At 42.2% G+C, this 133,797-nt stretch overlaps 2 protein-coding genes across 3 annotated transcripts; one reads left to right on the forward strand and one right to left on the reverse strand.

Annotated features, from left to right (window-relative positions):
- Positions 1-19,691: 19,691 nt before the first annotated feature.
- Positions 19,692-87,702, forward strand: tmem198b (transmembrane protein 198b). 2 transcript variants are annotated; one of them, XM_060918986.1, is made up of 5 exons: positions 19,692-20,114; positions 75,015-75,304; positions 81,175-81,756; positions 84,573-84,772; positions 86,203-87,702. In XM_060918986.1, exons 2-5 carry the CDS (start codon positions 75,136-75,138, stop codon positions 86,353-86,355), a joined length of 1,104 nt encoding a protein of 367 aa, XP_060774969.1. In that variant the 5' UTR covers positions 19,692-20,114; positions 75,015-75,135; the 3' UTR covers positions 86,356-87,702. The 2 variants fall into 2 exon arrangements, with proteins under 2 accessions (XP_060774969.1, XP_060774968.1); XM_060918985.1 differs by having other exon boundaries at positions 19,692-20,110.
- A 34-nt stretch (positions 87,703-87,736) lies between these two features.
- desmb (desmin b) lies at positions 87,737-99,034 on the reverse strand. The gene is made up of 9 exons (XM_060918984.1): positions 98,414-99,034; positions 97,623-97,683; positions 97,405-97,500; positions 95,978-96,139; positions 93,338-93,463; positions 93,035-93,255; positions 92,052-92,095; positions 90,165-90,253; positions 87,737-88,218 (listed from the first exon to the last, which is right to left on the reverse strand). The coding sequence occupies exons 1-9, from the start codon at positions 98,989-98,991 to the stop codon at positions 88,177-88,179; spliced, it is 1,419 nt and encodes a 472-aa protein (XP_060774967.1). The 5' UTR covers positions 98,992-99,034; the 3' UTR covers positions 87,737-88,176.
- Between the last annotated feature and the right edge of the window lie 34,763 nt (positions 99,035-133,797).

A 133,797-nucleotide genomic window follows, 5' to 3' on the forward strand; every position in this document is an offset into this window, starting at 1 on the left:
AAGTGAATCTGCACTTGCATAACGCGAGCCGAACGAACAAAACTGAAATGGTCACGTATTGTACGCGTGGCTCAACGTAAAGCAAGTACAGGTGAACGCGCGCGTGCACGTGTTTACGACATTCCCAGATGTTGAGAGAACAGTGCGTCACTGAGAAAGCACTTTTTTTTTTTAAATGCACCACTCTCCATTGAGGACCTGCGAATGAAAAGTAAAACGGTTTTTAAACACTAGCCGTATGAAAGATAAGGGTGTATATGTATTTTTATTAATTTTTTTAATTACCTGATGGTCCCTTAAAAATAAGGGACGTAGGTTAAGTAGCAAAAGTTGGTTAGCTGGTCTCAGGACTCTGTAGATGTAGCCTAACACCGCTCACCTGCACCTGTAATGAAAAGTGAACCTAAGCGTCAAACCCCGGATTTTTATAGACGGACCACAGCCCCCACCCACCTTCCCCGACTTCCGTTAAGTGAGTGATGAAGTCGGGCTACGTCCTAAACCACGCGCAACTGTATACAGGTCTAATAGTGAGTCACCTGTACCATAATAGTTGTAGTATGCTATGCCTTGTAGGTCTAGTATGCGGTTTTGGACGGAGCCCCCTTGAGCCCACTCAAGGGCGGAGCCAATACCTGTAGATGGGCGGGACTTTGGTGTCCCATTTGGTGTTTGGATGCTGAGACTTCCGGTACTCACCTCACCGTTTGATGCAAAGCAGTTTCCGTTCAGAGCGGCTTATTGGCGTGATAACGTTAATGTAATGACTTCTGCATGTATGAGGATAAGTGAAAGTTTAGTGGGCGAAGGGAAGCGAAGGGAGTGGAGTGACCTCATTTCTTTACGTAGACCTCATTTGCAGACAATTTGCATGCAGCTCGCAGGTGCTTCCCTTCCCTGATTCTGACTATAAGACAGAGAGAGAGAGAGCGCTACCAAAGCGCCACCTTGCGATCAATAAGTGAAAAGTGCATCTTTCAAACTGTCCAGTTTATTCAGATCAGACCTCTTTTACTCCACCACTTCCTGCTATTCCTCCATCCACAGCTGTTTATAATCCACACCCACATGTGCCATACATCTGCTTGTTTATTTCATTGTTAATAAGCTCATTTTATTCATCCATCCATTATCTGTAGCTGCTTATCCTGTTCTACAGGGTCGCAGGCGAGCTGGAGCCTATCCCAGCTGACTATGGGCGAGAGGCGGGGTACATCCTGGACAAGTCGCCAGGTTATCACAGGGCTGACGCAGAGACAAACAACCATTCATACTCATATTCACACCTACGGTCAATTTTGAGCCACCAGATAACCTAACCTGCATGTCTTTGGACTGTGGGGGAAACCGGAGCACCCGGAGGAAACCCACGCGGACATGGGGAGAACATGCAAACTCCGCACAGAAAGGCCCTCGCCGGCCGCTGGGCTCGAACCCAGAACCTTTTTGCTGTGAGGCGACAGTGCTAACCACTACACCACTGTCCCGCCCTCATAAACACCAATTAACAGGCGGCATAGTGGTCTTCTTGTTAGCGCTGTCACCTCACAGCAAGAAGGTACCCACTGGCCAATGGGGGCCTTTCTGTGTGGAGTTTGCATGTTCTCCCCGTGTCTGTGTGGGTTTCCTCTGGGTGCTCTGGTTTCCCCGCAGTCCAAAGACATGCAGTTAGGTTAACTAGCTACTCTAAATTGCCTGTGTGTGTGTGTGTGTGTGAGAGAATGATTACTCTATAATAATCCATTAGAAGGCAATGGGGAACCACTACTGTAATTCTTCCCTAGAGACTTTGATGGCTGATGCCATCAGAGTGGCCACTTCACTGCAGTGATATGCCAGATAGATAGATAGATAGATAGAGAGAGAGAGAGAGAGAGACAGAGAGAGAGAGAGAGAGAGAGAGACGCCAATTAACAGGTGGCATGGTGGTGTTGTGGTTAGCACTATCGCCTCACAGCAAGAAGGTTCTGGGTTCAAGCCCAGTGGCCAACGGGGGCCTTTCTGTGTGGAGTTTGCATGTTCTCCCCGTGTCTGTGTGGGTTTCCTCTGGGTGCTCTGGTTTCCCCCACAGTCCAAAGACATGCAGGTTAGGCTAATTGGTGGCTCTAAATTGACCGTAGGTGTGAATGTGAGTGTGAATGGTTGTTTGTGTCTATGTGTCAGCCCTGTGATGACCTGACAACTTGTCCAGGGTGTACCCTGCCTCTCACCCATAGTCAACTGGGATAGACTCCAGCTTGCCTGCAACCCTGTACAGGATAAGCAGCTACAGATAATGGATGGATGGATGGAGTTGCTACTCATTCTATTCCCATAATCCTTTCAGACTACTTTCACACACTAGATGGTAGCAGTAGTCTAACATTTCCTCCATGTACAGTGGAAAAGTCTGAAGCACATGCAAAGAACATATTGTAGAGCAAAGATGCCTTCAAAAATATTGCAATTAAGTATTACCACACCTAGGGGCAAATTAGGGTAGCCAGTTGACCTAATCTGCATGTCTTTGGACTGTGGGAGGAAACCAGAGCACCCAGAGGAAACCCATGCAATCATGGGGAGAACATGCAAACTCCACACAGAAAGGCAACAATCAGGCATGTGGTTCCCAGAACCCAGAACCTTCTACATAATAATACTATTTTTAAAGGAAGTTATTAGAAGAATGATTTTTGCTGGAGAAAAGATAAATACTTTCTGAAGTTGCTCAGTGTTTTGAATGGCTTATCTATCTATCTATCTATCTATCTATCTATCTATCTATCTATCTATCTATCTATCTATCATACAGTATTGTGCAAAAGTCTTCAGTGCATGGAAAAAAAAATGCTATAGAGCAAAGATGCCTTCAAAGTAATGAAATCAAATGTTTCCACATAAAAACTAAAGAGCAGTAAACAGTAATAAATGAGCCAAAGGCAATATTTGGCATGATGACCCTTTGCTTTAAAAAAAAAAAAGTTTTTGCAGGACCAGCCATCTGGAGACTTTGACTGTTGCACTTGTTTCTTCCTTTTGCAGCAAAATCCAGCAGCCTTCATTATGTTTTTGCCTGAAAAATGGTCTCTTACATAATATGCTGCTTTCTTTAATGATGTATGAACATTTTTCTGTAACATTTAATTTTGTTCTGGAAAACTAATGTTTGGAAATCTAAAATGACTTGTACTGACTCGATAATGTAGAAGTCAATAAGTTGTACGTTAAAAAAACATATAGTGCCCAAGATTTTTGCACAGGACTGTATATAATAAACACTAATGTTTATAAGGCATAATGTCTCTGTAGCCACTTTAATAAATACACCTATCTTGCATTTCTATTCAGTGGCCATTTTATTTACCTTCTTTTACCAACCATCAAATCAGTATATTTTGTAGGTGTATATTTACACCTTGTAGCCTATCTGATGCTCTGCACTTTAAAAACCTCCATCTACTTTGTTTATAAGGTCTATCAGTGAATAGGGACCACATATGACTAGAATATGGTCGTTTGTTTCAGTAGCATGTTACAGGTGCAGCAGCACTGTTGTGGTTTTTAATGAGCTATAGTCTCTGACTGTGCACCCATATGGTGTATCAACAAGGTGGCAATAAGTGTGCACAGTGCTTAAAAACCTCAGCAACACTGCTGTGATACCTGAAACAAATTGTACCAGTACTACACACACTACAATATCAGCATGACTGCTTTGCACCTGATCCACCACACAAATAATATCTTGTGCGCGGTGATCCATTGGTGGTTCCTTCCCACTGATGGACAAGGTGACCAATTGTTCATGGCAACAGATGGACTATAGCAGGGATATTTGTAAATCCCTTTTTCCCAAGCCAGAGTCAACTCTCAAGTTTCTGAGTTGTAAGTCCAAGTCAATGTTGTAGTCAAGTCACTAAACCTTGAGTCTGAGTCCAGTCTTGAGTCGCCAATGCTCAAATCCAAGTCAAGTCCAAGTCATTAAAGACAATTTCGAGTCAAGTCCAAGTCAAGTCCACTACTGATCCGAGTTGAGTCCGACACAAGCCCCGCTATCAACAGGGCAAATAACATGAGAGAGGGTTAATACTAGGGGTGGCATGGTGGTGTAGTGGTTAGCACTGTTCCCTCACAGCAAGAAGATCCTGGGTTTGAGCCCAGCAGCTGACAAGGGCCTTTCTGTGTGGAGTTTGCATGTTCTCCCCATGTCTGCATGGGTGTCATCCAGGTGCTCCGGTTTCCCCCACAGTATAAAAGGCATGCAGGTTGGGCTAATTGGTGGCTCGAAATTGACTATAGGCCAATGTGAGTGTGAATGTTTGTTTGTGTCTATGTGTCAGCCCTGCAATAACCTGGTGACTTGTCTAGCGTGTACCCCACCTCTCGCCCATAGTCAGCTGGAATAGGCTCCAGCTTGCCTGTGACCCTGTACAGGATAAGCGGCTACAGATAATGGATGGACGGATGGGTTAACACTATCTAGTTCATCAGTCAGCAAGCAAGCCCTGCTACTAACAGAGCAATGAACATGGCGTGTCACTTATTTCTCTGGGTGGAGTCTTGCCAAATGACGATTGAAGTTCAAGGTTGTCCCCATCATCTTCTCAATAGTTCTTCTACATATGGAACACATAGCAGTGCATTTTTTCTCACTGCACAAGAAGTCTGTATAAGCAAAGCAGACAATCCTAGGGGCCTTCTCTCCAAGCATTTTAGCAGCATTAATGTTCGTTTGTTCCTGAACATGACGTATGAACAGCTGAATGTGCATTCTCTTTTTCTTTTTCTTTTCTCTCCTCCTGTGTAAAGCCCACAAGCGGAGGCCATCTGATCTGCTTTAATATCAACAGATCTTCATTTAAGGGTACGTGAATCTTTTCATCATGGCACACCTTCAGCCTGTTCAGTGTGCTGAGTGCAGGATGTTTAGTCATTCTTCCTCCGTCACTAGTGATAGCTCTATTAGCTTTACTTGTGATAAGTGCAGATTTGTTAGCTCTCTGACGGAGAAGATTACAGTGCTAGAAGCGCGTGTCCAGGCTTTAGAGCAGGTTAGTGAGCGTGAGAACAGTATAGTTTCTGTTAGGGAAAGTCTGGACGCCCTAGGTGGAGTTAGCAATCCCCCAACTCCGGCGTTAGAGCCCTTACAGCGGGGCGAATGGGTGACGGCTCGGCGGCATAAGCGTAGAGCCAAAGCTACCGCTGAGGCTCGCCCACGGGAGCACCACTCCTCTCCGCGTCACGTGTCGAACAGGTTTGCTCTCCTTAGTGATGCACCCACTGAGAAACCTGAAAGAGCTCTGGTTATAGGGGACTCTATCATACAGCACGTGAAATTAGCTCAGCCTTTAGGGGCACCAGCAGCTTTAGTCAGGTGTATACCGGGAGCCAGGGCGCCGGACATAGCAGGTAATCTTAGGGTCCTAGGCAAGCACAGGTTCTCAAAGATAGTTATCCATGCAGGAGCTAATGATATACGCCTTCGTCAGTCTGAGGTTACTAAGAGTAACTTTGTAGAGGTGTTTAAATTAGCGAAGGCGATGTCCAATGCTGTAGTATGCTCTGGCCCCATCCCAATGCGGCGTGGCGATGTAGCTTACAGCAGGTTATGGTCGCTGAACTGCTGGCTGTCCAGGTGGTGCTCTGAAAACAGTGTGGGCTTTATAGATAATTGGGCTAATTTTGAGGGCACTGCTGGCCTGTTAGGGCGGGACGGTATCCATCCCACTCGGGAAGGTGCTGCTCTCATTTCCTGCAGCATAGGTCATAGTCTCAGAACAGGCCTAGTTAATTTCTGACAATCCAGAGCCAAGGCCAGGGAGCAGACGAACAGGCTAAACCGACTGTCTGCTAGCTGCACAGAGTCGTCACTCAGGGCCCACTACATCGAGACTGTGTCTGTTCCCCGAGCTCAACAAAAAGGTAGAAATTTTCAGAGAGTTTGTTCCAGTAACCTAATCAATATAAAATTAGATCATACTGACTGTACAGCTGCTGCCAGCACCTTTGATCTAAAGGTGGGGCTATTAAATATTAGATCTCTTACATCTAAAGCGCTAATGGTTAATGAACTCATTACTGATCAGGAGTTTAATGTACTGTGTTTAACAGAAACATGGATTAAGCCAAATGAATATATAGCATTAAATGAAGCGAGTCCTCCTGGATACAGTTATATACACCAGCCTCGTCTAACTGGCAGAGGAGGAGGCGTCGCGGTTATTTATAACGATTATCTAGGTGTAACACACAAACCTGGTTATAAATTTAATACATTTGAAGTTCTTCATACTCATATAATGTATGTAGCCTTGAAAAATAAGTCTACCCAGTTAATTCCATTGCTTATTATTTACAGGCCCCCGGGGCCATATTCTGAGTTTCTTTCTGAATTTGCAGATTTTATCTCAGATTTGGTTATTTCCTTAGACAAAGCTTTAGTTGTCGGAGATTTTAATATTCACTTCGATAACCCAGAAGACCCTTTAAAAACAGCGTTTGTGTCCATCTTAGATTCAGTCGGGATTAAGCAGAATGTCATAGGACCGACCCATAATGGTGGTCACACCCTTGATCTAATACTAACATTCAGATTAAACGTAGACAATATAGTCATACTTCCACAGTCTGAAGTTATCTCAGATCATTGTCTCATCTCATTCAAAATATGTCTGAGTAATAATATATGCACCTCACCATGCTACTGTATTAAACGTACTTTCACGTCAACTACTGCACAGAGCTTTATAAATGATCTCCCAGAGCTGTCAACTTTGATTGGGTCACTGTCAGCCCCTGCAGAACTTGATCAAGCAACTGAATGCTTAGAGTCAACATTCCGCCATACTTTAGATAATGTAGCTCCTCTAAAAAGGAAAATGGTCAGAGACAAAAAATTAGCACCCTGGTATAATGACGACACTCGCACATTAAAACAGACCACTCGAAAATTGGAACGTAAATGGCGTCAAACAAAATTGGTAGTGTTCAAATTAGCTTGGAAGGAGAGCTTCCTGAAGTATAGAAAAGCTCTTAGTGCTGCGAGATCAACATATTTCTCCTCCCTAATAGAAGATAACAAAAATAATCCTAGATTCCTATTTAATACTGTAGCAAAATTAACCAGGAATAAGTCCACTATCAACACATGCACACCTGCAGTATGTAGTAGCAACGACTTCATGAATTTTTTTAATGACAAAATTGAGAATATCCGACAAAAAATTCAAACTACTAATTTAAGGTTAGACAATGAAAGTGACCTTGTAGTTAACAATATAACTGTATCAGATCATCAGTTAGAATGTTTTACTCCCCTAAAAGAAACTGAATTACTTTCATTAATCTCTACATCAAAAGCCTCAACTTGCGTACTAGATCCCTTACCGACACATCTATTCAAACAGATAATGCCTGGAGTAATTGAACCGCTTCTAAAAATAATAAATTCTTCTCTTATGATTGGCTATGTACCCAAATCCTTTAAACTAGCAGTTATCAAACCCCTGATTAAAAAACCTGACCTTGATCCCTGTCAGCTGTCCAATTATCGGCCAATATCAAACCTCCCCTTTATCTCCAAGATCCTTGAAAAAGCTGTGGCACAGCAGTTATGCTCATATTTACATAGGAATAACATCCATGAAATGTATCAGTCAGGATTTAGACCTCATCATAGCACAGAGACAGCACTGGTTAAAGTAGTAAACGACCTACTGTTGGCGTCTGATCAGGGCTGTGTCTCGCTACTTGTGTTGCTTGACCTTAGTGCAGCATTTTATACCATTGATCTTTCCATTCTTCTGGATAGACTAGAAAATGTTGTGGGAGTTAAGGGAATGGCCCTCTCCTGGCTCAGGTCTTATCTAACTGATCGTTATCAGTATGTTGATATAAATGGTGATATTTCTAGACGTACCGAGGTAAAGTTTGGCGTTCCACAAGGTTCTGTCTTGGGTCCACTGCTTTTTTCTCTATATATGTTACCTCTGGGCGATATTATTCGTAAACATTGTATTAGTTTCCACTGTTATGCTGATGACACACAGTTGTATGTCTCTGCAAAACCTGATGAGAGACACCAGCTTAATAGAATTGAGGAATGTGTTAAGGACATTAGACACTGGATGCTTATTAATTTCCTTCTGCTTAACTCTGACAAAACTGAAGTACTTGTGCTAGGACCACATACAGCTAGAAGTAAGGTTTCTGATTACACAGTAACTCTGAATGGCCTTTCTGTTTCTTCACGTGCAGCAGTAAAATACCTCGGAGTGATTATTGACCCCAGTCTTTCATTCGAAACTCACATTGATAACATCACCCGGATAGCTTTCTTTCATCTCAGAAATATTGCAAAGATAAGAAATTTAATGTCATTGCATGATGCAGAAAAACTAGTCCATGCTTTCATTACCTCCAGGTTGGATTATTGTAATGCCTTACTGTCTGGATGTTCCAATAAGTGCATAAACAAGCTCCAGTTAGTTCAAAATGCAGCAGCAAGAGTCCTTACTAGAACTAGAAAATATGACCACATCACGCCTGTCTTATCCACACTGCATTGGCTCCCAATCAAATTTCGTATTGATTATAAAATACTACTATTGACCTTTAAAGCACTAAATGGTCTCGCACCTCAGTACCTGAGTGAACTTCTGCTCCTCTATGACCCTCCACGCCTACTTAGATCAAAAGGTGCAGACTATCTGCTGGTACCTCGTATAATGAAGGCTACATCAGGGGGCAGAGCCTTTTCTTACAAAGCCCCACTGTTATGGAACAGCCTTCCAAGTAATGTTCGGGAATCAGACACAGTCTCAGCATTTAAGTCTAGGCTGAAAACATCTGTTTAGTCAAGCCTTTTGTTAATGGTGTTTATGAGGTAAAGGAGTAGGTCTGGAGGGTCCTCAGACATAGAGTGTTTTGGTAAACTGGGATGTATGGATGCTGTCAGTCCCCACTCGCTTGCTCACTCGAGTTTGTTGACGGTGTAGTGGCTGGCTGCTTTATGTCCCGGGGCTCCCTCATGCCTGTGTTACCTTCTGGCTCTCTCCTTTTAGTTATGCTGTCATAGTTAGTTGCCGGAGTCCCTGCTTGTACTCGGTGCAATATGTATACTGTTCCTACTTATTCAGGTGACATTGGGCATACCTAACCACCTGTGTTTTCTTTCCCTCCCCCCCACCCCAAATCTGTCCCTCTGAGTTACATGGAGTCAACAGGAAATCTTTTGGTGGAGACGGTGGGGACCTCGACTGGCTATCGTAGCCTGCAGGGAATCGGCCGTCAGACATTCTGTCGCATGTCCCAGACCCGGTGAAATGTAACTGAATTGTCTTGGCCAGGCCTAAGGGTCCCATTTGCATCTCATCATTGCTGAGGAGTGTGCTCCCATCACCCAATCAAGCATCCAGCCAGAGCAGGTCATGATATATTTTTTACCATATTAACATGCCATTGTGTGTTATGCCTGATGTAAAGACTCTCGTCTCTGCGAGCCTACCACACAGATTTAATACTTGTCATTTTTAGGGCATACCTAACAACGTGTTTTCTTTCTCTCTCTCTTCCCCCCCCCATCTGTCCCTCTGAGTTACATGTTGATCCTGGGATTGAGATGCTGGCCTCTTCTGCCCCTCGGACCTGCTTGATCCATCCTGGTGCCCTGTGTCTGGTCGGAGTTTTATCACCCCACTCCTGTGAAGGACGGCCCCATGAGGACAGTTGAGGGTTATACCTGTTAAAACTGTTAATATTATAGTCAGGCTGTCTGTTGTTGCCCAAATGAGGATGGGTTCCCTTTTGAGTCTGGTTCCTCTCGAGGTTTCTTCCTCATGTCGTCTGAGGGAGTTTTTCCTTGCCACCGTCGCCACAGGCTTGCTCATTGGGGATAGATTAGGGATAAAATTAGCTCATGTTTTAAGTCGTTCAAATTCTGTAAAGCTGCTTTGCGACAATGTTTATTGTTAAAAGCGCTGTACAAATAAACTTGATTTGATTTGATTCTCTTGCATGAAATTAGTATAATAATTAATGTAGATATAAATCTTATGCCAAATTATTATGGCATGTTACAAAAACAAAGAAAAAATCAGAATCCTTGCCTCCAATTTACGAGTCCGAATGCAGTTAATACATGAGTCCGAGTTCAAGTCCAAGTCATCAGTGCTCAAGTCCAAGTCAAGTCATGAGTCCTTAAAATTAGGGCACGAGTCGGACTTGAGTCCGAGTCCTGGACTCAAGTACTACAAGCCTGGTCCAAGTCAAGCCTCAAGCCTTTAGTCATGCTTTTTAGTTATCTGTAGGTGTTTTGTTGCACATAAATAAAACAGTGTTATATTATGACTAGGAAAAGCACTGAAATGTAAGTTAGAGTCGAACTACCATGTCAGAAAACTTAAAAACAAATGTATCATAATTTAATTTGCTAGCTATTTGGCTAAACGGAGAACACACTTGATATCTAAAATAACCAACATTTCTGGATGTGTTTTAATGTGTCTTTTAAAATGAGATTATTTTGCCAATTACCTTTATTTTGGTACTACATTTATTGTAAGCAGTGTTTCAGTCATATCTATCACATTGAAAGTTTTTGGTCAAACAAGCCCATTTAACATGTTAATAGAGCCACTGAACTTGGTCCAGGACTTCCCCTGAACAACGCACTCACCAGCCACTTTAATAGAACCTTGTTCTTGATTCTAAGATTCCTGTTCCTGGCTGGCAGGAGTGGAACCCCATGTGGTCTTCTGCTGTTGCATGCTGAGGTGCTTTTCTGCTTACCACGGTTGTAAAGAGTTGCTATGAGTTACTATCTTCCTGACAGCTCGAACCAATCTGGCCATTTTCCTCTGATCTCTCTTATCAACAAGGCGTAATAAAGCGGCTGCGAGTGTATATCCTTTCTTATTAAAATACATACTGTGTGTTGGACATTCCTAGGTCTTACTGCATTATGAAATGATAACGCAAAGAAAAACAAACACAACAGCGTATAATACACCACAACCTATAGGAGCCAACTTATGAAAATCATTGTGGGTTCTCATAACAGGCAACCTATTTCTTGATGCCATACATATCAATATTGATCCAGTATGAATTTTAAAATACCAAAAAAATCTGATGTCTTCACACTAAAAATGAGATTTCTTGCCACTTTTGTTCACAAATCAGACCTTTTCATTAATTAATTAATTCATTCATTCATTCATTATTTTTCATCTGCTTTTCCTGATGGGGGTGGTAACAGGCTAAGAAGGTCAGCCTAGACTTCTCTATACTGGCCACAGATTGTAACACCTCTAGGGAAACCCCAAGTGTTCCCATGCCATGTGTGAGATCTCTCCAGCAGGTCCTGAATCTTACCTGGGGTCTCCATCAAGTGGAATGTGCTTGAATCAGCTCTAGTGGGAGCTGACCAGGGGACATCATTGTGTGCCTGAACCACCTCAACTGGCTCTTCTTGATTCAGAGGAGCAGAGTCTGTACTCTGAGGTGCTCCCAGATTGTCAAGCTCTTCACCCTGTCATAAACAGGAAGCCCAGCAACCTTACAGAAGAACCTAATTTGTTCTGTGATTACTTGTGACCATATTCTGCTTCATCACCAGAGACCAGTACAATGACTGTAACACAATGAGTGTTTATCTCTTTGTCAATCTAATGCTCACTTTGTACATCATTCATGAATAATATCCCAACTTAAACTCCTCTGCCAGCAGCACATCTATCCCTTCATCAAAAAGGAGCATCCTAATGTTTTCTGGGAGAGAACCATGGCCTCGGATTTTCATCCCGGTCGCTACACATTCAACAGCTGGTGTCTGTCAGATGGTGCCATGTAAACATGATGTAAGGGATACTGTTCAGCAAGCTAGTCATTATTGCAAAATAAACCCTGACAGGGTGATGCAGGACCTCGGCGCAAAGCAGAGCCACCCTTTATTTTGCAATTATGACTGGCTTGCTGTACATTATCTCACTTATTACATGGATACTTATGAAAGAAATCAATAATCTGACACAAAATAGTGATTTAAAAATGATTTTAATGATTTACAAATCATTTTATTGCTTCCACTAATGACATGGACCAGAGCAATGGTCTATAATAAAGAAATAACAGACCACAGAATGTCATAATCAATCAATCAGAAACGAGAATTCAACACAGTTGTATATAATAATTGCAAATAACCTTAACTTACATTACATTACCTCTAGTCCCCTATACAGGGCACCACTCCAACCCTGGCAGTGTTTTACTATCCTGTCCATGAAAACCACAAACAGGAGTTGAGACAAGACACCACTGATGAAGTCCAAAACCCACCTGAAACATTTTGGCTTAATGCCAAAAAATGCAGACATGACAATTGATCATCGGCCTTTTCCAAATCCATAAAACACAGGTAGATTAACATACTCCCATGGCCCCTCACAAATCTGGACAGAGCAAAGAGTTGGTCCACTGCTCCACGGCTTGGGAGGGACCCTCATTGTTCCTCCTGAATCTTAGGTTCATCTATCAGAGTCTCTGCTCCAGATCCCTGGCACCGACACCTCCTGGGAAGATAAGGACTGTGATTCCATCATAATTGGAACACAACTTGGATCCCTCCTTAAACAAAAATAAGGTCAAATCTCACCCACCCCATGCCACTATGAACATTACTGACCACTATAGTAACCTCAGTAGCCTGGTCACTAGGGGTTGGTCCTGGTAGCTCTAATCCAGGCAGGTTACAATTTTTTTGTACCTTTCATGGGGATCTTGATAACCCTTCACTGTCAGACATCTTTTCTCAGATCTGTTCACTGGGGGTGGCCTTTCTGGGAACATTAAGCATTAATGTAACCTAGCCCTATTTTCACTGAAGTAGACAAGCCCCTTCATCACGACAAGGTCTTGATTCACAACCAAAGTTTCCATGCAACAGAAAGGCATAGTGAAAAAGACTTCTACCTTGACATCATTCTCAGTGACATTTATAATGTTTTAGTGACTGCCAAACTTGTTTTCCAGTCTAGTCCATCTAGCACAGGCTGTTTGTCACATGTATTCATCTACTTGAAAAGCACGGTACTATGGAAGCCCATTTTCGCCACCATTATAAAGAGAAGGTTTCTCATAATTATGACTTATCCATCCATCCATTTTCTGCTGCTTATCCGGGTCCGGGTCGCAGCCTAAGCAGAGCAGCCCAGACTTCCCTCTCCCTGGCCACCTCCACCAGCTCTTCCAGCAGAATACCAAGGCGTTCCCAGGCTAGCTGAGAGATGTAATCTCTCCAGCGTGTCCTGGTTCTGCCCCAGGGTCTCCTCCTGGTGGGGCATGCCCAGAGAACCTCCCCTGGGAGGCATCTAGGGGGTATCCTAACAAGGTGCCCGAACCACCTCAAGGTGTCTAGGGGGCACCTCAAGGTGCTCAACCACTCCTTTCGATGTGGAGGAGCAGTGGTTCGACTCTGAGCCTCTCCTGAATGACCAAGCTTCTCACTCTGTCTCTAAGGGAGAGCCCAGCCACCCTGCGGAGAAAACTCATTTTAATCGCTTGTATCTGCAATCTCATTCTTTCGGTCACTACTAACTATGACTTAAGTTCTCATAATAATTACTTCATATCTCATAATAATGATATGAATCATAACTTTCTATCTCATCATTATAAGTTCCTGTCTCATAAATCTTCTTCCGGCTGCTCCTGTTAGGGGTTGCCACAGCAGATCTCTTCCACATGATTTGGCATAGGTTTTGCACCAGATGCCCTTCCTGACACAACCCTCCCCAATATTGCCAGGCTTAGGACCAGCAACCCCAGCAGCTGGGTATTTTACCTAATCTGCATGAGCACCCAGAGGAAACCTACACAGAGAACATGCGAACTCCACACAGAAAGGCTCCCATAGGCCATGGGATTTGAACCTGGTACCTTCTTGCCTTCTTGCTGTGAGGCAACAGTGCTAACTACTACACCATCATGCCGCTCAAGATCCTGTCTCATAAATATGATTTTCAATCTCATAATTATGAGAGCATATTTCAAAATAATAATTTAGTATCTCATAATAATGAAATAAGAGTTTCTCATAATTGTGACTTAGTATCTCATAATTATGACTTAATTTTCATAATAATAAGTCTATTAAGTCATAGTTTTGAGAAAATGTTCTCATTATTAAGAAATAGTAAGTCATTATGATGACCCAATAAGTCATACTTACGAGATAGTCACAGATACGTCATATTTATTACGTTATTATGACATCATAAAATATGCGACTTCATTTTTTGTGTGTGGCTGCTGCCTCATAGAGGCGAAGCAAGGCAGTAGCCACAATGTCATCGTGTTGTAAGAATGTCAGAATGAGTGTAACAATAGCACACTGCACATGCGCATAAGCATTATAATCACCAGAATGGTGAATCGTGATCTCGCGATACGAACAGTTGATCTCGCGTTATCAAAGGTACACAAGAATGAGTTGAGTACATATATGTTATTTACCAGCTGGGAGGTCCGTATCGTGAAATACCGTGACCGAGGTCTTGAAAGTACTGAACGAGGCCCTCTGGGCTGAGGTCAGTATTCAAGGCTGAGGTCACGGTATTTCACCATACGGACCGACCTTAAGCTGGTAAATAATATATTTATTTTTTTCTTTACCAAATTCTAACAGAAAACGAGAGTGCCCGAAAGGGAAAACTGAGCCGAGCCGCCATTTTGAATCTTCATTCACGGCTGTAATGCAAATTGCTTCCTCCTCGGTATACAAGTGCACTTCCATGGCAGGAAAAAAACTACATTTTGCCACCTATGTAGTCCCCTATTTATACAAAATTGAGTCATTCAGGATTCAGCCATGTTTTTGCTCGGCGTTAGCAAGTTAGAGGTTTTTAGCTTTTTCCTGAAATGTTTTATTTTATTTCTTCTTCCTCAGGGTAATAAAACTCGCTTTCGCTGTGAAGACTGTCGTTATCACTATCCATGATGTAAAATTAATGCTATTCTCCTGAGAAATGCTGGCAAAAATTTATAAGATTTTTGATAAAAATCTTATAAATAAATCTTATTTTTTTTAAAAAAGATAAATGTTGACAAAAAAATGCTACTATGTTTGTTGTTGTGAACGAGCGAGTCGCCAGAGGTCCGTAACTGGGGTCCGTATCGTAGGATACGGACCCGCTCGCCAGCCAATCAGAGCACAGGATTTGATGGAAACCGGACTGCGAAAAAAATAAATATATGTTATTTACCAGCTGGGAGGTCCATATCGTGAAATACCGTGACCGAGGTCTTGAAAGTACTGAGCGAGGCCCTCTGGGCCGAGGTCAGTATTTAAGGCCGAGGTCACGGCATTTCACCATATGGACCGACCTTAAGCTGGTAAATAATATATTATTTTTTTTCTTTACCAAATTCTAACAGAAAACGAGAGCGCCCAAAAGGGAAAACCGAGCCAAGCCGCCATTTTGAATCCTCATTCACGGCTGTAATGCAAATTGCTTCCTCCTTGGTATACAAGTGCACTTCCATGGCAGGAAAAAAAAACTACATTTTGCCGCCTATGTAGTCCCCTATTTATACAAAATTGAGTCATTCAGGATTCAGCTATGTTTTTGCTCGGCGTTAGCAAGTTCGAGGTTTTTAGCTTTCTCCTGAAATGTTTTATTTTATTTCTTCTTCCTCAGGGTAGTAAAACTCGCTTTCGCTGTGAAGACTGTCGTTATCACTATCCATTATGTAAAATTAATGCTATTTTCCTGAGAAATGCTGGCAAAAATTTATAAGATTTTTGATAATCTTATAAATAAATCTTATTTTAAAAAAAAGATAAATGTTGACAAAAAATACTACTATGTTTGTTGTTGTTGTGAACGAGCGAGTCGCTAGAGGTCCGTAACTGGGGTCTGTATCATTGGATACGGACCCGCTCGCCAGCCAATCAGAGCACAGGATTTGATGGAAACCGCACCGCGAAAAAAAAAACATTCTTTGTTTTTGGAAAAAATATTCTCATCATACATAGATAATGTTGTTATCGTTTGTTGAAATTTATCTTTATTAAATATATTGTTATTCCATAATAATGCTGTTGTGGTTTTTTTACTCCACTTGTAATGAGTACTTATGTTTTTCAACAAATATTTTTTAAAATATAAATTTCTGATATATTCTTGGACAAATGTGAAAACTAAGAGTGAAAGCTAAAAGTATAATTGGTCAAACTTCTGCTATTCGCTTTGATTTTTTTTTTATTTTAGAGTCTTTACACTACACTCGTGAAACAAAATGTGCTCATTAGTATCATTAGATCTATTTTGAAAATAGATCTAGTTCGCAGCACTGTATTTTGAACAAAACACAGTAAAGCAAATTGGTAACCAAAATACTCCAAGCCCTGATGCTGCTCACAGCTTGGTGATGTTTGCAAGAGATGAGGCGAGTATAATTGATAACATGTACTAGCGCATCTCAAAAAATTAGAATACCATGAAAAAGTTCCTTTTTTTCATAATTTAATTAAAAAAGGTAAACTTTCATATAGTCTATATTCATTACATGTAAAGTGAAATATTTAAAGCCTTTTTTGTTTTAATTTTGATGATTATGGCTTATAGCTCATGAAAATCAGAAATCCAGTATCTCAAATTATTAGAATATTCCCTAAGATCAATCAAAAAAAGGATTTACAAAACAGAAATGTCCAACTTCTGAAAAGTATATTCATTTATACACTCAATACTTGGTTGGGGCTCCTTTACCATGAATTACTGTATCAATGCGGTGTGGCATGGAGGTGATCAGTCTGTGGCACTGCTGAGGTGTTACTGAAGCCCAGGTTGCTTTGGCCTTCTTGTGGCCTTCAGCGTATCTGTATTTTTGGGTTGGGTGTTTCTCATCTTCCTCTTGACAATACCCCATAGATTCTCTATGGGGTTCAGGTCAGGCAAGTTGGCTGGCCAATCAAACACAGTAATATCATGGTCAGCAAACCATTTGGTAGTAGTTTTGGCACTGTGGGTAGGTGCTAAGTCCTGCTGGAAAAGGAAATCAGCATCTCCAAAAAGCTCGTCAGCAGATGGAAGCATGAAGTGCTCTAAAATCTCCTGGTAGATGGCTGTGTTGACTTTGGACTTGATAAAATACAGTGGACCAACACCAGCACATGACATGACACCCCAAACCATCACAGACTGTGGAAACTTCACACTGGGCTTCAAACACCTTGGATTCTGTGCCTCTCCACTCTTCCTCCAGACTCTAGAACCGTGATTTCCAAATTAAATGCAAAATGTACTTTCATCTGAAAAGAGGACTTTGGACCACTGAGCAACAGTCCATTTCTTTCTCTCCTTAGCCCAGATAAGACACTTCTGACATTGTCTCTGGCTCAGGAGTAGCTTGATATTAGGAATGCGAAAGTTGTATCCCCTTTCTTGAAGATGTCTGTTCGTGATGGGTCTTGATACACTGACACCAGCCTCAGTCCACTCCTTGTGAAACTCTCCCAAGTTCTTGAATCAACTTTTCTTGACAATCCTCTCAAGACTGTGGCCATCCCTGTTGCTTGTGCACCTTCTCCAGCCACCCTTTCCAGCAATGACCTTTTGTGGCTTACCCTCCTTGTGGAGGGCATTAGTGATCATCTTCTGGACAACAGTCAAGTCAGCAGTCTTCCCCATGATTGTGGTTGTGTGTACTGAACTAGACCGAGAGATACACTGTGTTCATACTGTTTTACTCAAACTCGAAATGAAATATTCTAATATTTTGAGATGGGGTTTACGAATACTTTATACTTTATTGTCCACAATGTGGAAATTTGTCTTCAGTTTCACCACAAACATTTAAACAATTAAACATTAAAATCACAATACACTAATACATTAAAATCACAATACACAAATCAAGCATTCAAGCACTAAATTTTGTAAAAACAGAAGAGAAAACTGAGTTACTATAAAAATACATTAGCACTCAAAAGAGTGTTTAAAAGAATGAAATAGCTGAAAAGTAATAAATATCATATATAATAATAAATAAGTAATCAGACCAATAAAAAGGACTGGGGTGAATTAAGTAAGAATCCCTGTATTATTTATCGCCCTTATTCCTTTTGGGACGAAGGAGTTTTTAAAGATGTTCTTATTAGCGTTGGGCACTCTAAAACACCTCCCAAAGGGTAGAAGCTCGAATTCACAGTGGAGCGGGTGGGAAAGATCATTTATGATTTTCCTGGTTTTGTTTAAAATCTGTTCATCATACATTATACTTAAGTGCTTTTGTGGCTTTCCTATTATCTTTGTAGCCATATTCACTATTCTCTGTAGCTTATTTTTTCTCTGCATGTTCAAGTTACCATACCACATGATCATATTAAATGATAGAATGCCTTCAACAAGGTTTTTATACACTGTTTGTAGGATGTCCTTGTTCACACCAAAGTTTTTGAGTCTATGGAGTAGGTAAAGACGTTGTGAGCACTTTTTAAAAATAAAATCTGTGTTTTCTTTAAAAATGAGTTTACTGTCTATAAAAGTGCCAAGATATTTAAAATCATTCACAACTTCCACTGTCTGTCCCTTGATGATTATTGGAGATAACAGGTCCTTATCATTTTGAATGACAAGTTCTTTAGTCTTACTTACATTCATTTCTGGCGGCACGGTGGTGTAGTGGTTAGCGCTGTCGCCTCACAGCAAGAAGGTCCGGGTTCGAGCCCTGTGGCTGGCGAGGGCCTTTCTGTGTGGAGTTTGCATGTTCTCCCCGTGTCCGCGTGGGTTTCCTCCGGGTACTCCGGTTTCTCCCACGGTCCAAAGACATGCAGGTTAGGTTAACTGGTGACTCTAAATTGACCGTAGGTGTGAATGTGAGTGTGAATGGTTGTCTGTGTCTATGTGTCAGCCCTGTGATGACCTGGCGACTTGTCCAGGGTGTACCCCGCCTTTCGCCCGTAGCCAGCTGGGATAGGCTCCAGCTTGCCTGCGACCCTGTAGAACAGGATAAAGCGGCTAGAGATAATGAGATGAGACATTCATTTCTAAAAAGCTATTTTGGCACCATTCTTGAAGAGATGATTATGTATGTTTTTTTTTTATGTTTTTGTACTGTATGCCATACTGATTAAAATTAAAATAGAAAAATGCTTGAAACGTTTTAGTTTATGTGTAATGAGTGTATAATATATAACATTTTCACTTTCTTAAATAACTGATGGAAAATATTGAACTTTTTCACAATATTCTAATTTTCTGAGATGCACTAGTGTACTGTACATGCTAGATTTACTGTATGGACATTGTATCAGAAAACAATTTTATTTATAAGCAGTAGCCACATGTACCCATAGGGTACCTATTTTATTTCAAGTGGCGGAAACGGGCTTCAATACGATACCGTTAATCCCACTGAATAACTCACAGCACGACTTTACACGTCAGACTCCACGTCCTTTCTATAGTATACGAGGTCATGAGTAGCAGAGGTGGTTAGAACCATAATTCCAGTGGTTTTAACAGGAAGAACCTTACAGGATTCGGAACATTATTGGTGTAAAACCAGTGTCAGTACATTATGTACTCGAGATTAATTTCTCCAGTAGTCCATATTAACACGCAGTAGCCCTGCTGTCACTGTTTTACATCTTTCGCTGACCCCCGTGTGTTTGAGTGAAATGGTACGTTCCAAACCGAGCGACGTAAAGAGCATAGTTATGCGTGCCGAGGACCACACAAGAGAAAAAAGAAAAAACTATTAGTATTTGCTCATTTAGATTCTTATTTGGACAATGTTTTAGGTTTAGTATGTAAAATGCACATTGGTTGTATGTAAAGCCTCTACTGTCCTGGTGCTGTAAATGGGCTGGTGAGTGAACTGCATTGGAGACTGACAACAGTGCAGAGGATAGAGAGGAAGAAAGAAGCGGGCGCCTTAGCAACATAGCTAGTCTTTTATTATTTTAGCGTTAGCCTTTAGCTCTTACTGGCAGAACTGAGGAATGTCGGGTTGAAAATGTGAGGCTCGCCAGAGATGATGCGGAATTTGACGGTTGCGCAAAGCCGCAACAAAGCACACAGGCCGACTGAAAGGACGCGCAGGAGGATGTTTATTCCCTACCTGAGTGAGTGAGTGAGTGAGCAGCCTATATGTGTGTCTTTTCATCCTTTTTTTTCCAAAGCTTACACTGTGTGCATGCTGACATCACTGTCTAAAATAAATCTACTGAGATGTATATTATTAAATGATATTAACCAGAGGTATAGGAGCTGTGTTATATTATGTTAAACGCTATCATCACACAATATCACAGCCTGCTGTACAGTAATGCCGTTTGATTACTTCCTTAAAGCGTCAAGCTTCAATTAGGCGTCAAGTGGCTGGAGGAGACGACTTCCGGTCAAAAGGTGGAGCGCGCGCATTCCTGAGCTAAACAATTACAGCACTACTGACTGAATGGGTTGTTTTACAATCAGGGTACGCAAGCTAAAAATCACATTTAACACTTATTATCTTCAATATCAAAAGGCTTGACTAAATAAACATGGTTGTTTATTGTAGCCCTGTGATAGCTCTATTTACCATGCAAAAAAAAATGGTGATAACGTTATTTTTGGTGAATGTATGGCAATACATGTCATATATTTAGCAAAATTACTCGTGTCATTTAGAAAAAGTGTTTTTTTTGACCACAGGTAGCTCCAAAAGGGATGCACTTAAATCATTCTTTATACCATAAAACAAATATTTGGTTCCATATCATTGGAAACATAGTTAAGTTTTAATGTTGAATGCCAGTAAGTTTTCAGACTATTTTGATCAAATTAGTCTGTAATTGTGTCAAAAAAAATGTCCTCTCCGACAATCACTTCATTTGTTTCTCCCAGCCCTGCTTAAAGCTACACTTAATCTTGTTATAATACAAACTATTACACATGCCTATGTTCATATGTGTATTAATTTCCAAAAGTGCAGATTTGACAGTTTTTTTTTTTTAAATTTGAATTTTGGACCCCTGTGACACAAACTTTGTACCCTGATTGTAAAACAACCCGAATATCAAATGGCTCTCTACATCTACAGTAGCTGCTGTGGGGAAAAGTCTGAGGCACATGTAAAGAAATGCCGTACAGCAAAGATGCCTTCAGAAAATAACAAAATTATTTAAATGTTTCTATCTGCATTAAAATACTACAAACAGCAGTAAGCAGTAATAAATGAAACAGTATTTGGTGTGAGAGGATGCTTTGCTTAAGGGTTGTTTTACAATCAGGGTACGCAAGCTAAAAATCACATTTAACACTTATTATCTTCAATATCAAAAGGCTTGACTAAATAAACATGGTTGTTTATTGTAGCCCTGTGATAGCTCTATTTACCATGCAAAAAAAAAAAATTGGTGATAACGTTATTTTTGGTGAATGTAAATTACTCGTGTCATTTAGAAAAAGTGCTTTTTTTGACCACAGGTAGCTCCAAAAGGGATGCACTTAAATCATTCTTTATACCATAAAACAAATATTTGGTTCCATATCATTGGAAACATAGTTAAGTTTTAATGTTGAATGCCAGTAAGTTTTCAGACTATTTTGATCAAATTAGTCTGTAATTGTGTCAAAAAAAATGTCCTCTCCGACAATCACTTCATTTGTTTCTCCCAGCCCTGCTTAAAGCTACACTTAATCTTGTTATAATACAAACTATTACACATGCCTATGTTCATATGTGTATTAATTTCCAAAAGTGCAGATTTGACAGTTTTTTTTTTTTTTAATTTGAATTTTGGACCCCTGTGACACAGACTTTGTACCCTGATTGTAAAACAACCCGAATATCAAATGGCTCTCTACATGTACAGTAGCTGCTGTGGGGAAAAGTCTGAGGCACATGTAAAGAAATGCCGTACAGCAAAGATGCCTTCAGAAAATAACGAAATTATTTAAATGTTTCTATCTGCATTAAAATACTACAAACAGCAGTAAGCAGTAATAAATGAAACAGTATTTGGTGTGAGAGGATGCTTTGCTTAAGGGTTGTTTTACAATCAGGGTACGCAAGCTAAAAATCACATTTAACACTTATTATCTTCAATATCAAAAGGCTTGACTAAATAAACATGGTTGTTTATTGTAGCCCTGTGATAGCTCTATTTACCATGCAAAAAAAAATGGTGATAATGTTATTTTTGGTGAATGTATGGCAATATATGTCATATATTTAGCAAAATTACTCGTGTCATTTAGAAAAAGTGCTTTTTTGACCACAGGTAGCTCCAAAAGGGATGCACTTAAATCATTCTTTATACCATAAAACAAATATTTGGTTCCATATCATTGGAAACATAGTTAAGTTTTAATGTTGAATGCCAGTAAGTTGTCAGACTATTTTGATCAAATTAGTCTGTAATTGTGTCAAAAAAAAGTCCTCTCCGAGAATCACTTCATTTGTTTCTCCCAGCCCTGCTTAAAGCTACACTTAATCTTGTTATAATACAAACTATTACACATGCCTATGTTCATATGTGTATTAATTTCCAAAAGTGCAGATTTGATAGGTTTTTTTTAAATTTGAATTTTGGACCCCTGTAACACAAACTTTGTACCCTGATTGTAAAACAACCCGAATATCAAATGGCTCTCTACATCTACAGTAGCTGCTGTGGGGAAAAGTCTGAGGCACATGTAAAGAAATGCCGTACAGCAAAGATGCCTTCAGAAAATAACGAAATTATTTAAATGTTTCTATCTGGATTAAAATACTACAAACAGCAGTAAGCAGTAATAAATGAAACAGTAAGTATTTGGTGTGAGAGGATGCTTTGCTTAAAAAATGGTAGTCTCAGGTACACTGAGTGCAGTTTTATAAGGAAATGAGCTGTAGGTTTTACTGAGCATCTTGCTTACTTTACTTTGTCACACTTGCTTTTTTTTTCTTTCTTTTATAGCAAAACCCAGCAGCATTAATTGTTTTTGTCTGAAAAGTGGCCTCTTTTACATGTAATATGCTGCTTTGTTAAAATCTTCTTTCCTTGTTTACTAACACGAGAACGTTTTTCTGTAACACTTAATTTTGTGCTCAAAAAGTAATGTTTGGGCATCTAAAAATTTTTTTGGACTGACTCGAGAATGTAGAAGTCATAAAATTAAAAAAAAAAGTTAGAGTTTTTACTAAAATAACAGTGTGCCTAAAATAAAGACTTCTGTACAGTACTGTACATGCACTACATAGGGTGGAAACATCCAATAAGGGGTGTAGCTAAATACTGACTTCATTTTCTGTAGAAAGTCAGTATTTAGTTTATGGTACTGTTATTGTACACTATATTCATATTTCAAGGTGAAAGATATTCATGATATAGAATATAAGGGTACCATCCCAGCCACAAGGAAATGTACAGTTTAGCATTACATCATAGACAAAATCTTTGGTGTCTATGGTGTATATGGAAAAAATTAAGAAACCACTTCAGTTTTTTTCTTAAATCAGCATCTCTGTGTATGGCAGCCATTTCATTCCAGTGTCTGTGCTGGAATTCCAACACAAGCGCACCTCATTTTACTTGATGAAGTACTGATTAGGTGATCACCTGAATCAAATCTTATTTAACAAGGAAAAGCATAAAAACCCCTGCTGTGGTCATCACCATCCTCTTGCAATAGGACTGGTTTGGATGGCAGAAACAGTGCTAGTAGTACCTTAAATTTAATCGGAACACAAAAATATCTAGTTATCATGCCAAAAGAGTTAAAATAAAGTTTTGAGTGAGGAGGAAAAATAAGGGTTCAGTTCTGGCTTTACTGGCAGAGGGATACGGTGAGCGTCAGGTTCCTTCCGTCCTCAAGATTTCAAAGATGTCAGTTCATAAGAACAAGGTCAAGCAGCAGACGTTGCAGACAAGAAGATTACAGACTGGCAAAGGGCGAAAACGACCCCACTGACTGGGATGATCATCGACTCCTTCGAATGTCAATCAACAACCGTAGGCTGACATCAAGTGACCTACAAAAAGAATGGCGAATGGCAGCTGGGGTTAAGTGCATGGCAAGGGTGGTTCGAAACAGGCTCCTCTGGGCGGGGTTGAACTCATGCAAAACTAGAAAACAGCTCATCATCAATGAGAAGCAAAGAAGAGCCAGGCTGAGGTTTGCTAAAGACCAAAAGGATTGAATCGTAGAGGACTGGAGTAAAGTCATCTTCTCTAATGAGTCCAATTTTCAGCTTTTCCCATCACTTGGTGTTCTAATGGTTAGACAGAGACCTGGAGAGGCCTACAAGCTACAGTGTCTTGCCCACATTGTGAAATTTGGTGGAAGATTGGTGATCCGAGGGTGCTTCAGCAAGGCTGGAATGGAGCAGATTTTTGTTTGTGAAGGACACATGAATCAAGCCATGTACAAGGTTCCCCTGGAAGAAAACCTGCTTCCTTCTGCTCTGACAATGCTCCTTAACTTTGAGGATTGGGTTTTCCAGCAGGACAGTGCTCCATGCCACACAGCCAGGTCAATCAAGGTGTGGATGGAGGACCACAAGATCCAGACCCTGTCATGGCCAGCCCAATCTCCTGACCTGAACCCCATTGAAAACCTCTGGAATGTGATCAAGAGGAAGATGGATGGTCACAAGTCATCAAACAAAGCTGAGCGGATTGAATTTTTGCACCAGGAGTGGCATAAAGTCACCCAAGAGCAACATGGAGAGCATGCCAAGATGCATGAAAGCTGTGATTAAATGTCAGGGTTATTCCACCAAATACTGATTTCTGAACTCATTTTAAGTTCAAACATTAGAACTGTGGTGTTTAAAATTGAGGCCATCCTTAAAAAGAAAAATCCGTTTCCTGTCCACCGGGTGAGCAAAAAAAATTTCAGTCGGGAGGGAGGGATTTTTTTTTTTATGGATGGATAAGAAATCGCAATGCTGTGTTTTGCTTTTTCTTTCAGTACTTTTTTATTACAAAAGCAGACACATTTAATAAAATGACAGTTTAATCAACTGAAACTTGTACAAAAACTTTAAGTTAGCATTTTAAATGCTGGCTGCAACATTTGCAAAACTTTTACAAAGGTACTTAAAATGTCAGACACACGGACTTTTTGTAGTTCTAAATCGACTGTTAGGCCTAGTTCGGATGAAATTACACTATTAAAATGATCACTGAATGATTTTGTTTTTCTGAATATTTACTATTTTGTTGTTCGCTAGAATACCATTTTGCAATTTCACACTTAAGCAAATGTTTGAAAACTCCGGATCTCCTTCCTTCATGGTGGCTGCCATTTTTTTGTGCCGCACGGTGCATGCACAGAGCTGATTCAGTTCAGAGTGCGCGCCCACTCGGCGGAGGCAGTAGTGTGTCGGGGCTGTCGGAGGGAACGGAAGCAGAGATGACGCTTATTTTGTCTCCGGTAAACCAGTCTTCACTCGTTCAATTACGTGCTGGCATCAAAAGACACCGTTGGTTGTAAATGAAACCAAACTGAGTGGTTGGAGTGTATTTTCATACACAAATGGAGAAATGTTCGCTGAGTGTTTAATTGTGTAGCCACCACTGCAGACCGTTGTCGTTGTTAATTCATAGCATGCTCAGTTGCGTGAATGTGTCATGCACCGAAAATAGGAGATTTACAAGCCAGGAACGCCTCATGATGCAGTACACAAGAAAAGAAAGATGATTTACTGCCATTTTACTTTGTATTTGAGTAAAGTGAATAAATAAATGGTCTGTGGAAAATACATTTAATCCTGGGAACTGCGTGCACAGGAGTTTTTGTGTTTACCCCCCCGGCTGGCTACTTATTTGTCAAGGCTGGCTAGTATGAGCCTTAGTGGAAAGCCCTGGGAATGCGTAAATGTCAAATTCGAGTTTAGATTTACGAACCCCCCCAAAAATGTCGAAAAACCGGCGTTAAAAACATTTTTTCAACTGCACAAACGGCACTCACCACTTGTATCCGCGATCTCATTCTTTCAGTCACTACCCATAACTCATGACTGTAGGTGAGGGTGGGAACGTAGATGGACCAGTAAATTGAGAGCTTTGCCTTTTGGTTCAGCTCTCTCTTCACCACAACAGACCAGTTTAGCATCCACAACAGTGCGGACGCTGCCCCAATCTGTCTGTCCAACTCCTGCTCCCCCCTACCCTCACTCATGAACAAGACCCCAAGATAATTAAACTCCTCCACTTGAGACCGCAAACCCCCCCAACCCGAAGTGGGCACTCCACTCATTTCCGACTGAGTACCATGGCCTCAGACTTGGAGGTGCTGATCCTCATCTCAGCTGCTTCACACTCTGCTGCAAACCGTTCCAGCACCTGCTGGAGGTCACAGATTGATCAGGCCAACAGGACCACATCTGCAAAAAGCAGAGACACAATCCTGAGGCCACCAAACCGGACCACCCTTGGCTGTGCCTAGAAATTCTGTCCATAAAAATTATGAACAGAACCGGTGACAGAGGTCAGCCCTGGCGAAGTCCCACCTGCATCGGGAAGGAGTCTGACTTGCTGCCAGCAATGCGACCCAAACTCCTGCTCCGGTCATACAGGGACCGAATGGCCTGCAGCAGTGGGCCCCGAACCCCATACTCCCGAAGCACCCCCCACAGGGCACCACGAGGAACGTGGTCCCTGAACTAATCTTCAGTAAAAACATGTGAGGTAAAGTGAAGTGTGTATCCTCTGTAAAGCATACATGAGCAATTGTGTACTGAGGAATGGTCTTGGATTCCTTGCTCTATATTAATCTTTCCCATCAAGCATTATAGGAAACTCTATGCTTTTTATATGGCCAAAGGCAGGTTGTACTAAATTACTAAATGTAAGGAGTCCAATAGTTGTTGCTATTGAAAAAATATTTTTGAAAAGCAGTCTTGGAATAAATTTTTCAATTAATAGTTAGATTTTGTTCATTTTCGATATGAGATTGTTAATTAAAAAAAGATTTTTTTTTCCCCTCACCTTTTTCCTCCCAACCATCAAATTACTAAAGTGCTGCCTGAAATGTATCCTTTCAGATCCAGTCTATTTCATCCTGACATTAGGAATGAAATGGTTCTGGTTTTCATTAAAATTATCATTAAAAAGCTATAGAAGCTCAATTTAAATACTGTCCAGCACCAACCAAAGTTAACAACAGTCTCACAATAAGACTACATAAATGCTGCATGCATATTATTTTTGTGTGATGTTTAATTAGTCTCTGTTCTTCAACCTCATGCATGCTCATGATCCGAGAGCAGAAAACCATCATGCTCGCATCATGTATATGCCGTATTTTAGGCTCCAGTCCAGTCATCAGTCACTTCAGTTAATGCTACAGTTAAAAAAAAAAAAAAAGCCTCAATGAGGCTGTAGCTCATACCAGCCACTGTTGTTGTGTGTGAGTTTGAAATCTGATCACTCCTGTGGGAGGAGTAGCGGGTTTTGTGTTGCATATGAGCCCTGTGTAGCCGCATCCATGGCAGGTGGTACCACTTGGTGAACAATTCTTGTTGGAATACGTCTTTAGAGTCTTCTGGATGAGTTTCGGTGAAAAGATTCTAACCGTTTTCGAACAGTAGTGTTTGGTGTGATGAGTCACCCAAAATTTTCAAATGGCCATAAAGTGTTAAATTGTTGTTGGCTGTCCATTGCTAGCAATGATGACTGCTTTATTAAGATGTGCAAAAGTGCAGATGGACCACAAGGCCCACACCAGAGCTGCCCGCAGCAGTGGCACGAACGGCCCAGCCGAGCCGCCACAGAATGTCTAACCTTGTGAGCTCTTGTATGCTATTCTCCTCTCCTAACAAAGTACCTTACACAATAAGGTAAGACAAACCGTTTTGTGCCCCCATCGTGTTGTCTCTCTGGACCTCCAGACCTGATGCCAAGTGGTGCACAAAAGTGCCACAGACCTGGCGGGTATGGAAGTTGCCGTGCAGTGATAACTGACTTGCCGAGTGATGCCTTCCGTTGGCCATTTGAGTGGCTCTTCCGCATGCCATCTGGTGGTGTGCCATTGACCCTGTTGGGTTCATCTGCCACATTGCACTGAAAAGTGCCCTTCAGCCAGCACTTTATTGGTGATGTACTATTTAACCTATAGCTGGAACCCAAGCAGGTGCTACCATTCTGGGTCAGAGTGGACTTAGGAGTGAGGTAACTCCACTTTCCCCAATACTCGAGTCCTCCTGGACCTGAGATTCACCACAACTTTTATACATACCAACCTGGGGAACATTCCATGCAAGTTTGATCAAAACCTGATGACTCCTGTAGGGAGGAGTAGCGATTTTCATGAAAGTGCATATGAGCCCTGTGTAGCCGTATCCATAGCAGGTGGCGCCACCTGGTGAACAATTCTTGTTGGAATATGTCTTTCTGGGTGAGTTTCAGTGAAAAATGTCCCAGCAGTTTAGTCACCCAAAAATTTCAGATGCCCATAAAATCATAACTATGACAGGTGGCGCCACCATCTTGACAACTTTTACACACACACACACCTAGGGAACGTTGGATGTTAGTTTGATCGAAATCCAATCAACCCTGTAGGAGGAGTAGCGATTTTTGTAAATTGTACACGGAGGACAGACGACAGCCGCATGAGCTAAAAATCATGGGGGCTGGAGTTTGAATTAGTTGCAAAAGAGGTTCAGTTTAAAAGTTTCCAAAGAAAGTATCGAAGGCTTAGAAATCTGGGAGTACTTCAAACTATAGCAGCACAAGGCGAAAAAGGCAAAACCACCGTAAGCGTTGTCTATTCATGTCTCTTAAATTATCATTAGTAGGAAGAGCTTTTTAATAGCTTTTGTCCTTGTAGCTGCTGAACACACTCATTATTAAAGCCATAAAGGCGTCTGCCTGTTACTTTTGAATTTCCATTGAATATGTGGTTTGAGAAAATGTTTCTGTTGGAATCTGGGTTTGTTCAATGTTGATTGACAGCGCCAACAGTTCATGCCTGTTGGGCTGGTTGGGATATGTACCTAATTTTGTTTTATTTCTGTCACTGTTTTCAGCACATTTCTTTCTGTAGGGACTGCCATAAATACAATATGTAACATTTGAATAACTGATCAATTTAATTAAAAGTGTCAGTTAAAGGATCATAGGGAATATGTCTTCGTTATTACTTGTTAAATAGTTATGATGTATGTTTTTCTCTCCTGAACTCATTAAAAATGAACTAGAACTTAAACCTAAAATGAACTTAAAAGAAATGGTCAATTTGATTGGTTTGGAGGAACATGAATAATTTAGATGAATAGACCAATCCAATAAAATAGTCATTAGTGGAAGCCCTAATGTTATTTTAATGTTTCTGCAAACAAAAAGTGGCTAGTGCTGCTAGTTTTTTACTTGCGTTTTTCAATTTGTGTATCAGTACTTTTTTGAACGTTTTCAGCCCATTTTAACAATACCGCGGTAATCCTGATAACCACGAGCATTTTGGCCTCGATAATCGTCATGTTAAATTTCCATCCTGTTTCATATCTACCTGACATGACCTGCATTCTCACATCTGTCAGCAGTTTCATGGCTTGTTCCCACATTTTGATAAGACTCCAAAGCAATGTGTTTACGAGGGAGCCTGTTGGAACCATGAAAAACAAACCAAAACCAATAGAACAGTGTTTTCTCACTGTCGGCACAACAGACGGGTTCCTTAGATCTCGGTTTCTCACTTGCATCTGGTTTGATGTAGCCGTCAAGCCTTGTGTGGCACTTATTCGATAAAATTTATACCACAGAGCCATCGAGTTCTCGAGCCTGTTTAGTCAGAAGGCGTTGATTAATTTTGTATAACAACATGATGAGCTGTGGGTTTGGGTTTTTTTCCCTCTTCAAGAAGAGAAAAAAAGAGAGACTACTAGGTTTGCGAATGACGACTTGTAACAAGAACTGATAAAGGAGTTAGTTTTTGTTTGCAGATATTTCACACCATTAAATGTAACTATAAACAGTGAAAATGCATGACTTGTTGTACAATAATAGATTAAAAATTGCAGTAGTTGGCAAAGTGCTGTGGTATGAGAGAAATAAAACACTTTGTACAATAATAATCACCTTCAGTGTGGGAACCACCTCATCAAGTTTTATTCCTTATATAATCTACATGGGTATAGATGTGGGTTTTATTATTATTTTTTTTTTAGCTTGCTGGTCAGGACAAGGGCAGCTGGTGGGCTGTGTGACTGTCAGCACACACGCTACATTTGGCGTTTGGCGAGGCGCCATGTTCGTGACCGATGGTGGTGGTTGTTAGTCCATGGCACCCGTCAACCATTGACCATCACACCCAGAATTTTTCCAACTATCCTGCTACAAATGTGCAATTCATCACACATCTCATTACACTGCCAAATTAGCCAAATGTCAGTTTGCTTGGTCTTGGTTGAAATGACATACTACTTTAATGAATATAGAGACTTGTGTTTTTTTGTTTTGTTTTTTTTGGCATCATCGGTTCAGTCGTGTGAACAGTCCTCATTGATTCATGTGGTCAGTTGGAGGATTGAATTAAAGGGTCACATCAGAGTACAGACTGAGAGGGTCACAAAAACGCATGCTAATCAGCGTTCGAGGTCATCGAGTGGCATTGATCTACTTAAGCTGAGAGGCGAAAACCATAAAGCCATTGTAAATATAACGCAGTAGTATGAAATTCAGAAACGTGTAGTGTTACACATAGTGGCATCTGGATAAAACAAAGCCACAAATAAACAAGTTGCCAGACAAGCAGACTGTAATCAGAGTGCACTTGTGATTTTCTGTGTACAGGCTAGTGGGGTAAACTAGTTAAACACTCACTTGTTTAGAAAAGTCACTAGATAAATGAAATAGAGGAAATCGAATGTACAGTACCAGTCAAAAGTTTGGACACACCTTCCAATACAATGGTTTTTCTTCATTGTTTATTAATAAAGTCACTTCCTGTCTTAAAGTAATGATGGATGTCGTTTCTCTTTCCTTAGCTGAGCGGTTTCTTGACATAGTATGGCTTAGGCCAAGTTTACATTAGACCGTATCTGTCTCGTTTTCTTCGCGGATGCACTGTCCGTTTACATTAAAACGCCGGGAAACGGGAATCCGCCAGGGTCCACGTATTCAATCCAGATCGTGTCTGGTCCGGTGCTGTGTAAACATTGAGAATACGCAGATACGCTGTGCTGAGGTCTAGCTGGCGTCGTCATTGGACAACGTCACTGTGACATCCACCTTCCTGATTCGCTGGCGTTGGTCATGTGACGCGACTGCTGAAAAACGGTGTGGACTTCCGCCTTGTATCACCTTTCATTAAAGAGTATAAAAGTATGAAAATACTGCAAATACTGATGCAAATACTGCCCATTGTGTAGTTATGATGGTCTTTAGGCTTGCCATCCTTCCACTTGCAAGTGGTAAGTGACTTGCGCACAGCGGCTCAGTCCCGAATCATTGCTCGTGTGCTTCACTTGCGCGCTCTGTGAGCTGCGCAGGGCCGGAGTGCGCACCCTCCAGAGGGCACTCGCTGTTCAGGGCGGAGTGATTTGGAGCGCAGCCGCTGAGGAGGAAGCGATGAGCCGCACTGACACATTTCAACTTACGTGCCGAATTAGTCATGTGATTAGTGTATCCGTGTATTGGCGTTGCTGTGTGCACGCGAATCGTGTATTGGCGTTGCTGTGTGCACGCTAATCGTTTTTAAAAACGTTAATCTGATGATCCGCTGATACGGTCTAATGTAAACCCCACCTTACTATAGTTGTGGAATAGGGCTATTAACTTATTAGGAAGGCAATAAATTGCACTAATTAACTTTTGACGAGGCACACCTGTTAACTGAAAAGGTGACTTCCTCATGAAGCTAGTTAAGATATTGCCAATAGTGTGCAAAGCGTCATCAAGGTAAACACTGATGCTCCATTTTTGTGTGTGTGTGTAGGCGGTATGGTGGTGTCGTGGTTAGCACTGTCGCCTCACAGCAAGAAGATTCTGGGTTTGAGCCCAGCGGCCAATGGAGGCCTTTCTGTGTGGAGTTTGCATGTTCTCCCCGTGTCCGCGTGGGTTTCCTCTGGGTGCTCCGGTTTCCCCCACAGTCCAAAGACATGCAGGTTAGGCTAATTGGTGGCTCTAAATTGACCGTAGGTGTGAATGTGAGTGTGAATGGTTGTTTGTCTCTATGTGTCAGCCCTGTGATGACCTGGTGACTTATCCAGGGTGTACCCCGCCTCTCACCCATAGTCAGCTGGAATACGTTCCAGCTAGCCTGCGACCCTGTACAGGATAAGCGGTTATGGATAATGGATGGAGAGATATATAAAATCTCCCTCATAAAAAAAAAAAAAACCTGTGCAGGGATTGGCAAAGGATGGTTCACGTGACATAAAATAGTTCTACCTTTGATTAAGCAATGTATCTCATGACGTCAAAAAAAAAAAGTATATGGTGTGAGTCAGTCATGGTGTATCATGGATATACCATGAATTGGCGTCACAGTTTCAAGCTGTGAGCATTTGTGTGTGTGTGTGTGTGTGTGTGTGTGTAGATCTACGTATCATGATCATGCCTAGCGAGGCAGATGATAACATGGTACGCTGCACATGCACAGGTCGAAGGTAAACAACAAACATGGCTGCCTCCAGTGAGTTTATGCCGAAATTCAATCTTAACACTCTGGAATTTTTCGGCGAGGGATATCAATCAAATATACCCTGAACTGAGAGGCATCAGTAATTATGGATTCTCTTCAGTGACTAGCATAATAATAATTTCAATTTATATAGCGCCCTTCTCAAAACCCAAGGTCGCTTTACAATTATAAGGAGGGAAAAAACCCTCCACCAAATAGAAGTTAGGATGTCATTCCAATGGTGTGGCAGCCACAGTCCCACCAAAAGGCGCACGAGAACAAGTCCCACACCGCCAGCACAGCCGCCGCGACACTGCTGGGCAACATCACTCGGAACATCACGCCAAGCACTAAAGGACTGCTGCACAGAGCATTAAACAACCACGATGTTAAAATGAGCAACGAGCTCACTGTAGTCCATAGCTAGGAGCACAGGCATCACCCACAGCAAACCAAGGCCTGGAGGGAACCGACGCCCAAAACTGGGTCCAGAACTACACCACAACCGTTGGACACACTCAAACAAAAACACTCAAACAAAAACAAACATTAAACTACACAAACACACACACACACACACACACACAAAAAAAAAAAAAAGCTTTGCTGAAAAGCGGCAGCCAGAATGCGCACGACGTACTCTCAACCAGGAACAGAAAACTAGTACTGTTTTCTTCAGGGCTGCGGCCCTCACGAAATAGTGCTATGCCAGTCATCTCAGAGAATCCATAATTTCAACCTGAGCCTCTCAGGCCTTGGTATATTTGAGATGTATATGTACAGTACTGTACAAAAAGTCTTAGGTGCCCTATTTTTTTCATACAAACTTTTTATAGATTTCTTTTTTATTTCTACATTATTGAGTCAGTCCAAAAACATTTTAGAGTTCCAAACGTTTGTTTTCCAGCACAAAATTAAATGCTACAAAAAAAAAAGCTTGTATCTGAGCAGCATATTACATAAGAGACCGCTTTTCAGATTAAAAAAGAAAACATAATGAAGCCTACTGGGTTTTGGTGCAAAATTAAGAAGCAAGTGTGACAAAGTGTTCAGAGGAACTGTGGCTGGTTCTGCAAGATGCTCAGTAAAACCTACAGCTCAAACTGCACTCACTGTACATGAGATGACTTTTTTTTTTTTAAGCAAAGGGTCGTCTCACACCAAATATTGACTTTTGTTTCATTTATTATGGCTTACTGCTGTTTATAGTTTTTTTTTTTTAAATGTTGAAACATTTCATTTCATTATTTTTAAGCCATTTTTGGTCTACAGCATTTCTTTACATGTGCCTGACTTTTGCTCAGTACTGTATATATGTTCCATGTGTTATTTAATAGTCTTGATGTCTTCAGTATTGTTCTACAATGTAGAGAATAGTCAAACTACAGAATGAGTAGGGGTGTCCAAACTTTAGACTGGTACTGGTAATGTACAGGAAGAAAATAAAGGTGATGTAATGGTCCAGTCAGTCAGCACACTTAAACCCAACAGAAAATGTGCAGAATGACCTGAAGATCATGATTCACCATTTCATTTAAAGTGCTGATGACACGTTTTTGACATCTTTGGCAATGTTTTATAACATAAAAAGTAATTCCCGATGATCCATATATTGATTCACGAAGGCGCCTATTTTACAAGTTATGATAAAAAACGCGGCTATTTGGGTAAATTTGGCGGGGCTGCAGCACCCAGGAGACGAAAGAGGAGGAGGAGCTATATGACGTCAGCGAAAGAACCTTCCTCCTAACTTGCCAGTTTGTTGTTGATGCGACAGGTGTTCAGTTTGTCATTATTAGTATTATTATTATACATATATATATTTATTAGTTATTATGCCTTCGCGTTGTGTTGCCGGCTTTTGCTCCAAAACCTACAAGGATGGGGTAAGTTTATTCAAGTTTCCCAGAGATCCCGAGCTGCATGCGAAGTGGGTGAAGCAAGTCAGGCGCACTCGTGACAAGTGGGAGCCCTCACCAACATCTGTCCTGTGCTCTGAACACTTCGATTTGGATTGTTTTGACACCCTTCCCAGCTTAAAAGAATCTCTTGGGTGTTCAGTTCAGCACAAACGTGTGTTACTACCATCAGCAGTGCCTACACAGTGTTGCCAGATTGGGAGGAATCCCGCCCAGTTGAGCGGTTTCAAGTGCATTTTGGTGGGTTTTGAACATATTTTGGGCTGGAAAACGTCAGCAGTATCTGGCAACAGATACTGCTGACGTTTTCCAGCCCAAAATATGTTCAAAACCCACCAAAATGCACTTGAAACCGCCCAACTGGGCGGGATTCCTCCCAATCTGGCAACACTGCCAGTATTCCGGAGGGGGTCTACTAGTAGCTATGCCAGATCCAAAGACAGTCCTCCTGTCAGAACATGTGTTGTGAAACGACATAAGATAAAGGTACGTAGAGCTATAGATTCTACATGATAATCATAAATGTAATCAAAGTCGGCGTGATATCAGTCATGTATTTGCTTGTGAAAGCTTGCGGCTTTCATGTAACTGCCGCCTAGCAACGAGAGGCAAAGGGTAAAGAGGGTAGGCTATCATAGATTCTATTTGGAAAAGATCAACACAATTCTAGACTCCCAGAAGAGGAAGAGCTAGCACTAGAGAGTTCACCGGCGTTTTCATGCGCCATTTCCATTGAGTAGAACCAGAGTAGAACAGCCAGTGAACCGCAGCGTGTTCTTCCGCTGACGTCACAACATGGCCATGGACCCAGTTTTCTTGCGCTGTGCAATTAAAAGTTGGATATTTGCGTAACAACAGCTTCTTTTCACGTAATTATAACAGAAATCTAACATGTTTGCCATGTTGTATAGTTTATTTAAGAAATTGCATAGAGTCATGTTCGTGTCATCAGCACTTTAAAGACTGCTTGTGTAGATTTGCCTCACTGAATGATATATGTGAAGGTTAAGTATTCGATTGCTCCATCAGTCTTTTACAATGCATAATAGTTTGTCGAATGGAAAAACAAACTACCAAAGATGGAGAAACTGTATCTGTGGCCGAGCTTGTTTGGAGAATGCTCGGCTGATAACTATAATCAGTGCATCAGTGTCTGTCTCTTGTTTGCTACTGGCTAAATGATGATGATGATGGTGGTGATTTCTCAGAATGTAGATGCTGCAGATAATTCCCAAGCCTGAAGTTCCATTTAAAAAAAAAAAAACAGCCCTCAATACTTCAAAACCCCTCTCATGTTTTCACATCTCCTAAATGGATCTCTACAGAAGTCTTTTCTCATTTCCGCTGAGGATGGAAACTTTTTTTGTTCTCCGATGTCATGGTCCCAGCTGGCTTCCTGGCTTACACAAAGGTAGATGTTACACATACATAAAGCGTGTGATCTCTCTAATCCGTCGAGGTGCTCACACGGCTTTCCAGAGACTGACTTATGCTTTTAGAAAAGGTCACAACCGTGTTGTGTTTGTGTGTGTGTGTATGAACATCTAATCTTCAACACCGTCACCCACCATAAGGTTATTCAGCAGTCTGGCATCAACAAGACTGCAGGTTGTGTGTGTGTGTGTAGGTGTTGGGCCGGCTTATTAAATACTAAGAAACCTTTTTCAATTTCAAAGCCGCCGTTATATAATAATGGCTGAGAACTAAACACTTGCTCAAGCACTTAAAACTAAACAGGGAACTGGCTCTGGACTGGAGAGATGAGAAAGAAACGATAAGCCGATAGAAAGAGAGGAAGGGTGTGTAACATTTTAGGGAGAAAAAAAAGCAAGCGAGTCCATTTTCCATAAAACGTGGTATTTAAGACTTTCAGACGTGCTGCGTTATAAAAGCTGCACACTATTAGCTACAGTCCAGGCCAGTGGAAAACCTCAATAAAGATAGTGTTACAAGTTGGTCTGAATGTAAGAGAGTGAGAGACAGAGATAGATCTTAATGCCATTAATCCACCCTTCTGCTGCCCACAGCGTAAGCCACAGATACTGCAGAATCTTGTTAACTGATACACCAGAGCTGAGAGTGCAATGCTAAAATCACTTGCAAACTTTAGCACTTTAAAACCTATGCGATGGTCCCCGCAGTACAATGCTGTATATTTCATAATGAACGCTATAAAAACATCATACAGTACCCAGTCTAATTAGGTTTTTTTGTTTTGTTTTGTTTTTTGTTTTTTTTAAATCTCGTTTTTCATCCGGGCCTGGTGGAACCATCAAGAATTGGCTGAGCCCGATTGGCTGAGCCGGACTACGTGACCACACCGTAGCGTATGTAGTTATGTTACAGAGCCAGGCAGTGTACTACAGAGGGTAACTGAGAAAGCCAAGTACGCACACATCTGGAGGGAAATTTCATACAAATTTTGCAAGTATTTTACAGGGAAATGGTTTATTTATTAGCCGAGAGTGCACCAGAAGGCATGTAAATTTTAAAATGTTCTGGGGGCGGGGCATGCCCTCAGACCCCACTAGCATTAGCATGCCTTCGCTGCCACAAATTCCAGAGCCTCCTACTACTTTTTTTTTTTTTTTTTTTTTAAGCTGGCTGCTTCAGATTTTCTAGAGAACCCTGTGTTACGTGCCTAGTTCCTAACTTTCATTATTGCTGTAGTTCTGAATGATCAGAACAGATGCTATTTGATTAGTTGTGTTTGTTTGTGGAAGCGAGTGCTGGTGTTCAGTACCTGGTCTAAGCTCGGCTTTTCTATCAAAATCTCTCGTAATCTCAGTAAAGCCTCTTTGGGGTTCAAGTCATGTCAAGAGAAATTCCCAACCGTCCCATCAGGCACCCCATCTGCACACTTATCGTTTTGGAGTAAATTCAACAAATCTGTCATTTCTGGTATTATTTCTAATGTTGAAGTGTCGCAACGGGGCACATCATATTGACGGTGACTTGAGAGAAGATTGTAGCTACAGTGTTTAGATGGCAGAAACTTAAAATGGTCTATATTGGTGTGTTGCTAGCATTAATTTTCACATCACTGGTATCCTTTGCCTCAGAAATTTCACATGAATTTCCATCACTCTTGCAATTGCTGAGTAATTTGAAGTCAGTCATTCTCCAACAGTGAGAAAGCGGTCACCATAGATATGTTAGAACTGGCATGTTCATAATTAACATGCGATCTTCCAAGCTTTATTGTAGCTACTGCCTCATAGAAGCAGAGCTACTATGCCATCATGTTGTGAGAATGAGTGTAACAATAGCACATACGCATAAACATTACAATCATCAGAACGGCAAATCGTGATCTCATGATATGAACAGTTGATCTTGCGTTATCAAAGGTGCACAAGAACATATGCCATCGTGTTGTAAGAATGAGTGTACCAATAGCGAAACTTCGTAACCAATCAGCACTTCTCCTGATCAAGTTCGATTACCCGTTCTACTTCTTGATAAACTTCGGAACCAGTCAGAACCAGAAACGAAATAAGAGAAACCTCGTTATAAGTTCATAGTATCGGAAGATGATTGGCAGATAAAAAAGATAAACAAGAGTCACCTCGTGGTTCGCCAAGGCTACTGATTTGATATCAAGTAAGTGGTGTTTATTTTAAGAAAATTTACCTTTTGATTATCACAGCTTTTGTTTGGTCCTTCTGAAAGGTCAAATGTAAGGTTTTGTTTTTTGAGCTTTTTGGCAGATATTTATGCCAAGAATTCTAGCCATTCAGCAAAAACTCGAGAAGGCAGCGAAGACAACGTTGGAATCTTTTGAGCGATCCGTTCAGTTTGCAATTATGGGAATAATTGCATGTGGGACTCCCATATGAAATTCCCATGTGGGAATAAATCGGCTCCTTTCGTGAAAAGTTAAAAGTATAATTGGTCAAACTTCTGCTATTCGCTTTAATTTTTTAATTTTATTTTTTAGTCTTTACACTACACTCGTGAAACAAAATGTGCTCATTAGTCCGAAATAATACTTCCAAGACAATTCATGAACAAGTGCTTGCTTTCTTACTATTTTGAAAATAGATCTAGTTCACAGCACTGTATTTTGAACAGAACACAGTAAACAAAATTGGTAACCAAAATACTCCAAGCCCTGATGCTGCTCACAGCTTGGTGATGTTTGCAAGAGATGAGGCGAGTATAAGCCTAGGTCACAACCGGACGTACGATTTTTTGGCCATGCGATTTTTGGCGTTTCCCAAATCGCTGCGTTTTTTTTGTTTGTGGAGAAAGACGCGCGTTGGCCGTAAGTTTGTCTTGCAACCTGAAAAAAACGTAAGCGCCCGTAGAGTTTGTTTGACATGACAAAGAACCTCTGCGGCCAGTCTACGGCTCGAAAATCAGCACGTCACACGCGCACCCTCCGTGCGTTTCTTGCGTTTTTTGCACGTAGACCGGCCGTAGGAGCACGTACGGCCGGTTGTGACCGAGGCAATAATTGATAACGTATATATGCTAGATTTACTGTATGGACATGGGATCAGAAAACAATTTTATTTATAAGCAGTAGCCACATATACAATAACTTAGGGTACCCATTTCTTTTATGATGAAATTCTGAGCAGGGATTTTTTTTTTCATTGATATGGTCAACTTACCGTATACGTTGGTTAACAGTTTATTGTATTACCCACAATGCTGTTTGATTACCTGATGGTGCCAGTGTAAATTAAGCCTTGCTTCATCTATGCACACTGTTATTAAGACAGTGATGCAGCGGTGATTTCGTCTCTCCAGCTTTCTCACTTCCTTATCTGCAAGCTCTGCTCAAATAATGGTTCTATGGTTGTACAAGTCAGGGAAGGCTATCTTGTGATAGAGAGACAAGTAATAGACGTGACTGCATTATCTTTAGTGGTCCAGATTTAGAGTCATTAAAGGCACCAAACAAACTGTTCCTAATGACTCAGTAAATCCCTGACGATGCAAGTGTGCGTGTTTAAAACAGACAACTCTGCATAAGCCTGCATGTTCTGATTACCCCTGTTGGCAGATGGAGCAGGAGGAGACATTTTGTAGAAGCGTGATGATACATTATGAAGGAATTACGTAAGCTAACACCCTCTGATTCTCTCCGTCCATCCATTTGCATTGGTCTCTGAAAATTTCCTCTCGTTTCTCGCTTACATTCGTAGTCTCCTCTCTCTCTCTCTCTCTCTCTCTCTCGCTCGCTCATGCTTGCTTTTTTCATTCATGTTCTCAGTCCATTTTTATCCCACACAAATTGTCCGCCCACCTCTTTACCGCCCAGGATTCTTCTGCTTGGCAGTTTTCCTAGTTTGCCCACACACACTTACACACAGTGTAGCAAATTCTGCTGTTCCCAGTAGGACAGAGGAAGGGACTAGCTTCATCACACCACGTCAGGCTATTTTGGGGGTGCTTGGAACGGGGGAAAAAAGGTTCTGACGTTGATCTCAAGAAAGGAAAATTTGCGAACCTTTACTGTTTGGAAACTATTGGAGTTGAAGTCCATTTTTAAAAAAAGAATGAAATAAAGCTGCTCTTATTAGATGCACCTGCTTGGTGTTTGAGGTTGGTGTTATATCAGTTTAAGTCAGTGATTGAGGGTGAAACAAATGGACACAAACAAACTACTCATCATTTGTTTAAATTTTTGGTGTGGGTTTGAGTTTTATTTGCTTAGTCAATGAGTTTCTTGGCTTGGCATAGACGGCAGATTTCAGGAGCCTCCAATTATGTTCCCTGGGGTATAAATATAGTGTTGCAGATATGTAAAACCCCCTTATCATCCATTACCATGGGGGGAAAAAAAAAAGAAAGTTTAACACAAAAGAGACAGATGGTTGTTGTTCTACACAAATCAGGTAATGGATATAACATAATAATAATAATAATAATAATAGAGATGATACACAGATCTGACACCCAGGATAACTATAGGGATCATACCAGCAATAAACTATAAATGGATTGGATATCTGAGAAAAGAAAAACAAATTTAATCTGACCCTGTGAAAATGAAATATAAATATTATATAAAATAAATTTTTTTTCTTTCCATTTCAAAATTTGCAAACACCCTCTTCTTCCACAACGATGCCTTAGTAATGCATGCAGAATGTGGTTTTGCATTGTCTTGTTGGAAGATGTTGTCTTGAAGGCAGAATACGTTGCTTCAAAATCTCTGTGTACTTTTCTGCATTAATGCTGCCATCACAGAAGTGTAAGTTACCTTTGCCAAGGGCACCGACACAACCCTATACCATGACAGACCCTGGCTTTTGGACTTGCTGCTGGTAACAGTCTGGCTGCTCCTTTTTGTCTTTGGTCTGCAGCACACAATGTCCATTTCTTACAAAAAAGACCTGGAATACTGATTCATTTGAGCACCATACACATTTCTACTGTGTGAATAGATGCCTCCAGATGCCTCCAAGTCCAGAGAAGCCGACGGCGCTTCTGGACACAGTTAATATCAAGCTTCCTTTTTGCATAGTAAAGTTTTAACTGGCATTTGTTGATGTACAGTAACTCTGTATTGTGCTTGAAAAAGGTTTGCCAAAGTAACCCCGAGCCCATATGAATATCAGCTATCAGTGGATGATGGTTTTTGATGCAGTGCCGTCTGAGGGGTCGGAGATCATGGGTGTTCAGCTTAGGCTTGTGCCCTTGCCCTTTATGCACCAACATTCCTCCAGAACCCTTTAATTGTTTCATCATATTATGCATCGTAGAGGGTGAAATATCCAAATTCCTTTGTATCTTTCTTTTGAGGACCATTTTGTTTTTAAACATTTCAATCATTTTGTCATGCATTTGTTGACCAACTAGAGATCCTCGGCCTCTCTTTGCTTCTCGAAGACCAAGCCTTTCCTGGATACTTTTTTATATATATATATATATATATATATATATATATATATATATATATATTTATTTATTTTTTAATCAAATCATTATTACAATCACCAGCTACAAATTGCATCATTATTTAATTGTTTTACCTCATTATTAACCCTAAATTTCCCCTGTCCGAACTTATTTTGGAATGTGTTGCAGGCCTGAAATGCAAGAATGGATGTATATTAATGAATGAAATGAAGTTGACCAGAAAAAAAAACAAAACGAAATACCTTGGGTTCATCTTGTCTGCAATGAAATACAAGTCAAAGTAAATTCAGAAATCAGTGCTTTCTTTTTTATTATTATTATTATTATTATTATTATTATTATTTGTATTTTCCATACTATGCCAACTTTTTCTGATTTGGGGTTGTATGTAATATACGGTCACTTGATGTCTTGAAGTAATGATAGACTGTCATTTCTCTTTATTTAGTTGAGCGGTTCTTGACATAATATGGATTACTACAGTTGTGGAATTAGGCTATTTATTTACCGTGTGTTTACTATTTACCATTTTGATGATCTCTGACACATCAAGAAGGTGAGAAATTACACTAATTAACTTTTGACGAGGCACACGTGTTAATTGAAAAGCATTCCAGGTGACCACCTCATGAAGCTGGTTAAAATAATGTCAGTAGTGTTCAAAGCATCATTCAAGGTAAACACTGGCTGTTTTGAAGAATCTAAAATGTCTTTAGTATTGTTCTCCAATGTAGAAAATAGTCAAAATGCAGAAAAACCTATGAATGAGTAGGGGTGTACAAACTTTTGAATGGTGATGTCTCCACACTTGCGTTTAAACATTTAAAACCCAGTATAAGAAAATAATTAAACACACGTACACACCATTCTATATTTCTGTAACAATCTTGTCCAGCACACTGCTCAGAGAACACAGCAGACCCAAGGCAAAACCACGTGTGAGCTTTTATTTATTAATGCTTGGGCCCCTTGGCATGGTCACTGGACAGCAACATAAAACTTACATTAACAAAAGTGCAGCTTTTCAGCTTGTTTGCCATTTATCCTGCTTAGCTTTACTCAGTTAATGGGCACAAACTGGCGCAGATTCCTGTTAATTGGCATAAAGGAAAAAAGGACACTGGACATGAACCGCAAGTGAGCCGTCACCCATCAGCTCAGGCCCCTGTACTCTGTATCTCCTTCAGAGTGTCTGCTGGCCTCAGTCTGGCTTCCCTTACCAGTCTCTATCTTGTTTTTGTGCCAAGTTTTGAGGGCGAGCCTTGTCTGGGTAGTGCTTGGGTGGTTTGACGCAGCTTCAACTTCCTCACTATTGATTCAGCAGTTCAAATTTTTTCCATGTGTATGTGTAATGATAAACCGTTTGATCCTTTTACTGAGGTAATGCCATAGGCTGGAACAATATACTATGACCCTTTATGCTCCCTGTACAGCCAAATTTGTCAGGACTTGACCTCCTTCCAGACACGAACAAGCATGTATGGTCTATTCTGATCAGTTCAGCCAATACATAACTCCGAAACACATTCTGTACTGTGGGTGGCTTATCTGACGCCCTGCTCATGCTGGGGGAGGATGAGTAAGGCGGTCGTGAGTGTGAAGAGCCCACAGATAACTGGGTAGGAGGAAACAGCTTGCTGTGAGGTGGAGCAGGTGGCATGGATTGCACACTATAGCATCACGCCATGCGCAAATGGTGCACCTGTCATGCACGCAAGTGGCTGAAAAGCATACACATGTGAGCAGCACCGCACAGATTTTGTGTGCTGGGATCATTCATTCTGAATGAGTGTAGACTTGTTTACTGACGCATGGAGCATCGAGTGGTCTGGTAAGCTCACAGATACAGAAGAACTGATAGCGTATTTCCTATGTATTTCCGGTTGAGAGTACGCTGTGCGCATTCTGGCTTCCACGTCTCACTGGAGCTTTTTTGTGTTTTGTGTAGTTTGATGTTTGATTTTTGTTGGAGGGTTTTGTCCGCCGGTTGTGACGTAGCTCCGGACCCAATTTTGGGCGTCCGTTTCCTTCAGGCCTTGGTTCGCAGTGGGTGATGCCTGTGCTCTTCTCTGTGGACTGCAGTGAGCTCGTTGCTCTTTTTAACATCGGGGTTGTCCAGCGCTCTGTGCGGCAGTGCTTCTGTGTTTGGTGCGGTGTTTCAAGCGATGTTGCTCGGTGGTGTCATGGCGGCTGTGCAGGCAGTATGGGATTTATTTTTGTGCACCTTTTGGTGGGACTGTGGTTGCGACACCATTGGAATGACATCCTGACCTCCTTTTGGCGGATTTTTTCCCTGTACAATTGTAAAGCAACCTTGGGTATGAGAAAGGTGCTATATACATTTTAACTGATTTTTTTATTATTATTATTATTATTATTATTATTATGTAAGGTTTCATTCTATGCATAGAAGAGACACTAGGATGGAGGCAAAGGCAAAATAAATGGGTAAGAATGGAATGGTAAGGGATGCCAAGAGGAAAATGTGTCAACAGAGGAAAAAGCTGGAGGACTAGACGGTGAGTTTGAGAGAAATCTCATATAGACCATAGCAGTTGTAGACTAGCTTATTGATTTATGGAGGGTAGCGGGTGTAAATGGAGCAATAGCTGAACTAAAATGCATGTAATCTTCACTGCTTTTGCTTTCAGCCATATTGATCTAGGTTTGTGTGTGTGGGTGTGTCAGCATTTCTACCGGGGGGAGGGAATGGATTTTTTTTTTTTTATACCTATTTACTTAAGAGCCTTTGATTGGATAATTACTGCAGTGATTTAATATTTTTCAGTTGGCAAAAATTAACCCTAACTGATGCAGTGAGTAGCTTATTTCTTAAACAGCCACGTCAGAAGATGTATCACGTGGTCATGGAAAAGATAATACTGCGTTTCAAAAGGGTCAAGTTTGGTCTGCATCAAGCAAAGAACGCAAATAAGGAGATTGCTGAAATGACTGGAATTGGGTTATGAACTGTCCAATGCATTATTAAAACCTGGAAGGATACTGGTGAACCGTCAACTTCTCAGAGGTAATATGGTTGGAAAAAAAATCTTGACTGACCTTAATTGGAAATCACAAATGCTTGGTGGAGTCAAATCGTAAAAAAATCAAGGAGAACTCGCAGCTTCTTTTTTTTAATTGTGAAAGTAAGAGCATTTCTACACTCACAATGTGATGAGAACTCACAAGATTGGGACTAAACAGCTGTGTGGCCATAAGAAAACCATTTGTTAGTGAGACTAATCAGAAGAAAAGGCTTCAGTTTTCTGGGGAGCATAAAGATTGGACTCTGGAGCGATGGAAAAGGGTCATGTACAACCCCGATTCCAAAAAAGTTGGGACAAAGTACAAATTGTAAATAAAAACGGAATGCAATGATGTGGAAGTTTCAAAATTCCATATTTTATTCAGAATAGAACATAGATGACATATCAAATGTTTAAACTGAGAAAATGTATCATTTTAAAGAGAAAAATTAGGTGATTTTTTTAAATTTCATGACAACAACACATCTCAAAGTTGGGACAAGGCCATGGTTACCACAGTGAGACATCCCCTTTTCTCTTTACAACAGTCTGTAAACGTCTGGGGACTGAGGAGACAAGTTGCTCAAGTTTAGGGATAGGAATGTTAACCCATTCTTGTCTAATGTAGGATTCTAGTTGCTCAACTGTCTTAGGTCTTTTTTGTCGTATCTTCCGTTTTATGATGCGCCAAATGTTTTCTATGGGTGAAAGATCTGGACTGCAGGCTGGCCAGTTCAGTACCCAGACCCTTCTTCTACGCAGCCATGATGCTATAATTGATGCAGTATGTGGTTTGGCATTGTCATGTTGGAAAATGCAAGGTCTTCCCTGAAAGAGACGTCGTCTGGATGGGAGCATATGTTGCTCTAGAACCTGGATATACCTTTCAGTATTGATGGTGTCTTTCCAGATGTGTAAGCTGCCCATGCCACATGCACTAATGCAACCCCATACCATCAGAGATGCAGGCTTCTGAACTGAGCACTGATAACAACTTGGGTCGTCCTTCTCCTCTTTAGTCCGAATGACACGGCGTCCCTGATTTCCATAAAGAACTTCAAATCTTGATTCGTCTGACCACAGAACAGTTTTCCACTTTGCCACAGTCCATTTTAAATGAGCCTTGGCCCAGAGAAGACGTCTGCGCTTCTGGATTGTGTTTAGATACGGCTTCTTCTTTGAACTACAGTTTTTTAGCTAGCAACGGCGGATGGCACGGTGAATTGTGTTCACAGATAATGTTCTCTGGACATATTCCTGAGCCCATTTTGTGATTTCCAATACAGAAGCATGCCTGTATGTGATGCAGTGCCATCTAAGGGCCCGAAGATCACGGGCACCCAGTATGGTTTTCCGGCCTTGACCCTTGCGCACAGAGATTCTTCCAGATTCTCTGAATCTTTTGATGATATTATGCACTGTAGATGATGATATGTTCAAACTCTTTGCAATTTTACACTGTCGAACTCCTTTCTAATATTGCTCCACTATTTGTCAGCGCAGAATTAGGGGGATTGGTGATCCTCTTCCCATCTTTACTTCTGAGAGCCGCTGCCACTCCAAGATGCTCTTTTTATACCCAGTCATGTTACTGACCTATTGCCAATTGACCTAATGAGTTGCAGTTTGGTCCTCCAGCTGTTCCTTTTTTGTACCTTTAACTTTTCCAGTCTCTTATTGCCCCTGTCCCAACTTTTTTGAGATGTGTTGCTGTCATGAAATTTCAAATGAGCCAATATTTGGCATGAAATTTCAAAATGTCTCACTTTCGACATTTGATATGTTCTCTATGTTCTATTGTGAATGCAATATCAGTTTTTGAGATTTGTAAATTATTGCATTCCGTTTTTATTTACAATTTGTACTTTGTCCCAACTTTTTTGGAATCGGGGTTGTAGTCTGAGTCCAGATTTACTCTATTCCAGAGTGATGGATATGTCAGAGTAAGAAGGGAAGCTCATGAAGCAACGCATCCATCATGGATAGTGGCCACTGTACAAGCCCCTGGAGGCAGTGTTATGATCTGGGGTTGATTCAGTTGGTCCGGTTGAGGCTCAGCAGTATTATGGGGCAATAAAATTAAGTCCGCTGACAACCTGAATGTACTGAATGACCAGATTATCATCACATCAATGGAATTTTTATTTCCTAATGGCATGGGCATATTCCAGGACAAACATCAGGCTCAAATTGTGAAAGAGCGGTTCAGGGATCACAAGGAATCATTTTCACATATTAACTGGCCACCACAGAGTCCCTATTGAAAGTCTCTGGGATGTGCTGGAGAAGATATTACAGAGTGGTTCGACTCTCCTTTTAAGCAATACAAGATCTCAGCGAAAAATTAATGCAACTCTGGATGGAAATGAATTGTCCTGACGTTGCATAAGATTGTCAAAACAGTGCCACAGGGAATGCATGCCATAATCAAAGCTAAAGCGGCGCAACTAAATATTAGTGTGAGACTTTCTTTTTGGCCAGGCAGTGTGTTTTCTTGCTGTGGTTTGATTCCACCTGCCACCTTTAGAGGGAAAGGTTACTGCGGAGATTCAAAAAGTGTTGAGAAATTATGCTGAAGTGAATGCTTGATTGTATGGCTAATGTGTCAAAATCCTACTCGGTTAAAAGAGGAAATAAGTTCTCATCTCATTATCTCTAGCCGCGTTATCCTGTTCTACAGGGTCGCAGGCAAGCTGGAGCCTATCCCAGCTGACTACGGGTGAAAGGAATAAGTTAATAATAATAATAATAATAATTAATAATAATTTGGCGCTTTTAAAGTAAAATGTGAATGACTGCCTGAAGTCTGGAACCCATGGATATCACCAAATGCTGAGTTTCTTCCCTTTGCCAGGCATTTACTGCAGCCGCCTTCAGTTGCTGCTCATTTGTGGGTCTTTTTGTCTTCAGTAAATGAAAACCATACTCAATTAGGTTGACTAATGTGGCCATTGAAGACCATTCCATTGCTTGGCCTTATGAAGCTCATGGGTTGCTTTTGCAGTATGTTTTGGTTCATTGTCCATCTATACTGAAGTGGTGTCCTATCAGTTTTGCAGCATTTGACTGAATCTGAGCAGAAAGTATAGCTCTATATACTTCAGCATTCATCCTGCTGCTTTTATCAACAGTCACATTATCAATAATCCCCAGTGACTCAGTTCCACTGGCAGCCATACATGCTCATGTCCACCATATTTAATGTGGTATGCTTTTGGATCATGAGCCGTTCCTTTCCTCCTTCTCCATACTCTTCTCTTCCCATCATTCTCAAGTTAAACTTGGTTTCATCTGTCCAAAGAATTTAGTTCCAGAACTGGGCAGGCTTTCTGGCAAAATCTAATCTGGCCTTTCTGTCCTTGAGCGTTACCTGGAGTCGGCATCTGGAGGTGAACCATCTGTCTTTACATCCATGAAGGCGTCTCTTGATTGTAGAGTTTGACGATAGGTCTTCCTGCTCAAGAGTGTTCTCGGTTTGGTTAGATGTTGTGAAGGGGTTTTTCTTAATAAAAAAAAAAATGTTTTTCCCCTTGGTAAGCATCCACTTTAGTTGTCTTCTGTGGTCTTCCAGGTCTTCCAAATATTTATGGACTTCAGTTTATTTTGTGTGTGTGTGAGAGAGAGAGAGAGAGAGAGAGAGAGCATGAGGCAATGGGTTCTGCACTGTTAGGTTCTGATTTGGTTACAGTGTCTAATTTGGCTACAAGGTCATGTGTGACACAGTAATCACTCAGTCAATGAGATTTAAAGTGCCTCATCTGATTCATATAAATAATTCTAAAAGTAAAGCTGGTGGAAACGGGTCATGCTGCATTTCTGGAATATGTGAATATATGACTGCGTGGATAGAATGTGACAGATCCATGGTTAAAGAGATCAGGATAAATCGAGAGGGCTGAAGCAAACTTTAAGCCAGGAAGAGCAGGACAAAGAGCGCATCAGTAAAGAGCAGGGGCCAATCCAGAGTAGTGTAGCTCACCGAAGCACTCCAAGAACTGGGCTGCAGAGGTCGGCGATATGACAAATCCCATCTCACGGTATTTGAAGACAATTTTTCATGAGTTTTCCGTCCTTTCAGTTGCTAATACAGAAATACCTTTCATACAGGATGATACAGATTGCATCCAGATTAGTGGGGCTCTGTAAAATCCACCCAAAATGCACCAAGTTAGAGGGAATAACAGAAAAAAATTTGCGATACCAGTATTCTCAACACATGCTTACATCGGTCTGACCTGAATCTCTTTGCTAAGCTGGGACAGATTTAAGTGAAATTTTAATTCTTTGATATCTATCAAATATTACAATATTACATGGGTCTTCTTATTTAGAAAAAAACCCCACCCTTAACAGTACATTATTCCATGCTCTTCAGTATTATGTACCCTCAATTATTTTGCTTCCAGAAACAGTAAAACGATGAACACTTTACAGCCCTGTCGTAAATATAAATTGATCTTATTGTATTTTTGCTCATGGATCCATCAAAACCATTTATGAGACCAGTCATGCTGGGATTTACCTTAAAATCTCAGTAGCTCGTGCCAGACTCTGGACATGACATGAAAATTATGGACGGGCAGGGTTGAAACTTGGCAGTCGCACGGTCGCCAGTGGCGATTAAAAACTGACCAGGGCCACTAAAAGTTGATTTTTGATCACCCAAAAAGCAACTACGATTTGAGAAGTATGAAAAAAAAACCTACAATAAAAATTAAACAAAATTTTCCTTCCTTGGATTATCTTTCTCTTCTTTGCGTCCTTTTCCTCAACTCTAAGTTTGTGAATTCTAGTCAAAGTTTAGTTCTAAAGTGCAAAATTCAAAGCCGTTCGTGAGTTTACAGATTGCTCCACGATATCCACAACTTTCTCAAACTCATTGCTGCGTCATAGCGGAAACCGGGATCTTTCTTCCACTCTACCGTGTTGATGTTTGTAGCTAACGGTAACTGCTAGGTAGGTAAGATAAAAGATTTTCTGGTCCAATTTTCTGACGTGCTCTGAGGATAATACGATCAAAATGCCCCATCTGTCTACCCTCACGGAACGGATAGACGACATGAAGTTATGGCCCGACGTCAGCGACAATGACATTTATCAAGTATTTTATTCTTAGTGAGGACATTGATGGTGAGGAGCTAAGGAACTACAAAAGCACGGAGGTGTACAATTATCTACACAGTAATAACATTGGCGAAATTATATGTAAAAGAGAGGGTTAGTTTGTTCGCTTAAAGGCTAAGCTGAGGCTAGCCAGAGCAAAAAAAAAAAAAAAGGAAATCCTGCAGTCATGCAGCTGCTATCATCTGGAAGGTAGGCTGTGTCAGAGTAGAGTGAGTGTGTAATTGTATTGGTTTACTAATGATGTAGCATTTATATATCGTAAGTCGGTTTGGACAAAAGCGTCTGCCAAATACCATAACTATAACCATATTAACCATCAGGACCTAGGTCTAGTCTAATAGAACTCTATCAGCCTACTGTACCGTAATGTCTCTTGTATAGGCTCAAGAAGCAAAAGCTCAGTCAGAGAAGCATAGGCGCACCATTTTAATGCGGATGCTGTCAAACTTTGGAAATAATAAACATACCATACTTAAATAATTCCTTGTCTATGTATTCATCCAAGCTTCAACTTCTTAACTACCCTGATTATTCCAGATATTGGATGGTATTTGTAGGCTATTTGTTTGCATTAGTACAACCCCGATTCCAAAAAAGTTGGGACAAAGTACAAATTGTAAATAAAAACGGAATGCAATAATTTACAAATCTCAAAAACTGATATTGTATTCACAATAGAACATAGACAACATTTCAAATGTCGAAAGTGATACATTTTGAAATTTCATGCCAAATATTGGCTCATTTGAAATTTCATGACAGCAACACATCTCAAAAAAGTTGGGACGGGGCAATAATGCCATGTACACACGTAGCCGGGTATTTTTAAAACCGAACATTTCCCCCCCTCCGTTTATAAAAATGTTTTATCCACACCACCTCGTCTTCGAAAAAAATCCCTTCCACACATAAACGAACATCTGCGTTTTCAATCACATTCATAAGCATTCCAAACCTGTAGATGGCATTATTTCCCCAAATCCTACCCCCTAATCACATCGCCTGTGCTCTTGGAGCAGTAGTTGGGCTTCTAAAATTAAAGATGTAAATAGCACCTGCACAATAATTAACGCTTTCAAGGCACTACTCCGATCCATTACTCTTTAGCTAGCCGCACACTACGCCGATTTTCAGCGTACCGAGCCAACTGAAGTCGCGAGTCAGGCGTAAAAACTAGTTTTCGATGGTACCGACTCATCTCACAGCCGATTCGAAAAACTAATCGGGAGCCAGACTGATCGGCGAGAGTCGCTAGCAATAGCCAATCATATATTTCGCATATAACACGTGACATCATTAAACACAATTTCTAGCGCGAGAAATACGTGTTGGTAGCACCTAATGCAGGTATATACTGTAATTCCATAGACTGAAGCTTTATCCATAGACACATAGTTGTGTGGCTGAATTCCAAATCGCTTTAACTCCCCTATATAAGTGCACTATTTAAGGTTGGAAATAATAGCTCATGCAGCCTAGATAGTGCGCTACATATTCCATGTTGTGTCATTTGTAATTCAGCCTGTAGCATCTTCAAGTGTTGGATTTAACAGTAACTATATCCAATAGCCAATCACAAAGCTATTAAGTTGTCACGTGTCGCTTCAATCGCGACTGCACTCGTCAACAGTCGGGGGATATGTGCGTGCCCTGTCGGGAGTCGGCTCTGAAATGGGTCGGTTCGGTACCGCGTGGATCGCCGTGGTGTGCGGCTAGCTTAAGTCCATGCTTAATCTGGCTTCTGCAGTAAACAAAGGTTGCACGTTTGTGTTAGGGTTTTGCTGGGATTCGAACCTGGTTCGTTGGTGTGATAATCCAGCAAACCCCCACTAGGCCACCAGGGGGATGACTCAAATGCAGAGGCGTGAGGCGGAAGTAGAAAAAGAATCAAAAGGTTTATTTAAACTATATACACTATATACAGGGCAAAACAAAAGACAAAAAAAAAACCAAAGAGTATAATCCAAAAGAAAAGCAAAGTGCAAAAATACAAAAGCTAAGAAGATCAAAAAACACAGTACAAAGGAAACTGGAGATAAACATAACAGCACAAAGACTCCGTGACAAGAGGACTGAACTCAGGGGGTATAAATACACAAACTAAATTGAACACAGGTGAAGATAATTAGGCAATTAACACAAACACAAGACACAGGAACAGTGGCGGCCTCTAGAGGCCAAAATAAACACGACATGAAAAGGAAATAACAGCGGCCTCTAGAGGCCAAAACAGTCCTAGTCCTAACAGGACCCCCCCCCTCTAGGAGCGTCTCCTGACGTTCCCAGGGCGATCCGGATGGGCCGAATGGAAGTCCCGACATAGTTCTTTATCAAGGACATCCCGAGCAGGAACCCAGCAGCGCTCCTCAGGACCATAGCCCTCCCAGTCCACCAGATATTGCAACCCGCCGCGGACCCGGCGGGAGTCAAGCAGGCGATTCACAGTGAACACAGTCTGCCCCTGGAAGATGCGGGGGGGTGGGGGGTTCCTAGGGGCAGGGGCATACGTAGACGTCAGTACGGGCCGTAACAGGGAAACATGGAAAGTGGGGTTGATCCTCAGAGTCCGGGGCAACTGGAGCCGGTAGGAGACAGGGTTCACCCTGCGCACCACCTTGAAGGGGCCAATGTAGCGAGGAGCAAGCTTGCGGTTCTCCACCCGCAGTGGAAGGTCCTTAGTGGACAGCCAAACACGCTGCCCAGGGCGGAAAGCGTGTGCAGGTCTTCTATGGCGGTTGGCCTGAGTCTGGTTGGTTCTGGAGGTCTGTATGAGGGTCTTCCTGACCTTGCTCCAGGTCTTGCGACACCGTCTCACATATTGGTTGACCGAGGGCACCCCCGCGTCCTCCTCCTGGTCCGGGAACAGAGGTGGCTGGAACCCGAATTGGCACTGGAATGGCGACAGCTTGGTGGCCGATGACTGCAGGGTGTTGTGGGCGTACTCCGCCCATGGCAGCCAGGTGCTCCACGATGTCGGGTTATCCATAGCCAGGCCTCGCAGGGTGGTTTCCAGGTCCTGGTTGAGCCTCTCCGTCTGACCATTGGACTGTGGGTGAAACCCAGAGGAGAGGCTGGCAGTGGCTCCGATGACCTTGCAGAACCCGTGCCACACTCGGGAGGAGAACTGGGGCCCTCGGTCTGAGACGATGTCCTGTGGAAGACCAAAGACTCGGAAGACATGATTAAACAAAAGTTTCGCAGTTTCAAGAGCAGAGGGGAGTTTGCACAGTGGTATGAAGCGGCAGGCCTTGGAGAATCTGTCAACTAAGACCAAAATGACCGTGTTACCTTGTGACTCAGGGAGACCCGTGATAAAGTCGACTGCCACGTGGGACCAGGGACGCCGGGGAATGGTCAGAGGATGCAGGAGACCCTGGGGACGCTGTCGTGGGTTCTTGGTTCTGGTGCAAACCTCACAGGACAGGACAAATGACCTTACTTCCTGCTCCATGTTAGGCCACCAGAAGCGTCTTTTCAGGAAGTCCAGGGTCCTCCGAGCTCCCGGGTGGGCGGTGAGAGGGGAAGAGTGACCCCACTGGAGAACCTTGGCCCGGGCTTGATGTGGGACGTACAAGAGGCCTGGTGGCCCCGTCCCAGGACCGGGGTCCTGGCGTTGGGCTCGTCGGACAGCCTCCTCAATACCCCAGCGGACAGGGGCCACAATCCGGGACACAGGGATAATAGGCCCGACTTCATTCTCCCTGTTAGTGGCAGAGAACAGTCTGGACAGTGCGTCAGGTTTGGTGTTCTTGGAGCCGGGGCGGTATGAGAGGGTGAAGTCAAATCGACTGAAAAACAGGGCCCACCTAGCCTGTCGAGGGTTCAGTCTCTTGGCTTGCTGGAGGTACTCCAGGTTCTTGTGGTCAGTCCAAACCAGGAATGGATGTTGTGCTCCCTCCAGCCAGTGCCTCCACTCCTCAAGGGCCAGTTTGACCGCTAGCAGTTCTCGATCCCCCACATCGTACCGGGACTCAGCAGGACTCAGGCGGTGGGAGAAGTAAGCGCAGGGGTGCAGCTTTCCTTCCGAACGTTGAGAGAGCACCGCGCCGACACCACTGTCCGAGGCGTCCACCTCCACGATGAATGGTTGGGAGGTGTCCGGGAGAACCAGAATGGGTGCCGTGCAGAAGCGGTCCTTGAGGTCTTTGAACGCCTTTTCTGCCTGAGGAGACCAGCCATAAGATCCACCTGTCCCTTTGGTGAGGTCTGACATGGGTGCTGCCACAGAACTGAAGTTCCTGATGAACTTGCGGTAGAAGTTAGCGAATCCTAAGAACCGCTGAACCTCCTTAACGGACTTGGGAGTAGGCCAATCCCGGACGGCCAGGGTCTTGGCAGGGTCCATTTGGAGTTGGCCTGTCCGTACAATAAATCCCAGAAAGGAGACCTCGGGAACATGAAATTCGCATTTCTGGGCCTTGGCGAACAGATTGTTCTGTAGCAGCCTCTGGAGAACCTGGCGGACATGGTGGCGGTGCTCCTGCACGGTCTTGGAAAAGATAAGGATGTCATCGAGGTAGACAAAAACGTATAGGTTAATCATGTCCCTTAAGACGTCGTTGATTAGGGCCTGAAAAACAGCTGGTGCGTTGGTGAGTCCGAAGGGCATCACCTGGTATTCGTAGTGCCCAGACGGGGTGTTAAAGGCAGTCTTCCACTCGTCTCCCTGTCGGATACGGATGAGGTGGTATGCGTTCCGTAGGTCCAACTTGGTGAAGACGGTGGCGCCTTGGAGCAGGTCGAAAGCTGTGGACATCAGCGGAAGGGGATATCGGTTGCGCACAGTGATCTTATTCAGGCCCCTGTAATCAATACATGGTCGGAGCCCCCCATCCTTCTTGCCGACAAAGAAGAAGCCGGCTCCAGCAGGTGAAGTGGAGGGTCGAATAAACCCAGAGACCAGGGCATCTTTGAGGTATTCCTCCATGGCCTTGCGTTCTGGCTGAGAGAGTGAAAACAGTCTGCCACGAGGAGGGGTAGTCCCAGGGAGCAAGTCGATGGCACAGTCGTAGGCCCGGTGCGGAGGAAGAACGGCGGCCCTGCTCTTGCTGAATACCTCCTTGAGATCCCAGTACTCTGTGGGAACTTGAGATAACTCGGTGAGATCAGGGGGCTCGGCAGGAGACACAGGAGAGCTAGAGAGCAGACAAGAGGCATGGCATGCAGGGCCCCATTCCACAACCTGGCTTGTTACCCAGTCTATGCGAGGGTTGTGGCGAGTAAGCCAAGGAAGGCCTAGAATAACTGGGAACTCAGGTGAAGGAATCAGGTGCAGGGATATTTCTTCCTTGTGACCTTGAGACTGGAGGAAAACTGGAGAAGTAACTTGGGTGACTCTTCCATCACCTAACGCTTGGCCATCGAGGGCAGACACAGACAGTGGGACTTCAAGAGGTGCAGTCGGAATATTGATGCTTTGGGCGAAGTGAATATCCATAAAGTTCCCAGCCGCCCCTGAGTCTATCAAAGCTTGACAAGAGTGGACAGACTCACCCCAGGAGATGGAGACCGGGATGTAGATTCCTTGGCCAGAGAGTCCGGGAGAGAGGGTAGGCCCCGTCACAACCCTCCCTCGGCTGGACGGGGCGGTCCTTTTCCCAAGAGTTCGGGACATGATGCTCGGAAGTGACCAGGCTTGCCACAGTAGATGCAGCACTTGTCCCTCCTTCTGCGCTCCCTCTCAGATGCGGAGAGGCGAGTACGACCCACTTGCATGGGTTCTGGACAGTCACTGAAGGAGGTAGACGGTCTCCAGGTAGAGGTAGGGAGGCTGGGGGGGCTCAAGGCTTGGTGGCGTTCTCTCATCCTGTTGTCCAGACGAATAGCATGTGAGATGAGGGTTTCGAGGTCACTTGGGCATCCAATAGAGGCCAGACCGTCCTTGATGGGGTCAGACAGACCATGGTGGAAGGCTGACACCAGGGCAGTCTCGTTCCATCCACTTACTGCTGCGAGTGTTCGGAACGAGATGGCGTAATCTGCGACGCTTCCTCCTTGCCGGATGGACATGAGCTTTCGGGCTGCGTCGGTACTGATGTCTGCCTGATCGAAGACCCGAAGCATCTCTTCAGAAAACAGCTGGAAATCAAAGCACTCAGGTCCCTGTCTTTGCCAGATAGCAGTAGCCCAGGCTCGCGCCTTACCAGCTAATAAGGTGATCACAAAGGCAATCTTGCGGCGATCCGTAGTGTAGGTGGTAGGCTGAAGCTCAAAGGTGAGTTGACACTGGGTAAGGAACTCTCGGCACTCACTGTGCTTGCCGTCATACCTCTGTGGTGCAGGAAGGCTGGGTTCGCGAGGTGAAGAAGGCAGCATTGCAGGAGGCACTGGAGCAGGAGTGGGAGCTGGATCAGGAGCAGGAACTGGATCAGGAGATGCAGGCAGAGATGTCAGCTGTGCCAGGGTTTTCCCAATTTGCTGAAGCAGTTCCTCGTGGCGAGCGAGGGCCTCACGTTGGCTGGTGAGCGTACGTCCATGAGCGTCCATGGTTGCTCCGAAGCGTGTCAAAGCTGCCATAATTCCCTGAAGGTTGGCCGGGTAGACAGTTGAAGCAGCCTCTGCTGAGTCGGTCATGACGGAGTCTTTCTGTTAGGGTTTTGCTGGGATTCGAACCTGGTTCGTTGGTGTGATAATCCAGCAAACCCCCACTAGGCCACCAGGGGGATGACTCAAATGCAGAGGCGTGAGGCGGAAGTAGAAAAAGAATCAAAAGGTTTATTTAAACTATATACACTATATACAGGGCAAAACAAAAGACAAAAAAAAAACCAAAGAGTATAATCCAAAAGAAAAGCAAAGTGCAAAAATACAAAAGCTAAGAAGATCAAAAAACACAGTACAAAGGAAACTGGAGATAAACATAACAGCACAAAGACTCCGTGACAAGAGGACTGAACTCAGGGGGTATAAATACACAAACTAAATTGAACACAGGTGAAGATAATTAGGCAATTAACACAAACACAAGACACAGGAACAGTGGCGGCCTCTAGAGGCCAAAATAAACACGACATGAAAAGGAAATAACAGCGGCCTCTAGAGGCCAAAACAGTCCTAGTCCTAACAGTTTGACGTCAGGGCAGATTTGTTGTCATTTTTTTGGCGCAGATTGTGACGTTCTAAAACGCAAACCTCCGGTTATCTCTGTCCACACGAAAAGGCATACACGGAGTTTTCAAAAATCTTCACTTTGCCCGGAGTTTTTTTAAATATTCGTTTTTGATGTTTTTTTCATCTGGATGACAGGCCAAAACGTAGAAAAATATCTTCGATTTAGCAGATACCCGGCTACGTGTGGACGGGGTCTAAGAGGCTGGAAAAGTTAAAGGTACAAAAAAGGAACAGCTGGAGGACCAAATTGCAACTCATTAGGTCAATTGGCAATAGGTCATTAACATGACTGGGTATAAAAAGAGCATCTTGGAGTGGCAGCAGCTCTCAGAAGTAAAGATGGGAAGAGGATCACCAATCCCCCTAATTCTGCACCGACAAATAGTGGAGCAATATCAGAAAGGAGTTTGACAGTGTAAAATTGCAAAGAGTTTGAACATATCATCATCTACAGTGCATAATATCATCAAAAGATTCAGAGAATCTGGAAGAATCTCTGTGCGTAAGGGTCAAGGCCGGAAAACCATACTGGGTGCCCGTGATCTTCAGGCCCTTAGATGGCACTGCATCACATACAGGCATGCTTCTGTATTGGAAATCACAAAATGGGCTCAGGAATATGTCCAGAGAACATTATCTGTGAACACAATTCACCGTGCCATCCGCTGTTGCCAGCTAAAACTCTATAGTTCAAAGAAGAAGCCGTATCTAAACACGATCCAGAAGCGCAGATGTTTTCTCTGGGCCAAGGCTCATTTAAAATGGACTGTGGCAAAGTGGAAAACTGTTCTGTGGTCAGACTTCAAAACTTGAAGTTCTTTATGGAAATCAGGGACGCCGTGTCATTCGGACTAAAGAGGAGAAGAACGACCCAAGTTGTTATCAGCGCTCAGTTCAGAAGCCTGCATCTCTGATGATATGGGATTGCATTAGTGCGTGTGGCATGGGCAGCTTACACATCTGGAAAGACACCATCAATGCTGAAAGGTATATCCAGGTTCTAGAGCAACATATGCTCCCATCCAGACGACGTCTCTTTCAGGGAAGACCTTGCATTTTCCAACATGACAATGCCAAACCACATACTGCATCAATTACAGCATCATGGCTGCGTAGAAGAAGGGTTCGGGTACTGAATTGGCCAGCCTGCAGTCCAGATCTTTCACCCATAGAAAACATTTGTCGCATCATAAAACGGAAGATACGACAAAAAAGACCTAAGACAGTTGAGCAACTAGAATCCTACATTAGACAAGAATGGGTTAACATTCCTATCCCTAAACTTGAGCAACTTGTCTCCTCAGTCCCCAGACGTTTACAGACTGTTGTAAAGAGAAAAAGGGATGTCTCGCAGTGGTAAACATGGCCTTGTCCCAACTTTTTTGAGATGCGTTGTTGTCATGAAATTTCAAATCACCTAATTTTTTTCTTTAAATGATACATTTTCTCAGTTTAAACATTTGATATGTCATCTATGTTCTATTCTGAATAAAATATGGAATTTTGAAACTTCCACATCATTGCATTCCGTTTTTATTTACAATTTGTACTTTGTCCCAACTTTTTTGGAATCGAGGTTCTACTTCAGCACTGGTCGTTCTTGGATTCTCTCGGCTACCTGCATTTATTGTTCGTCACTTTGAATAAAAACGTCAGCTAAATGACTGTAATGTTTGAATAATGTAAATAATTACATAGAATTAAAGGGGAACTGAAGTAGTTTTTAAATTTGCTTTATTTCTTAACGTGTTATTCAATTACGGTTTCGGTTTTAGTAACCTTATATCGTGACTCGTATTGGCAATTAATTGCAGTTAAATATTATACTTATCGGCCTATTCAGTTTTTAGCCATGTTGAACTTAGTTCGTTTGGTCCACAGCAGGCGTCGCTTATCCGCGCGATCTTCATGAGACTTGTGTGAAACTTCGAAACGTGAAGTGTCAGCCAGGTGTCAGTGCTGCCATTTTGAAAACTGTTTTCCAAACGAAATCTTGCACAAAAACGAGTTTAAATGACGATTACTGCCTACTTTTTTCAAACTTTCCTGATTGCTATCAAAACAAACAAAACTTCCGGCTTGATTACATCAGCATTTAAAAGAGGGCGCGCCGTCTTTTGGCAACATTGGCAGATGTTGGTCACTTTGATTTCCGCTGTACGTTTTACTTCCGTCCTACGATGTCTCGCACAGGTCTTGACGAATCTCGTTTATGGCCATTGCTTTGACATATGGACTGATATATTACATAGCATGTTTCAAACACTCATAACTTGCTATAGCAGTGACAAAATAGCGATCATAAATGCATTCCGATATTTAATAAAATGAGAAATAGAATTTTGGTAATAAAAAAAAATTTGCCTTCAGTTCTCCTTTAATGTTGTTGATTTAATCCATTTCTGAGGGCGTAAGTTAAACGCTGTGGGGTGTTATTCAAATAAAAATGGTTTTAAATTTGTGCGTTCGACTAGAGGAAATTTTAAGGGCCACTTTATTTTGGCCTGGGCCACTAAGAATTCAGGGATACTGGCCCGAGTGGCCATGGTGTTGGGAAATGGTTGTTTGCTGTGTAGGAAGTGGACTTGTATAAGGAAATGATTATATAGAAAAGTCAAACAGAAGTATAAAGGCATCACAGTGCTTATTGGATATTCAAGAAAGTTTGCTAATAAACGGCCAGACCATTTGTTAATTAAAAGCAAAAAATGAGGGTTTTTTATTTTTTTGTTTTGTCAGGATCTTTACCCTAATAACAAATTAAACTAATTGGAACCAATAGGTGAATGAACGGAGTGTTGAAAAATTGGGAAACGATGTAATGTTGAACCTTTCCTGACTTGTATCATCCTTTGCTTTAGTGACGAAATATCCTACAAATATTTGTTCTGTCCAGTTGTTATTCATGAACTTGGCCCCATGCCTCTGTCTGTCTTGCTTGACCTGTGTGCATTTGAATGATGTGTATTCATATTAGAGTAACATTTAGACTATCTCACACGTGCCGTTTTATTTCATCCTGATGGGTGTGTCACGTTGCAGAACGCCAGACGGAGTGACCATGTGATACGGAACTAGAACGAACCATGAATGTGTAAGGGTGTATGAATGTGACTCTGCGAGCGTAGGTGTATGCATGTGGGTGAATCACGGCTTTTGTGTCTCTGCCATGGTGTTAGGCGGAAACACCAAAATGAGAGAGACAAACCACAGGGAGATGGCACCTTTCGGATTGGCTGTCAGGCTGTTGCTATGGGAGGTTAGATTGCCCTCTCATTGGTCACTTCAAGCAGCCGAGGATTGTGCTATGTGGTTATGGCAATAGACAGGAAGTTGGAGATTATCGTTGGGAGATTGAATGTACAGGATGTGCTACAGCGCTGAGGATCAGACTGCAACACTATTTGAGAGCAACAATAAGTAAAACCACTGTTCCGTTCTGGCCGACCAGTAATGGAGAGGAGAGATCATCATGGTCAGGCATGTTCAGAGACGGAGCAAACAAGAAGACAGAAGGATGGGGAAATGGAAAGGAAAAATCGAGAGCAAAGGAGAATAACAAGGGGCATTAGAACAGGGAGAGAGAAAAATACAAAAGACTGAGAATGGGAAAGACTGAATCCAAGATGGAGAGAGGGGAACAGATGGAGAAGGAACGAGAGAGAGAGAGAGAGAGAGAGAGAGAGTAGCAATGAGTGACCGATTTGAGGTCATGGAGAGATGAAGAGAATATATTTATCTAAGCACCTCCTAAGTCATGATAATGAATTTATTTAGTGGATGGATGGAAGTACAAAGGTACATGAATAGATGTTTGGAAAGATGATTGATGGACAGCTGGAAATGAGGGAAGAGATTGATGGATGGAAAGAGATACATGAATGAGAGATTCAGGGCTCGACATTTAACTTTTAAACCCACTTGCCCTGGGGGGAAAGTGGGGGTTAATTTCCACTTGCCCCCCCAATATTATCACTTGCCCCCTATTTTGCGAGTATGACGACTTTCTTTCTTTATTTATTTATTTTTAAACCATAGAATAGTTGTGAATTGCAACATAAAATGAAGATCACACATTGAACTGAAGTTTGGTTATTGATTTAAGTTTATTATTAAGTTTGGGGCAGCACGGTGGTGTAGTGGTTAGCACTGTTGCCTCACAGCAAGAAAGTCCTGGGTTCAAGCCCAGTGGCTGGCGAGGGTCTTTCTGTGTGGAGTTTGCATATTCTCCCTGCATCTGCGTGGGTTTCCTCCGGGTGCTCCGGTTTCCCCCACAGTCCAAAGACATGCAGGTTAGGTTAACTGGTGACTAAATTGACCGTAGGTGTGAATGTGAGTGTGAATGGTTGTTTGTCACTATGTGTCGGCCCTGCGATGACCTGGCGACTTGTCCAGGGTGTACCCCGCCTCTCGCCCATAATCAGCTGGGATAGGCTCCAGCTTGCCTGCGACCCTGTAGAACAGGATAAGCGGCTAGAGATAATGGATGGATGTTTGGTTTGGTTATTGGTTACTTGTAACTGACTATGACAATTTTATCCAAAATAGTTTTTCCTGCCTTAGTTGATTTATTTCCATTTCACATGCCTGCAGCTGTTGTAAAGTTCAGTGTGTTTGTGTAGAACTCTCGCAGACTGTAGGTTCATTACTCGATAATGTAGAAATCTATAACAGTTTGTATGAAGAAAATAGGGTGACACAGTACTGTGTTTGAGAATATTTGTATATCTTCGGTGGTGTAGTGGTTAGCACGGTCGCCTCACAGCAAGAAGGTTCTGGGTTCGAGCCCCGGGGCCGGCGAGGGCCTTTCTGTGTGGAGTTTGCATGTTCTCCCTGTGTCCGCGTGGGTTTCCTCCGGGTGCTCCGGTTTCCCCCACAGTCCAAAGGCATGCAGTTAGGTTGATGTGGGGCGGCCTTGGGCTGAGGTGCCCTTGAGCAAGGTACCTGACCCCTGACTGCTCCCCGGGCGCTCTGGTGTGGCTGCCCACTGCTCCAAGTGTGTGCGTGTGTTCACTGCTTCAGATGGGTTAAATGCAGAGGATGAATTTCACTGTGCTTGAAGTGTGCATATGACGAATAAAGGTTTCTTATTCTTATCTTTTTTTGTATCATCCACCTCTATGTTGAAAAGAAGAAAAAACGTGCTGCGTCATGACAGACAGGATACTGTTTGAGTTAAAAATTGTTTAGTATGTAGGTTGTGGGTGTTTTTATACAGACCTGGCAACCTGTAACTGAGTCAGCGCAGCCGGCATGTCCTGATGTAGCACAGGGTTTTGTTTTGTTTTTTTAAATCAACCTAGAGGTGGATGATGTAACAAAAAAAAGAGAGATAAATATTTTGCACAGGACTATGTTCCTCTGATAACAGAAACCAACTCTCTCTGCTCTTAATCTGTTCTGTACTTTCAGGATTTATCGCGCATGTCGCTCCTTGTTGAGTTTTTTTATGCCCGAGTTGTTTGAAGCCGGCATGGGTGTCGCCACCATTGAATGTGAAGGGGACGTGTCCCCTTCACATTTCATAATTCTTTGTTTGGACCCCCCCCCCCCCCCCCCCCCCACACACACACACACACACATTTTTAACATAAAATATTAGTTCACCCAGCACCATTTCTATTGCTTTGTGAAAGAATCCATTCCACTGATCGATAAGAGAATACACATACCACTGAAAATCCACTCCGGGTTTTCCGGGCGTTACCTACAACAACTTGCCGCACGCAAGTGAAGTGAATCTCAGTGCAAGCAGAGAAATTTTGGTGCAAGGTGCAGGCTGCTTGAAAGTGGAGGAGGTGACGTCAGCCCCATTGCCACCTCACAATGTCTAGCTTTTGCTAAAACCTTATTCTTTTGTTATATGCCCTCAAAATTAACCCTAGGCCACGTTAAATTAATGTTCAACTACACAATGAAATAAGCTTAGCCTAATGGGGTGGTATTGGTTGATGATGAATTGTTTGCAGTATTTGCTCCTTCCCCAGACACAATGGACATAAGGAAATTCTTTACAAAGAAGCGGAAAGTAAGTCAAAAGTTAGCTGGCTGGTCAATGTTAGATGTATTAACTAGCTTAATGTTAGCTATCATTTCATTCAAACCCAGTAGGCCGACCTTACTGTAATGCCAAGAATGAGGTCAAGTCTGCTCTGATGATATTTATTGATTCCCTGATGTGATTTGAAGAACTTGTTTTGTCTGGTCTTTGCCAGTTTTCTGGAAAGTAACATGGGGAAGGAAGAGTAGAAAGGAAAGCAATGGAGAGAGATGGATGTTATTCCAGGTGGATTGTGAAGGAAAGGGGGATAAAAGTTATGAAGTGGTAGAAAGTGTGGTGTCACCAATGTACCAATGAAGGAGTTACATCTATAAGTGTATTTGTTATACTAATCTGTAAATGTTACTGTAGTACCACTAGGGATCGACCGATATGTTTTTTTTCAGGGCCGATACCGATACCGATTATTATGGAATTGGGATGCCGATAACCGATATGTGCAACCGATAAATGTAAACATTATAATTCACATGAAATTAAACATAGCACACACTGACACAGACCTTCATATCCATGAAATGTATGTTTAATTGTAAAATTGAACATGAAATTTTGTTCAGGGAGATGCCAGCAGCATTTGTACAATAAAGTCAAACATTAGTTAGAATAAAATGAGAAATAAAATAAATATTCACCAATAAAATAAATCACTCCCTACTATATTACAGCTCACCATTTTCAGTGGAAAATAAATGAAAATACACTCTGGATTCTTTTACACTAAGAACTAAGTAAGACTTGCCAACTTCAAGTAGTTTTTAAATAACAAGTGTAGGGAGCTGCCTGCAGCATTTTTTAAAAAGTAAAATCAAACATACAGTAAAGTAGGCTATCACTCCCTATTAGGAGCGGCTGCTCCTTTAAGAGTATATCGCTTTCCGAATCAGAAGCGCTAGCGAGGAGAATCACTTGCACAAGAATTATAAATACTAGTCACACCTGGCTTGTTTAAATGTTCAAATAGCGCTTTATAAAGTTACCTAACATATACAAGTGCAATGCGCTTTTTGAGCACGAGTCACGTTATGAAGTTTACTCATCACCAAAACAAATAGCCAGTAGGCTTGTGCTAGCCTACAGAACACAAACACTACGTTTTATTTCGTCTTCCCTTGACCACCTCTCTGTATGGCTGTCATTCTACTGTTCGAGTAGAACTACTGACACATTCACAATGTTTCCAGACGGGGATTTAAAAATGACTGCAGCCTACGTTATGCTGTTTCAGCGAGACTAGTTGGTTGTAGGCTAATTCAAGTGCTTCCTTCCGTAAGCTAAGTTTGCCTGGCTACACAGATGCAAATGGACAATTTTAACGAGTAGTAGATGAAGAATGTAAACATATAATGATGTTGTGCTTTTGCAACTTGTGTGTTTGTGACTTATTGCGGGAAAAGCAGCGTGTCCTTACCTTGATACGGGCGCCTTGAAACAGTTCAGAGTGTTTAGCTGCGCGTGTCGATTGGCTATATCTCTTGTGCCAAACAAATCAGATGCTGTGGTGGGCGGGACCGTGTTCTTGAACTCAGAGAGGCGAGTGCAGGAAAGGACGTGCAGTGACAGTCGCGTTAGGAACGAAATGGCTGCAAAAAGGCATGTTATCGGCATATCGGTGGAAATTATGGCCGATACCGATAACCCTAAAAATGCAGAATATCGGCCCGATATATCGGCCAGGCCGATTATCGGTCGACCCCTAAGTACCACCATTGCATATAGGTTGACAAAACTGCACTTGTTCATTGTGTGAAGTTCTCTTTTGTGTGTCATTGCTTGACACAGTGTAATTTTGTGTTATGAAGACTGCATGATGCCATGTCATTTTTGTTATATCACTAAATCGGAATAAAGTAAAACGCACCCACTAAAGTCACTGTTGGTGGCGAACAAAATTGCACCTGTTCATTGTGTGAAGTTATTTTTTATGTGTCACCGTTGCTTGACACAGTGTGATTTTGTGTTATGAAGTTTGCATGATGCCATGTCATGCCTGTTCATTGTGTGAAATTATGAATATTCTTATTTTTAAACATACAGTTGAGTGTCACTATTGCTTGGCACAGTGGCATGTTGTGTTGCATCTAAAACTAAATAAAAAAGGAAACACAAAAAAAGTAAAATGCACCCATAAAGTCATTGTTGGTGATAAATTGTGTCACATTCATCTCATTATCTTGGGCATAGCAGTGGGTTTAAAAACAGACTGATGAATATATGGACTAGTTGAATGAGGACTTATTGTTGAGTCTCTAAAATAGTCATTGAATTAAGTGACTTTTGTAGGTAAAATTAGGTGCTTAACAACCTGTTAAAAATACACCAGAATGCAGGAAATGGCATCTAATTAATTAAAAATTTTCGGGGGGAGGACCCCCAGACCCCCCAAAAGTCCCCCCCCCCACGCACACACACACATTTAAAAATGCTTCTAACACCCCTGGAAACCAGTTTGGGTTTTTTGTCGAATAAGGAAGTGGCTTCACCTTTTAAGAAAATCAAACACTTTCACGAAGGAGCTGACTTGATTGCGAGCAGGGAAAAAATAGAATAAATAAATAAGATATTCTTAAGCAAACTCTTCCATACTCACTTCCGACTGTCTGTTTTTGTAAACTACATTTTAAATACAATAGTGAATTTCTATGGAGTTTTCAGGTTGAGCTCCTCTCTTCGTATTCTTTAACCACTCATTTCCTCGTTGTTCTTGAAACATTTGCTTCTATTTGTTAACATTTTTACGCCACCGTAAGGTGCAGGAGGCATTATGTTTTCGGGTTGTCTGTGCGTGCGTCCGTCCCACAACCTTGTGAACGCGGTATCTCAAAGGCTAATGAAAGGAATTTCACCAAACTTTCACCATTTGTGCGCTTTGGGACAAACATGAACTGATTAGATTTTGAGATCAAAAGGTCGAAGGTCAAGGTCACTGTGAGGTCAAATGTCTGTCCGAAAACCTTGTGAACACAGTATCTCCAAGGCAGATGAAAGGAATTTCACCAAACTTTCACCATTTGTGCATTTGGGGACAAAGATAAACTGATTAGATTATGAGATCAAAAGGTCTAAGGTCAAGGTCACTGTGAAGTCAAATGTCTGTCCGAAAACCTTCTGAACACAATATCTCCAAGGCTGATACAAGTAATTTCACCAGGTCAAGATTACTGTGAGGTCAAATGTCCATCCCCAAATCACAACTTAAGACGTGTAGTCTACCAGGCGGAGGCATCCCCATCAACGCTGTTGGCGTCGAGTTCTATCTAGTTCTTGATAGCGGGGAGACGGTAATGCCTTTTATTTATTTCTCTGTTTTGAACAAGCAAAAACGGCGCAAAAATTAACCATATTGAAGACAGATTAAGCCTTGCTTCCATGAAAGACGGTGTCTGTCTGACCCTAGCTGGAAGTATCACGTCATGCGTGACGACATGCACAAGGGGTCTATAAACAGTACGCATACTACAACAGTGAGGGTATATAAAATAACTTGCAAAGCAGTAAATGAAACCAAGACTAAGAAAACAGACTAGACATAATGGCGGATACGTAGTGAGGGACGCTTTTAGGAACTGAAATAAAAGATCAAAAAGCCTAATTTTTGTGGTGCTAGTTTGTAATATATGCTCATTCCAACTTGCCTGGTCGGGCATGTCGGGGACATAGCCCACTTGCCCGAATGCATGGTTCACTTGCCCTGGGCAATCAAGCAGTCCTTAATGTCAAGCCCTGAGATTTTTTGGATACATGGGTAAATGGATGGGTGGACTTATAGAGAGAGAGGTGGAAAGATGGATATAGAGATGGAGGGATAGGATATAAGTGGATCCAAGATAGAGATAGGGAGACAAAAAAGGGAAGGAAAGATGCTGAGAGGGAAGATGACAGAGCACCGCTGGTGCTCGTCATGCTCATCATTGACAAACATAATCCATCAGTGACGAAGAGAAAATTACTAGCAGTCGTCACAGTGATGAATGTATTTGTCATCATCATCATAAGTCATCTTTTCTAGGACTACGTTCAGACTGCACCCTGAAACGACCCATATCCGATTTTTTTGCCCATATGCGACCTGTATCCGATTTGTTATTGACAATCTGAACGACACAGATCCGATTTTTTCACATGCGACCCAGGCCGCTTGGATATGTGGTCCTAAATCCGATGCATATCCGATATTTTCACATGCGACTGCAGTCTGACCGGACAGGTCGCATTCATGCGACCTACACGTCATCAACAAGAGACAAACGTCACTATTCTGCGTTGGCTAATCCCGCCTCTTTGGTGGAAAACAACAACATTTGTACAGTTTTCAGAATTTAAATAGACTTTTATAGAATTGATCAAGCTAATGGTGGATTTGGTAGGGACCTGGATGTTGATCTGTTAGCCTGATTAAATAAAACAGTTTCTATAACTGATTTATAACTTAAACCATCCTGTACCACATCGCCAGGTCTCGCCTCATCTCCATAGCAAACTGCACTGGTGTTTCTGCACCTTGAGCCAGCGCTGAGAGAAGTTGCAGAATTCAGCTGGCTATAAACAATCTAAATAAATATTTATAAAAATGTAGAAAAAGTTTATTAATATGACGAAATAAATATGTGCAAATTATTAAGCCTGAATTAAGAGTTTGGTAATGCAGCGGCCGTATCCCAAATGACTGCCTACTGAAGCTCGAGTGCACTATATAGAGTTTAAAAATCCATTACTTCCTAGTAACATGTAGTGCACTTATATAGAAATTAGAGAGATATTTAGGAGTCAACCCTCGTTACCAGGCTACACGTTTTCATTTCAGTTCAGAAACAAAAACACACACGAGACCTCACACTTTAACACTAACCAGATAATTAAACAAACAAAAAAAAGAAATCATTAAACTTGAAGAGTGCGCTTTTTTTTTTTTGTTGTTTACGTATTACGTAGATGTGCTTATTACGTGTCAATTTGCGCATGCGGGACACTTTTGGGTCGTTTTCCGTTCATACTGGAGATCGCATACAAGTCTCATATAATTGGTAATGTGAACGGCCTAACAAAAAAATTGGATTTCACAACAAATCGGATATGGGTCGTTTCAGGTTGCAGTCTGAACGTAGAAATCCCTCCACAAATCCCTCCGTTTGCCGAAATCCAACCCCAGTAAAGAGATATCAGGAAGCCAGAGTGTAAACAATGAACGCGTGCTTGTGACCAATAAAAATCAACTACACGTAATGACCAAATGAGCGCCAAGCTTTTGTCCAATCGCAGTGCGTCTTAATTCCCATGCTGGGGTGGTGTAATTATCTCTGCGTGAACCAAACAATGGCACAGTCTAAGCTGATGAAAGTTTTGTGCTGGGCTTCTTCAAGCACTGAAGATGATTTAAGGGCTGAAACAGCCACGGGGGAGGCACACTCGGAGCCCCGACTGTCCCCGAGCACATCAGGCAGTGTCAGTAATATAGGGGTCGGGGAAAAACCGCTAAAGTGAAAAGTGCTGTCAGCCGGCAAGCGACTGAAGGGAGCTATGTTTCAGGCAGTATGGCATGTTGTGTTCCCGTGACTAATGCTGTGGCATCATTAGGCCCCATCACTCAGGGCTATAGCCCCCGGGTATTTTTGCCCTCAAAAAAAGTAAGGGATGAATAGAAAACAACTGACTTGGATGTCATTTGGGGTTTTGAATGTTGTAATATAGTAATTTAGCTTAGAATTGGTGTCTTTGTGATTCTAAAGGAAAGAGATGTGAGTGAGAAATGATATTTTTATTAAACTGATGATTAATTTTACTAGTGATATTTAATAGGGGGCGGCACGGTGGTGTAGTGGTTAGCGCTGTCGCCTCACAGCAAGAAGGTCCGGGTTCGAGCCCCGTGGCCGGCGAGGGCCTTTCTGTGCGGAGTTTGCATGTTCTCCCCGTGTCCGCGTGGGTTTCCTCCGGGTGCTCCGGTTTCCCCCACAGTCCAAAGACATGCAGGTTAGGTTAACTGGTGACTCTAAATTCACCGTAGGTGTGAATGTGAGTGTGAATGGTTGTCTGTGTCTATGTGTCAGCCCTGTGATGACCTGGCGACTTGTCCAGGGTGTACCCCGCCTTTTGCCCATAGTCAGCTGGGATAGGCTCCAGCTTGCCTGCGACCCTGTAGAACAGGATAAAGCGGCTAGAGATGATATGAGATATTTAATAGTCAGTTGACACATGCGTCAGTTTCCTGAGACATTATGGGTGGTGATGATAAGGAGACAGAAACTGAAGTGAACTACATACATGTAAAAAAAGAGCATTATTAATAAAGATAACCTAACCTTTGAATGTGTGTGGATGATAATATTATCTTGTAAAGTTAGATATAACCTCGCCAACCTATCAATGCCAGTCTCCCTTAAAAAAATACAAGCCCCAGGAAAACCTGACTTGGCCCCTGGTCTTTTCAATAGCTAGAATAGAAATGCCCCTTGGGCTACCTAATGCAGTGGTTCTCAAACTTTTTTCACCAAGTACCACCTCAGAAAATACTTGGCTCTCCAAGTACCACCATAATGACCAACATTAAAATACAGTAGCGTAGTAGGCCTAAGTATTCATTAAAAACAAGGCGGAGGTTTTATTTAACAAGTATATTTAATATTGTTGGCCACTGTAACATTACGCACAGTACTTTGAACAGTAACACTGTGTTTAAATATAGGAAAATAAAACACTGTCCTTAAATAATGAATCAAATAAAATTAATTGCACATAAAAGTGAAATAAACATTGTACTAAAATAAATATTAAGAGTTCTTAAATATTAAATGAAAATGTACTTAAGTTAAATAACTGTACTGTTCTTAAATGTTAAGTAAAAAAAAAAAAGTACTGTACTTGATGTACTTGAAAAAAATCAAAACGGGCTATGCATAGCTGCAGTTCCCCGATTGTGTGCGGCTTACCGGCTCTGGCGATCAGGAGGCTGGTACGATATGAAGCTTCCTGTGCTTTGGCTACGGGTGTACCATAGGACAGAATGGTGGACTTGGACTGCTTCAGTTCATCACGTTTTCGTAAAAAAAAAAATCCATTGGTTTGTCCTTTAGTGCTGTGTTTGGTTGTAAGATGCCGTTTGAGATGCGATGGTTTCATGGACTCATTGCTCAGAACATCCTCGCATACAACACACTGCGGCCTGGGCAGCTCCTCTGTCCCGCTCCAAATGAATCCCAGTTTTATGTATTTTTCGTCATACTTCCTCCTCACTGGTTTCTGCTGTTTGCTAGCAGTTCTGGGGCTAGTTTTGCCACTGTCGTTAGCATCTGCGCTCGGCTCACACACGTCCTCTTCAGTTCTCCCTCTCTCCTGATCCACGCTCCCATTCGCGGATTTAAGGCACGACAGTAATTTTGTCGTACCCGTCATAATTAGCAAAGCCACCTCCACCTTTTCCCATCACAGCCTGGTCTACCAATGTCGGATAACCGTCTGTCAGCGGAACCGGCGGGAATGCGTACGTACGCTACGTATGGCTACTCAGAAGCACTTGCAAACTTTTTAAAATTATTAACTTAATTTGTATCTGCTTTAATTTTCTTGTCATCGGTTAATAAGATATTTTCATCCATTCGGATATTATGGACAGTATTTCACGTTTTATTTATTTATATTTAATTAAGTAATTCTTTGGCGTACCACTAGAATGGAGCCCGCGTACCACTAGTGGTACGCGTACCACAGTTTGAGAATCTCTGACCTAATGTATGATAAACGCTGTGTCATTCTGTGTTCAGGTTGTAAACTGACTGACAGGAAAATCAGATTCCTTCACTGTTGGTTGTTCCAGCATTCTTCTTGACTCTGTTCAATTGTAAATCAGGTTTTGTGTTGAAGTAAAGGCTAAAGGGAGTCCTAATATCTCTTTTTGAATAATACCATGCTAAAATAAGCTTAAGTACTGTAAGCTCAAACTAAAGAGGTTTATTTGAGCTTGATGGAGCAAAGTTCATAACAATCCCACTCGCATATATTCTAAATTTGTCCTTATCCACTGGGGTGATCCCTTTTGAACTTAAGTCTGCTAAGATCCCTCCTATACACAAGAAAAACAGCAAAACTGAAGCTGATAATTATCGGCCTGTGTCTATTCTCAGCATTGTAAGCAAACTGATCGAGAAGGTTGTCTATGACCAATTCAATCAGTACCTCACAGATCACAAACTCTTATACGAGTACCAGTCAGGTTTCCGGTCCTCTTACTCCACAGATACTTGTTTAATTCATCTCACTGACTATATAAAGTCTGAACAAGACAAAGGCAATTACACAGGTACTTCTAGATCTACAAAAAGCCTTTGATACTGTGGACCATAGTATTTTCTTATGAAGCTTGAAGCCATGGGACTTCAGAAACCTGCTGTTAACTGGTTCCATGCCTACCTTCCATTCCAAAGAGCCTTTTCTTACAAAGCCCCACAGTTATGGAACAGCCTTCCAAGTAGTGTTCAGGAATCAGACACTGTCTGTGTTTAAGTCTAGGATGAAAACTTATCTGTTCAGTCAAGCCTTTTGTCAATGGTGTTTATGAGGTAAAGGTGTAGATCTGGAGGATCCTCAGACATAGTTAGTTTTGGTAAACTGGGAAGTATGGATGCTGTCAGTCCCCCACTCGCTTGCTCACTCGAGTTTGTTGACTGTGTAGTGGCTGGCTGCTTTATGTCCCGGGGTGCTCTCATGCCTGTGTTTACCTTCTGTCTCTCTCCTTTTCGTTATGCTGTCATAGTTAGCTTTGCCAGAGTCCCTGCTTGTACTCAGCGCAAAATGTATACTGTTCCTACTTATTCAGGTGACATTGGGCATACATAACCTGTGTTTTCTCTCTCTTCTCCCCCCAAAATCTGTCCCTCTGAGTTACATGTCAATCCTGGGATCGAGGTACTGACCTCTTCTACTCCTCGGACCTGCCTGATCCATCCCAATGCCCTATGTCTGGTTGGAGTCTCATCACATCGCTCCTGTGGAGGACAGCCCCATATGGACAGTTGAAAGTCACACTTGGAAGATGCTCTGGACACTTACAGTAATGCTTTTGTGGCTGAGGACTACAGTTGGCTTGCTAACTTTGGGACTGCGGTTGTCATGAACAGTTTTGCACTCAAGTTTCCATTAATGAAGAGTTATAAGATCAACGAAACTGACTTCATGTTAAAACTGTTAATGTGATAGTCATGTTGTCTGTTGTTGTCCAGGTGAGGATGGGTTCCCTTTTGAGTCTGGTTCCTCTCGAGGTTTCTTCATGTCGTCTGGGGGAGTTTTTCTTTGCCACCGTCGCCACGGGCTTGCTCATTGGGGATAGATTAGGGATAAAATTGGCTCATGTCTTGGGTCATTCAGATTCTGTAAAGCTGCTTTGGGACAATGTCCATTGTTAAAAGCGCTATACAAACAAACTTGACTTGATTTGACTTGACTACCTAAGAAGTAATAAGCAGCAGCGTGTGGAAGTTGGTGGCGTACTGTTTACACCTGCTAATGTGATCTGTGGTGTCCCACAGGGCTCAATATTGGGCCCTTTGCTTTTCCTTATCTATGTCAATGATATGCCCTCTGCAGTAAATAGTAAACTGTTATTGTACGCAGACAATTCTGCCCTCTTGGTGGCTGGAAAGAATACTGTTGAAATACAACAGCAGCTGTCTTCTGAACTTCAATCTGTCCATGAATGGCTTATTGATGATGAGCTATCCCTCCATCTTGGGAAGGCAGAATCCATACTCTTTGGCTCCAAACGGAGACTCCATAGTTCTGAGTCTATAGACGTCACCTGTGATGGTCAAACCCTTGCCAGTAAAACCTGTGTTAAATATTTAGGCGTTGTTCTTGACCAGTCACTATCAGGGAGCCAAATCGCTGACGCTGTCATTAGCAAATCCAACGCTAAACTTAAATTCCTGTATAGGCAGACCAGACAATTCGACATGGCTACCAAAAAGCTTTTAGTGTCCGCTCTAATGCAGCGTCATTTTGACTATGCCAGTGCTTCTTGGTACTCTGGTCTTACCAAGAAAAAGCAAGATCGTCTGCAGACCACTCAGAACAAAATAGTTCAATATCTACTCACTGTCCCTCATCGGACCCATATAGGTCATGTAGAGTTTGAGAAGGTCAAGATGTTGCCAGTGATCCTTCGAGGAAAAACAGCTTAAACTAAATCACATGCACAACATCATTCATGGTAATGCTCCACAATATCTAACATCTGCCTTTATTCCAAATTCTTCCTGCCATAATACCCGTTCAGGCCCCCTCTCTCTGCTCATCCCTTCTGTTAGATCTTTTGGACAGTCCTCTTTCACATATACTGGTGCTTGCCTTTGGAATGGTTTACCTAGTTATATACAGTCTCAGTCTTCCAAAAGTGCTTTCAAACATCTAGTCCGAACCTTTTTATCTCAACAGCTTTTAGAGGAAGAACTCAACCCTTTTACTATGTCATCATCTAACTAGTCTTCTGTGTTTTTTTTATTGTCTTTGTCCTGTTAATTTTTAAACATGTATTTGTTTACTCGTATTTTGCTCGAAGTACTTTTGTACAGTATTATTTTTTCATACTTATATACCGCTCATGGTGTGTGTGTGTGTGTGTGTGTGTGTGTGTGTGTGTGTGTGTGTGTGTGTGTGTGTACACCATATTTTCTTCATATTAATTTTACAGTCTGTGTTTCCCTTCATTTTGCCATTTGATTTAATGGACCACAATGAAAATGTGTTTTCACTTTCTTGTGTCGTCCATGTATTTTTAATGTATTTGCAATTGTTTGTATGTATTTACACTGAATTTACTAAATAACATCAATCAATCTATCAATCACAGAGTGCCCAAAATCAAGTCTTTCTTATTAGAGGCTGGAGTGGTGCCCAAATTGTGTATATATAATGGAGCAGCCTAGTTATGGCTGTACAAATATTTGAATTGTGCCAGTTTGGTATAAACCTGCATTAAGTCCACTTTAAGTCGGTAAATAAGAAAAAAATACATACTAAGAAGAAGTAGTGAAGAATACTTATTTGACTTTATTTTTCAGGGAAAAAAGTGGAGAATATTTTTCAGAACCCAGGAGGAACGCTGCATCTGAGCTGCTTGGAAGTCAGCATTAAAAAGGAAATTTATTGTAACGGATGGATGGGTGAACCATAGAGAGATGGATAAATTGACAGATACATGAATGGGAGTTTTTGGATGGATGGATGGATGGATGGATGGATGGATGGATGGATGGATGGATGGATGGATGGAAAGAAGGAGCGGTGGAAGGATGGACAGAGATGGAAGGATAGATGTATGGATGAAGGTAGAGGTGGTTAGGTGGATGGATGGTCACACAAATGGGAGATATTTGGATAGATGATTAATGATTAGAAGGGACGATGGATGGAGAAATGGGTAGGCGAATGTCAGGATGGATGAAGGTAGAGATACGTAGATAAACTTGCCGATATTTTTACATCACTGTGTAGCTCCTGATTTATCGCAATCATAGTGCAGCCACTGTGCAAATACTCCACATTAACACACAAGCTGTTACACTAAAACGGTGGATTTTAGATGCAGTCATGAAGAGGCGGAAAGAGATGTGAAAGTGGAGCTCAGTGGTAGCCTTGGAAAAAAAGAAAATCCAAAATCTCTCCTTTTTTTTTTTTTTAGCCAGGAAAAAAAACTTTATTCTTTGTTTTGTACTTGGTATTAAATTCACCAGAGAAAATAACATGCATAAACAAATTACGAAAGCGAGTTGACAGAGCCTTAGTCCTTAGTATTGGAGCCTGGTTATAATAGTTGATGCAGAAAGGATTGACTGTTCTTGGTTTACACAATATAACAGGCCTTGATGCATGGTAAACTCAAAATGTCTCGACTTTGATTCATGTTTCTGGGCTGACTCACTGTTTAGCATGTGGTGTGGGTTTGTATTAAGCGCATTTAAAAATAAGAAACCGATCTCAAGTGATCTGCTTGGAGGCTCTCATGGATATATGAGGAGGAAGAGGAGATTACATCATGTCTAAATAAGCAGAGTGGAGAACTGGGGGAACCGAACAGTGAAGGAACCGTACACCTCTCTCTGCTTGAGGTACGATTTTCAGTCTCATATGATCCTTGGGAGCGTGTGAGGAAAGACTGAAAGGACGGAGGCTCTGTGACAGATGATCCGGTGTTTCTTTATATAGTCTATATTCTATAATCTGCAGTATTGCATTGTCAAAGCCTTTTGCCCTGGTGTGTCACTGCTACACGATTGATTGATTGATTTGATATTTTTTTTAGCTAATAGATTTTATGCTTTTGTATTTCCAGGTAGACCCATGTGGACAGGAGGCGTTCCTTAATCTCAAAGCCCCTCCCCTTCCCTTACCCATTCCCCTCCTTGAATCCTGCCATTGGTGGTTCTTTTTACACCTATCACACCTTGGTCACCATGACGTCCACTCTGCAGACGTTGGCCTTCAAACTGGCTCTGCCTCCACGAGAAGTCGGTCCAGAGCCACGGGATCCTTGCGATTTGGGAACGGATCGTCAGTATGAGGTGGTACCCTCCGTGGTCTGTTCCATGTGCTGCCTGTTCGGCATCATCTACTGCTTCTTTGGTATGTGTGACTTCCACGTTTGTTCAAACATACAGTGGCGAGTAAAAGTACGCAAATCTTAAAATATGATCTTCATCTAAGCTAGAGTAATGAACAAACACAATCTGTTTTAACTAATAACACACAAACGATTATAATCTTTCTTGTCTTTATTGAACACACTATTCAAAATTCACAGTGCTGGTGCACAAAGTAAGTGAACCCTTGGATTTAATAACTGGTCGAACCTCCTTTGGCAGCAATAAACTTAAAGAAGCAGTTCCGGTAGCTGCAGATCGGACCTGTACGATGTTCAGGAGGAAGTTTGGACCATACTTCCTTATAGAACTATTCCCACTCAGCATTATTCTTAGGATTCTTAGGCTGTCTATTGGGTTAAGGTCTGGGCCACTCTGAAAGGTGGATTTTCCTTTTTTAAACTGTTCTGTCATAGATTTAAACTGGTGTTCAGGGTCATTCTCCTGCTGCATCATTCAGTTTCTACTGAGCTTCCACTGGTGGACTGCCACCCTGACATTATGCTGTAGGATACTTTGATATACTTGGAAAGTTATTTTGCCCTCGATGTTAGCAAGCTGTCCAGACTCCAAGGCAGCAAAGTAGCCACGAATCATAATGCTCCCTCCACCATACTTCACCGTTCAGGTTGTTTTCATGTGCCCTATTTAGGCCACACATATTGGCGCATGTTCTTCTTGAATAACTCAACCTTTGTTTCATCAGCCCACAAAACAATTTCCCAGTCACACAGCAGTGGTGTTTTTGGTTTTGCTGTTGTCGTTGTTCTTTGCTGCCTGTTCAATGTTCTGCGTATGGTAGACTCATGAATAGGTATATAGTTATTCACCAGTTCCTATAATTCCTTCAAGGCTTTAGCAGTTACTCTAGGGTTCTTCTTTACCTCATTGAGGATTCTGCATTGAGCCTTTGGAGTATTCTTAGCTAGGGAGACTTCGGTACTAAATTGTCTTATTTGTCTAACTGTGGACTGATGAATATCTAAACTTTTTAAGATTGCTTTGTAACCTTTTCCAGCTTTATGCAAGTCAACAATTCTTGATCGTAGGTCTTCTGAGATCTTTTATTTTTGTTTTTTGTTTTTTTTTGTGAGGCGTGGTTCACGTCAGCAGATGCTTCTTGTGATTAGCAAACTCAAAATGTTTGAGCGTCAAAGTATCTCCACTCATTTTATTGATTGGACTCCGGGTTTGCTGACTCCAGTTAGCTTTTGTTGAAGTCATTAACCTCGGGGTTCACATGCTTTTTCCAACATGCACTGTGAACGTTTGAATGATGCATTCCATATGGACAAGGACAAAGCAATAATTTGTGTGGTCTTAGTTAAATTGTTGTCCCCCCCCCCCCATTATTTTAACTTCGATGAAGTTCAAACTATACTATAAGATAAATTTATACATAAATGCAAGTAGTTAGACTTGCTTTTTTCTTTCTTGACATTGTATTACTGATAGTCTTAAAGATTTGGGGTGGCCTTGGAACATTCTCTGCCACTAAGACTATTTTTTACTTTCAACAGATCACAGTGTAGACATCATCAGGAGTTGTGCTACAATTAAACGTAATCTGTCAACATGGTTAACCAGTTTAATCAGTGTGGCCTTTAACATGAGGGCAAAAAAACACTACACAACCAAGGAGAATGTCAGTTACTCTTCAATCAGGCTAGTTGAAATCCCTGTGGTTAAAAATAAGTAGATGTAAGAATTTTAAAAAGCAGTCTTGCTTGTTGGTTGGATGGATAGATGGATGGAAGGATGGATATAGAGAGAGCTGAATTGGCTGAATAGGAGATGTTTGGATGGATGGCGAAATGGATAGACAGATAGCTGGAAATTGGAATCATGGATGGGTAGATGGAAAGATAAATGGATAGAGCAATGCTTGGATTAGTTTGCTTAGTTTTTCACACTACTAGATGTAGATCCAATGGCTCCAATTCAGTCAGTGTGACCTAAAAGCATAACACTCTTCTGTCAGGGTAATTAAAAACTCAAGGGGTTAAAAATGACTCAACACCAGGAAAGTAGTGATGCTGTCCGTGACATTTTGTCAGGGTTTTTTTTTTTTTGGTCCTCCATCAGAAGCAAATTCCTGACCAAATCTGACCATCCTTCTTGTACCGGGGCTAATTTGTATAAATAGACACAACCTAATATGGCATGAAGTGCTTTTAAAATCTTGCAGATCACATTCACAGTGAATACAGAGTGAAGTGCTGTATGTAAAGTGTGGGATTATATAAATAAGCCCACCTTGATGTTGACGTATCTTGGTGGTCCGTAAACCAAAAAGTTCTTCAATGAAAATATGAAAAGATACTTGTTGCTCTCACTGTCGCTCTCTAATTATGTCCATGGTAAATAAAATGTAAGCTCACTTCATTTGATCTATTCCCAGACACCGGATAGAAACATGTCTGATCATACAAGGAAGTCTCCCTTTTTTTTTTTTAATTACCATAAGACTATTTTTTTTTACTTTTGCATAAGACTACGTTTGTGGAAGATGGCTGCTGAATTTTCTCAAATCTTTGTATAGTCATTTCAATTATTTATGTAACCGTTCTCACTGACCCAAACTGTAATTTTTTTATGCCTCCCCCACCTTAAGATGCAGGAGGCATTATGTTTTCGGGTTGTCCGTCTGTCCGTCCGTCCGTGCATGCGTCTGTCCCAAAACCTTGTGAACACGATATCTCAAAGGCTAATGAAAGGAATTTCACCAAACTTTCACCATTTGTGCGCTTTGGGACAAACATGAACTGATTAGATTTTGAGGTTAAAAGGTCGCAGGTCAAGATTACTGTGAGGTCAAATGTCCGTCCCCAAATCACAACTTTAATAAGGCGTGTGGTCTACCGGGCGGAGGCATCCCCATCGACGCCGTTGGCGTAGAGTTCTATCTAGTTTTTTATTTTGTGTGTGTGCAGCTAATCAGTTCGAAGCATTCTGCAAAGACTGAGGGCCCAAAATGAGTTCTCCATAAATTCTATCAAAGATTCAAGCGCTTTTTGTTTTAATACCAGCCTCTGTTTGATCATGAAAGGCCTGAATGTAGTAGAATTTTGTTTCTGTTGAGATGAAGCTCAGTCTGTCTCTCAGATGCTTGTAGATGGGTGGGTGATGAGTGTGTAGTCAATGCTAATGAGCTCTGAAGTGTCACAAGATCACACTAGTGAGCCATTTTTGAACTGTGAAGTCAGTGCAGCTGCTAGATATTTGTGTTACCACCAACTCCCATCCTCTTGTTTTGCATGACTCATGTAGCTCTCATTTAGCTCATTTTCTACATCCCACAACTTTAACAACTCCCTCGGTCTCTCCCTCCTTCCCTGTCTGTATCTCTCTATCCAGTCTGACAAGTTCTCCACAGTTATTAACATGGCATGTGGTGGTGATGTTAAAATGGTGCACCTGCCTAAAAGCTTTCTCCTTCAAGATATTTCAAGTTCATATCCAACAAGCAAGCACAATTCGTCTTGCTCTTGCTGGGAAAGACGGATTTCCTTTCTCCTTGTTGATCCCCGTGATTTGAGCAAATTGCGGTTGTCTTAGTTTGTGTATACAGAACAAGGCAGTTAAGGGTGTCGAAGCATGTTGAGGGAATGGACGTCCAAAATTAGGAGAAAATTGGGAAACGAAAACATCACATCACTAAGATTGGTATTAAAATACAGTACGAGTTAGAAGTTTGGACACACCTTTTACTTCAGTGTTTTTTCTTTATTTTTACTCATTAAAAGACACTTCATGTCTTAAAGAAAAGCTTTTCTCTTTAGTTAGTTGAGTGGCTCATGATGACAAAAAACAGTTGTGGAATAGGGCTATTTACTGTTTGATCTCAAACTCGTTAAGAAGGCATGAAATTGCACTAATTAACTTTTGACGAGGCACACTAGTTAATTGAAAAGCATTCCAGGTGACGACCTCATGAAGCTGGTTAAGATAATGCCAATAGTGTACGAAGCATCATCAAGGTAAACGCTGGCTACTTTGAAGAATCTCAAATAGGAAACTTTTTTTTTTGTTTGTTTAGCACATAATTACACACACACACACACACACACACACACACACACACACACACACTTTCCATATGTTATTTCATAGTTTTGGTGTCTTCAGTATTAAAGCCCAGTCCCACAATACCGATAACTAGACCTACAACTACTATGATTACTATAAACAAATCGGTCCCCTGCAGTTTGTGGTTGGTGGTCACAGCAGACTGATAACGATACCTATAGCTGAAGCCTGGGTTTATCAGTATTGGTGAGACTGCTTCTGGAGCGTCCCCCCCCCCATCTGAACCTGTTCCGATAAAACATCTGACCAGTCAGGTAATGGTTGACATGTGACGTTGTCTGAGCACGTGCTATTTTTCCCAGGCATCTTTGTACATCCTTGTTGCATCAGTGGAGGAGAAGCTGATTATAGAAGTGTCGAAGATAAGCATCAAAAGCAGCCCTTCCTCGCTGTCACATGTCGGCCCGGGGGCATGTTGAGTTATTGACAGATTCAGAAAGTACAGTTTCTAAGCTTTCCAATGATGCCTTCCATGTGGAGATCTGACAATATTTGAAGAATGTGTGGCCTTTTGAAAGTGCATACCTCTTAAAACAGGAAAGGGAGAAAATCGCCCTCAAAGTTTTCCTTCTCAGTTACTCTGGGTGCAGGGAGGGGACATAATGGTGCTCATTTGCATGACATTTAAGGAAAGCCCTACCCCCTACTAGCTAGCACGATGCTACTTTCATGTAAACAAAGATCACCACATCAATTTTCCTTCCATGCAAAGTATGCCCAACACAATTATGAAATACAAAAATAAGTCCTAAAGTATACTTTAACGTTTTGTGGTTGAAAAATTACTCACACTGTAAGAAAGATAGCACGATGATAACACAACTAACACAATGCTAGTTTCATGTAACCAAACCACAACACTCTCCGTTACATCCAAAAATAACAAAATTACTCACATCGTAAGAAAGAAAGATAGCACGATGATAACACAACTAACACGATGCTAGTTTCATGTAACCAAACCACAACACTCTCCGTTACATGCAAAAATAACCACACAACCTTAGATTAATAAACTTACCCCATCAGAAAGAGAAACGTCGCCTTGCATACATCAGTGCCTCCGATGGAATATGTAGTCCTAGAACACTTCCTTTTGGTTGTTTTTTTTTTTTTTGCTAGAAATGGTCATCTCCGATGTAACTACCGTGCGTCTGTTTGCTTCGAGGTGTTTCAGCTCCTCTGCGATCTGTTTAGCTTCCTCCATATTCATTCAATAGTGAAATTACATGCCTGTATGCAGCTTAAGTAGCCACAAGCTCAGCTCGTATCATACAGCTGATTGGCGGAAAAAAAAAAAAAAGACTTAAATCGTCATGTGAATGGCCCATATGGTAATTTACCCACACCCCCCAGCAGGCTACAGTCCTGACAAAAACGAGACAATTTGCAACAAAAAATGTATGCTTTTCCAACAAAACAATCAATTATCTGAAATGCTGATTGCATTCTTCAAGATCTCAACTTGCACATTATGGAAAAAAACAAAAATCACAAATTTCGAAAAAAAAAAAGCTTCTTTTGCGATTTTCTCGGATTCATTTCGGCCGACATGTGTCCCTGAATTCCGTGAGGTGACATATATGGGTGTAATGGTCAGGCGTCCACAAACTTCTGGCCATATAGTGTACCTTTCCTTGTCTTTGGGTGTCTTTTTAACATGAAATATACCTTAGGTTCACTAATGTCAGGTCATGTTACTTTAGTGAGTAATTTAGACTTTTATAGAGTTGAGTGAACTAAATTAAACCGTTTCTATCACAGGCTACCGCTGTTTCAAGGCCGTGCTCTTCCTGACAGGCCTGATGTTTGGCTCGGTGGTGGTCTTCCTGCTGTGCTACAAGGAGCGAGTGCTGGACACACAGCTGAGCGCTGAGGCAAGCGCAGGTATCGGGCTGGGCATCGGCACACTGTGCGGTCTGGTCACCATGCTGGTGCGCAGTGTTGGTCTCTTCATGGTGGGCCTGCTGCTGGGTCTGCTGGCAGGCATTGGCACTCTGGTGGGCATGGAGGAGTTGTCATCAGCACCACCACGTTCTGTGTGGGTGCCACTCGGGGTGCTGCTGGGCCTGGGAATGCTGTTCGCTGTTCTCACGCTGCAGTGGCAACGCTTCTTCACCACACTGTCTACAGCAGCATTTGGAGCAGCCGTCATCGCTGTGGCAGCTGATTACTTTGTGGAGCTGTTTGTGTTGGTGCGCTACATCTACGAGCGGGTGAAAGCTGTACCGGCGCGCTCGCAGTGTTGGGTGACATGGGCTGTGCTTGGAGCCTGGCCTGCCCTTGCCCTGCTCGGAGCACTCGTGCAGTGGCGGGTGACAGCTGAGGGATACTCCCATACTAAAGGTGAGGATGGGAATGGGAACAAGATTTTAAAAAATAATAATAATAATAAAATTAAATTTAAAAAAAAAACTTTTTTTTTTTTTGTGATGTGGATAATTATCCTATCTTGACACAGAGCACCATGCAGCATTTGAACGGAGACGTACTAAGTTCTATTCTTGAAACACATTTATACGTACATACAAACAAGGGCTATGATCATATTGTATGCATAAACTGTGGACCTAATATACTAGTGCATCTCAAAATATTGGAATATCGTGAAAAAGTTCTTTTTTTTGTAATTAATTCAAAAAGGTAAACTTTCATATATTCTCTATTCATTACATGTAAAGTGAAATATTTCAAGCCTTTTTTTTTGTTTTGTTTTAATTTTAATGATTTATGGCTTATAGCTCATGAAAAACAGAAATCCAGTATCTCAAATTATTAGAATATTTAATTTCAAGTTTGAGTAAAACAGTATAAATACTGTGTATCTCTCGGTCTAGTTCAGTACACGCAACCACAATCATGGGAAAGACTGCTGACTTGACATTTGTCTAGAAGACGATCATCAACACCCTCGACAAGGAGGGTAAGCCACAGAAGGTCATTGCTGAAAAGGCTGGCTGGAAAAGGTGCACAAGCAATAGGAATGACTGTAGCCTTGAGAGGATTGTCAAGCAAAGTCAATTCAAGAACTTGGGAGAGCTTTACATGGAGTGGACTGAGGCTGATGTCAGTGTATCAAGAGCCACCACACACAGACGTCTTCGGGAAAGAGGCTACAACTGTCACATTCCTAATATCAAGCTACTCCTGGACCAGAGACGACATCAGAAGCGTCTTAACTAGACTGTTGCTCAGTGGACTTGATAAAACACAGTGGACCAACACTAGCAGATGACATGGCACCCCAAATCATCACAGACTACAGAACCTTCACGCTGGACTTCAAACACCTTTGGATTCTGTCCCTCTCTGCTCTTCCTCCAGACTCTTGGACCTTGATTTCCAAATGAAATGCAAAATTTGCTTTCATCTGAAAAGAGGACTTTGGACCACTGAGCAGCAGTCCAGTTCTTTCTCTCCTTAGTATTATGGCTACCGTACAAGCAGTTAGGGTAGCACTTGCTACACATCTAGAAGTGACCAGACATGTCACTTGCTAGTATGAATGCTTGTCAAATACTTGCAGAAGAACATTCTGTATTGCATTACGCAGATCAATCTCGCAGCTTCACCCTTTGACTACTACTGATCTTTGTAAGCTTGCTCATCGAAACACGAGAGAATACATAGAAACCAGTCTGCCAAAATTACACGTAACAGAAGTGATTAAAAGTATCATTCAACTTGCTTTTACCCAATTGCCTAACTTGTTGAACAGGAAAAAACTGAAGCTGTCATGTCTTTCATTTTCTGAGGATCAAACACTCACCCACTCACTTTCTCCTGATTGGCTGAGGCTCCTGCCTCTCACCTTGCAGCTGGATATACAAGCCATCTAATATTTTGTCTAATTTATAAAGCAAACAAAAAGGAGATTGAGAGTTTCTCTTGCTACCCTGTTTGTAAATCAAACCCTAATGCAGCTGGCTCCACTCCTGCCAGCCAAGAAGAGGAATCTGAGACTACACTGGACACAGGCTCACCAAAACTGGACAGCTGAAGATTGGAAATATGTCACCTGGTCGAAGGAGACTCAATTTTTGCATCAACCTGGCATGAATTTGATGTCAATAGCATGAATCCCAGCCTGCCTGGTGGTGGTAGTGTAATGCTGTGGGGCTGTTTTCTGCCCATGCATCGGATCCTTTAATACCAATCATGCATTGTTTCAAAGCCACAGTCATCTTATAACAGCTACTTCCAGCACGATGCACCATGATACAGTGCATGTGTCGTTGCAAACTGCTTCTGTGAACATGACCGACAGTTCTGTGTGTTTCTGTGGCCTTGCCAGATCCCTGAATCCAATAGAGCACCTTTGGGATCTGGTAGACTCGGAGATTTATAGCCTGAAGGTGTAGGTGGAAAATCTGCAGCAGTTATGCGATGCACCAGTGTCAACATGGACCAGAATCTTCTAGCACTGCTTCCAACACCATGTATGTGCAATCCATGCCATGAAGGACTGAGGCTGGTTTGAGAGCAAAGGGCTTTCCTCTCTAGTATTAGTATAGTGTAAACAGACTTACAGACAGCAAACATTTTATACTTGCACAAGCAAATTTCAAGTGTATGCAGTGATCGGTAATGAAATATTGAAGAGTCCACATTGATTTTTCCAACAAGCCGTAGTACGTGTCGGCGAGGCCAACAAACATTATTGCTGGTTTCAGTCCCCTGTCTCTTGAACTCAGCATCTTTATGAGCAAGGGCTTGGACTTGATTTGTTTACCAAGATTTAGATTAAGTCTTCAAACAGAGCATGTGTCCATTTCATGCTTGATACAAATGAATTAAGTGTGTGTGTTGGGGTGGGTGGGTGTGCATACACTGAGTGCGTGATTGAGGCTGTCTGGGTGAATGAGTGTACTGGAGAGTGTTTCTGTGACTGTGTGTATGTGTGGGCAGTGTAGCAGATGGCTCAGTCTGTCAGTGTGCTCGAAGATGTAGTATCTCCAGCAGGGGACCGTGTGTGTGTGTGCTGTAAATTACATTAAATGCATTATTAAAAATTGAAACCAAACTAAGCATTTTGTGTGTGTGTGTGTGTAGTGTTGTGGCTTCTTTTTTATTTTTAAAATTTTTTTGCCGGTTTTAATTCACAATTTATTTGCAAGTTAAACTCTGTGGTCTGTCTCCTCCGTGTATTTTCCATGCGTCAGTGATGATAAGCCGTCAGCAGCGACGAGTGCAGCTCATGCGGATCCGACAGAAGGAGGAGAGGAGAGAGTGCAGCAGGAAGAAGAGGAGGAAGCAGCAATCTCAACATCACACACACTCAGGCAAAGCCATGCACCCAGAACCACCGTACCGTAGGAAACCCCAGCCCGTCCGTCGCTATGATGGAGATGTTCTCTCTCCGGTAAGAAACAAGTGCATGGGCGCGCACACACACACACACACACACACACACCTGTACTCCTGCTCACTTATCATATGTTATAAGTGCTAGAGGACCACTAACCCAAATTGTGCATGCAAAAGATTTGAAGAGCTTTAGTCTCTAGTCACTCTTGTTGCTTGTGACCATGTTGCAACCAATTCTGTTGTCGCTTGAGGGTGTGTATTGTTCAGCGGTTTTTATTTATTTATTCTTTGTCTGAATTGAATGTTACTTGCAAGGCTTCATACTTGGTTCACTGGCAGTTTTGCAAAACAGGCTCATTCTAAAAACTACACACACAAACCAAAGGCGCTAATGTTTTTTATTCTATCCATATTCCCTGGATATGAGCAATTGCATACTCTGATTGGCTACTCTACTACTAGCTCATATACCATGAGTAGAGAAAAACAAAATGGTGGTACGTTTTGCTGAACCCACCGAGCACGAAATAAAAACTGTACTCGAAAACAAAACCCCCCCCAAAAAAAAAAAATGGAATGAAAGTATTTGATGGGAAGAATGTATCTTTTTTTTTTAATAATAATAATAATAATAATAATAATTTATTATTATTATTATTATAGCATTTTTCACAAATTGCTCCTGTCGTTTTGCCGGTTTGTTTAAATTCTCCATCTTTAAGCATAAAATTTATTTATTTATTTATTTATTTATTTATTTTTAATAGACTGGTTCAAAATGTCAAAGAAGTTTGAAAATTACATAACCTGACATGTCCAAGGAAGAATTAAATAAATGTCTAAAGCTATTCTGTACCTCGGCACGACAGCAAGGTGACACTTTTGACAAAAAAAAAAAAACAACCCTAAAGTCAATTCATGCAGCCATCGATAGGTTTCCTAAGCGGAAACGATCTTGTTGGACGTTTTGTATAAAGTTTTTATTTATCGAATTTGCAAAAAATAAAAGTGCTCTGTTTCTCAAAATCCAGTGAATGTGAATAGAATAAAACCGTTATTCCACTCAATCTCGTCATACATGGCTTATACGGTAGCTGATTCGACTCGGCACGACGCGCCTCGTCAGCTTATCAGCTCATGTACAGCCTGATTTTGTGGAATCACTGTTAAATGCACATCTAATGAGAGGTTGTTTATGAGAGAATAAGATGAAATCATGGGGTGTTTTTTTATATATAAATATAATTTGGACTACACACTCCATAGGATTGGTTGGAAGAATCTTTCAAATTAAAATGGAGAAAATCTTAATTCAAACGTCGCTTATTTCTTTGTCTCTTAAAGCTGTTTTCTAAAATCAAGGTTTAAATTCTGTTTTAAAATCCGGTTTCTCTTACAGATTTCTAACTTTTGTTAAGACTTCTATTTTCACCAGTACAGCATATCAAATCCTCACTCACGCTCTCTCTTGTCCCTGTATTTCAGAGCTACATCCAGAGTTTCCGAGAACGGCAAGGGGAAGGGTGTGTGTATCCTGGTGCCCGCCTCTCTGGCACACACACAGCCGTGGACATGGACTACGACTGCGGCTCAACCGTCCCCCTCACCTCTGGGGCTGGACCTAACCTTCGAGTGTGACGACACACGCTCGTACATGGTTACGCACTCTGACACGTTCATCTCACTGTCCTGGTGCTGTCCCTGACCCGTCTGTGCGTACACAGGTGTAAAAACTGTATAGACAGTGAGCAGGGGGAAAGTTACAGGCATGAGCATGTTGCTTAAGGAGTGTATTCAAGATTTGCACGCCACTTACACACACCCATGCACTCCCATTCGTGCATACGCACACTCCTGCTAAACAACGTGTGCCTCAGTCACGGCACATCAGTCACTCTTAAAATTATGAGGTGAGCATCATCTGTAAAAGAATAAATCAAGACCCAGCTCCATCACACTTTTTTTTTTTTAAACACAATGTCAGTGTGGTAAAGCGGTGCAGTGAACCCATATAAACATTTCACATCTGTCCTGCATTATTGCAATGAGAGAATTCTCTCTTGGTGCTGAATCTTGTAACATAAAGATCCTTCTTCTCGTTGTAAATCTGTGGATTCTTCCATTTCCATCTGCACTGTCGTATGTGTTTCACACGTTTTCATGAACTGTACCAAATAGCTGTGCAGGAGGGGGATTGCCTTGAGACTCCAGAGGGAGGCTGTCTCAGGAGAATCTGCTCCTTGGCCTCGTTTTAATGAGGCTGCGGGAGAAAGAGCCATATTACAGCACGCTATCTGGTGCAGTCTGAGCGCAATTTCTGATGGCGGAGCTAAAGCGATACTCAGGGATGGCTGGAACACTGCGAACTGTTTGAATGGATATGGAAAAGGAAGACGGAGCTTTTTTTTTTGGGTTTTTTTTTTTTTTGTAATTGGTTTTGGCATCTGCAAATCCCCTGTCACTCATTTGCTGTGCTTTTGCTGTGCCATTGTAAAGTGTCGTGATGATGCTCATGCCATCTACTAACATCTGTGGTGTCCTTAAGAACAAAATAGGCTTTCTCATTTCTGATCTGTATATTTGAGAAGACCACGCTCTTCCAGGGTATTTGTTGATCTCTCTCTCTCTCTCTCTCTCTCTCTCTTTTATTCTGTTGTCCTTGCTGTATGTTTCAGTCAAGTCACTGCACTTTCTTGTACATAGAATGCACTAGAATGCACATTTTCCAGTTTTATTTCCTTTTCTTGTTTATCTGACTTCCTCGTGAACCGCTTTAGCTTTTTTATTTATTAAGGTGCTGAATCACGATGTTTATTTATTTGATGGCTTATTTATTTGCATTTGAGACATGCTTACAGAACATTCCCCCTCTGACAGCAGTTTGGTCGCAAAGACATGCACCTTACAATCTAATGTTGTTATTCTTATTATAAAGCATGTATTTGTATGAACCTGGATATTATGATAAAGTATGTGATTCCAAAATGTGGGTTGTGATATGTTTTTATTGGATAGTTCTTCATTTGCGAACTTGCACGCACGCGCACACACACACACGCAGTAGGGTGTTTGACGCATATTTAGTTTATTCTGAGTTCCTCATCGTACAGATCACGGCTATGAGTTCATTCTTCATCACTTGCCCTCCCTCCTGTCCTCTCTTGCCCTCCTTATTCACCTACGTACATATCAGCCCCTCCCTGTATTTTGACCTTTTGTTCTTTCTTCCCACGTTCTTCTCTCATGCTTTGGTTCTGCGTGAATACAGAAGGATCTTCGACGTAGATTCGATGTAGAAGAGGCAAAATCTCTTCCTTTCTCTCACTTTGGAAGCAGTGCTCATGTTTCAGATAAGCTGTGTTTGGAGTAATGGGGGGGGGGAGCACAGGATATAAAGGCTGGATCTTATGGTTTTATTGACACCTATTGTGTTTGTGGTTTAGCGCCTTAGGTGAAGCTCTACATGATGTCCTGCTGGTGCTGTGTAGATTCACTCAGCACCTGTAAAGGCAAAACAGTGCAGAGATGTGAACATACGAGTCCATGCCTTTGGGAAAACAAAAGCACATCATGCAAAGTCTATTACATGAAAGTCTATAAGGACGTTGACGTTACTTCTTCTCTCTAAACTCTGTGTGTGTGGGGTTATGCACTTCTGATGATGCAGCCCATGCAAACGTGTATAAAATAGTTAGAAGGGTCTGCTTTCTAAATAGAAATAGGTTTTGTTAAATATTGAATATGTTGGAGCCGTACACACACTTACAGTGGTGCTTGAAAGTTTGTGAACTCCTTAGAATTCTCTATATTTCTTCATAAATATGACCTAAAAGATCATCAGATTTTCACACAAGTCCTAAAAGTAGATAAAGAGAACTCAGTTGAACAAATGAGACAAAAATATTATACTTGGTCATTTATTTATTGAGGGAAATTATCCAATATTACATATCTGTGAGTGGCAAAAGTATGTGAACCTCTAGGATTAGCAGTTAATTTGAAGGTGAAATTAGAGTTAGGTGTTTTCAATCAATGGGATGACAATCAGGTGTGAGTGGGCACCCTGTTTTATTTAAAGAACAGGGATCTATCAAAGTCTGATCTTCACAACACATGTTTGTGGAAGTGTATCATGACACGAACAAAGGAGATTTCTGAGGACCTCAGAAAAAGCGTTGTTGATGCTCATCAGGCTGGAAAAGGTTACAAAACCATCTCTAAAGAGTTTGGACTCCACCAATCCACAGTCAGACAGACTGTGTACAAATGGAGGGAATTCAAGACCATTATTACCCTCCCCAGGAGTGGTCGATCAACAAAGATCACTCCAAGAGCAAGGCGTGTAATAGTCGGCAAGGTCACAAAGGACCCCAGGGTAACTTCTAAGCAACTGAAGGCCTCTCTCACATTGGCTAATGTTAATGTTCATGAGTCCACCATTAGAAGAACACTGAACAACGATGGTGTGCATGGCAGGGTTGCAAGGAGAAAGCCACTGCTCTCCAAAAAGAACATTGCTGCTCATCTGCAGTTTGCTAAAGATCATGTGGACAAGCCAGAAGGCTACTGGAAAAATGTTTTGTGGACGGATGAGACCAAAATAGAACTTTTTGTTTGAAATGAGAAGCGTTATGTTTGGAGAAAGGAAAACACTGAATTCCAGTATAACAACCTTATCCCATCTGTGAAACATGGTGGGGGTAGTATCATGGTTTGGGCCTGTTTTGCTGCATCTGGGCCAGGACGGCTTGCTATCATTGATGGAACAATGAATTCTGAATTATACCAGCGAATTCCAAAGGAAAATGTCAGGACATCTGTCCATGAACTGAATCTCAAGAGAAGGTGGGTCATGCAGCAAGACAACAACCCTAAGCACACAAGTCATTCTACCAAAGAATGGTTAAAGAAGAATAAAGTTAATGTTTTGGAATGGCCAAGTCAAAGTCCTGACCTTAATCCAATTGAAATGTTGTGGAAGGACCTGAAGCGAGCAGTTCATGTGAGGAAACCCACCAACATCCCAGAGTTGAAGCTGTTCTGTACGGAGGAATGGGCTAAGATTCCTCCAAGCTGGTGTGCAAGACTGATCAACAGTTACCGGAAATGTTTATTTGCAGTTATTGCTGCACAAGGGGGTCACACCAGATACTGAAAGCAAAGGTTCACATACTTTTGCCACTCACAGATATGTAATATTAGATCATTTTCCTCAATAAATAAATGACCAAGTATAATATTTTTGTCTCATTTGTTTAAAACTGGGTTCTCTTTATCTACTTTTAGGACTTGTGTGAAAATCTGATGATGTTATAGGTCATATTTATGCAGAAATATAGAAAATTCTAAAGGGTTCACAAACTTTCAAGCACCACTGTATATAATGAGATGGTAAGAGTGACGCTACATTGTTGTACACATTAGTTTCGTGTGTGTGTGTGTTATACCTCGCCATCACGGGTCTCAATCGTCTTGATGAGCACCGTTTTCTTTGAGTGCATTTCAGAGGCTCGTTGTTGGTGCTCTGGGCTGGTCTCTGTGTAACAGTCACATATCAGTACAATAATCTGGTTTTGAGGCCATTTTCGTTCATGTACAAGTTTCGAAATCTACATACTTTAAGATACACTGCTGTCTCTGACGATAACATTTTACCCTACCGTCTACAGTCAATGAAACATTAAATGTTAAACCATTAACATTTAAAAGAGTTTGACCAAGATGTTACTGGCAGCATCTTAGACATGCAACAAACCTATAAAATAAAGGGGAAAAAAAAAAGACGTCCATTTTCTCACAGCTACAAGGTCAAGGTTGAATGATGAAATAAGTTGTTTTGTACAATGCAATTTATGGAGGATACTTATTTTAATCACTTGATTTATCAAAAGGTTTAGAGTTTATATAACAGCAGCTGCGCTAGGTGTATATTAATACCCTTGTTCTAAAACACTCATTTCTGTTAGGCATGTAATGATATATAGTGTGACAATAAATCGCGATACCGAATTTATGATTTCAAATTGATGAAATAATAAAAGAATTGCGATTACTATCAGGCTGCGTAATCTCTTAGAATTGTCATAGTTGTAATTGCATTGTTTAGACAGCAGAGGGTGTACAATAGCAGGAATAAATGCATGTGACTTCACCAATGGCAGAAGTAACACAGCTCTAATGCCACAAAAACCAGATATAAAATGGGAAAGAGCTGTTGTGCGATTGACTGCACAAATAGATTGAACAAGTAATCAGAGCTCTCTTTTTACAGACTGCTAAAGAAATGAGAGGCAGATGGTGGAGGTAGTACAAATGTTCATAAAAGTTTATTAATAAGGCCTATTTGTTATTAAGTACTTTTAATTTTTAATAAAATTAATATTTTACTTAATAGGATATATTTTACTCTAACCTTTACAAATATGGGTAAATAATTATTGTTGGTTAAGAAAATGAAACATTTTTATTTAACATAAGGAATATTCAAGTTGATAAAGAATAGGGAAATATATAAAATAAAATTTTCATTGAATCGAATCATGAATTGGGTGAATCGTTACATGCTAGGTTTCTATCGTAGCAGTTCATTTACAGGGTGTTTGATGGACATGCTGCATAAAAAATATTGTTATTTAACAAAGAGAAATATATAATCTTTTAGATGGTAAAGGTTTCTGTTAGGAGATATTTATCTAACATTTATAGAAGGAGTCTCCAATGTTGGTCTTTTGTAACAGTCAGTTTTCCACAATGGGGGAATCTTCAGGACAGAGAACTTTCTGCTTTTCTGTGCCTTCTGTTTTCTTTTCAAGTTATGTTTTTGTCCTATTACTTCACAAAGAAGAAATAGAGAGGCTGGTGAGGGAACGGCTGTTCATGGTAGATGCTATAATGTAAGTGAAAACAGGAACTAAGTCATATTCCATAAGATTAAACATAACTATATGCTATATAGTATAACGGATTTAAAAAAAAAAAGTATACCTTTCATTGCGAAATGTAAAGTTGTGATCGTGTAAGAGTAATAAAATGCTTTGGGATGTGCTGTTTTAAATGTTTATTGAACAAATTGAACTGTCGCCATTGTCTTTCTGTTCTCACACATTAAAAATCAAATGGTTAGAGATTTGGTGGAAAAATATTAGTGTGTTGTTGAATCATGGAAAGATTATTTTATCTAATGTTTTAAACTTTTCATCTGCCGTCCCTAACGCACATTTCACCTGCTCGAGGTCACGTTTTATTTGGTCATTCATGTCAGAGGGACAACAATGTTGTAACCCCCCAAAAATAAGGTCATTTAAGTGATGTTTTTCCTATTTTCTTCCTCTTACCTCGGAAGCTAATCGTGGAGTAGGTCTGCATGGGCAGTGTGATCCTGTTGGAGAAATTACACAGACATTTAAAAACAAATTGTATGTAATATAAAGAACTCATTAAACTGGGTGACTGTAAGGCTTAAAGAAGGTTATGCTGGCAATTTTAACTAGAAGGACACTTGATAGAGTGCATACGTCCACCAAGCCACATCGTATCAACATCAAAATCCAGTCACTTGAACTTAAGATAATACTAAAAGTGGACACCAAATTTCACCCAAATCCATTCACTACTTTTTGAGTTACGTTGGGAACAGGCAAAAAAATAAAAACATCCTAGATCTGCATATATATCTGGATTTGCATCAAAATCTAATCAATTGTTCTTTGGCCCATGGGTCACCTTTCCTCAAAATTTAATCTAAATCTGTTCATTACTTTTTGAGTGACGTTGGGAAAAGTTAAAATAACCAACAGAGGTGTAAACATAACCTCCTCCAACAAAGTTGGTGGAAATAACAAAACTGGGGAGGCGCTATGGCCTGATGGTTAGAGAAGCCGCTTTGGGACCAGAAGGTTCGATTCCCTAGACCAGCAGGAATGGCTAAAGTGCCCTTGAGCAAGGCACTTAACCCCTAGCTGCTCCCCAGACTGCTCTGGGTATGTTGTACATCACTCTGGATAAGATCGTCTGCTAAATGCCGTTAATGTAATGTTGTTATATATAATCTGATTAAAATGAGTTCATGAGAAAGACAAGTCATGGGGAAAAACTTGCTTTAACATCAGTAAAGCTTCATGTACTGACTAAATTATTTGTTAATACTGTGATAGAGCTTCATTTCTTTGTGTTAGTGGATTGCCCTAAATCCAATTCAACTCCTTTTCAATCAGATTTCAAAGTTACTCATGGTTGGATTTGTTCAAGGTCAGAACAAAAATAAGCGAGAGAGAAAGAGCAGTCCTCCTGCCTCCTTTCAGACAAACCCATCTCCTACCTGCTCTCTTCTCCCTCCAGCAGCTTCCTGTAGGTGGCGATCTCCACATCGAGGGCCATCTTGACATTGAGCAGGTCCTGGTACTCACGCAGGTGTCGTGCCATCTCATCCTTCATGTTTGCGATCTCAGCCTCCAGCCGAGCAATTGTGTCCTGGAAGCCGGCAGCCTCGCGTCCATGTCGGTCCTCCAAGTCGTGCATCTGCCTCATCAGAGACTCGTTCTGGGGATCAGAAACAGCAATGACATTAATGCAGAGGTATGATTGTAGCAGGCATTATTAATGAGCCATGTTATAAACATACCGTGCCCTTCAGTGAGTCGATCTCACAGGTGTAGGACTGAATCTGGTGTCGGTACTCCATGGTCTCTAGCTTGGCCTGCTTCAGGGCTTCGTTGTTCTTGGATACGGCTTGGTTCAAATCTGACACCTGGGGGTCAAAAACAAAGGGGGGGGGGGCATTAACTTATCTTCATTAGAGGATGAAATTTATACTTTATTTTTCTAACCAATGAGATTTTGATATAGAAATTCTTTATGCATTGGTGCCCTGTTGGTTTTTTGTTTATTTTTTTAACATTTTTGCTCTGTCCAGGTTTTAATCATTATTATTTCAATAACAATTATTTCATATATTTTAGTAATGTGACTAATAAAATTATTCATGAATCAACATGAAATATTTAAATAATATTGGCCGGCGTTGAGTCGTATATCAGATATATTCCATTCAGCTAGCATGATACTGAATGAGTCGAAGACGAGTAGCTGAATGGAATATGTCTGATAGACCATGAAAAAAAGTGAGCCAATATTATTATTAGTATTATTATTACTATTATACATACACACTCTCTTCATATCAGCATTCTTAAACACCAATGCTAGTTTACCCATGACTCGGTGCTGTTAGTGTGGCAGTCCCTTTACCTTCCAGCTGGTGTAGCAGTAGTGTTAGCGAAGGCCAACGCTAGCTTACCCGTGACTCGGTGCTGTTAGCGTGGCAGTCCTGTTACCTTCCAGCTAGCACAACAGTAGCAAAGGCCAACACTAGCTTACCCATGACTCAGTGCTGTTAGGGCAGCAGTCCCGTTATCTTCCAGCTGGTGTAGCCATCGCAAAGGCCAACACTAGCTTACCCGTGACTCGGTGCTGTTAGAGTGGCAGTCCTGTTACCTTCCAGCTGGTGTAGCAGTCGCGAAGGCCAACACTAGCTTACCCGTGACTCGGTGCTGTTAGCACGGCAGTCCTGTTACCTTCCAGCCAGCATAGCAGTAGCGAAGGCCAACACTAGCTTACCCGTGACTCGGTGCTGTTAGCGTGGCAGTCCTGTTACCTTCCAGCTAGTACAGCAGTAGCAAAGGCCAACACTAGCTTACCCGTGACTCGGTGCTGTTAGTGTGGCAGTCCCGTTACCTTCCAGCCGGCATAGCAATAGCGAAGGCCAACGCTAGCTTACCCGTGACTCGGTGCTGTTAGTGCGGCAGTGCAGTTACCTTCCAGTTGGTGTAGTGTTAACGAAGGCCAATGCTAGCATAGTCAAGCTGATTTATTATTATTATTTTCCCTGTGTAATTTACTTAGTTACTTTTAAACTCAACATTGACAATTACACACAACAGAGCGAGCTGGCAGCCAAAATTCTCTCAAAATCTTCCGCTTTTAATGAAGCAAACCTCGCGGCCATGTTTGTTTACAAACTGTCACAGTCACTCGCTAGCGTGGAAGTTTTCCGCCTCTGATGTGTCTCTTTTCCAGTTTTTCGATGTCCATCGGTATGTTTTTCTCTTGTAAATATGCATGAAGAATATCTAATGTTTTGATAGCTTTTCAGGTGTTCAGCATGTCTTCAGCTTCAGATTTTAGTTCATTTATTTAGTGTTTAATTATAGCATAGCTAATCCTAGCAGTAGCACTGGATTAGCCTTGTCTTCTCTCTTTCTCGGCCGACAAAGAAATTATTCTGCGCATGCGCAGTAGAAAAGTTTTGTCACCGGATCTTCGCATGAGCTCTGATGTGTGATGTCATGTTGTCTTGACAACATGCAACACTGTAACAATATTGCACGCTCATTCTCCATTGGGACGAGTGGAGTAATACATGGAGGATAAGCGATATGATAACAATATTGCATGCTGTCAATAAACCCACTAGAAGGGACTAGAATACATGTTTTTATTCCATGGAAAAAGTGGCCTGTATGTATAATAATACATTATACATCCGCCAGCTAGTTTAATAGGAACACCTGCAATGCATATCTGCACACTCATGCAATCATGTGGTAGCAGTTTAATACATAAAATCATGCAGATACAGGTCAAGAGCTTCATTTAATGTTCACATCAATCATCAGAATGAGGGAGGAAATATCTCGGCATGGTTGTTAGGTGCCAGACGGGCTGGTTTTTCATGCCTCATAATAGAGAATAGTGTGTGTGTGTGTGTGGGGGGGGGGGGGGGGGGGGGGGGGGAGTGGACAGAAATGCCCTCTTGATGAGAGAGGTCAGAAGAGAATGGCCAGAATGTTTCAAGCTGACCGGAAGTTATACAGTAACTCAAATAACCACTCCTTACAACCATGCTGAGCAGAAAAGCATCTCAGAATAAGGTGACTGGACTACACGAGCAGGGTTCCACTCCTGTTAACCAAAGAACCAGAATCTGAAGCTACAGTGAGCACAGACCCATCAAAACTCACCAGATGAGGCGTACAGGTGTGCCTATTAAAACGGATGGTGAGTGTATATATATTGTAATATGTAAATCATCCTAATTTTAGTGTCTATTCAAGATTTTAGTCTCTCTCTCACTCCCTTCATTTCTATTTGGCCTGCGCCCCGATCCCCAAACCTCAAACACATGAATGGCTTTTGTGTCTATATTGATATTAACTGAGAGAAAAGATTTAACTGTTCGGTTTTGTTATCTACTTTTCCTTACCTTCGACTTGTACCAGTCTTCGGCCTCTGAGATGTTCTTGGCGGCAATGGCCTCGTACTGAGAACGAATGTCTCTCAGGGCGCCGGTCAGATCAGGCTTGGACATGTCCATCTGGATCTGCACCTGAGTCTCTTGCATCTGAGCCTGCAGCTCACGGATCTCCTAAACCGAGAGAAATGACGAGATGAGTGTGTGTTAATGAGTTTGGTGATCTCACTCATAAACACACTTTTGCATATCTGCATTTTTCATGTTGTATAGAAGGAAAGACTGTACTGCAATCTCCAGGAACAGATACAGCTTCAGAATTGCATTCTAATAGGTTTACACAGTCAGTCATATTTTAATTGTTTAGCTAACTGGCTCATAATCATAATGTTTTTTTCATTGCATCTGGTGCAGTATGTTTCTAAACCTGTATTTAGTGGCAGATTTATTAGTCTAATTTTATCCATATTTAGTTGGAGTATTTAAAAGATTAGAACTCAGTGCAATGGTGGTGTAGTGATTAGCACTGTCGCTTCACAGCAAAAAGGTTCTGGGTTCAAGCCCAGTAGCTGCCGGGGGCCTTTCTGTATGGAGTTTGCATGTTCTCCCCGTGTCTGTGTGGGGTTGCTCCGGTTTCACCCACAGTCCAAAGACATGCAGGTTAGGCTAAACGGTGGCTCTAAATTGACCGTGAATGTGAGTGTGAGTGGTTGTGTGTCTCTATGCATCAGCACTGCGATGACCTGGCGACTTGTCCAGGGTGTACCCTGCCTCTCGCCCATAGTCAGCTGGGATAGGCTCCAGCTTGCCCGTGACCCTGTACAGGATAAGCAGTTACGGATAATGGCTGGACAGAACTCACTGGAACTTGATTGTGTCTTATTCATTCATTATCTCATTATCTCTAGCCGCTTTATCCTGTTCTACAGGGTTGCAGGCAAGCTGGAGCCTATCCCAGCTGACTACGGGTGAAAGGCGGGGTACACCCTGGACAAGTCACCAGGTCATCACAGGGCTGACACATAGACACAGACAACCATTCACACTCACATTCACACCTACGGTCAATTTAGAGTCACCAGTTAACCTAACCTGCATGTCTTTGGACTGTGGGGGAAACCGGAGCACCCGGAGGAAACCCACGCGGATACGGGGAGAACATGCAAACTCCGCACGGAAAGGCCCTCGCCAGCCACGGGGCTCGAACCCGGACCTTCTTGCTGTGAGGCGACAGCGCTAACCACTACACCACCATGCCGCCTGATTGTGTCTTATTTTGAGTCAAAGAATTATACATACGTATGAAAGAATAAAGGATGATAATGGAAGAAAAAAAATTTTGCTGAATTAAAATGATAAACCGAAACTCATACGATCAGTTGTGATAAGTATCTGCTGCTTCGAAGAAATCATTGTGTGTGTATGTGGGCTGATCTGACCTCCTCATGGATCTTCTTGAGGAAGGCTATTTCCTCTTGCAGAGTTTCGATGCGTCTCTCAAGGTCCAAACGAGCAAGTGTGGCTGCATCAACATCCTGTTTTCAGGGAACATTCAATATCGTTTTTGCTGAATTATGAATTTTGTATTTATATGTTACACAATACACACTGTAATAATAATTCCAAAGGAGGAGTTATGTTTGCTAGTCAGACTTACAGCTCTGAATGCTGCAAGGTTGTTCTCGGCCTCCTCTCTCTGTGTAATCTCCTCCTGAAGCCTGCAGTCAGAGACAATACACAGATCTTAAAAGCCACTTCCTTCTTTTCCTTTTATAGAGATGGCAGCCTTCTTGCTGTCTCAGAATATACACAGATTACCCCATCCAACTGGAAGTAGGGCCAAAGATGTCTTGATGTTTAATCCTGAATAGGAAAAAAAGCTCTGGTGATCTAAACTCTGTCAGTGACTGCCTTTATTAGACTAGACCTTAAGTCAAGTAAGTAGTGTGTTGGTTTATAACGAGGAAGGTAAGACCAGAGTAAATGCAAATTCACCTACGCCGAGAGAGCTATAATTCCTTTTCCACACCTAACACTGAAAGTTAATCCCTCTTGTGTGTTTCCTACTCGTCTGTCTCTCACCAAACAGAACTGCAGAACTAAACAGCAGGAGCTCAGGGCCCTATGAATATAAATGCGTTCTGACACAGACCTAACCTCTGAGGGCATTCACGTGACCGTTTTACAGACAAAAATAACCCAGTTTTGATAAGCTTATGACTCTTCTGACCTCTTCTAGTCTCTGGCTCTTCTAAAATAGACTTCAGTGGCATCTACAAAAACAGACTGTTGTCATTTTCTCAGCAGTAGAGGAAGCATGCTGGTGCATACTCAAAATATACGTTGTGCTCTCTGCTTTGGCTGCTGTAATAGTCTCTGTTGATCAAGTTCATCTATCTGTTCTAATGTATCTTCTGTAATTAAGTGGATTTATTAACTACGCCTCACCTGAGTTTGAGTTTCTGCAAGTCATCAGCCAGGTTGTCCCGCTCCACTTCAACTCGGGACCTCTGATTGGTCACGACCTCTATCTGGCGCCTGAGTTCCCTCATCTCCTCCTCATAGAGGTCAGCAATACGTGTAGGCTCTCGGCCCCGCAGTCGCTCCACTTCCACAGTCAGAGCCTGGTTCTGCTGCTCGAGGAAGCGCACCTTCTCAATGTAGCTGGCAAAGCGGTCGTTCAGGTGCTGCAGCTCAGCCTTCTCGTTGGTGCGTGTCTGCAGGAACTCCTGGTTGAGGGCATCGGCCAGGCTGAAGTCCAATGTCTCACCCAAGCCAGCGGCATAGGAGCGGGAGATGCCTGCTGAAAGAGCAGGGATGCCATAGGAAGATGCGCGGTAGCTGGTGTAGCCTGGTGACGAAGTTGCTGTCTTGGTGACCTCATAGACCCGTGAGCTGACATGTGAGCCCCCGGAGCCACGGCCAAGCATTGAGGAGCGGGTAATAGGGGTTGCGGTGTAGCTGGGCCCGCCGAAGGCGCGGCGGTATGAAGAGGACTGGGAGGAGGCGTAAGAGGCGCGGCTCATTTTGGAAGGATGGCGTGGCCACACACACTCACACAAGAGAGGAACGAGGACAGGAGTGAGGGGACGATGAGCAGCTGTGGCTATTTGTAGAAGTCAGGCCCTCTTTGTGGATCCCCCTCCCTAAAGGCTTTTGGACAATCCCATCTCATCCCCTCCCATCACATAGTTTTCAACCTTTTCTCTCCTTTCTCCAGTCTGAACCTTCTCTATTTCCAACATCTTCCATGATTTTTCATTTCTGCTGCTCCCTTTCTCTGCTTTTCTAGTTCCCTGTAGCTGTCCTTTGGCCCTTGTCAAGTGTGTAACCACCTGATTGGGTGTGGATTTCAGTTCAGGAATATACAGAGGTTTATATCATCATGGTGAGAAAAAATGTATGCATCATATGAACCACTGGAGTATCAAATCATTTTGTTTAGCCTACGACAAATCTTTTCCTAATTTCTTAGTAATTATTATTATTATTATTATTATTATTATTTTGGATGGGCATACTTGATACAGATTGCCGGCACTTATCTCCGTTTATTTCTCATTCCCTTAAAAGGATTACACAGTGATTTCATGCAACAAACCACAGCTTGGTAGCTGGATTTTTAATGAGCAAGAACATCAACATCCCACATCTTGCTATTCTGATGTTCTGACATCATAGCCTGTGGATGCACCAGTTGCATCTTAGACAGCTCCATTCTCACACTGGTTAGGCAGAGCTACTGAATTCAGCACTCAAGGCTGATGGTGAAGTCCGATCGACCTGCCTTAAAAAGGAAAGGCATGAGGCAGAAAAGAAGTGTGATGTGTGTCTCTGAGAAGAGCGAGATTTATGTGCCTCGGCTTCATCTTCTGTAAACACAGGGTGCTGCTAATGATGCTATTTGTCATGATGCATCTATGGACGATGATCTCACCTGAGAGGGAGTAAAGATGCACAACAATGATGGACTCACAGGTCAAGTGAGATACTAGCAGGAGCTCAGAATTGATGCTTGGGCATTCAAAGCAAGGAGTACCAATCTGGACCCATCAGTGCGTGTGTTTAATCTGAATTTAATGCCTATGGCACATTCAGTGAATGTAATGATCAAATAAGGTTGGACCAGCCAATAGGAATAGTTCACCACAAGCAATAGTCTATTTATAGGCATTCAGGGAAAACACATTGGAATTAGGTTGTTACACAGACTTCTCTGGAAGCTTTCAAACAGAGACCCAGATCAGAGGTGACAGAGGATATAAACTGGCTCTCTGTCTTTCCCTCCCTCAATCTCTCTCTTACATCCCCCCTTCCGTTCCATCTCTTTCTTCTGCTCTCACCTCTATATAAGGTAGAACAAGCTTCTTATGTTTAACTTCCATAGATACAGAGGAGCTCCCTGTGAGAAACATACCAGGGTTACTCAATTTTTCAATGTGAAAATGTTTAAAATATACAGCATATGAAAAAAACCAATCAGGATTCATTTCCTAAATACTCATGCATCCCATAACTCTTTTCTAGTGACTGCAAGTTTCTCTCTTGCCTTTCTTATCATTAGTCCGAGAGCTTGTTGAGAAACTGTTTGTTATACAACTTTCCAGTGTTTCCATGAACTTTCCATCCGCATATAATTATAGTGGTGGGGATGTTTAAGCCCTTTGCTATGGCTCTGTAGCTTTTTCCATTGAATTGGCAACCAGGTAAACATTTCCCTGAGAACATATTTTGCAGCATTTCTATCTAGAACTTGATGTATTTAATGTAATGTTTACATATATATGCTTTTACCTCCACCAAGGAGGTTATGTTTTTGATGCAGTTTGTCTGGCTGGCTGTTTGTCTTCCTTTAAGCAGGATTGCGCAAAACCTACTGACCTGATTTCCATGAAACTTGGTGGAAGGGTGTAGCATGGGCAGAGGAAGAGCCCATTGAATTTTGGAGCAAATCCAAGTCCCGGGGCAGATTTATGAATTCAGTTTCACATCCACTAATGTTGCAAGATGCGGCATTTGGCCTACGCTCAATAATGCTATACATCTGAAAAGTCAAGTTAGTTTATACAAAGGTACATGACAAAAGAAACAAAAGTACATGACATGCTCAGAGAGGGGGAATTTGTGACAAGTCAAGCCAAGTCAGTTTATTTGTATAGCGCTTTTAACAACAGACATTGTCGTAAAACAGCTTTCCGAAAAAGTGTTTAAACATATGAACTAAAATTAATTTATCCCTGATGAGCAAGCCTGAGGCTCCCTCAGACAACATGAGGAAGAAATCTTGAGAGGTTGAAAATCCAGTAGATGGCAGTTAGGATCATTAGTGATGAAACATAGCCAATGTAGAAATATTGCATTATGTTAATGGTGTTTAGCAGACACTATTATCCAGAGCGACACACAACATACCCAGAGTAGCCTGGGAAGCAGTTGGGGTGTTAGGTACCTTGCTCAAGGGCACATCAACCATTCCTGCTGGCCCAGGGAATTGAACCAGCAACCTTTTGGTCCTAAAGCTGCTTCTTGAACCATTAGGCCATGGAGCCAGTGAGTCCAGCTCACAATTCACATTCACAGATACCAGTAATCCTCTGGGACACACATGTAGACACACAATTCTATTAATTTTGGAAATATATCCAGACATAAGTGATTGTAGTTGCAGATTTGTCAACTATTATCCTTGGCGGAGGTCTTCACTCTCCAAGTGTCCTCCTGGTATACAGGACAAGATTTTAGATTAGATTAGATTAGATTAGATTAGATTAGATTAGATTAGATTAGATTAGATTAGATTAGATTAGATAAAACTTTATTGATCCCTTTGGGAGGGTTCCCTCAGGGGAATTAAGATTCCAGCAGCATCATTACAGATAAACAGAGAAAAGAAATAGAGGAAAACTTCTAGATAAATTAAAATAAATTAAGTATTTACATATACAAATATAAAAAGAATAAGATATGGGGAAGAGAGGAAGGGGGAGGAGGAAAAATAAAAAGGGGGGAGGGGGAGAAGGGGGGGCGCGGCAGGAGAGATATTGCACATTCGCACATATTGCACATCGCAGATGTATACAACTCAGGAATGTCTCTTGGAGCCATTTCTAAACAAATGCAGATCCCAAGATCAGTTCAAACAATTGTATGTCAGTTATTGTGAGGTGTAGTCACTTTGCCAAGCCACTTTGCTTCAAGAAAACCCAAACTGTCACCCTCAGCTGAAAGGAAATTGCTTCGGATAGTCAGGAACAACCCAGGAACCACTGGCGGCTCGTTAATAGGGGCGATTTGGGCGACGCACTCCCAAACAGGGAGGGAGATTTTTTTTTTTATCTACTCCTACTACCACGGGAACAGTAATGTCATTGTCCAATCAGGCTAAGGTCGCGCCTGGTGTAGCCATGCCCTTTTGGTGCGATTTCTGTCAGGTTCAGATTTACCCCAAAATCTCCCATTGACACTAATGGTACGTACATTTTTTTCGAAAATCATGCTCCCAATGCATTTTCTATTAGGTTTTATGTGTTCGCACAAGCAGCGTGCTTACGTCATACGCCTGTTGCGCCGCGCAAGTGTTGCCAGATTGGGCGGTTTTAAGTGCATTTTGGCGGGTTTTGAACATAATTTTGGGCTGGAAAACGCAACTTGCGTGGGAACTGTGTGAACATTCTATGAAGAAGATGGCGAGTGTTGAGTGCAACAATACAATAGCGTCTCTGAAAGAAGTTCCCTTTAGTCGTCGTGCCAATGAGGAGAAAACGGCAATCAAAAAGCTAGGACCTCCTAGACCAAATTTAAACATCAAGCAAGTGTCTACGAAGGGGGAGAAGACCTACTCAAGAGGTTTTAACAAGAACTGGTACCACCGGAAAACTTGGCTAGCTGGCTGTGATGTAGTCAATGCTCTTTTTTGCTACCCTTGCGTTCTCTTCCACCCTGGAAGTAGCACAGCAGACGGTACAGTGATATCTGATATTTGAATTTACTACTAGGCAAAATTTTTTTTGTGTGTGTGTGTTACCAATGGCAGTTGTTTTACCAATGGCAGTTTAACATTGCCATGCTTGGAATATTTCAGTAGCCTCAAGTTCTCTCTGACTTGGTGTAAATTAAGCATATTTTCAGTTTTTATATATTGTACAGTATATGTGTTCATTGGAGCCAGCAGCACCTTACCTTTTTTCCAACTTGTTAAGCCAAGTTGCACTGACTACAAAACCTTGTGTAACCTTCTGTGTACATAGCTAAATAACTAAAGCCTTTTGTGTTCATTGACATGCTTGTAATACTTTAAATTTCCTTTTAAGGCATGGCTTTCTGGAGGAATTCTTGGGAAAAAAACTGCAGAATTTATTTATAATTATTATTTGTTGTTAAAATGGTGCAATTCCATATAAAAAAACCACATAATTAAGCTGCACATGTTTGTTTGATGGTTATGCTTTTCTTCATCTTTTTCAAAACTTAAATAAACACTTGTTTTGGATTTATATCCTGCCACTTTAATTGCATTCTTTAGAATGAAGAAATTAGAATATGTTTATAATTAAGAATTTGTGTCTACTTATTATAGAATACTGGAAAAATATGAGAAAATAAATGAGTAATGTAATATTAATTGATTGTGATGCCAAATGTTTTGCTTTGAAGGCTTCACAATGAATCTTCCTTAGTTTTAGCCTGGCAAGCCAGACTAAATGTGAATATTTGCCACTCGTAGGCAAAAATATTTTTGGCCGCTAGGCGGGTGGGTCTAGTTTACTAGGCTACCTTAGTTTGCTACCTTTAACATGTTCAGTGTTGCCACCTAGTGGAGAGAAGAGATATTGTCTATATTGATATCTGAATTTACCAGGCAAAAACAAGTTCGGCCAATTGATTTGCTACCTAGGTCAATTTACTTCAGTCCTGTGGACATTTATGGTCCGTGTAGACATAATGGGGGAATATTGCCCCCCCTGAAAAAAAATTCAGGAGCCGCCACTGCCAGGAACCACCATGGCACAGCCCTGCCATGAACTGGAAGCTGATGGATCACTGTCTACAGTTCAGTTAGTTTTATATCACCAAGGACTAAGAGGCTGCTATCCAAGAAATAAACCCCTGCTCCAAAATTGTCACATTCAAGCTTAACTAAAGTTTGCAACTGTCCACATGGACAAAGAAAAAGCCTTCTGGAGGAAAGCTGTATGGTCGCATGAGACAAAGATTGAGTTGTTTGGCCACAATGACCACCATGTACAAAGGAACACTGTACCAGCTGCTGGTGGCAGCATTATGCTCTGGGGCTGTTTTACTGCCAGTGGAAATGGTTCATTGCACAGAGTGGATGGAATAATGAAGAAGGACGACTACCTAAGAATTTTTCAGCATAATCTCAAACCACTGGAAACTTGAACATGATTGGGAGTCACAAAAGGACAATGAACCCAAACACGCATGGTTATGGAGGATAAAGCAGGCTAACATTAAGCTTAAAACAAGTCCTGACTTCAACCCTATTGAAAATATATGGACCGTGCTTATAAGTTGAGTCCATGCCAAGAAAAAAATTAAATTGAACTCTACCAATTTCTACCATGAAGAGTCATGAAATATCCAACCCGAATTCTGCCAGAAGCTTGTTTATGGCAAACAAAAATGCTTGGTCAAGGTGAATCTTGCGAAGACACATTTTACCCAAATATTAGGTGTGCTGTATGTATGTTTTTGACCCTGTGTGTATAATTTTGATCCTGTGTGGATTTCAGAAAACCCAAAGAAAATGTGCACTGAGTTCTAGGGTTTTTTTTAGATGTGTGCTATACAATTATTCTGCCACAGAAAAAGAACAGTTCAAAGAAATTACTGAAAGCCCAAATATTGCCATGACATTCATATCCAAGATGACATTCATGTCACTGTATGTAAACTTCTAACCACAACTGTATTGATGTGTTAAGACATGATCATAAGTTTCCTTGAAAAATGTACAAAGCTTTTAAGTAAAAAACAACAAAGTAAATAAAAATTCCCTGATCCAGTCATGTAATAATACAGCATCTTTTCATTCTCCAACACACCTGATTCTACTAATGAAGGGCCGAAATAGTTAATTTGATTAATCCATTGTGTATCAACAATAAAAGTGCACAGTGTTGCTCATGGAATGCCATTTAAGTAAGGAAGTAAGGAAGTAAAGCAAGCTATGAAGTAAATCCAGAAATACAGTAAACAAATGAGACAATAATGATATACAGTGCCCTCCACATTTATTGGCACCCCTTGTAAATATTAGTAAAAAGGGTTAGAAAAAAAACCCACCTTTTGGTGAAGTTGCTTCATCTGAAACAATGAGAAAAATCCAGCCTTTAATTGAAATAAATGTATTCAGAGAAAAACAAATCCTGCATCAAGACAATTATTTTCAACAAAAATGCATGTATCACTATTATTGGCATCCATGGAAGTGATAGTGAACACACTGTAACTGACGCATGCTCCATCCATCCATTATCTGTAACCACTTATCTTGTGCAGGGTCACAGGCAAGCTGGAGTCTATCCCAGTTAACTACGGACAAGAGGCAGGGTACACCCTGGACAAGTCGCCAGATCATCACAGGGCTGACACATAGAGGCAAACAACAATTCACACTCACATTCACATCTACAGTCAATTTAGAGCCACCAAGTAGCCTAACCTGCATGTCTTTGGACTGTGGGGGAAACCAGAGCACCCGGAGGAAACCCCATGCAGACATGGGGAGAACGTGCAAACTCCACACAGAAAGGCCCCCATCAGCCACTGGGCTCAAACCCAGAACCTTCTTGCTGTGAGGCTACAATGCTAACCACTACACCACTGTGCCACCCAACATACAGCATGTGAATGTCAAATAAACTTACTCAAGATATCATAGATATACAGCACTGAATCAGGTTAGCCATTTTGGTGACTTTCAGTGACATTTCAGAGAGCCAGTAGTTATTTCTGGTGATAATTTTTTCACAACAATGCAGTGACTCTATATATGCAAGCTGTTGTGTGGACAACATGGAAGACATTGGCCAGACTGAAGTCCTGGAACTAGTCCTAAGATTTTTGGCCAATCTTAACAAAACTGATGACAAACTCCTCCAAGCATGTGAAACATAATAACTGTCAAAACATATGGAGATTTATAGACAATATAGACACCAAACATCAATCAATTATAAGGAGGCGAAACTGGGGTACTCAAATAGCTGTAATTCATGATTACTGACATGGATTTGAGCCAAAATTGATAGACATGTTCAGTACAAGTTTCTGAGAATGTCTGAAAAATGTTGGGGTATGGTCATCAATTGGGGGCAGAGTTAAGTCCTAATAGCTCTTTCTTGTTTTTACAGGTGGCATGGTGGTGCAATGGTTAGCACTGTCACATCACAGCAAGAAGGTTCTGGGTTTGAGCCCAGTGGCTGATGGGGGCTTTGTCCCCCCCAGTCCAAAAGCATGCAGTTAGGTCAACTGGCTACTCTAAATTGTCCATAGGTGTGAATGGTTGTTTCTCAAGTCTGGAAATTGGATGGTTGTAGCAAGAAGGGCATCTGGTATAAAACTATGATCAGTAGGGTCCACATGGTAGCAACCCCACACAAGTAAGTGGGACAAGCTGGAAGAAGTGAGCGCTTTCATGTTTTTGCACACAAAACCAAGCCCTGTTCTGTTCATTCCCGTAAACGCATTGCGGTTGTAGGTAGGCATGAGAAATGCTGACATAGTCACTCATCTCTCATGTCTTTTCTCTGGGCTTGGATTGCTTGGTGGTGCCCATCTCCTCTCCAAGCATGTTCACACCTACGGTCAATTTAGAGCCACCAATGAGCCTAAACTGCATGCCTTTGGACTGTGGGGGAAAACTGGAGCACCTGGAGGAAACCCACGCAGACACGGGGAGAGCATGCAAACTCCTCACAGAAAGGCGCTCGTCGGCCGCTGGGCTCAAACCCAGGACCTTCTTGCTGTGAGGCGACAGTGCTAACCACTACACCACCATAGCTACAAGCCCATTGGAAAATAAAGTGTACAGTTTATTACCACCCTTATGTTTGAACCCCATCTTAAACTAATTACTAAGAATGCTTTCTTTCACCTCCACAATATTGCACATCTCCGCCCTTTTCTCTTGGAAACTGATGCCAAAATGTTGGTCAATGCATTTATTTTTTTCTCGTCTTGACTATTGCAGTTCTCTCTTTTATGGTCTCCCTGCCACATTGCTCATTCGCCTGTAGTACATCCAAAACTCAGCAGCTAGAGTCCTCACACTCACCAAGCGCACTGCTCACATCACTCCTGTTTTACAGCAACTGCACTGGTTGCCAGTTATCTCTCGGATCAAATACAAAATCTTGCTTTTAACCTATAAAGCTCTTCATGGTTTCGCCCCTTCCTATCTCTGTGAGCTAATTCATTTGTACTGTCCCGCCCGCTCCCTCAGATCTTCTGTCTGTGGACTTCTGACTGTTCCACGTTTTAAACTGGCATCTATGGGTGGCAGATCATTCAGTGTTGCTGCTCCTAAACTTTGGAACTCGTTACCACAATCGCTTTGTGACTGTTCCACTCTCTCTTCCTTCAAAGCTAACTTGAAAACTTTTCTCTTTACCTCACACTATTCTTCCTAGTTTTTTTTTTTTTTGGTAACTCCTGTGTAAAGCATCCTTGGGTTTGTGAAAGGCGCTATATAAATTGAACTTATTATTATTATTATTATTATTATTATTATTATTACTACAGTTACATTTATTTTTATGATTGTTTCTTTCACTCAAACTCTAATAAAAGTTTGCTTTTTGGACCATATAGCTTTGCCTACAGAAAAGTAAATTTTGCATTTCATTTGGAAATCAAGGTCCTAGAGTCTGGAGGAAGAGCAGAGAGAGAGATAGAATCCCAGGTGTTTGAAGTTTCTGCAGTCTGTGATAATTTGGGGTGCCATGTCATCTGCTGGTGTTGGTCCACTGCGTTTTTATCAAGTCCACCGAGCAACAATCCAGTTCTTTCTCTCCTTTGCCCAGGTAAGACGCTTCTGATGTTGGCTCTGGTTCAGGAGTGGCTTGATATTAGGAATGCGTCAGTTGTAGCCCCTTTCCTGAAGATGTCTGTGCATGGTGGCTCGTGATGCACTGACACCAGCCTCAGTCCACTCCATGTGAAGCTCTCCCAAGTTCTTGAATTGACTTTTCTTGACAATCCCCTCAAGGCTGCAGTCATCCTTGTTGCTTGTGTACCTTTTCCAGCCAGCCTTTTCAGCAATGACCTTCTGTGGCTTACCCTCCTTGTGGAAGGTGCCGATGATCGTCTTCTGGACAACTGTCAAGTTAGCAGCCTTCCCCATGATTGTGATTGTATGTACTGAACTAGACCGAGAGATACACAGTATTTATACTGTTTTACTCAAACTCGAAATGAAATATTCAAAAAATTTGAGATTCTGGATTTCTGATTTGCATGAGCTATAAGCCATAATCATCAAAATTAAAACAAAAGAAGGCTTGAAATATTTTACTTTAATGAATATAGAATATATAAAAGTTTACCTTTTTGAATTAAATTACAAAAAAAATGAACTTTTTCACGATATTCCAATATTTTGAGATGCACAGCTCTAACTTGTGAATGCTTGAATGGTTTCACACAAAACTTGAAAGCCATACAGGACTAGTAAGCCAGCCAACTCATTCAAATTGGCCACTGGGGGAGTTGTTCATGGCTTTTCCACACAAAAACATTTGTATCTCTGGAAAAATAAGGTTGGTAATGAGATTTATTTTTCCTTATAATTCTTTGGATCAACACAAATTAGCCACACCCATTGAAATTTATGGTATTTTGCATCAAATACCAAATATATTTTTGCAAGGTAGTTTTAGGATGTTTGGCCTACGGTATATTCCCCAAATTAGTGTGAAATTACTTTCCAGAGTCTCAAAAATTATCAAAAATAAAATATTAAATTGCAAACAACATGGCTTCCACATGCCAATCACTCCAAGTGGAACAGAGCTTGATTTTCAAAAACAGCTGTAACTGGTTGTATTTATCCACACAAAACCTGAAAGGCATATATACAGGCCAGTGTTATGAGGAAGTGCACAAAGAATTGCAGTACAGATGTCAACAGTGGGTGGAATTGAGTTTAAATCGTGGATTTTTTGGTGAAATAAAAACCACTGATGCAGACTTCCTCCATGGTTAACAATGCCATCAAGCTCATATTGATTTCAGCTGAAGAGGGACTTCAACAAATGAAAGACCTTTCTGCAGATTATCATCAAAACTGAATGACCAGGATGTTCAGAGCATAGATCAGGACAGATTGTGTTTTGACATTCCAGTTCCTGCTGTTACCATTTTCCTGTCTGTACACACAGTGCATCTCCTGGTCTCATTATATTTGCTCTTAGACAGCTGAAAATGTATTTGTCTCAAAAGGTCATTTTGGTTTTGCCTGAAATGTACCTGAAAGACAAAAGGGCTTGGTCCTCTTCATCTCTGGGGAACATGTTACATTCAGAACACATTCCCATTCAAAATTTGCATAACAGGCTGAAATTTTGTGGCAAATAATGAGCCAGGTTACCCTTAACTGATACACTTGGAACTCTATTTCCCAGTGTACAACTTCAATCAAGTGACCGCAACACTGCAATATTATGCTAGGAGCCGTCAGCTAATGGAGATTTGTTCTGGGCAATGAAAAACAGATACCATAGCTTTGTGGTTTCACGCAAAACAAGTCTCTTCAGCTCAGCCAGTGCTGCTGTAACTTCAGCTGGAAGGATATAATGAAAAGAGTTCTAACTGGTTGATTAAGATTTGGAGGAGGGAAGTCCAGGGACAGAGACTGTTAAGGCTGACATCACATTAGGTGGGATGCGCAAAGTTTGGCATAGTACATTTTATATATAAATCATGAATATATGAATCTCAGACATACTGGCCCTGCCTTTCCTCTGGTTTAGATGAGCTGGGGGTGAGAGAAGCTCTCGATAAGTGTTAAGGACCACGCGAGGAAGCTTAAATTGTCCTGGCTTGAAGATCATCAAATTATCAGGCTCTACAAGATGATGTAGGTGTTACTCTGCTCACACGTGATGACAAAAACTTCTTCAGCCTGTCCTGTTTTAAAGCAAGAACCAAAGTTGAGGAACTTGTCATCCGTGAGTTTCTGTATGCAGATGATGCCACCCTCTGTGCTTCCTCCGAAAGCCAGCTACAAGAGCTACTGGATAGATTTGCCAATGCCTACAAAGACTATGGTCTCACAATCAATCTGAAAAAGACTGTGGTGCTATCCCACTCTTCTGATAAACACGAGTTCACTATCAATGAGACAACCCTCGATATTTTGATAAGTTCACCTACCTGGGGTTGACCATGACATCCAACTTATCGCTTGACCTGGAACTCTCCACATGTCTTGGCAAAGTAGCCACTGCTCTTGGCAAGCTGACAAAATGTGTATGGACAAACACCTCACCATCGGACCAAAATACAAGTTTATGAGGCTTGTGTACTCAGCATTCTGATGTATGGATCTGAACATTGGCCAATCTATCGCCAGCAGGAGGATAAACTCCGTACATTCCATACCCGATCCCTCAGATCAATTATTGGAGTGACATGGAAGGATAAAATGACCAACGAAACCCTGTTTAGCATCACTAATTCCCAACCATTGTCATCCAGGCTCAAATATATTACTCTCTGGTGGGCAGGTCCTATAGGGCACCCAAATCTTTGCCATAAGGATGTGCTGAAGCGCGATTTGAAGGACTTCAAGATAGAACCCACCAGCTGGACCAGTACTGCTCATGACGGGCATAGATGGCGTGCTTGCCTCCATCAAGGGATCAGGCATGACCATCAGAATAACTTGGATAAACTCAAGAGACAACGCTCTTGCCTCTCAACCACAGATGAATGACGATCTTCACTTGGCATAGTCGGACATGACTGAAGCTGGCCTGATATATGTGTGTGTGTGTGTGTGTGTGTGTGTGTGTGTGTGTGTGTGTGTTTAAAAAAATAATAATAATAATAATTCCCAATCGAATGGTAAATCTCTGTAAATTGTGTGTTGAATATTGGTATCCTTGCTGTCATCATTGTTGTCACTATCTATCCATATAATGTATCTATTATAATGTACTGTACATATCTATATTGTATATATAATTTAAAAAAAAATTATTATTATTATTATTATTATTATTATTGGGCGGCACGGTGGTGTAGTGGTTAGCGCTGTCGCCTCACAGCAAGAAGGTCCTGGGTTCGAGCCCCGTGGCCGGCAAGGGCCTTTCTGTGCGGAGTTTGCATGTTCACCCCGTGTCCGCGTGGGTTTCCTCCGGGCGCTCCCGTTTCCCCCACAGTCCAAAGACATGCAGGTTAGGTTAACTGGTGACTCTAAATTGACCGTAGGTGTGAATGTAAGTGTGAATGGTTGTCTGTGTCTATGTGTCAGCCCTGTGATGACCTGGCGACTTGTCCAGGGTGTACCCTGCCTTTCGCCCCTAGTCAGCTGGGATAGGCTCCAGCTTGCCTGCGACCCTGTAGAAGGATAAAGCGGCTAGAGATGATGAGATGAGATTATTATTATTATACTAATAAGTTCACAGTCTCAGTGTAATTGACCAGTCTAGTCATACTACCACATGTCCATCAGGTCCCCATGACCTCAGACTGACAGCACCTTCTGCAAGTTATTTGCAGTTCCGAGCAATACAGATTTCTGAAAGACCCCTACGTTGTACTTGATCTTCAACTGGTCCAAGAAATACAGATGTTTGTGAGGAATTGACCCCAGTACTCCTATTACTATTGGAATTACTGTTGTTTTCCTGCTCCACATCCTTTCAATTTCCACTTTGAGATCAGCATAGTTACTGGTCTTTTCAGTTGCTTTCTGGGTTATGTTGCTATCTCTGGGCACTCAACATCAACAAGGAAGCTTTGATCTGCCTTCTTGTCCACCAAAGTTATGTCTGGCCTATTGTGCTCAATTTTCTAGTCAGTTTGTATAGTAAAGTCCCAAAGGATTTTTGCATGCTCATTCTCCAGGACCTTATCAGGTTCATGGAGATACCACTGAGTGTTAAATTAAATAAAGGCATGGGGTAGGACAGACTTGGAGTCTTAGCCTACCATGGGGGTGTGGACAGTCCTGCCCACTAGAGTCTGGGGTAGTACCTTTGGCAAGTGCAAGCAACTCCTTATCCACCCAAGTTAGGGTTACAACAACTACTTCTATGATTATGCAACATAATGATATTAGTAACAGCAAATGGGAGACTGGTGCCTCAGACACCTAGTGTCTTGCCCGGCAGGGACTGTTGTGAGGAGCAAGCAACACCTGGTCGCCATCTAGCTACTGACTCCAAATCACAGCGATGTGATGTCTATAGAAGACAAAAGGTAGTACAGTGGAAAGAGAAAGATGGCAAGAGGAGTAAATAGACCAGAAAGGAGAAAAGAATAGCATGGTCAGCAAACCATTTAAGCTCGTCAGCAGATGGAAGCATGAAGTGCTCTAAAATCTCCTGGTAGACAGCAGCGTTGACTTTGGACTTGATAAAACACAGTGGACACTAAAGGGCACAAGGGCAACTAATATTCTGACATATTTGGCATGGTGCCCTGTGATGACCTGGCGACTTGTCCAGGGTGTACCCCGCCTTTCGCCCGTAGTCAGCTGGGATAAGGCTCCAGCTTGCCTGCGACCCTGTAGAACAGGATAAAGCGGCTAGAGATTATGAGATGAGATTTGGCATGGTGCCAACCAATCAATGAGGTATCAAATTATATTACCTATAGCTGTTTTGCAAATCTATAGTAAAAGTAGTGTCATACACTTTAGACCTAGCTGAAACATCATGGACTTTTTGAAGGCTTTCTGCCTGGAAAATGGACCATTTTGGGTTGCGCACACATGATGTCAGATTTACAGTAACTTCCCTTGGTCCAATTTCACTTTGGTTTGTATTTCCTGCATACAGAAGCTGGTTGTGTAACGCAGCAGATATAACTCAAAATCCATAATCTGAGCATCTGGTATGAAAATCTCGTGGACTGACACACATAATATAATGTTAATATAATAGTAATATAACAGCTCCTTGATAAGATAAGCATATAATGAGGAAAGGTCATAAAAAGACAGGGGTTTTTTGGTATTAATAAAACTGACTTTTTAACACATACAGTTTTGGTATAAATTTGTGTGACTCGAGTATGGTTATCAAGCCACGGCTTTTCTAATTATTAAAGTAAATATTAGAATTTCATTTATGAGTGATGATCAACTGAGTCTTTATCACATCAGCAGCACTTCTTCTTAGGCCTCTGATAAATTTTGCTCTTTTCTTTAAAAAAATGGCTTGATTTTCTCCTATAGACAGCTCACTGGTCTTCATATTGATTTACTTTTTTAAAACAAATGCAGTCTTCACAGGCGAAACCCAGGGCTCAAACAAAGTGCACACGCATTCAGAGCTATTAATCATCTCATCTCTCATCTCATTATCTCTAGCCGCTTTATCCTTCTACAGGGTCGCAGGCAAGCTGGAGCCTATCCCAGCTGACTATGGGCGAAAGGCGGGGTACACCCTGGACAAGTCGCCAGGTCATCACAGGGCTGACACATAGACACAGACAACCATTCACACTCACATTCACACCTACGGTCAATTTAGAGTCACCAGTTAACCTAACCTGCATGTCTTTGGACTGTGGGGGAAACCGGAGCACCCGGAGGAAACCCACGCGGACACGGGGAGAACATGCAAACTCCGCACAGAAAGGCCCTCGCCGGCCATGGGGCTCGAACCCAGGACCTTCTTGCTGTGAGGCGACAGCGCTAACCACTACACCACCGTGCCGCCCGCTATTAATCATATAAACAATCAATCTGATGGGGCACACCCGGACAATAAGAAACATATTGATATCAAGAATATCAGAAATATCAGGATATGAAAACTGAAATTCTGATCTATCATCTCATCTCATCTCATCTCATCTCATCATCTCTAGCCGCTTTATCCTTCTACAGGGTCGCAGGCAAGCTGGAGCCTATCCCAGCTGACTACGGGCGAAAGGCGGGGTACACCCTGGACAAGTCGCCAGGTCATCACAGGGCTGACACATAGACACAGACAACCATTCACACTCACACCTACGGTCAATTTAGAGTCACCAGTTAACCTAACCTGCATGTCTTTGGACTGTGGGGGAAACCGGAGCACCCGGAGGAAACCCACGCGGACACGGGGAGAACATGCAAACTCCGCACAGAAAGGCCCTCGCCGGCCATGGGGCTCGAACCCAGGACCTTCTTGCTGTGAGGCGACAGCGCTAACCACTACACCACCGTGCCGCCCGCTATTAATCATATAAACAATCAATCTGATGGGGCACACCCGGACAATAAGAAACATATTGATATCAAGAATATCAGAAATATCAGGATATGAAAACTGAAATTCTGATCTATCATCTCATATTCATATTTTGATTTCAAACTCATATGTTTTCAGTGTATAGCAAGAAGAAGAGGAAGACAACAACAACAACAACAGGCCTTACTGTTCCAATATTTTCAGAGGGGACTGCGCAAGAGGGGAAAATATTTTATGTGATAGTGACATCCAGTGTTTAAAGAAGGAACTTTATTTTTTACTTTCCCAAAGCAAAGCTAACAGCAATAAGCAACAAAAACAAATGGGTGGCAAATACCCCCAACATACGGCATCCAACCATTATCCATAACCGCTTATCCTGTGCAGGGTCATGGGCAAGCTGGAGCTTATCCCAGCTAACTATAGGTGAGAGGATGGGTACACCCTGGACTAGGGTATTAGGCAGAAAAAGAAATTTACCAGTCAAAAATAATATTTTATATAATCCTGATAAGCGCCGCAGGTGCGAAGACGAGCGCCGCAGGCGCGAAGTCCCTCTAGGGGGGTCTGGGGGCATGCCCCCCCAGAAAATTTTTGAAATTTAGACTTCATTTCCTGCATTCTAGGACATTTTCAGGGTGAAATGGCGTGTAATTTTTGATCAGAAATATTGCATATTTTTACTTTGTATTTTTTTCAGTTTCACTCCTGAATGTATCAGATGTATGTATGGTGTCTGATTTGGTAACAAAAGTGAAAAGAAAATAAACAACAATGAATTGTATATAATCTTTTGATCTAGTTACAGTATTTAATAAAAAAAAAAAAAACAACAGTATTCTATTTTACCATACCCCAATGAAACCCCCTTGTTAATCAATGTATCACACATACCTTTTCTGTCTTTTTGTGGAAAAACGAATCAGTTTTTGTCACATTCAATTTGGGGCGTTTGTTGGGATTCATCTTGATCCAGAAGAGTGAGTCAGCAAAAAAAAAAATGCGGTTCTCCCGCCAAGAAAGAGGAAACTACAACGCAGGGTGTTTGGCAATTTTCGACCAATCAGAATTCGCGATTTATTCAGTCCGCATGTTACAAGATTCAGTGCGGGCCAAAATGGCGGAAGCGATGAAATATTCTGATTTTTCATTTCAAGTTTTCAGTATTTTTCGTATTAAACTGTGTTTCTTACGATTTGTAAATGATGGCGGAACCACACACGGACTGGCCATCGGGAGTAGCGGGAGTTTTCCCGGTGGGCCGGTGGTTCAGTGTGGGCCAGCGGAGAAAAAAAAAAAAAAAAACAGTTGCGCGCTGGCCTTTAATATGATAAGCAATGTTAACAGTTTCTTTAACAAACTGTTAACATTGCTTATCATATTAAAGGCCAGCGCGCAACTGTAATAAGCAATGTTAACAGTTTGTTAAAGAAACTGTTAACATTGCTTATCATATTAAAGGCCAGCGCGCAACTGTAATAAGCAATGTTAACAGTTTGTTAAAGAAACTGTTAACATTGCTTATCATATTAAAGGCCAGCGCGCAACTGTTTTTTTTTTTTTTTTTTTCTCCGCCGGCCCACACTGAACCACCGGCCCACCGGGAAAACTCCCGCTACTCCCGATGGCCAGTCCGTGTGTGGGCGGAACATAACTGGTTTTATCGGATGACGTGGGAGTATTCATGTGCGAAAATTTTCGGCATTATCGTCCGTTTCAGTATCCGTCTGTGTGTATACTTGCCCGTTGAAATCGGCAATTGCCCGTCAAATTTACGGGTGGACGGGTCTCTGCCTAATACCTTACCCTGGACAAGTCACCAGATTATCGCAGGGCTGACACATAGAGACACACAACCATTCACACTCTCATTCACACCTACGGTCAATTTAGAGCCACCAATTAACCTAACTTGCATGTCTTTGGACTGTGGGGGAAACCAGAGCACCCAGAGGAAACCCACATAGACACGGGGAGAACATGCAAACTCCACACAGAAAGGCCCCCGTCGGCCACTGGGCTCACACTCAGAACCTTCTTGCTGTGAGGCAACAGTGTTAACCACTACACCACTGTGCCACCCAACATACAGCATGTGAATGTCAAATAAACTTACTCAAGATATTATAGATATACAGGTACCACCACCTTGACCTTGATCCCTGTGTCAAATTAACCAATGTGTGAAATTATGCTAATAATTGCCTGCTAAAGGCTGATAAAAATGAAAAACAAATCATTTTGAGAAAACTGCATGATAAACATGCCAATAACCAACAGATACAGATCATCTTTCTGTAGGAATCATTATATCATCCAAAAATCCCAACAACCACCAATTAATGTAGTAGTTAGGATTAAAATATACAAATAAAATATTTATATCAATAATTGTCCATTTAAAAAAAAAAAAAGTTATGTGTATATGGCTTATATATACTTTTACTGACATATACTGAGCAGTAGAGCAGCATGGTGGTGCAATGGTTCCCACTGTCGCCTCACAGCAACCTTGCAGCCGATGTGGGCCTTTCTGTGTGGAGTTTGCATGTTCTCCCCGTGCCTACGTGGGTTTCCTTTGGGTGCTCCGGTTTCCCCCATAGTCCAAAGACATACAGGTTAGGTCAACTGACTACTCTAAATTGCCCTTAGGTATAAATGTGAGTGTGAATGGTTATTTGTCTCTGTGTTAGCCCTGTGACAAATTGGAGACCTGACCGGGTCTATCCTGCACCTAGCCCAAAGTCAGCGGGATTGACATAAGCGTAGAGCCAAAGCTACCGCTGAGGCTCGCCCACGGGAGCACCACTCCTCTCCGCGTCACGTGTCGAACAGGTTTGCTCTCCTTAGTGATGCACCCACTGAGAAACCTGAAAGAGCTCTGGTTATAGGGGACTCTATCATACGGCACGTGAAATTAGCTCAGCCTTTAGGGGCACCAGCAGCTTTAGTCAGGTGTATACCGGGAGCCAGGGCGCCGGACATAGCAGGTAATCTTAGGGTCCTAGGCAAGCACAGGTTCTCAAAGATAGTTATCCATGCAGGAGCTAATGATATACGCCTTCGTCAGTCTGAGGTTACTAAGAGTAACTTTGTAGAGGTGTTTAAATTAGCGAAGGCGATGTCCGATGCTGTAGTATGCTCTGGCCCCATCCCAATGCGGCGTGGCGATGTAGCTTACAGCAGGTTATGGTCGCTGAACTGCTGGCTGTCCAGGTGGTGCTCTGAAAACAGTGTGGGCTTTATAGATAATTGGGCTAATTTTGAGGGCACTGCTGGCCTGTTAGGGCGGGACGGTATCCATCCCACTCGGGAAGGTGCTGCTCTCATTTCCTGCAGCATAGGTCATAGTCTCAGAACAGGCCTAGTTAATTTCTGACAATCCAGAGCCAAGGCCAGGGAGCAGACGAACAGGCTAAACCGACTGTCTGCTAGCTGCACAGAGTCGTCACTCAGGGCCCACTACATCGAGACTGTGTCTGTTCCCCGAGCTCAACAAAAAGGTAGAAATTTTCAGAGAGTTTGTTCCAGTAACCTAATCAATATAAAATTAGATCAGACTGACTGTACAGCTGCTGCCAGCACCTTTGATCTAAAGGTGGGGCTATTAAATATTAGATCTCTTACATCTAAAGCGCTAATGGTTAATGAACTCATTACTGATCAGGAGTTTAATGTACTGTGTTTAACAGAAACATGGATTAAGCCAAATGAATATATAGCATTAAATGAAGCGAGTCCTCCTGGATACAGTTATATACACCAGCCTCGTCTAACTGGCAGAGGAGGAGGCGTCGCGGTTATTTATAACGATTATCTAGGTGTAACACACAAACCTGGTTATAAATTTAATACATTTGAAGTTCTTCATACTCATATAATGTATGTAGCCTCGAAAAATAAGTCTACCCAGTTAATTCCATTGCTTATTATTTACAGGCCCCCGGGGCCGTATTCTGAGTTTCTTTCTGAATTTGCAGATTTTATCTCAGATCTGGTTATTTCCTTAGACAAAGCTTTAGTTGTCGGAGATTTTAATATTCACTTTGATAACCCAGAAGACCCTTTAAAAACAGCGTTTGTGTCCATCTTAGATTCAGTTGGGATTAAGCAGAATGTCATAGGACCGACCCATAATGGTGGTCACACCCTTGATCTAATACTAACATTCAGATTAAACGTAGACAATATAGTCATACTTCCACAGTCTGAAGTTATCTCAGATCATTGTCTCATCTCATTCAAAATATGTCTGAGTAATAATATATGCACCTCACCACGCTACTGTATTAAACGTACTTTCACGTCAACTACTGCACAGAGCTTTATAAATGATCTCCCAGAGCTGTCAACTTTGATTGGGTCACTGTCAGCCCCTGCAGAACTCGATCAGGCAACTGAATGCTTAGAGTCAACATTCCGCCATACTTTAGATAATGTAGCTCCTCTAAAAAGGAAAATGGTCAGAGACAAAAAATTAGCACCCTGGTATAATGATGACACTCGCACATTAAAACAGACCACTCGAAAATTGGAACGTAAATGGCGTCAAACAAAATTGGTAGTGTTCAAATTGGCGTGGAAGGAGAGCTTCCTGAAGTATAGAAAAGCTCTTAGTGCTGCGAGATCAACATATCTCTCCTCCCTAATAGAAGATAACAAAAATAATCCTAGATTCCTATTTAATACTGTAGCAAAATTAACCAGGAATAAGTCCACTATCAACACATGCACACCTGCAGTATGTAGTAGCAACGACTTCATGAATTTTTTTAATGACAAAATTGAGAATATCCGACAAAAAATTCAAACTACTAATTTAAGGTTAGACAATGAAAGTGACCTTGTAGTTAACAATATAACTGTATCAGATCATCAGTTAGAATGTTTTACTCCCCTAAAAGAAACTGAATTACTTTCATTAATCTCTACATCAAAAGCCTCAACTTACGTACTAGATCCCTTACCGACACATCTATTCAAACAGATAATGCCTGGAGTAATTGAACCGCTTCTAAAAATAATAAATTCTTCTCTTATGATTGGCTATGTACCCAAATCCTTTAAACTAGCAGTTATCAAACCCCTGATTAAAAAACCTGACCTTGATCCCTGTCAGCTGTCCAATTATCGGCCAATATCAAACCTCCCCTTTATCTCCAAGATCCTTGAAAAAGCTGTGGCACAGCAGTTATGCTCATATTTACATAGGAATAACATCCATGAAATGTATCAGTCAGGATTTAGACCTCATCATAGCACAGAGACAGCACTGGTTAAAGTAGTAAACGACCTACTGTTGGCGTCTGATCAGGGCTGTGTCTCGCTACTTGTGTTGCTTGACCTTAGTGCAGCATTTGATACCATTGATCATTCCATTCTTCTGGATAGACTAGAAAATGTTGTGGGAGTTAAGGGAATGGCCCTCTCCTGGCTCAGGTCTTATCTAACTGATCGTTATCAGTATGTCGATATAAATGGTGATATTTCTAGACGTACCGAGGTAAAGTTTGGTGTTCCACAAGGTTCTGTCTTGGGTCCACTGCTTTTTTCTCTATATATGTTACCTCTGGGCGATATTATTCGTAAACATTGTATTAGTTTCCACTGTTATGCTGATGACACACAGTTGTATGTCTCTGCAAAACCTGATGAGAGACACCAGCTTAATAAAATTGAGGAATGTGTTAAGGACATTAGACACTGGATGCTTATAAATTTCCTTCTGCTTAACTCTGACAAGACTGAAGTACTTGTGCTAGGACCACATACAGCTAGAAGTAAGTTTTCTGATTACACAGTAACTCTGGATGGCCTTTCTGTTTCTTCACGTGCAGCAGTAAAAGACCTCGGAGTGATTATTGACCCCAGTCTTTCATTCGAAACTCACATTGATAACATCACCCGGATAGCTTTCTTTCATCTCAGAAATATTGCAAAGATAAGAAATTTAATGTCATTGCATGATGCAGAAAAACTAGTCCATGCTTTCGTTACCTCCAGGTTGGATTATTGTAATGCCTTACTGTCTGGATGTTCCAATAAGTGCATAAACAAGCTCCAGTTAGTTCAAAATGCCGCAGCAAGAGTCCTTACTAGAACTAGAAAATATGACCACATCACGCCTGTCTTATCCACACTGCATTGGCTCCCAATCAAATTTCGTATTGATTATAAAATACTACTATTGACCTTTAAAGCACTAAATGGTCTCGCACCACAGTACCTGAGTGAACTTCTGCTCCTCTATGACCCGCCACGCCTACTTAGATCAAAAGGTGCAGGCTATCTGCTGGTACCTCGTATAGTGAAGGCTACATCAGGGGGCAGAGCCTTTTCTTACAAAGCCCCACTGTTATGGAACAGCCTTCCAAGTAATGTTCGGGAATCAGACACAGTCTCAGCATTTAAGTCTAGGCTGAAAACATATCTGTTTAGTCAAGCCTTTTGTTAATGGTGTTTATGAGGTAAAGGAGTAGATCTGGAGGGTCCTCAGACATAGAGTGTTTTGGTAAACTGGGATGTATGGATGCTGTCAGTCCCCACTCGCTTGCTCACTCGAGTTTGTTGACGGTGCAGTGGCTGGCTGCTTTATGTCCCGGGGCTCCCTCATGCCTGTGTTACCTTCTGGCTCTCTCCTTTTAGTTATGCTGTCATAGTTAGTTGCCGGAGTCCCTGCTTGTACTCGGTGCAATATGTATACTGTTCCTACTTATTCAGGTGACATTGGGCATACCTAACCACCTGTGTTTTCTTTCTCTCCCCCCCCCCCCACCCCAAATCTGTCCCTCTGAGTTACATGGAGTCAACAGGAAATCTTTTGGTGGAGACGGTGGGGACCTCGACTGGCTATCGTAGCCTGCAGGGAATCGGCCGTCAGACATTCTGTCGCATGTCCCAGACCCGGTGAAATGTAACTGAATTGTCTTGGCCAGGCCTAAGGGTCCCATCTGCATCTCATCATTGCTGAGGAGTGTGCTCCCATCACCCAATCAAGCATCCAGCCAGAGCAGGTCATGATATATTTTTTACCATATTAACATGCCATTGTGCGTCATGCCTGATGTAAAGACTCTCGTCTCTGCGAGCCTACCACACAGATTTAATACTTGTCATTTTTAGGGCATACCTAACAACGTGTTTTCTTCCCCCCCCCCCCCCCCCCCCATCTGTCCCTCTGAGTTACATGTTGATCCTGGGATTGAGATGCTGGCCTCTTCTGCCCCTCGGACCTGCTTGATCCATCCTGGTGCCCTGTGTCTGGTCGGAGTTTTATCGCCCCACTCCTGTGAAGGACGGCCCCATGAGGACAGTTGAGGGTTATACCTGTTAAAACTGTTAATATTATAGTCAGGCTGTCTGTTGTTGCCCAAATGAGGATGGGTTCCCTTTTGAGTCTGGTTCCTCTCGAGGTTTCTTCCTCATGTCGTCTGAGGGAGTTTTTCCTTGCCACCGTCGCCACAGGCTTGCTCATTGGGGATAGATTAGGGATAAAATTAGCTCATGTTTTAAGTCGTTCAAATTCTGTAAAGCTGCTTTGCGACAATGTTTATTGTTAAAAGCGCTGTACAAATAAACTTGATTTGATTTGATTTGATTTGACTCCATCTTCCTCCGTGACTCTGATGGATAAAGTGGTATTGATAATGGCAAGATGGATACTGGGAAGTTTAAGTAAATGATGTGTTCCCAAAGAGTGAAGTGTATTTGTCTCTAATAATTCTCTCTCTCTCTCTCTCTCTCTCTCTATATATATATATATATATATATATATATATATATATATATATAGCAGGGGCGGCACGGTAGTGGTTAGTGCTGTCGCCTCACAGCAAGAAGGTCCGGGTTCAAGCCCCAGGGCCGGCGAGGGCCTCTCTGTGCGGAGTTTGCATGTTCTCCCCGTGTCCACGTGGGTTTCCTCCGGGTGCTCCAGCTTCCCCCGCAGTCCAAAGACATGCAGGTTAGGTTAACTGGTGACTCTAAATTGACCGTAGGTGTGAATGTGAATGATTGTCTGTGTCTATGTGTCAGCCCTGTGATGATCTGGCGACTTGTCCAGGGTGTACCCCGCCTTTCGCCCGTAGTCAGCTGGGATAGGCTCCAGCTTGCCTGCGACCCTGTAGAACAGGATAAAGCGGCTACAGATAATGAGATGAGATTTATATATATATATATATATATATATAAAATATATACACACACACACACACACACAAAAGTTGTGTATATATATATATCAATCAGGGGCGGCACGGTGGTGTAGTGGTGTGGCAGCGGGGGCGTGGTCAAGCGCCGGTCTGTGACAGGAGGGCGGAGCCAGGGAAGGTGAGTGGCAGAATCGCTACACTTGACGGTGATTAACCTGTGTTTTGTGTGTTTTCCCAGTAACCGCTCCCTACTTAAGGAGGCAGAGGGAGCGCAACCCGGGATGAGAACACAGTGTGTGTGTGTTTGTGCGTTACGCCGCATATTAGAAATGGGCGATTTAAACTGAAAAGTTGTGAAATAAAAGCCCTCTGTGTATCTAAAGCGTTGTCCTGCCGTCCTCTGTGCTACACCCACACTCCGTAAGCGCTACAGCACGATTGAGAAGGAATGCCTGGCGATCAAGTGGGCGGTCCTCGCCCTCCGTTACTACCTGCTGGGGCGCCCTTTCACCCTCCGTTCGGACCACGTGCCCCTCCAGTGGCTCCACCGCATGAAGGATGCCAACGCGCAGATCACCCGTTGGTATCTGGCACTCCAACCCTTCAACTTCAAGGTGGTCCACAGGCCGGGGGCGCAGATGGTCGTGGCGGACTTCCTCTCCCGTCAGGGGGGGAGTCGGCTGCGGGCCGGACGGGCGCCCGGCCTGAGTCGGGCGGTGGGGGTATGTGGCAGCGGGGGCGTGGTCAAGCGCCGGTCTGTGACAGGAGGGCGGAGCCAGGGAAGGTGAGTGGCAGAATCGCTACACCTGACGGTGATTAACCTGTGTTTTGTGTGTTTTCCCAGTAACCGCTCCCTACTTAAGGAGGCAGAGGGAGAGCAACCCGGGATGAGAACGCAGAGTGTGTGTGTGTTTGTGCGTTACGCCGCATATTAGAAACGGGCGATTTAAACTGAAAAGTTGTGAAATAAAAGCCCTCTGTGTATCTAAAGCGTTGTCCTGCCGTCCTCTGTGCTCCACCCACACTCCGTAAGCGCTACAAGTGGTTAGTGCTGTCGCCTCACAGCAAGAAGGTCTGGGTTCGAGCCCCGTGGCCGGCGAGGGCCTTTCTGTGTGGAGTTTGCATGTTCTCCCTGTGTCCGCGTGGGTTTCCTCCGGGTGCTCCGGCTTCCCCCACAGTCCAAAGACATGCAGGTTAGGTTAACTGGTGACTCTAAATTGACCGTAGGTGTGAATGTGAGTGTGAATGGTTGTCTGTGTCTATGTGTCAGCCCTGTGATGATCTGGCGACTTGTCCAGGGTGTACCCCGCCTTTCGCCCGTAGTCAGCTGGGATAGGCTCCAGCTTGCCTGCGACCCTGTAGAAGGATAAAGCGGCTAGAGATAATGAGATGAGATGAGATGAATGGAATGCAATAATTTACAAATCTCAAAAACTGATATTGTATTCACAATAGAACATAGACAACATATCAAATGTCGAAAGTGAGACATTTTGAAATTTCATGCCAAATATTGGCTCATTTGAAATTTCATGACAGCAACACATCTCAAAAAAGTTGGGACAGGGGCAATAAGAGGCTGGAAAAGTTAAAGGTACAAAAAAGGAACAGCTGGAGGACCAAATTGCAACTCATTAGGTCAATTGGAAATAGGTAATTAACATGACTGGGTATAAAAAGAGCATCTTGGAGTGGCAGCGGCTCTCAGAAGTAAAGATGGGAAGAGGATCACCAATCCCCCTAATTCTGCACCGACAAATAGTGGAGCAATATCAGAAAGGAGTTCGACAGTGTAAAATTGCAAAGAGTTTGAACATATCATCTACAGTGCATAATATCATCAAAAGATTCAGAGAATCTGGAAGAATCTCTGTGCGTAAGGGTCAAGGCCGGAAAACCATACTGGGTGCCCGTGATGTTCGGGCCCTTAGACAGCACTGCATCACATACAGGCATGCTTCTGTATTGGAAATCACAAAATGGGCTCAGGAATATTTCCAGAGAACATTATCTGTGAACACAATTCACCGTGCCATCCGCCATTGCCAGCTAAAACTCTATAGTTCAAAGAAGAAGCCGTATCTAAACGTGATCCAGAAGTGCAGACGTCTTCTCTGGGCCAAGGCTCATTTAAAATGGACTGTGGCAAAGTGGAAAACTGTTCTGTGGTTAGACGAATCAAAATTTGAAGTTCTTTATGGAAATCAGGGACGCCGTGTCATTCGGACTAAAGAGGAGAAGGACGACCCCAGTTGTTGTCAGCGCTCAGTTCAGAAGCCTGCATCTATGATGGTATGGGGTTGCATTAGTGCGTGTGGCATGGGCAGCTTACACATCTGGAAAGACACCATCAATGCTGAAAGGTAAATCCAGGTTCCAGAGCAACATATGCTCCCATCCAGACGACGTCTCTTTCAGGGAAGACCTTGCATTTTCCAACATGACAATGCCAAACCACATACTGCATCAATTACAGCATCATGGCTGCATAGAAGAAGGGTCTGGGTACTGAACTGACCAGCCTGCAGTCCAGATCTTTCACCCATAGAAAACATTTGGCGCATCATAAAACGGAAGATACGACAAAAAAGACCTAAGACAGTTGAACAACTAGAATCCTACATTAGACAAGAATGGGTTAACATTCCTATCCCTAAACTTGAGCAACTTGTCTCCTCAGTCCCCAGATGTTTACAGACTGTTGTAAAGAGAAAAGGGAATGTCTCAGTGGTAAACATGGCCTTGTTCCAACTTTTTTGAGATGTGATGTCGTCATGAAATTTAAAATCACCTAATTTTTCTCTTTAAATGATACATTTTCTAAGTTTAAACATTTGATATGTCATTTATGTTCTATTCTGAATAAAATATGGAATTTTGAAACTTCCACATCATTGCATTCCGTTTTTATTTACAATTTGAACTTTGTTCCAACTTTTTTGGAATCGGGGTTGTGTGTGTGTGTATATATATAAAATCTCATCTCATTATCTCTAGCTGCTTTCTACAGGGTCGCAGGAAGCTGGAGCCTATCCCAGCTGACTACAGGAGAAAGGCGGGGTACACCCTGGACAAGTCGCCAGGTCATCACAGGGCTGACACATAGACACAGACAACCATTCACACTCACATTCACACCTACGGTCAATTTAGAGTCACCAGTTAACCTAACCTGCATGTCTTTGGACTGTGGGGGAAACCGGAGCACCCGGAGGAAACCCACGTGGACACGGGGAGAATATGCAAACTCCACAGAGAAAGGCCCTCGCCGGCCACGGGGCTCGAACCTGGACCTTTTTGCTGTGAGGCGACAGCGCTATATATATAAAAAAAAATTTAAGAATTCTGGAAAATTCAGGGACAGGATGCACAAGTCCCACATTCATTTTTAAATTGTAGAATGCCCTGCACATAATTTTACTGAGATGTAATCCTTTATGAACTGGAAGCTTAAAGCGAGACTGCCTTTCGATTTCATAAAAATCGGTGAAATTTAGTTCCCTCTGAAATTTGGTCATTGTGATATATGTTTATTTCTGTAATATCTCACAAAATATCAGGCAATTCTGTGGCTGGGAAGTTATTTAATTGGAGGGGATTCCTGAGCAAATAACGTGCATGAAATCACTCGCTTCGCGCAGTCAAGCAAAGAGAGGAAGTCTGTGTGCACATGCGCAGGTTCACCTTTGACCGTGCACTGACACATCATTCTGTCGTTACATGAACAGCTGATCACACTGAGGTGCTCGCTGACCGCTCATATTTATTAGTTTGGTCCTGTGTTTCCTTTCCTTTGCAACATAACGTCTTTTCTTCTCACTTTCTGTTACTGTAGTCGGTCTTTCACGTTTTATTCGCACACTCATCCTCCATTTTTCTCTCCTGTTTCAAATTTGTATCCCACAATGCTTTGCATGAACGGGGAAAGCCCACCACGTGATGCATGACGTAGTATCTTGAATTGGGTCATGGTGAAGCAGGAGAAAATAGCAGATAATTTAGGGCCATGTGGCCCAAAATTCATTAATTGTTCTATTTTTAAAAAAATTTATAAAATTGGAAGTATGTGATGAATTCAGTAGCTTTCAGCCCACTAAACAAAAATAATTGGGTGTCAGGGAAAATTCTTTCTTTGACCTACACTTGAAAAATCTGAAAGGTAGTCTACCTTTAAATATATGATGATAGATTTCCTTATCTTCTATCACTTGTTTTTCTATTGTTCCTTTTTTAAAGCTCATAACTAACTAACTATGGTGACCAGTCTGGTCATTCTCCTCTGATTTCTCTCATTAACTTCGAATTTCAGCCTGCAGACCCTCTGCTCACAGGATGATTTTCTTTTTTTTAACTACCATTCTGTGCAAACTCTCGAGAATGTTGGTGTGAAAATCCCAGGAGATCAGCCGTTTCCGAAATACTCAAATCAGCCCATCTGGCACAAATAACCACAATTCAAGTCACACAGATCACTCCTACCCCCATTCTGATGTGTGATGTGAGAATTACCTGATGCTCTTGACCTGTATCTGCCTGATTTTATACATTGTGCTGCTGCCATATGACCGGCTAGTTGGATAACTGCATGTGTACAGGTGTTCCTATTAAAGTGGATGGTGAGTGAGTGTAGACCTGTGATGAATAACAGCTGGAAGTATCGCCAGAATTGAATGAACACCTTTTGACCAGTTAGACTTGATAATTCAGTTTGGAAGCCCATTCTGAATTATCCTATTATTAGCTTATTATGCCACCATAATAATGAGAAGGTTTCTCATTATTATCACAAGTTCTCATAATAATGATTTAATATCTCATAATAATAATGAACTATTTCTTTCATATTTATTGCTATCTCATAAATATAATAGTGTTTCTTATAATTATGACTTAGTATCTCACAATTATGAGATACAAAATCATAATTGGGCGGCACGGTGATGTAGTGGTTAGCAGTGTCACATCACAGCAAGAAGGTTCTGGGTTCGAGCCCAGTAGCCAATGGGGGCATTTCTGTGTGGAGTTTGCATGTTCTCCCCATGTGGGTGTGCTCCGGTTTCCCCCATAGTCCAAAGACATGCAATTAGGTTAAGTGTTTACTCTAAATTGTCTGTCGATCAAGCTTGGAGAGGGATAGGCTCTGCCAAATTTAAATGCCCTAGACACATCAATGATGGACTGTTAAATGTCATCAGTGATGCCCCTACAATCGTTGTGGGCTGTGGGGAAGAAGTTGTCATAATTTTTTTGTAAAAATGTTCTCATTATTATGAAATAATACTGGGGGAAGCCATGGCCAAATGGTTAGAGAAACAGCTTTGGGACCAAAAGGTCACTGGTTTGATTCCCTGAACCAGTAGGACTGGCTCAAGTGCCCTTGAGCAAGGCACCTAACCCCAACTGCTCTGGCAAGAGTGGTGATGTACCTTGTGTCTGATTAGCCAGAGAAAAACTGATGATGTGATTATCAGTTCAGGCAAGAACCCAGCCGTAATTAAGTAACTATTATGAAATAGTAAGTAATTGTTATGATATAAGTCATAATTATGAGATGCATTCTCATAATCATGACATACTGTGAGGTCTTTTTTTTTTCAAGCAGTGGAAATGGGCTTCCATATCTAAAAATTTCAAAACACAAGTAAACAAATGAACGAACAAACAAAAAGTTCTGATTATGATTTAGTAAATTACTATTTTTACTGTCATGTCAAACCGTTGCTAATGACTATATTGAAAATGAAGTTGGTTATAATACCTCCTGAACTTCACCGCCTGAGTGGCGGTGAAGCTATTTTATTTTAACCACCAATTGAATCAGGAGAAATCCCTCATCTCTACATAAAATATTCATTATTTTATTATTAAATATTTTATAATATTTTTGCTGATGTGGTTGAAAAGTCAGCCATGAATAAATCTACCTTATACTAGCAGCTACATGTCCTGAAACAAACTCAGTTTTTCAGACTGCTGGGTCTTTCTGGTTTGCATAGAGGTCGAATGTGGAAGTGTGGTGGCCATAATGCCAGGGTTACTATGGGTAGAAGAAAACCAAAACAATAAACTAATAGCAACAGATAGTTTATCAGCACTCATGAGCATCAGGTCAGGGAAATCATGCAGGCAAGATATCATAAATGAAATATATCATATTATATACAGAATACACAGAATGGGTTTAAGTGAATGTTTCATTTGGGTTCCTGCTCATATGGGGTAGAAGGAAACCAGGACGTAGACATGTTGGCAAAACAATCAGTGAAATCACAAGCAATTCGTCTGCAAATTCCATTCTGTAAAGCTGAGGCTAAAACCATCATTAAGAGTCAAACAGAAAAAAAAAACATGGTAGGAGTACTGGGGGACACCAGTGATACAGGAAGACATATCTCTACAAAATACAAAAGCATGTGGGTGTTGGGAGAAACAGAAGAGAAGAAACCGTCATCACCCGTCTAAGAATAGGCCATACAGCACTCAACAAGACACTTCATGTAATAGGAAAACATCTGACTGGGTTATGCAGACAATGCAATCAGCCAGAATCTACCCCTAATGGGGTAGATGGGGTATTAGAATGTGACTTCTAGAAGGAGAAGAGAAAGAAATTAAGTGAAGCACTTAAAGAAATAAAGCTTGACCTCACACTAGAGAATATCTTAGGTAAGGCATTAGGACATGCAGGGTGTCTCAAAATACATGCAAGCCATGTCACTGCTAATAATTCTGCCAATATTAATGTTCTTGTTCTAATTTTTTCAGATTTGAAGAGAGGAGACCATAACAACTAATAATTATTAGTCAAAATACCTTGGACAAAGGAGGAAAAACATTTTTGTGTTATTACTTATTTGGAAACAAAATCATTTAAAATGGTGCAAGCAAAATTTCGCAGGAAGTTCAACTTCAACAACTATCCCCCAAAAAGCCAAATTTATCTTTGGGCACAGAAATTTCAAGCCACAGGATCAGTAAACAACCTCAACAAGAAGGGAGAAACACCCAGATTTGGCAGGAAGCTGACTGCAAGATCTCCTGACAATGTGGATGCGGTGAGAGATTCTATTGGAAGGAGTCCAAAAAAGTCCATCCGAAGATGGAACCAAGAACTGGGTCTTTCATGTGCATCAGTGCAAAGAATCATGATCAAGGATCTTCAGCTGTGCCCATACAGGATCCAGATCAGACATTCTGTAAACTCACACCAGCTGACATGGCAAAATGTGTTGTGATGTGCCAGTGGTTCAAAAACAAGATTGAAGAGGATCCTGACTTTCTTGATGATGTTTGGTTCAGCGATGAAGTAGACTTCTTGCTTTCTGGGCATGTCAATAGCAAGAACAATGTGTTCTGGGGCACACAAACCCCAGATGAGGTGCTTCAGAGGCGCTTGCACTCTGTGAAATGTACAGCCATCTCAAAACATGGCATAATAGGACCATTTTGATTTGAAGATGTAGACGAGGTGGCAGTCACTGTCACAAAGGAGCATTACCTTGTGGTGCTCAACAAGTTCTGGAGGGCACTTGAGACATCGTGGTGTGAATCGAGATGTGCAATGGTTCCAACAAGATGGTGCAACTCCATATACAACCAACATCACAATGGAGTGGCTGGGCCACTGATTCCCTCATCAGCTGATCAGCAAGTGCCGCGAACCAGAGTGGTCTCCGCATTCACCCGATCTGAACCCCACAGATTTTTATCTTTGGTGGTTCTTGAAAGAATGAGAATCGTCCTCGATCCATTGCTGAACTGAAAGTGGCCATCACCCAGAAGATTCGTGCCATCAGGGTGATTGACAACTTCGCTCTTCGGCTTCAAGTTTGTCTGCAGCGCAATGGCAGTCATTTGGAACATATGCTCTAATGGATGTTGTTAGGACTAGGACTGTTTTGGCCTCTAGAGGCCGCTGTTATTTCCTTTTCATGTCGTGTTCATTTTGGCCTCTAGAGGCCGCCACTGTTCCTGTGTTTTGAGTTTGTGTTAATTGCCTAATTATCTTCACCTGTGTCCTTAATTAGTTTGTCTATTTATACCCCTGAGTTCAGTCCTCTTGTCACGGAGTCTTTGTGCTGTTATGTTTATCTCCAGTTTCCTTTGTACTGTGTTTTTTGATCTTCTTAGCTTTTGTATTTTTGCACTTTGCTTTTCTTTTGGATTATACTCTTTGGTTTTTTTTTGTCTTTTGTTTTGCCCTGTATATAGTGTATATAGTTTAAATAAACCTTTTGATTCTTTTTCTACTTCTGCCTCATGCCTCTGCATTTGAGTCATCCCCCTGGTGGCCTAGTGGGGGTTTGCTGGATTATCACACCAACGAACCAGGTTCGAATCCCAGCAAAACCCTAACAGAAAGACTCCGTCATGACCGACTCAGCAGAGGCTGCTTCAACTGTCTACCCGGCCAACCTTCAGGGAATTATGGCAGCTTTGACACGCTTCGGAGCGACCATGGACGCTCATGGACGTACGCTCACCAGCCAACGTGAGGCCCTCGCTCGCCACGAGGAACTGCTTCAGCAAATTGGGAAAACCCTGGCACAGCTGACATCTCTGCCTGCATCTCCTGCCCCTGATCCAGTTCCTGCTCCTGATCCAGCTCCCACTCCTGCTCCAGTGCCTCCTGCAATGCTGCCTTCTTCACCTCGCGAACCCAGCCTTCCTGCACCACAGAGGTATGACGGCAAGCACAGTGAGTGCCGAGAGTTCCTTACCCAGTGTCAACTCACCTTTGAGCTTCAGCCTACCACCTACACTACGGATCGCCGCAAGATTGCCTTTGTGATCACCTTATTAGCTGGTAAGGCGCGAGCCTGGGCTACTGCTATCTGGCAAAGACAGGGACCTGAGTGCTTTGATTTCCAGCTGTTTTCTGAAGAGATGCTTCGGGTCTTCGATCAGGCAGACATCAGTACCGACGCAGCCCGAAAGCTCATGTCCATCCGGCAAGGAGGAAGCGTCGCAGATTACGCCATCTCGTTCCGAACACTCGCAGCAGTAAGTGGATGGAACGAGACTGCCCTGGTGTCAGCCTTCCACCATGGTCTGTCTGACCCCATCAAGGACGGTCTGGCCTCTATTGGATGCCCAAGTGACCTCGAAACCCTCATCTCACATGCTATTCGTCTGGACAACAGGATGAGAGAACGCCACCAAGCCTTGAGCCCCCCCAGCCTCCCTACCTCTACCTGGAGACCGTCTACCTCCTTCAGTGACTGTCCAGAACCCATGCAAGTGGGTCGTACTCGCCTCTCCGCATCTGAGAGGGAGCGCAGAAGGAGGGACAAGTGCTGCATCTACTGTGGCAAGCCTGGTCACTTCCGAGCATCATGTCCCGAACTCTTGGGAAAAGGACCGCCCCGTCCAGCCGAGGGAGGGTTGTGACGGGGCCTACCCTCTCTCCCGGACTCCCTGGCCAAGGAATCTACATCCCGGTCTCCATCTCCTGGGGTGAGTCTGTCCACTCTTGTCAAGCTTTGATAGACTCAGGGGCGGCTGGGAACTTTATGGATATTCACTTCGCCCAAAGCATCAATATACCTACTGCACCTCTTGAAGTCCCTCTGTCTGTGTCTGCCCTCGATGGCCAAGCGTTAGGTGATGGAAGAGTCACCCAAGTTACTTCTCCAGTTTTCCTCCAGTCTCAAGGTCACAAGGAAGAAATATCCCTGCACCTGATTCCTTCACCTGAGTTCCCAGTTATTCTAGGCCTTCCTTGGCTTACTCGCCACAACCCTCGCATAGACTGGGTAACAAGCCAGGTTGTGGAATGGGGCCCTGCATGCCATGCCTCTTGTCTGCTCTCTAGCTCTCCTGTGTCTCCTGCCGAGCCCCCTGATCTCACCGAGTTATCTCAAGTTCCCACAGAGTACTGGGATCTCAAGGAGGTATTCAGCAAGAGCAGGGCCGCCGTTCTTCCTCCGCACCGGGCCTACGACTGTGCCATCGACTTGCTCCCTGGGACTACCCCTCCTCGTGGCAGACTGTTTTCACTCTCTCAGCCAGAACGCAAGGCCATGGAGGAATACCTCAAAGATGCCCTGGTCTCTGGGTTTATTCGACCCTCCACTTCACCTGCTGGAGCCGGCTTCTTCTTTGTCGGCAAGAAGGATGGGGGGCTCCGACCATGTATTGATTACAGGGGCCTGAATAAGATCACTGTGCGCAACCGATATCCCCTTCCGCTGATGTCCACAGCTTTCGACCTGCTCCAAGGCGCCACCGTCTTCACCAAGTTGGACCTACGGAACGCATACCACCTCATCCGTATCCGACAGGGAGACGAGTGGAAGACTGCCTTTAACACCCCGTCTGGGCACTACGAATACCAGGTGATGCCCTTCGGACTCACCAACGCACCAGCTGTTTTTCAGGCCCTAATCAACGACGTCTTAAGGGACATGATTAACCTATACGTTTTTGTCTACCTCGACGACATCCTTATCTTTTCCAAGACCGTGCAGGAGCACCGCCACCATGTCCGCCAGGTTCTCCAGAGGCTGCTACAGAACAATCTGTTCGCCAAGGCCCAGAAATGCGAATTTCATGTTCCCGAGGTCTCCTTTCTGGGATTTATTGTACGGACAGGCCAACTCCAAATGGACCCTGCCAAGACCCTGGCCGTCCGGGATTGGCCTACTCCCAAGTCCGTTAAGGAGGTTCAGCGGTTCTTAGGATTCGCTAACTTCTACCGCAAGTTCATCAGGAACTTCAGTTCTGTGGCAGCACCCATGTCAGACCTCACCAAAGGGACAGGTGGATCTTATGGCTGGTCTCCTCAGGCAGAAAAGGCGTTCAAAGACCTCAAGGACCGCTTCTGCACAGCACCCATTCTGGTTCTCCCGGACACCTCCCAACCATTCATCGTGGAGGTGGACGCCTCGGACAGTGGTGTCGGCGCGGTGCTCTCTCAACGTTCGGAAGGAAAGCTGCACCCCTGCGCTTACTTCTCCCACCGCCTGAGTCCTGCTGAGTCCCGGTACGATGTGGGGGATCGAGAACTGCTAGCGGTCAAACTGGCCCTTGAGGAGTGGAGGCACTGGCTGGAGGGAGCACAACATCCATTCCTGGTTTGGACTGACCACAAGAACCTGGAGTACCTCCAGCAAGCCAAGAGACTGAACCCTCGACAGGCTAGGTGGGCCCTGTTTTTCAGTCGGTTTGACTTCACCCTCTCATACCGCCCCGGCTCCAAGAACACCAAACCTGACGCACTGTCCAGACTGTTCTCTGCCACTAACAGGGAGAA

Source organism: Neoarius graeffei, chromosome 4 (assembly GCF_027579695.1).
Source record: "Neoarius graeffei isolate fNeoGra1 chromosome 4, fNeoGra1.pri, whole genome shotgun sequence".
Taxonomy (NCBI): Eukaryota; Metazoa; Chordata; class Actinopteri; order Siluriformes; family Ariidae; genus Neoarius; species Neoarius graeffei.

Excerpts from the sequence above, each read along its gene's own strand:
- desmb (XM_060918984.1), bottom strand. The coding sequence starts at position 98,991 with ATGAGCCGCGCCTCTTACGCCTCCTCCCAGTCCTCTTCATACCGCCGC. Across the intron at positions 96,140-97,404 it reads TCAAGAAGATCCATGAGGAG|GAGATCCGTGAGCTGCAGGC; the intron begins GTCAGATCAGCC and ends CTCTCGGTTTAG. Across the intron at positions 88,219-90,164 it reads TTGAGACCCGTGATGGCGAG|GTGCTGAGTGAATCTACACA; the intron begins GTATAACACACA and ends TTGCCTTTACAG.
- tmem198b (XM_060918986.1), top strand. The coding sequence starts at position 75,136 with ATGACGTCCACTCTGCAGACGTTGGCCTTCAAACTGGCTCTGCCTCCA. Across the intron at positions 81,757-84,572 it reads GGGATACTCCCATACTAAAG|TGATGATAAGCCGTCAGCAG; the intron begins GTGAGGATGGGA and ends TCCATGCGTCAG. Across the intron at positions 84,773-86,202 it reads ATGGAGATGTTCTCTCTCCG|AGCTACATCCAGAGTTTCCG; the intron begins GTAAGAAACAAG and ends CCTGTATTTCAG.